Source organism: Panthera pardus, unplaced genomic scaffold, assembly GCF_024362965.1.
Source record: "Panthera pardus isolate Hobbes unplaced genomic scaffold, ASM2436296v1 HiC_scaffold_2, whole genome shotgun sequence".
NCBI lineage: Eukaryota > Metazoa > Chordata > Mammalia > Carnivora > Felidae > Panthera > Panthera pardus.
Window position 1 is genome coordinate 8,130,528 of NW_026526765.1, and position 142,522 is coordinate 8,273,049.

At 46.3% G+C, this 142,522-nt stretch overlaps 2 protein-coding genes and 3 long non-coding RNA genes across 6 annotated transcripts; 2 read left to right on the top strand and 3 right to left on the bottom strand.

Moving 5' to 3' along the window:
- Positions 1-251: 251 nt before the first annotated feature.
- MARCHF6 (membrane associated ring-CH-type finger 6) lies at positions 252-75,977 on the top strand. Of its 2 annotated transcripts, none has more exons than XM_053906878.1 (26): positions 252-517; positions 19,562-19,658; positions 20,447-20,520; positions 22,939-23,082; positions 28,038-28,110; positions 32,068-32,236; positions 34,937-35,126; positions 36,763-36,824; positions 37,557-37,589; positions 38,757-38,808; positions 41,953-42,011; positions 43,282-43,362; positions 43,591-43,659; positions 43,739-43,813; positions 45,124-45,258; positions 47,232-47,351; positions 48,143-48,243; positions 50,728-50,865; positions 51,463-51,667; positions 54,667-54,736; positions 57,396-57,592; positions 59,253-59,387; positions 64,495-64,584; positions 67,011-67,143; positions 68,555-68,690; positions 72,233-75,977. In XM_053906878.1, exons 1-26 carry the CDS (start codon positions 499-501, stop codon positions 72,321-72,323), a joined length of 2,748 nt encoding a protein of 915 aa, XP_053762853.1. In that variant the 5' UTR covers positions 252-498; the 3' UTR covers positions 72,324-75,977. The 2 variants fall into 2 exon arrangements, with proteins under 2 accessions (XP_053762853.1, XP_053762854.1); XM_053906879.1 differs by having other exon boundaries at positions 57,411-57,592.
- A 6,362-nt stretch (positions 75,978-82,339) lies between these two features.
- ROPN1L (rhophilin associated tail protein 1 like) lies at positions 82,340-98,906 on the top strand. Its single transcript, XM_019450788.2, has 5 exons — positions 82,340-82,782; positions 86,940-87,063; positions 88,497-88,658; positions 94,449-94,624; positions 98,724-98,906. The coding sequence occupies exons 1-5, from the start codon at positions 82,652-82,654 to the stop codon at positions 98,785-98,787; spliced, it is 657 nt and encodes a 218-aa protein (XP_019306333.2). The 5' UTR covers positions 82,340-82,651; the 3' UTR covers positions 98,788-98,906.
- Positions 98,907-103,665: 4,759 nt separating this feature from the next.
- On the bottom strand, positions 103,666-108,911 carry LOC109267807 (uncharacterized). The gene is made up of 3 exons (XR_002080282.2): positions 107,407-108,911; positions 106,945-107,190; positions 103,666-106,692 (listed from the first exon to the last, which is right to left on the bottom strand). It is a non-coding gene; the product is annotated as an uncharacterized LOC109267807 (long non-coding RNA).
- A 13,170-nt stretch (positions 108,912-122,081) lies between these two features.
- Positions 122,082-124,020, bottom strand: LOC109267806 (uncharacterized). The gene is made up of 2 exons (XR_002080281.2): positions 123,281-124,020; positions 122,082-122,193 (listed from the first exon to the last, which is right to left on the bottom strand). It is a non-coding gene; the product is annotated as an uncharacterized LOC109267806 (long non-coding RNA).
- Positions 124,021-131,296: 7,276 nt separating this feature from the next.
- LOC109267805 (uncharacterized) lies at positions 131,297-135,945 on the bottom strand. Its single transcript, XR_002080280.2, has 3 exons — positions 135,554-135,945; positions 134,536-134,858; positions 131,297-132,424 (listed from the first exon to the last, which is right to left on the bottom strand). It is a non-coding gene; the product is annotated as an uncharacterized LOC109267805 (long non-coding RNA).
- Between the last annotated feature and the right edge of the window lie 6,577 nt (positions 135,946-142,522).

Genomic DNA, 142,522 nt, shown 5'->3' on the forward strand with positions numbered 1-142,522 from the left:
CCCCGCCCCCCCTCCTCCCGGCTCTGTTCCTTTTTTGTCGCCGCCCTCGGTGCCACCAGAGTTCGGCTCCTGCTTAGGTTTCAGCCACGCCGCCCACGACGAGACCCAGGTGGCCCGTAGCCCGGGCAGTCGCAGCCCCGCCCGCGCCCGACCCTCACCGTCCCGGAGGCCGCCGGCGGCGGAAGTGACGGCGCGCGTCGTTGGGGGCGCTCCCGCCCCTTCCGCCCGGCGCCCCGCCCCGGCCTCTCCGCCCCGATCTCCCCGCCCCTCCCCCTCCCCTCTCGCGGCCGCTTTCTGTCAGCCTGTCTCCCTCTCCCTCTCCCCCTCTCTCCTTCCTCTCGTTTCCTCTCTCGCACCTGAGCACACGCACCTGCCCGGCCCGGCTCCGCTCCCTCCTCCCTCCTCCCCCTCCCTCCCTCCCTCCCCGCCCGGGCCGGAAGGCTCCGGCCCCGGCCGCGGGTGCCTCGCGGCTGCGTCACCGCCGCCCCCCCAGACAAGATGGACACCGCCGAGGAAGGTAAGCGGCGGCGCCCGCGCCCTTGCACCGGCGCCTGGGTTCGGGCCAGGCCCGCGCTCTGGCCGCGGCGCCCGAGACGGGCGACGGGCCCGGGCGGCGCGGCGGGGGCGCCTCCCCTCGGGGCGGGGGAGCGCGGTGACCGGCGGGGCCAGCGCCCGGGCCGTTTGCCCGCCGAGGAGCCGGCTCGAGGGGCGGCGGACCGCGCGGAGCTGGGCGGGGGGGTGGGGGGGGAGCCGAAGGTGACCCCTCGGCGCCCCCCACCGTTTCCCGCCCGTGCGCGCGGGGGGCGGGAACCTGCCGGGGGCGCGGGGCTGCGGGGCTCCGGGCTGGCGCGGCCTCCCTGCTCCTCCATCCCCCCCCCCCCCCACGTCCCCGGGGGACCTGCAGTGGTCGCCGCCCGAAGTACGGGGGCGTATTCCACGCCCATCCCCCACTCGGTTTTGTCTTCCTTATTGTCGTTTCGCCTATTGCTGTACAGGCCCTGTCCCCTGACGACAAAACTTCTTTGTTGACTCTGAAACTTCGCGAAAAATGCCCCGCCAGGTGACGGCTGAGTGCGGTTGACTGACCCCTATTTAAGAACCTTGCCCTGTGCGTCCCTGCCCCCAAATAATTTGTTTAGTAAACGTGGAAGAGTAAGGTCCAGCGAGGTTATTAGGAGGAGGGAGATTGTTCGGAATTCTTTTGTTTCGGTGTAGTTGATTTTGTGTCCAGTCCCTGACACCAGTAAGCGGGGGTTTGTGTGCTTTGTTTTGTGAGTGTGGGTTTGGGATACGGCTGTTTGTTAACCCGTGGAAACTGAATACGTGAGGTATAAACATCTAGGGGTGTGGAAATGCGTTTGCTTATCCACCGAAGGGTAGGGTGGGTTCACTTTAAAGCGGTTTTATCTTTTTAGAATCGAGCAAATAATTCAGTGTGTCTGTAGAGGAAATTACTACACTATCCTGTTTCTTGATGGTTTGGTTATCAGTGAAGATGCCCTGATGCGTTTGAGTGGCTTTATGTGGGGGTATGTCTTGCAGCCTTAATGGATTGCGATTTGGGTGGTTTTGGATGAAAATCGTGGAGCGCTACCATGGCATGCAATGGTGATAAAAAGTTTAAGATCTTAGTGTATGTGAAGAATTGGTGGAACTTGACTCATCATTTCTTAAATAAATCTTTCATTGGATAATAAGAAGCTAGGCTGTGATGACATTTGTGTGTGATGGCTTACGGAGCCTACCCACGTGCCTTTACCTTTGATCCTCATAGTGGTCGGGTGGAGTAGGTAGGTATAGGTGTGGAAATTCAGGCTTAGTTGTTTTAACAGCTGGTCCACGTTTCACACACTTGTAAGAGATTTTCAGCCCAGATACTCTGATTACCAATAGAGGTTTCCTTCCATTATGTCTCCGTTGTGTTTATTACACCCAGGGAGTGAAGCTGGTCGCCACAGGAGATTCCCTTGGAAAAAAATAGTAAAGCTGCTGAGAGGTTAGGAATCACTTTGTTTTTGACAGATGGTCCTTGTGTGTGAATTTCCATCTGCAAAGATTTTACGTCATTTCGGATTCACATTTTAATGACTCAATCTAGTAAGGCACGTATTTATTTATTTATCACTCGATGTGTGCTGGCAGCCCTAAATTCCATTCTTTGAGCCTGGGCGCTTAGTACTTGCCTACACTTCTGGTGCTATAGTTAGTGGTAAATCAGGAATTGCACAATCTGGAGGTTTATATGGAATCATGAAAGGATGATTTTCAACGTACTTCCAGTGCTTCAACATTGTTTTTCCTTGTAAAATTATAATCAGGGTAAGGCATGAATGATTTTTATTTACTGACTTGAACACTGTTTCTTATTGAAATAACTAGTATTGAGTACGTGTGTGTGGCATGTGTTTACTGAACACTTTATACACATCTTCTTTACTTCTCTCCACATTTTTAGGGTATCCACTCTTCACAGAGAGGAAAGGGGGAGTGTGGGGGGGGGGGTTGAGGTGAGGGGTCGGGTTGGTATGATTCCGTGACTTGCCCAGGGTCATCTAGGTAGCGCATATCAGAGGTAAGATTCAGACTCAGGTCTGTTAGACCCTGTGGTTAAAATAGATAATAAATAACTTATTTTTGTCACTCCCTTTATAGGATGAATCATTTACATATTTTGACAGAACCTTTTTTTGGGCATTTGTTTTATGAAGCTATTATTCATGAAATGAAAGTGAATTTTAGTACTTTTCCTGCTCACTTTTGCTAAATTCCAAATCAGAAATCTCAAATTTTCAAAATTAATTTAAATTTAACTTGGAAAAACATTGAAAGGAAAGAGAGGGTTATAGAGAATTATTTCATGATAAAGTGAAAAAAAGTTTGGAAACAACTGCTCTGTTTGCTAAACTAGTTATTACAGATTATTTCTTAAAATGCAATTGGGTTTTTTTTTTTTTTATCTGACTATAAAAGAAACAGTTTTTCTGTAAGACACAGTAAAAATGAAAGAAAATTACCAAAAAAATGTAAAGAAAATTAAATTTTTAAAAATTGTCATTTATTTTTAAAAACACTGATAATGTTTACTTTTCTATTTTTAGTATGTTAATCTGAGCAAAGATGAAGAATGTAATTAAAATACCAACTATACAGTGTGTAACTCTAACCTCCTTTAAAAATGGCATGTCGAGGGGTGCTTGGGTGGCTTGGTTGGTTAAGCATCCGACTTCGGCTCAGGTCATGATCTCACGGTCCGTGAGTTCGAGCCCCGTGTTGGGCTCTGTGCTGACAGCTCAGAGCCTGAAGCCTGTTTCAGGTTCTGTGTCTCCCTCTCTCTCTGCCCCTCCCCTGTTCACGCTCTGTCTCTCTCTGTCTCAAAAATAAATAAACGTTAAAAAAATTTTTTTAAAAATGGCATGTCGCTTTCCTCTAGGGTATCACAGATGATGTTGTAATGCTCAGAATGTTTTGTATTTGTGGTAAACAGTACTAAAGTCTGTTAGAAAACTGATAATTTGCTAGATGGATTTTGGCCCTTCATAATAAGTGTTTGCTAGATTTTAAAGATCTCTAAAAAGTGTTTGGGGTATTAAATTTTGTTTTTGTAAAATCAACAGGTTTATGATCTAGTTTCATAACAGAGGATGTGTGAGTCATTCATATTGTTTTTTGTATGTATTTTGTATGAGTGGAGATATGTTATGTAAACTGCTATCATCAAGTCTTTAAATGTAAGAGGATACCTTAGATACACAGCTTCCTCATTTTATGGATTAGGAGTCTGATCCTGCAATGCACTGAGATTTTTTGGTTTCAAAAAAAATATATGTCTTTTGCTCAAGGATATACATTTAAAAAAATGTTTATTTAGAGAGAGAGAACCAGCGGGGGAGGGGCAGAGAGAGAAGAGAAGGGGGCACAGAGTATCCAAAGTGGTGTCCGCGCTGACATCAGAGAGCCTGATACAGGGCTTGAATTCATGAACCCATGAGATCATGACATGAGCCAAAGTCGCACACTTAACTTACACAGCCCCTCAAGGATATACATTTCTTAAAAGGAAAAACACCACGCTGTTGGAATGGATGTTGGAAGCAAGTATTGATGTATGAAACCCTCATAAAGATACTAAATACATTTTGCCATAGTAGAGTGTTATCATTTCGGTCCAGTGATACAGACCTGATTTTTTTATTTTGCTAAATTACTACTTACACTAGCAGAAGACAGTTGAAAATCTTATCAGCAATTTGTTTATGGAATGCCAAAGCACTTATTTTATATGCTTTGTGAAACATTGGGAGGGTATAAATTTGAAAGTGTATTGCAGTCGATCGTGTTATATATTTACTATGGCAAAAACTTGAGATGACATAGCTTTGGAAGAAAGGAGTTAGAAGTATGGGAAGTTGTCAGAACCAGACAGCTAGTTACCATCTTTCTAGAACCACATGGTCTTTCATCTCTGCTTCCAGACAAGTCTGCTTCATTCTTCTCACCACAGATCAGCTTTCACTGCATTGGCAGGCTTATCACCAAGCAGACATGCACTTATTTGACAAATGTTTATTTGAGCACCTGTTAGAAGCCAGGCACTATTTTATGCGCTTGGGCTAGGCAGAGAACAAAATAGACAAAATCCCTCATTTCATAGAGTTTACATTCTTGCTTTTGGCTTGGTAGGGGAGGAAGGGATGACAGAAAATAAATTATATGGCATAGCTGGAAGGTTATAAATGTTGTGGAGAAGAGTAAATCTGGAGGGAATAAGGTGTGCCAGGGTGGGAGGACGGGATTTCAGTTTTAACTATGGCAGTGAAGGAAGGCCTCACTGAGAAGGAGCGAAGAGAGGGAGTTGGATATGCAAATACTCTGTGCACAGAGAATTCTAGGCAGAGAGAATAGCCAGTGTGAACTCTCTAAGATGGGAGTGTGTCAGGAGACCAGTGTAGCTACAATGGAGTGAATGAGTTGGGGGAAGAGTAAGTAAAATATGAGGTCAGAGATCATGGGACCAGTGTAGAAGCAGAACGGGTATGTAGGACTTTACTTCTGTTGTGAGATAGGGAGGGTTTTTCGCAGAGGTGAGGCATAAATTGTCTTGCCATTGTGTCCATGGCTATTTCCGTGAATAGATAGATCTTTTTCCTCATCAACTTAATCTTAAATCCAAATTTCTGGGAGCTAGAATCTGATTGGTCCATGTGGGATCAGGTGCCTACCCATGATCCAGGTGGCTGTGTGATGGTGGGAAAGATGATGGAAAAGTAAAAATCATGCCAAAAGCTACAAACCAGCAGTTACAAGTCCTGGAGATGTAGTATACAGCCCCATAACAATAGTCAATACTATGTTATATATGTGAAAGTTGTTAACAGAGTAGATCTTAAAAGTTCTTATCACAGGAAAAAAATTACGTGTAGTGATGGACTTAACTAGAGTTACTGTGGTCATTTCACATGTTACATATATTGAATCTTTATGTCATACACTCAGAAGTAATGTTATATGTCAGTTATAGTTCAGTAAAAAGGAAAAGAATAAAAGTCATGGCTGTCAGTGTCCATTCTCGATTCAGGGCAGACATCCCAAAAGTTGTTTCCTCCATTGTTGAACTAGAATATCTTCTGGGCTGGAATGCTGTGAGTGATTAATGTTGAGCTACCTGGGTATCCTCTTCCAGACCAGGCTTATTTTAGTTGGGCTTTACTTCTCTCCTGTAAGGACATGAAGATTGCTTATTTTTAGTATAATACAAGTAGAATGGAGAGTGTTCTTAAAAAGGTGACAGGAAGTAAGACCCCAAGGGAAAACTGATTAATTCAGACTATATTTTAGAATGCTATTGCAGTGGGCTGGGCAAGATATTATATAGGGGTTTACATTCAGGCAGTGGAAATGGAAAGAATGAGAAAGAAGAAACAGATCAGGGTAGAATTAATAGAAAAGAGTGATTGATGAGGTGATATAGGAAGGAAGATTTAAGAATGATTTCTAGTGTAGTTTCATTAGCTCTGAATGGGAAGAGATGAATTCAGTTTTGGATATTGTGTTTTCAACAGGTGCCATAACAAAGGATCACAGACTGGGTGACTTAATAGAGGGTTATTTTCTCAGTTCTGGAGACCAGAAGTTTGATACCAAGGTGTCTGCAGGGCTGGTTTCTTCTGAGGCTTCTCTCCTTGCTTGCAGATTTGTGTCTTCTTCTTGTGCCTTCTGTATGGTTTTCTCTCTTTGCATGTTTGTGCCCTAATCTTGTTTTTACAGAGGCACCACTCGTGTTGACTTAGGGCCCATCCGAATGATCTTATTTTTTAACTTAATTATCTCCTTAAATACCCTGTCTAGAAATACAGTCATTCTGAGGTTCTAGGTGTTAGGACATCAGTTTATGAATTTTGGTAGAGCTGGTGGAAACAACACAATTGAGTCCATAACAGGCATAAATTCTTGAAGGCTTGGAAGACATGGAACATTTTCTGTACACTTATTTCTTATAACTGAACTTAATTACAATGTCTTTTTTACTTTTCTCTCTCACTTCCCTGCTTCCACTTGTGTATTCTGTACTGATAGGTTAATAAGGTATAATTTGTATACAATCAAATTTAGTATTTTTAGTGTGTAATTCTATTATAGCACTTTTGAGATAGAAGATTTGGAGGTTCCTTGTCTCTTTCTTCTCCATTTATCAAATATTGAATTCCCCCATTCTTAGCCATTTCAAAGTTCCTCAGAGGCACTTTTATTAAACGGAACAGCTTGTAGACCATTGGACTTAGGATTCCTTTACACTTTTTTTTTTTTTTTAAATTTTAGAGAGAGTGATCAGGAGAGAGGGACAGAGAGAGAGAGAGAGAGAGAGAGTGTGTGTGTGTGTGTGTGTGTGTGTTTAATGTTTTTATGTATTTTTGAGAGAGAGAGAGAGAGAGAGGGAGCAAGGACACAAGCAGGGAAGGGCAGAGAGAGAGGGAGACACAGAATCAGAAGCAGGCTGTAGGCTCTGAGCTGTCAGCACAGAGCCTGATGCAGGGCTCAAACTTGTGAACTTCAAGATCATGACCTGAGCTGAAGTTGGACGCTTAATCGACTGAGCCATCCAGGTACCCCATGAGAGAATCTTAAGCAGAGGCTCAATCCCATGACCTGGAATCATGACCTGAGCGAAATCAAGAGTTGAACGCTTAACTGACTGAACCACCCAGGCGCCCCTCCTTTTACACTCTTAAATACTGAGGACCCATAGGACTTTTGTTTATTTATTTTTTATTTTATTTTTTATTTATTTTTAAATTTTTTTTGTTAATGTTTATTTATTTTTGAGACAGAGAGAGGCAGAGCATGAACGGGGGAGGGGCAGAGAGAGAGGGAGACACAGAATCGAAAGCAGGCTCCAGGCTCTGACCCATCAGCCCAGAGCCCGATGTGGGGCTCGAACTCACGGACCGCAAGATCGTGACCTGAGCTGAAGTCGGACGCTCAACCGACTGAGCCACCCAGGTGCCCCAGGACTTTTGTTTATGTAGGGGTTATCTTTTTACTCTACTAGAAATGAAAACAGAACTTTAAATACCATACATGTTAATAAAAATAACTTCATGATAAATGTATTTTCCAAGACAAAAACCTCAGTGAGAAGAGTATCATTGTTTGAATTTTTTGCCAATCTCTTTTATGCCTGGATTCTTACAAGACAATTGGATTCACATCTCTGCCTCTGTAGTTCCTCTTGCCATATGTTTTGGTTAAAGTGTATGAAGAAAATTTGGCTTCACACAGGTAATTTGAAAAGGGAGGTATATTTTCAGGTAATTTTTGATATCCTTTGATACTATGCCAAAAGTTGACAAGTAGTAGTTTCTTTAAGCAGTATTACATCTGAAAACATATATATCACCTTTTAAAAATTAAATCAACTTAAATTCAAATCCATTGGTCTGATGGCTCAGGATAGTCCAGGAATAGACTCATACGTATATGGACAATTGATTTTTTTACTAATCCAGATACAAAAGCAGGGGTGCCTGGTGGCTCCATCTGTTGAGCGTCTGGCTCAGGTCATGGTCTCAGGGTCATGGGATCGAGCCCTGTGTCGGGCTCTGTGCTGAGCCTGGAGCCTGCTTGGGATTCTCTCTCTCTCTCTCTCTCTCTCTCTCTCTCCCTCTCCCTCTCCCTCTCCCTCTCCCTCTCTCCCCCCCCTCCCCCCCTCAAAAAAAGGAAAAGAAAAAAGATACAAAAGCATTTCCATGGAGAAAGTATAGTTTTTCAACAAATGGTGCTGGAATAATTGACTGTCCAAAGGCAGAAAATGAAGTTTGAGGCATTTCTTGGACCATGTACCAAAATTAGCTCAAAGGGATGTTAGATCTAAATGAAAAACCTGTGAGGGGCGCCTGGGTGGCGCAGTCGGTTAAGCGTCCGACTTCAGCCAGGTCACGATCTCGCGGTCCGTGAGTTCGAGCCCCGCGTCAGGCTCTGGGCTGATGGCTCGGAGCCTGGAGCCTGTTTCCGATTCTGTGTCTCCCTCTCTCTCTGCCCCTCCCCCGTTCACGCTCTGTCTCTCTCTGTCCCAAAAATAAATAAGAAACGTTGAAAAAAAAATTAAAAAAAAAAAATAAATAAATGAAAAACCTGTGAAAGTTTTAGAAGAACATAGGAGAAAATCTTTGTGATCTTGGGTTAGTCTGCTAAGATTTCTTAGGTACAACACTAAAAGCATGATCCCTAAAAGAAGAAATTGTTAAATTGGATGGCATCAAAATTCATCACTGTTTAGAGAATGAGGACATGTCACAGAAAATGTTTGCAAAACATATATCTGATAAAAGGACTTACTGGAGTATATAAGAAACTCTCAAAACTCAAGAAGAAAACAAATGACCCAATTAAAAAAATTTTTTTTTAATGTTTATTTTTGAGAGATACTGAGTGTGAATGGGGGAGGGGAGAGAGAGAGGGAGACACAGAATCAGAAGGCTGCAGACTCAGCTGTCAGCACAGAGCCTGATGAGGGGCTCGAACTCACGAACTTCGAGATCTTGACCTGAGCCAAAGTCGGACGCTTAGCCAATTGAGCCATCCAGGCGCCCCACAAATGACCCAGTTTAAGAGATGGCCCAAAGATTTTGGAAACTTCACCAGAGGATATATGCACATGGCTAGTAAGCATATAAAAAGATGCGGAGCATCACTGGTCATTAGGTACATGCAAATCAAGATGACAGTGAAAGAATTCACACCCACAACAATGAGTGTAATCAAAAGGGACGGATAATCAGTGTTGTTGGGATTGTGGAGAAATTGGAGCTTCCATTCATTTCTGGTGAGAATGTAGATAGTGTGGCTAATTAACCTCAAAAAGTTAAACTGAGCTGCCAATTCCATTCCTAGGTATATACCCAAGAGGATTAAAAATGTCACAATCCGTTGTCTATTATCTGATGAATGGATAAGTAAAATGTGGTAGATCTATAAAATGGAACATTTGGAAATACAAAGGAATGAAATACTGGTATGTATTACAACTTGGCTGAACCTCATAAACATTATGCTAGGTGAAAGAAGCTAGTCCTGAAACACCACATTTCATATGATTCAAATTGTGTGAAATATCCCAAATAGGCAAATCTACATAAAGAGAAAGAATGAGGAGTGACTGTTAATATATTGTTACAAGGTTTCTTTTTGGGATGATGAAGTTGTTAAAAAACTAGATTGTGGTACTGGTTGCATAACTCTGCACATAAATTAAAAACCATCGGATTGAATTGAGCTTTATAATTTGTGTATTTAAATAAAGCTGTTAACAAAAGAAGACTACGATGAGGTATCTCTATTGTGTACCTGTTAGGAAGGATGAAATTGTACAGGACGACCATACCAAATGTTGGTGAGAATGTGGAACAGCCGGCGCTTTGTGTACTGCTGGTGGGAATGTAAAATGGTACGGCCACTTTGAAAATCAGTGTAGCGGTTTCTTAGAACATTAAACATGCACTTAACACATGATCCAGCCATAGCACTCCTAGGGATTTACTAGGAGAAATGAATGCCTACAAACTCGTATGTGCACGTACATAGCAGTTTTATTTGTAAAATCCCAAAACTTGCACTAGCCCAAATGCCCATCGACAGACGAATGGATAAACAAATGGTGACACATCCATACAGTGGAATACTAGTCTGTGCTAAAAAGAAATGAACTTTTGATACACGTAACACCATAGATGAATCTCAAAATAATTAGGATGAGTGAAAGAAGAAGCCAGGGTATGTGCCACTTACATAAAACTCTAGAGAATGCAAGTTAATCCGAAGTACTGGAATGCAGGTAGGTACTTGCTTAGGAATGGGGCGGAGAGGAGAGTGGGACAGTGAGATTATCAAGGAACTTGAGTTAATTTTGGTGGTGATGGATACCTTATTTCAGTTGTGGTGACCGTTTTATCATCGTCAAGTGTACCAAGTGATATTTAAGTGCATTTTATTGAATGTCACTTATTCCTCAATAAAGCTATTTTTAAAAATCTATTGGGTTATTTTTTTACTCATGCATGGTTTTGTAGCATGACGTATTGATCTTTTGGTAGATAGTCACTGAGTTCTGCATATCTTCCAAATGGTAGTAGAAAAGCTTCCATTCACTAACGTCACCACCTACCTCGTCTTGAAAAGCCTTTTAGGTATTAGAGAGGCTGTTATGCTCGTTGTGATGGATACAAGTTTTCTAAAATCATGATTTTTGTCTGAAAGTTTGATTTTTATCATTGGCAGTAAATATCGTTAGTTGTTTTCCTTCACTCCTGGGCTCACTTGATTCTTTTGTGATAAAATGTCTGCGAATACCTAGACCTGAATAACTGTTTTTGTTTTTGTTTTCTCAGTTTTTTTTACCCATGGTAAACATGATGTTTCAAAAAACAACATGATCCATGGAAGGAAAAAACAGCTAGTCCAGCTGGCAAGTCCAAAGAATTGTACAAGTGCTGTTTCTTGTGGTAGCCATTGCTGTCGAGCTCAAGTCCAGGATGAGGAGCCCACACTCCCTGTGTTTTCCAATTCTAAAACTTCCACTTGGTTTTTTAAATCTTCTTTTTCTTTTTCTTTTTTTTTTTTCTGTTTTTTTGTTTGTTTGTTTTTTGCAGTCTTGGTCTAGTGAGGAGACAGAAAACACACAGTAATTTAGCCAGAGGAAGTTGAAGGAATTATTAAGCTACAGTTAGAGCGTAGCTATAAAGGTGTAAAGCATACTGTAAAGGGTACTTTGGACAAGAGGGAGTCTATCCAAGTAGGGACGCATTCTGAATTGATGGGGCCCCCCTCACGTCTGTGGTTCAGACGTTGGAGAAATGTGGAGTTGTTCAGAGCTGGTCTGCAGTTTCTGGGCAAGCAGGAAGCAACCCTCCGGGGTGCAGGCAAGCCAGAGTTGATGGATGGGCATGCAGAGGAAGTTGGATACCATTGTTAGGTACAAGGCCTGGAGTGTATTGGGTTCTTCTTACCAGTAGGATTGTGAAAAAGGTAGACATTATAACAGACCTACTGACAGTGCAGCAGGAGCCGGAAAACCACTTCCTCCCTCTTGCCTTGTCCCTCCAGCACCCTGTACTGACATGTTTGTGTAAAGAAAGGCTTAAGGATTCATTCTCTTACCACTGGACGGATACTGAAGAACGAATCTGGAGCTGAGAGGGAATGCGTTGATACCTGGCCCACCCCTCCTAAAGCCATTGGAGCCACTGCCTGTGCTGCTGGCAGAATCACCACCAGGATCTCTAACTACTGCAGGAGTCCACAGCACCTGCAGGTAGCTGCCACTGCTTTTTTTAGAGCCAGTAGTAGGAAATGGCTTTACCTTTTCCGGCAAAAGTGCTTCTTGTTGACCGAATGCAACTCAAGCCTAGTCAGCAAAGAAGCCAAAAAAATGTGGTTTTCAGGCTTCCAAGAGCAACAGTACAGGTGAATGTTCATTTTGTAATAAGTAATCTGGAGAGAGAAAATAACTAAACCTTGGGGTATATGTAGAATTAGGATTTTGAATCCTGTGTTTGCAAGACCTAATTATGTACATTTTTTTATAGGCAAACTTTTCCAGGTAGAGAGTGGCAGTGAAGCACTAGAAACTTTGGGGAAGGAAGGCAAGAAAATCACCAGTGTTCTCATCTAACCAATTATAATGGCTATGTTGGGTTTGTTTGTTTGTTTGTTTTTTTTTTTTTTTTTTTTTTTTTTGTATCTTCTCTTTTAGGCTATTCTGATATTTTTACCTAGTAGGAAGTGCAGTGTGTATTTTATTTCAGTTTTTATTCCTGTCTTGTTTACTTAACATTCTGCATTTTTCTATATTCCATGTAGTGAATGTACCACAATTTAATATACCCATTCCCCTGGTTTTGGGTATGTAGGTTATTCACTGACATTTTGAGTAATATTTTTCAATCCTATATTAATATTTGCTTACTGTGATCATAGCTACTAATTGTAAAATTTTATTGGTAATCAGATATTAAAAATCCTTTGTTACTTCAGCCAAATGACTCAAGGCCAACATTAACAATCATAATTCATGTTAATGATATATACCCTTAATATGATGTGATGAAAATGGCACTTTGCCTGTGTGATTTTCTTCCCTCAGACCTATAGCCCCGTATTCTAATCATGAGGAAACATGAGACAAATTCTGAAAAAGACATCCTACAACATACCTACCCAGTACTCCTTAAAACAACCAAAGTCATCAGAAACAAGGAAAGCCTAAGAAACTGCCAGAGCCGAGAGAAACTATCTTAGCCAAGCTAAGGAGATATGGCAGCTAAATAAACGTCAGGTGGATTTTGGAACAAAGAAAAAAAAGGACATTTGGTGCAGAGAAAGGAAATCTGAATGAACTGTTGATTTTAGTTTATGATAATGTGTGAATATTAGTTCATTAGATGCAAACAAAAGTACCATCCTAATGTAAGGTGTTAAAAACGTGATACTAGGTGCTGTGCATATGAGAACACTGCGCCGTCTTCTCAGATTTTCTGTAAATGTAAACTTGTTCTGGAAAATAAAGTCTTTTAATAATTTACCGACCCTTTGCTTTTTGAGTTATCATTAGTTGATTACCTGAAGGATTGTGCAAACATTTAAAAATCTTATGTGGAAAAACATTCAAGGTAGATGATAGCCTAAAAATAATGACATCTACCCAAAGCTCTTCTTTTTTCTGTAGTAGGTGCTTAGGATACATTTGGTGGACTGGATTATTGGCTAGAAAAATTGATGGGATGGGCCAAACCAATACGGGTGTTGACTTCCACAGCTGACTCCAACTTGGTGACCTACTCTTCTTACTGGTTGTTCTCTTCTCCCTCCCTCTCATTTCCTGGGCCATCTCCATACTCAGTTACTAAGGATTTGACGTTTTTCAGTAAAAAACCAAAAAAACCGCACCTTTATATTTATTGAGCTAGGCTCTGTGCTATTAAAAGGTATGCTTTTGTGAAGATATTAGGTATTCAAATAAAGCCACAAAAGTTCCCACACGATTAAACAGAAGAGATTTACTTTTGAAAAGCGGGAAGAGCCTGGGGAGAGGGAAGGGGGGAAAAAAGGGCAGGAAGAGTTTCTCTTCACTGTTTCTAAGTAGGTTTGCATTCCTAACAAGTAAAATGCGATGTTTTTACTTGGGCCTGACAAGATTTGTAGTTTTGCTGCATGTAAATCCGGTGGGAGCCTTGTTCTACCACAGAACTTGATTCTTTCAGTTTTACTAAAGGGCCTCAGGCTGTGCCTTATGCAGACTTGATTGTTTTATAACCTTGGCCATATTATTCTGTTGAGGCGTTGGCTGCTGTGATTGGTTTTGGTATACGAACAGGTTAGTCTTTCTTTGACTTGCTGTGTTGGTGGTAGTTGTGTTCTAGTTGCTCCCCCCGCCCCCGAAGCTGCTGAGACCCTTTCTGAAACAGGATAGGCTAACTCATGTCTTAGGCACAACTCGGAAGTCACGGCAGCTTAAAGCCACAGAGGTTTCTTTCTCACCGAGCATCATGTCTGGTACGGGCTGGGGAGAGATGCCCCTGGTTCCTGTGGGCATGTGGAAACCTAGATTGCTGGGCGCTCCATCTCAGTGTGCCTCCACAGGCAGTAAGGCAGGAAAATGCAGTGTGGTGAGTTGCGTTCGTCAGCTCCCAGAGTTGTCTACCCGGAAGTGGTACACGTCACTCTCGCTTGTATTTCGTTTCTAATTTCAGAGTGGCAGGGAGGGCAGTCCTATTATTTATCCAGAAAGTGGAATGCCAGAAATATTTGATGTCCAGCGCTGATGATTTCCACAGTCCCTAATGGCATTAGTTCCTGTCTGACTGGATGAAATTAATGTGCATGTTGGGATACGATTCAGTATGCAACTTCATCAGACTACATTTGAGTGAGGGAACAGTAACTTTTTTTCATGTCATTACACTTTCCCATTTGTTCTTCAAATAAACTATTTAAACGATACTTTAATTTACCTTACTATTTAATGTTCGTGGGTTTTTTGTTTTTTTTTTTTTTGGTCTGGGTCAGTTTGTGTAATTTTTTAATTCCAGTGTAGTTCAACATACACTGTTATATTAGTTTCAGGTATACAATATAGTGATTCAACGGTTCCTATATTAGTGCTCATCATGATAAGTGTACTGTTAATCCCCTTCACCTAACACCCATCGTCCCACCTACCTCCCCTCTGGTAGCCACCTGTTTATTCTCTGTAGTTAAGAGGCTGTCTTTGGTTTGTCTCTCTCTTTTTTTCTTTATTTGTTTTGTTTCTTAAATTCCACATGTGAGTTAAATCATATGGTATGTGTTTTTCTCTGACTTTTTTCACTTAGCTATAATCTCTCTGGATCCATTCATATGTTGCAAATGGCAAGATTTCATTCTTTTTTATGGCTGAATAACAATCATTGTATGTGTATATAACATGTCTCTCTCTTTTTTTTTTAATGTTTGTTTATTTTTGAGGGGGAGAGAGAGAGAGAGGGAGGGAGGGAGGGAATCCCAAGCAGGCTCCACTGTCATTGCAGAGCCCCACGCAGGGCCCAAACCCACAAACCATGAGATTATGACCTGAGCCAAAATTAAGAGTCAGTTGCCCGACAGACTGAGCCACTCAGGCGCCCCTACAACACATCTTTATCCATTTATCAATGGTAATGTCCATGAGTTTTTGACAAATGCAGACAGTCATGTAGCTAGCACATTCAAGGTATGGAATAGTTCAGCCACTTCTCAAAATACCCCTGTTCCCTTTTTTGGGCAGTCCCATCCCCAGAGACCCTGGCAGCCACTGATGTGTTTCTGTCTCTGTAGTTTTACCTTTTCTAGAATGTCATAAATGGAATAATATAGTATGGAGCTTTTTTCAGTCTGGCTTCTTTTGCTTAACATATAATTAATTTGAGATTTATTTACATCGTTGTATATATCATTATTTCATTCCTTCTTATTGCTTAATAGTATTCTGTTGTAGAAAAGAATATCAGATGTACCACAGTTTATCTGTTCTCCAATTGTGGAATGCTTGGACTGGTTGTTTCCAGTTAGGGGAAATTATGAATGAAGCCATTGTACAAATTCATGTGGGTCTTTATGCAAACATAAATTTTCATTTTATTAAGTACCTAGGAATGGGATTGCTGGGTCGTATGGTAAAAATGTTTTATTTTTTTTCCTTTTTGTCATTTTAATCGGTATGTAGTGGTATCTTACTGTGATTTAAATTTTTTTGTAGTGAAATATGCATAACAAAATTTACCATTCTAATCATTTTTAAGTGTACAGTTCACTGGAATTAAATATAGTCACATTTAATTGTTGTGCAGCCATCACCATCTTAGTGTGATTTTAACTGCATTTTCCTAATGACTTCATTCTTATGCATCCTTCCAGAAAAAATGTTAGCTCTGTATACCTATGCCTTAATTCAGATTTTTTTTTTACTGGAACACGGATTGACAGGGAAGAAGCTTCCATTCCTTCCTAGTCCACACACAGACTGGATAAGGAAATTTAATTGAGGATATAGAGTGAGAGCAGGTGCAGCCTTTCTGTTTGGCAGCTTTTCCCAGCTTCCAGTTCCCTAATAAGGTGTGGCTATGCCCATGACACAGTCTAATCAGGGATTGGGGACTGCTAAACTGCCAAATGTTGGCCTTACAAGTATTTTATAGCTAGGGCTTATCACCATTCTAGTTTATACCAACAATCTTCACCTTTCCATTTAGGGTAATATTTATACATGAGGTGCTTTTGAACGAAACTTAGTCACATCTTCATGATGTGGGAAAACAAAGGGTCAGTACTGCAGAAGAGATTTGTAGTATTTTTTGGACCAAGTTCCATATTAAAGTCATTTAGAATAAATGGTTTTTAAATTAGAATTGGGTTGTTGGTGGTGCACAGAAATAGGCTTTTAGGAATGTTGAGACATATTTTTTAAATGTTACTCTGCGTTCTTCCCCTGATGAAGATATAGCCAGTGAAAGTTTTATCACATTTTATTTTACATTTTTTTAAGTTTTTATTTTGAGAGAAAGTGAACTGGGAAGGGGCAGAGAGGGAAAGAGAGAATCTCAAGCAGGCTGCACGCTGTCAACGCAGAGCTACAGCTCCTTTTCAGGAGCCCCACCCAGTCTGGCCAATACACGGTCCTCGTGCCACATGGGGGCTGCGCCGTCCTTGTGGGGCTGGTCCCCATTGCAGGATGAGCCCAGTGGCATCAACTGTTGGCACACATGTGAGTATCCCTTCCCCGTTGTCACCGCATCCTGTTGGCGGCAGTGTGCCCACAGAGGCACTCCTTAGTCACCTTGTTTCTGGAGGGCGACATAACTACCCTTATTTGTGTGGGTGCAGCAGTATTGCTGCTGCTTTCCTTTACACTGTGTCCTGATGGCATTACACTCCGTGCCACACTTTTGCTGCTGTGCCCTACTTCTGCAACTGCCTGAGAGCTGCCTGCGGAGACAGGGTGAGGTGGGACTGCTTTGCCTCGGGTCTGCGTTGGCTCACCCACGTTTGCACCCAAACCACCCTACCTGATTAATCCCTCAGTAGCACATGCCTATCTCTAAAGTCGATCCACGGGCATCCTAGCACTTGTGGCCCGGTGTGGTCATGTTCCATATGGCTTTGAGTGCTTATTCTGCTCATACCTGGATAATTCTGATAATCGTGGAACTGATCGATGCCCATAGGCACCAGCATCTCTGGTGATTCTAGATAACCCAGATCGGTCGCCTGTCTCTTGGACCTGTCAACTACTTTAGGTAGCAGTCCCAGTGCCTTTAGTGGCGACCATCACGACCAGGAATCCAGACTTGGTACCATAAATGTAGCTTGATGGTCAAATACCCCAACCAAGAAAGACCACAGATGCACAGATGACCTGCTTGCGACCAGGGAGAGCAGTGATGAAAAACAACACTGGTCTCTTTTGAGGTCCTGTAGTTGGAATGAGTCCATTTTAAATCCTTTGAGGAGGATCCGTCGCAGGGCAAGTCTGGTGCTGGCTGGCAGCTGCAGTAATCCCACTTTCAGTGCAGATCCCGAATTCGGTGTACTTAAAATGTTCGTGTGATATTGGATCTCCGGCTTCCCTGTGGGTCTACCGCAGGGTCCTTGCAGGTCCCCACCCCCTGCCTCTAGTGAGCTCCTGGCTCTTAGCCTGGTTTCCCTAGGCTGAGGTGTATGTTTGGAGAAAATTAGAGTACTCAAAGCAGACTTGAGCTGCCAGGATACGGCCCCGGGAATCATGGAATTCTAGTGTGGTTCTATTTTGTTTGTGTCAGAACTTTGCGGAGGCTGATTGGGCAGAAATGTTGGGACATTCATATTGTCGCAAGAGCCCAAAGTCTTAGAATGGTGCAAGACGGACCAGAGTGAAAACTTTTGCCAAAGATGTTTTCGTTAATCAAGGATGAAGGTGAAAGTGGGAGGTTTGAAGAGGCTTTGGATCCGAGTACCCGGTGCGGTTCTGGCTGTAAACAGATGCACATCGCCAGCATTGTTCTCATGACCCCACAGGCTGCTTCCAGGAAACCAAAGTCCTTTGAGTGGTGGTAGCTGGAGGGTGTGGTGCTGAAGCTGAAAGGCGCAACCCTGGAGCGTGTGCTTGATTTGACTCAACCTGGACAACCCCTCCCGGCTCCTGTGCAGACAGAATCGGCACGGCAAAAGCTCTTCCGCGGGTGGTGGTATATGCCCTTTCTGTGTTGGCAGTGATTTGTCTGGCTTATTGATAACCAGGGGTATTAGCGTGCTGAACAGTTAGCCAGCCTGAGTCCTCAGAACCCCTCGTATTCGGTAAGTGGCATTCAGCCACTCGAGATTGAGCAACACGGTGCTTTTTAATGTGGGGGACCAACTACCACCCTGCTTAGCTCATGTGCAGCCTAGTCCCACGGGTGCTGGGGACTGGTTAAATGCATTAATAACGGGCTTGGGTTGCAGTTACTCCCCATTCACGAGAAATTCCCTGTGAGAAGGTAGGTCGAAAGTTTGCCTGAGTCCCTGCCCCCAGTACACACTGCCTGTCGCCTTTCAGATCTACCACTTGGGGTGGGCACTTGGCCCTGAAGATCTCAGAGAAGATGGTCTAAGTAAAAGTTGCGGCCAAATTTCCATAGGTGGTCTTGCAGAGGGAGTGTTGTGGAGCCGGGAGGATTGCTCGCGCGAGGCGCTTCCTCTGCACCCCGGGGGCCGCCCCAGGCAAGAAGACGGACAGATGTGCTCCCAGCGAGCCGTGTGGGGGTGGGGCCGGGTGAAGGTCTGCCGACCAGGCAGTCCAGGGCTCTGGCGGCTTTTGCTTAAGGTGACCTCTAGCTTGCCTCTCTCTGGCCTGGCACCTTTGTGGTTTTGGGGTGCCCCCTCACCCTGATCGTGTGTGTGTGCGCGCGTGTCCTTAGACCTCTGGTGGTGTGACGTGAAGCTAAAGGGGTGTCTCCTATGCTGCCCGCTGTTACTGTGTCAGGTCCTTGGATATGTTTTTTGTGGAGTTTAAACTGTTAGGACCGGACTTAGGACTTTAAACTGTCGGGATTGGAGTTTAAAACTCTTAGGACACCAGTGGTGACCTGATTTTGCATATTTCTATTTAACGTTTGTTAGTTACAGAAGAGTGCAGTTTTAGGAGAATAGTTCTTATCAAAAGGGCAATTCACCTTTCTATGTATTAGGGAATTTTTTAGCTTTGAATACACTTATTATGACAGTCACACTTTTACATCTCTGCTGCTGACAGATTCTTGCTTTAACACAGTATTTTTGCTTTGAGGTTGCGTGTTTTTTTTTTTTTTTTCTAAGTTTATTTTTGAGAGAGGGGGAGACGGAGCGTGAGTGGGGGAGGGGCAGAGAGAGAGAGGGAGACAGACTCTGAAGGGGGCTCCAGGCTCTGAGCTGTTAGCCCAGAGCCCAACGCGGGGCTTGAACCCATAAGATCGTGACCTGAGCCGAAGTCGGATGCCAAGTGTTCTGTTTTTTTTTTTAAGTTATAAAGAAAGATAATTCAATTTATCTTTTTCGTTCACAGACATATGTAGAGTGTGTCGGTCAGAAGGAACACCCGAGAAACCTCTTTATCATCCTTGTGTATGTACCGGCAGTATTAAGTTCATCCATCAAGAATGGTGAGTCATCCTTACAGAAAATTTTATGTCTGAGCTTCAGTGTTGTCATTTATATAATGAAGGGGATTCTTTCAGTGAACTTTCTCTATAATTATTTTTTAAAACTTTTATTCTGAAAATTTAGAAATTAACTATATTCATAATTACCATACCCTGTCATTTGGGTATTGTTTTCCAGGTGCATATGAGTACCTGTTTATTTCTGCCACAGAGAGCTTATTTTGTTCATTGGCAGTATGGAGGTTTTCGGATTCTACTTGTTGTGATAATAGCTTACGTTCATGCAGTGCTTTGTGCCCGGTGGTTCTCAGTGCTTGTACGCAATTCATTTAAATCTTAGAACCATGAGGTGGAATATTTTTATTGTTATGCACATGAGGAAACGAACACGGAAAGGTTAAGTACCCTTTTCTAGGTCACTCAGCCAACCACTTAGTGACAACCAGGATTCAGACCTAGCTGCCTAGGGTAACAATATTATCAGACCAGTGTTAGAACTGATGTTGATGCTTGGAGATTCTTTTATATTCAAGGCTAGCTTTGAGGAGATTACAATTTAGTTAACTGAACTTTTTTAGTAATAGAAATACATATTTTTATTTGTTATAGTTTTGGACTGTCAGTATGAAGTTATAAAAAGCTAAAAAATGTTATAAATATGAACCTGTCAGAATTGTAAAAGCTCTATGATATATAAAATTTTAATAAAATAGAATGTTGGCTTTCAGTGAAACCTTAAAGTTTCTTTGCTGTAAGTACTATGCTTATTAATGTATTTTTGATTGCAGCTTAGTTCAGTGGCTGAAACACAGTCGAAAAGAATACTGTGAATTATGCAAGCACAGATTTGCTTTCACACCAAGTAAGTTCTTTAGAAGTTTGCATTGCGTTTTGGGGTTATAACTGGTCACATAAAGATATTTAATAAAAGTATAAAATTTTGGGAAAATATTAAAAAAATGTTTTTTTAAATGTTTATTTATTTTTGAGAGAGCGTGAGCGGGGGAGAGGCAAAGAGAGAGGGAGAACAGAATCCAAAGCAGGCTTCAGGCTCTGAGCCCTATGCGGGGCTCAGACTCACTAGCCATGAGATAATGACTTGAGCCGAAGTCGGACGCTTAACTGGCTGAGCCACCCAGGCGCCCCAGGAAAATCTTTTTTAAAACTACATGTCAGCTTTCAACACACAAATGCATGTGTATGTGAGAAAGAGTGATTTAATTTGTGAGATGTTCCTTTTTTCTTTATTTTTTAATTTTTTATTATGGACAAATTCAAACATTAAAAAAAGGTATAATAAGCCCCCTGTTCATATCTCTTAGTTTGACTCATTTTCAAATCATGGCCTTTACGTGATATTTCTTACCTGTGTTCTTGTTCCCCACCTCCCTATCCTTTTTAAGGCAAATCTCATTTATTTTCATTGGTACATATTTTAGTATGTATCTCTGAACAATAAGGATTCCTTTTAAAAACAATAACTTTAGGGGCATCTGGGCAATTCAGTTGGTTGGGTGTTCAGCTCTTAATTTTAGCTAGGGTCATGGTCTTGCAGTTTGTGAGATCAAGCCTTGCATTGGGCTCTGTGCAGACAGAACAGAGCCTGAAGCCTGCTTGGGATTCTCTGTTTCTCTGCCTCACCCTCTCTCTCTCTCTCTCTCTCTCTCTCTCTCTCTCTCACTCTCACTCTCTCACTCTCTCACTCTCTCACTCTCTCACTCTCTCACTCACTCAAAAATAAACATTTAGAAAAAATAAAGAGATCTTTCTAAAACATGGCCAAACCTTCCTCTGAGTGTGTTGAACCAGATTTTACAGAGAGATGGGGAGATCTGAATTTACTGTTTGGAATATTAGTTATTGTGCTGAAATTGGGGAGAGGCAATTGGCTAACAGACATCAGCGGGGTGTTTGCTTCCACATGAAATGACTTTACTGTGGATTGTACTTTTTGAGTGCTGTGTTTCAGGCTTGTATTTGGGAGGAGGGTTCTTTCTTCCTTTTTTTAAATTGGAGTACAGTTGAGACACAGTGTTAGATTAGTTCTGATGTACAGCATAGTGATTCCACAACTCTGTTATGTTGTGCTCACCGCAAGTGTAGCTACCCAACTTTCACCATACGGTGCTATTATTGCACCATTGACTCTATTCCCTCTGCTATACTTTTCATCCCCGTGACTTATTCCGTAACTGGAAGCCCATACCTCCCACTGTCCTTCACCCATTTTGCCCCCCTCCCCCTTCCCCTTTGGCAACCACCAGTTTGTTCTCTGTACTTATGGGTCTGTTACTGCTTTTTTGTTTATTTATTTGTTTTGTTTTTTAGATTGCATATATGAGTAAAATCATATGGCATTTGTATTTTACTTACTGACTTATTTCACTTAGTATAATACCTTCTAAGTCCATCTTTGCTGTCACAAATGGCAGGATCTTATTATTTTTCATGGCTGAGCAATATTTGTGTGTGTGTGTGTGTGTGTGTGTGTGTGTGTGTGTGTGTGTGTGTAGTATTTTTTCTTTATCCATTCATCTACCAGTGGACGCTTGATGGGTTGCTTCCATATCTTGGCTATTGTAAGTAATACCGCAATAAATATAAGGGTGCATATATCTTTTCGAGTTAGTGTTTTTGTTTTCCTTGGGTGAATACCCAGTAGTGGAATTACTGGATTGTATGATGCTATATGTTTTTAATTTTTTGAGGAATCTCCATACTATTTTCCACAGTGGCTGTGCCAATTTACATTCTCACACCCATAGTGCACGAGGGTTTCTTTTTCTCCACATCCTCGCCAACGCTTATTATTCCTTGTCTTTTTCATGATAGCCCTTTGACAGATACAAGGTGATATCTTAATTGTGGTTTTGACTTAGGAGGGTTTTCTTTAACATGCCAACAGCTTCACCTTTTGCTCCTGTTTGCTTTATCTGATCTTTAGTTTGGGAAAACATATTGTTTGAATGCTAAAATATGTATAAATTAGCTATGCACGAAGTTCATGGTAGTGACTGAGGGAATATGAACTTCTCTTGAATCTTTTCTCCTGCACAGAAGCCTTTTTTGTTGGCTTCTGCATTTAACACGTGATTTGCTCTCAAATGAGTTCTGGGTAAATGTGGTATCATTGTGACTGTTTGATTCCCTTTTTTAATAGGAAAAAATAAGTGCAATACAAAGATTGAAAGTTAAGCTAGCACTACATGCCTATTTTATATTTATGAATTAAGCTATTTTTAAATCTTCATGAAATTATGTGCTTTTTTTTCTCTTCTAGTTTATTCTCCAGATATGCCTTCACGGCTTCCAATCCAAGACATATTTGCCGGACTGGTTACAAGTATTGGCACTGCAATACGATACTGGTTTCATTATACACTTGTGGCCTTTGCATGGTTGGGAGTTGTTCCTCTTACAGCATGTGCGTATTCACTTCTCCGTGGTTGGAGTAATTTAAAATTTACGTAACTATTTAATATTACAAAGTTATATTGTATCATATTTGTGTTCAAATGGTATTTAATTATTTGATATTATAATTTCATGTATTTGGAAAGCCTCGCTTAGAAAACGTCCACCTAAATTAAGAACTGTTATCAACAGATCATTTTATCAAATGAATGTGGGAAAGACAAACACAGCATACAGAGGCTAATAATGAAGGTTCATGAAAGAGTTGAAAAAGCAAAAGCAAATTATAATTGGAAGGACCATGATTTTTATTCTCTGAAGTATATTAGAAATTTCAAAGATTGCAGAAGGTGGACTATTTTGAGATTTTCTCCCTCTTTTAAAAGACAACTCATGTATCTATTATTATAGTCCTGAATAATTGGGAGGCTTATCTTTCAAGATATAGGAGGTTTTCTAGAGGTTGGTATACTAACCCTTAATTGATCCCTTTTGTGTTTTTACTTTTTTGTGTGTTTATTATTTAAATGTTTACTCATTTTTGAGAGAGCGTGTGTGTGTTCATGCACAAGCAGGGAAGGGGTGGGGTGGGGGGGGTGGGGGGACAGAGGGTCCGAAGTGGGGTCCGTGCTGACAGCAGCGAGCCCGATACAGGTCTCAAGAACGTGAACTACAAAAATCACAACCCAAGCCAAAGTCTGACATTTAACCGACTGAGCCACCCAGGTGCTCCTGTTTTTTGTTTTTAAAGACATGCAGAAGGTTAGATAGCATATGGTTCCAGAGTGTGCAGATATGATTCTTTGGAATTAGATGCAAATGAGATTTTTATTTTTTATTTTTTTTTATTTTTTATTTTTTTTAACGTTTATTTATTTTTGAGACAGAGAGAGACAGAGCATGAACGGGGGAGGGTCAGAGAGAGGGAGACACAGAATCTGAAACAGGCTCCAGGCTCTGAGCTGTCAGCACAGTGCCCGACGCGGGGCTCGAACTCACGGACCGCGAGATCATGACCCGAGCTGAAGTCGGCCGCTTAACCGACTGAGCCACCCAGGTGCCCCGCAAATGAGATTTTTAAATAAGCGTAATTCATATCGTCGTTTCTCTTTAGAATAAAATACACTTGATCATTCATGAAGATGAAAGTCTTTGGGGATGCATCAATAGCAGAATAAGTATTGTTGGAGAGTGAGGTGGTGAACTAGGAGATTGAGCAAGGAGTTCTCTAGGATGGAACTCAGAGACAAGAAGTTGCAAGTATGAGGGGAAAAATCAGGAGGTACAGGCTGTATCCAGTTGTTTCACGATCTGTCTAGTAAGTACTTTGAGAAGGTGAAAGAGATACTGGACAGGAGGAAATGACCAGCCTCTGTTCGATTGAAGGAGAGACGGCTGACCATGATGAAGGACAGAGACGCATGAACCTAGACATTCTGGTCTTCCGGGGCTGACTAGCATGGTAGATAATCCATTTTCAGATTGTCCTACAAAGTAATGAAACTCAGACTGGCATTAGACTTAAAATCAGCGGCTTTGAATGCCAGAAGACAGCAGAGACTTCAGATTTTGGCAAAATGTCTGAAACTGAAATCTACCCATAAATTATTCTCAGATGAAGGGACAAAATGCAGACATTTCAGTCAGTGCAAAGGCATGAAAAGCTTGCCACCTCAAACTATTTATGAAAAAAGCATTTGAGGACATACGAAGAAAAAGAAACAAGTGCTTCTCACAGCTAACCAGCAATTTTAATCTATAGTGATTGGTAATTTTTCTTTGTGAGGGGACTGTGGGTGCTGTAGATACAGATAGGAAAGTATAGTGTGACTGCATATTAAAAATAATAGGGGTAAGCAAATAGAGCCCAGAGCTAGACTCACATCTGCATCATCACCTGAATCACAACAGAGGTACCACTGCTGTTCAGTGGAAGAAAGCTCATCCTTTCAGTACATCGTACAGCATCACCTGGCTGGCCGGATGAAAAATGAACCATGTCATTATCTTACACCTGACACAAAAATTAATTTGAGTTGGATCATAATCTTGAATGTGCATGTTACAACCAAAAGACTTCTAAAAAAAAAAACATGGGAGAATAACCATAAAAGAAAATACTGAATAAATTAGACTTCAGTGAAATTGAGAACTTTTATTCATGCTTAAATACCTTTGAGAAAGGCAAGCCACAGAGAGAAGATATTTGCAGTACATACCTCAAACAAAGGACTTGTATCTACGGTATGTAGGGAACTCCTAAAAGTCAGTAAGAAAAAGGCAGACACCCCAAATAAAAAGTAGACAAAAGATCTGAACAGTTGTTTCTGGAAAGAAGATGATCTAAATAGCCAGTGAACACACAAAAAGCTGCTCAGCATCATTAGTCGTCAGGGAAATGCACAAGAAGATACTACTACGTACTCCGCAAAATGGCTGAAACTAAAATGTAAGACAAAGCCAAATGTTTCTTAGGGTGTGGAGCATCTGGAACATGCCTTTGTTGGTGGAGGGAATATATATGGTGTAACTACTTCAGAAAACTGTGTGGCAATATCTGACAGATGCTAAATATTATAAATACCTATGATCCAACCTGAAGTTCCATTTCTGGGAATATAGCTGACAGAAACTACAGCCTGTGTCCTCTAAAAGACGTGTGTAAGAATGATCACAGCAGCTTTGCTAATAGGAGTTCACCGGAACCAACCAAATACCTATCAACAGTAGAGTGCATACATTGTGGTTTATCTATACAATGGAATACTACTTAGCAGTGAAAAAACAGGTGATTATTGTGATGCGGAATAACATGGATGGATTTTACTCTGAGAGAAAGAAGCGAGGCACAAAAGAGTTTGGATTGCATTTATGTGAAATTTTAAAGTAGGCCAAATTAGGGGTGCCTGGATGGCTCAGTTGGTTGAGCATCTGACTTGGCTCAGGTCATGATCTCACAGTTGGTGAGTTCAAGCCCCGTGTTGGGCTCTGTACTGACAGCTTGGAGCCTGAAGCCAGCTTCGGATTCTGTGTCTCCCTTTCTCTCTGCCCCTCTCCCACTTGCGCTCTGTCTCTCTCTCTTGAAAATAAACAAGCATTAAAAAAAAAATTTTAAGTAGGCCAAATTAATCTATGGTGATAGAGATCAGACTAGCAGCTACCTTTTGCTGGAGATTCCAACTGGGAAGGGGATTGAGAAGCCTTCCACGGAGCTAGAAATGCTGAATATCTTGATCTGGGTGGTAGTTTCTTGGATATATGTACATACATAAAAATTCACCCAGACACATACTTAAGATTCACGTAAATTTTACCCTAATAAGAAGTAACAAAATGAAACTTAAAACTGAGTGCCAGAAGAGTAGAAGTGGGATTGAGTTTTTATCCTGGGGAGTGGGAGTAGGAAACAGCAAATATTTGAAAATCTAACAAAAGACAGGAAAGACAGGGAGAGAGGGTAGAGGGAGGGAAGTAAGAGAGGAAGGGGTAAGGTTGCAACTTCTGTGATCCTAAGACTTTAGATTTATCTAATTGCAAGATAGGGGCTTACGGTTCTGTACAGAGAAAAATGATTCACTGTAAGAGATAAGTACAGAGCAGCCCAGGTTAATGCTAGAGGGATGTCAGCAAATGCTGACAAAACAAAGGAACAGCATTAATCAGCCAGATGTCATTCAAGATGAAACACTTTAATGGGTAAAGAGCATTTATTTTGTATGAGTAAAATGCATAGGCTACCAAGCAAATAAAATTGAAGAACTTTTATGCACCAGAGAACAGGACTTTGAAGTATGTAAAGTGTTCATAGTCAAGTGGAAGACTAACCTCTCTAAAAGCAGTAGATCAAATAATAAATTAAGTAGGGACTTAAAGAATTTACATAATACAATCAACAAGCTGAATCTCTGTTCTCACTTGTTACACACGCACACACTCATACTCAGAATTTAAGTTCTGCCACAAATACATGGTCTGTAACTTTTTTTTTTTTTTTTTTTAGTCTGTAACTTTTTTAAATTAGCAGTGTACCCTGGGACCTTTCCATGTGAGAACTTGTTGAGCTACCTTAGTTTTTAATGGATGCATAGCACTCTGCACTGAGGACACCTGTAATTTATGAATCCATTTTCTTATCTACAGACATTTGGTCTGTTGTCAGTTTTACTTTGTTACAACCACACTTGCTTGGAATATTTTATAAATGTATAGAAGTCATTTCTATTACAGAAATCTTTTCCTACCTTTTCATTTTGATTTGGCTTTTGAAAACAGCCGTTGAGGTCACTGAAAATTTTTGATACAAGGCCATAGGGAGGTGCTTAAACTAATATACAAGTTCTGGTTAGAAGGAAAATCTCAGCTGTTTCCTCATGGGCCCCATTTCTGTTCTTGACTTTTCTGAGTAAGAGGATGAGGGGATGGCGGTGCCTTCACCCACACTTGATCTTTTTTTCCCTTCATGGCCAGACCCTTAGTCTGTGTTGTTTCAAAATCAGTTGTTAGTGTGCTATTCATGTTATTAGAGCCTTTACTCTTCTGGAAAGTCCTCTTAATTTCAAATTGTATACCCTTGAACTGAAACCTTTTATTTTTGTGAGCAGACTCCATGAATTTTAGAATTCTCGGTTCAGAAAAATTCTCCGTGTTGTAATTTGGAGGTCTTTAATGTAGATTTTTTTCCTTTGCAAACATCTAAGCTCATTCAATAGAAACAAGTCAGTCTATAGAGAATCTAAGCTCTCAACATGAGTGTGTGATGTTGACTCACTATTTTTACGCTTAGTTCACCGTGTTGGGTTTTTTTGATGTAGTATCGTATCGTATTGCCTAGTATAGCGTTTAATGTAGTAAGACAGCCTTGCAAAGACTAAATATTTCAGTGGCTTTCACTTCACCGCTGTTTAATCGAGGCCCTGAGTTCATGGTGAGCGTTATAACCACATGCTGTCTTGCTCTTTTTGCTAGGCCGTATCTACAAGTGCTTGTTTACTGGCTCCGTGAGCTCACTACTGACACTGCCACTGGACATGCTGTCCACGTGAGTACCGAACCTTGTGAAGCTGGAAGGCCGCACAGCACGGAGAGTGCTCGTTTCTCCTGCACACATCTATGTTTCTTACAATTTGAAAATTCCTTTTGTTCCGAGGACAAAAAGTAACTTACGTGTCTTAGTCTGACAGTTATAGGTACAGACGAAGTGGCTGGCAACACGTACGTGTTTGTTTAAAAACAGATATGTTTTAAAGGACTGTTTTGTAACCGGGGGGCGGGGGGGCACCTCTTAAATGGGCTCATGCAATGTGAGATCTACGCTGCTGTGTTCCTGTGCTGAGAGTTCATTTAAACATGTGTTTTTAATGACAGGCATTTGAATACAAATTTTTTTAAATGTTTCTTGTGATTATTAGAATATGGACTCTAAAAAAACTTGTTCGTGGTCATTGTTTTACTGTATCTTGATTTGACATCAAGCATCGTAATAGCGTTTTTGGGGGGAAAGACGTGTGTTTTATTATTGATGTCAGAATTAGAAATGCTGGAAATGATTAACTGTATCAGGATCACTAGAATATTCAGCCTACCAAAATTGCACCTATATTTGCCAAATCTTTTGTACCCAGTTGACCTTAGGTTCCTGATCCTTATGTCAGTGAGAACAAAGAACAGTATCAAACCCTTCTGTGAACAAGAGTATTCAGAGTATATTACCATAAAAATAAGTCACTCGGCAAAAGGAGAGAGCAAGCTGTATTTCCAATAGAAAAGAAATTAGGAATTCTTTGAAGTCTCTTGCATCTGCATCATTACTTCTAATCATGTTTCTAAATATTTAGAAACATTGGTTGTGTCTGTGACTTGGTTCTTCTACTTGCTGGTTATACCTTTTTGGGTAGAACAGGCAAGGTACTTCATTTCTGTCTGTTTCTTTGGCAGTATAGGGAATAATAGGTTTTCATTGAAGGTTTTCAGCTTGAGCCTTATTTACATGAGAATTGTTTTTTGTTTACATTTTTGAAGAACAGCTGTGATAAAGTAATTTTTAGAAGTAGACAAAGGCCTCTAAATAGGGCACTGATGGCTGTGGCCATGACAAAACAGGGAAGCAGTAATTTAACACACTTGAAAATCTGGAACTAGTGTAAGGAGATAACCCTTTGTGTAAAAATACAGGCCTTTTGTGAAATGATGCAGTAGAAACCAACAGGATAGTGATCCCTTTTCTGGACATCAGATTTTTAGCTCAGCCGTCCAGAGCATGGTCTTAGTATAGAAGTTTAAAAAGTCTGTCTTAAATGGCTCAGCTGTCATTTGTGTGTATGACATAGTTCACCTCTGACTTGCAGTTAGGAATTGTGTACAAAGCAAAGATGCATATTAGAAGTAGTGAGGGAGGTCAGAAAAAGCAAGGGGTGACTGCTAAGTGGGATGGAAGTCTTATTTTCCTAGGTATAAACTAATGAAAGAACCATTTCACGTAGGGAAGGCTTATTCCATTTAGTTTGGACTGAAATTCCGTAAACCATTATAGTTTATGAGTGTGTGTAGTGGAGGCCAGTCAGTATCTCAGTTGTTTAGAAAAGTTGGCTTGAGTTCCTATCTGGACAGTTTAATGAAGTAGAGAGATACATTATTTTTCTCATGGTTTCTGTTTTAATGGCTAAGTTAACATTTACCAAAGCCTGAATTGGGAGGCATTGGCTATGTGAAAAACAGGTGTTTATGGAAGCCGTGTCCGTGAAAATGCCAGACAAAATGTAGTACTTTACTAGCTACCTTCACTTCTTATTGGTAGAACCGTTGAACAGCTGGTTATTTGGCAGGTGTGATCACTTAGGTGATACAGAGAGGTAGTTGGTTGTAACAGAAGGAACCCTAGCATTGGAATACGGTGTCTGTAGCTGGAAGTTTTTTGGTGACCTTGGGCAAATCACTGGAAATTTCTGAACCCGTTTCCTCATCTGTAAAGTCAGGAAGATCATGCCTCAGGGATTTGGGTGGGCTATTCAAAGATTAAATTCACATATATCCATAAAAACTCCATGTGAATTTTGAGTACTTGTGGTAGTGTTGTAGCAGAATTCTCCCCAAAGCTCAGAGCCGTTGCTTGCCTTACATTGGCAAGCTCCCCTTTTCTTTCTCACCTGATTGGTTGGTGAGCCACCAGAATCGCCTTTGAGACACTGCTGATTAACGAGAAGAACACTGAAGGCATGGATGGGGGGGATAGTCAAAAGAAATTGTAAACATGGTTTGGTTTCATAATTCCATGCTGCCTTTTACAGTTTGAAGAATTGAGCCAGTTTTCCTGAAAGCAATTTTAGCTAAACTACTTTTTTTTTTTAATGAGCATTATTTAATTTTCTCTATAGGATTAATTTTATTTCTGCAATTTTACTTTAAATTTCTTAATATTGTAGCTGCTGCTTATATATTCTGTAGCTAAGTTCTCCAGATCATCTCTAGGCACAACATACTAAAGCAGTTAATTACTGCTTTAAAACATACTGCCCCCAAAACTTACTGACTTAAAACAACAGTAATTTTGTTTGCTCATGATTCCGGGGGCCAGCAGTTTGAGCTGAGCTCAGCTGATCAGTTCATCTGTTGGGCTTGCCTCAGTTACTCATGTGTTGCCCTGGGTTCGGATGGTCTAGGATGGCTCTGGCTGGGGTGCCGTGGTTCTCTTCCACGTGGCCTCTCATCTCGCAGAAAGCCAGTGGGGCTTCTGTAGGTGGTGGACACAGGGCAGCATTCTAAAAGAGTGAAAGCAGAAGCTCACAAGCTGTCTTCTAGGCGCTAAACTCAGACAGCCTCTCCTTCATCCAGGCAGTTCACAGAACCAGCCCTGACTCTAGATAGGAGGGAAAAGAACTCTACAAAGGGTTTGTTACTGTTTAAAACTGACGTCAAACAGTTGTTATGCTTATTGCTGGTGACAAGTAGAGAGTAGAGAAGGGGGTGTTTTAGTCCCAAGCTATCAAAGTTTTAATAATCTGAAGGGTTCCTTAGCTCAGGAGTGGTTAGCATTCGTCTTTTGATTGGGATATATTCCAGATCATATCTGTGGGCCACATCAGTTCTTTAAGTTTGGAGCTTGTAGGCTGAGATTGCTCAAATGGATCCTTCTTCAGACTTTCCATGGAGGAAAAAAGTCATTCCATTCTGATGGAAGATTTTCCTAAGGCCACCAAGATTTTTGAGTTATCCTTGAATTATTCTGAAATCAGACGTAGGCTGGGGAAGGACAAGCCCTTTCAGAGAGGGAGTGAACAAAGAGGCCTTTGGTGTCATGATAATGTATTTTCATGTACGACTGTAAAGGAACCGTAGTGTCTTTCTGAATTGGTTGAGGGACTACCGGTAGGTTTGCAGTTGCCATCAAAATTCGATCTGCTTTCTAAGTGACACTTGTCTAAAGTGCGTTACAGACTTTGTCTTATACGCTGCATAGCGAGTATCTCTCGGCCTTTCTTGGGCATTGTCATTAGGCCTTTCTGGAGGTGCTTCTGTCCCTTTCTATTTTACTGGTTATCTTCACGTGTGTGGGTCTCAGCCAACCAAGTTTGTTAAACTTGTGTGTAAAGTAAGGATAAGGAGAGTCTCCCTGAGGGTTGGACAGTCACTCACCTCTAGTAAATTACGTGTACGTTCGGCTGCTTTTGGTTTTTTGTTTTTTGCCTGCCTGTTTCTAAGCCATGTTCATAGAGAAGCTAGGTAGCTAAGTTCTGTGTAGTTCTTATGTTATTCTTTGCTTATTAAAATAAAAACACACATAGTAGAAATGTAGAAAAAAATATATTTGGCCAACTTATAAGATAGTTAGAATTTCACCATTCTCAGAAGTAATTCTCAGAGGCTGATTTCACCCAGAAGATGATGACTTCTTTTTCTGGCCATTCTTCTGACATTTAAGTGTAAAATGAAATGTTGTTACCCTTGTTTTCTTAATTTTAAGTGTTCTTTGGAGTAATTCTCTATAATTTTTTTTTAATAGGGACAATTTATTGGCGGATTGTTTGCAGGGTTGTTTCGTGGTGACGTGCACGCTGTGTGCATTCATCAGCCTCGTGTGGTTGCGAGAGCAGATAGTCCACGGGGGGGCACCGATTTGGTTGGAGCATGCTGCCCCACCCTTCAATGCTGCTGGGCACCACCACAATGAGGTAACTCCCTCGCCCCCGGTGATTCTATCTGAGTAGGACGTGGGAATTACTGTCACCTTCTGAGACCTAAACCCTTGACTCCTGTGCCCCTCATTCAGAAGCAGGACAGTGAAAAGGTTTGGGAGAAGATTAAGGGAGATGCAAAAAATCAAAAGAAGGCTACTTTTCCTTTGCCTCTTAATTTTCTAGTGAGATTGGGAACAATGGTGAGGGTGTACCGAAGCGCTCTTGCACTCTCTTTGCCTGGATTTACTGCTTAACGCTGGCCTGGAAGTTACCATGTGTACTTCCTGGATATGATGCTGATGTGCCGCCTGGCACTAAGGAGGCTGCATACCTCCTTGGTTCATCAGTTTCTTTGTACGTAAATTGCTTGTGTTTCCTGCTCCCAGTAGCAACATTACCAAAAGTAGAAAAATCGGAACCCTGTTAACAGTCTGGTGCATTTTCGCTGTTTCTTGATGAGAGATGCCATGCTTAATGTTAGATACAGGAGCATTTGCTGGAAGTATTAAGAGAAAGAGGATGAGGTAAATGATTTTTAGTGTCTTGCTTGCTGAGAAATTTTGGGGCTGACAGTGTCAAAATATTAACTACTTACGTTCGAAAACTACTTACACTTCATACAGTTTTATTATGAAAAATTGACTCTAAGATACTCAGAATGATAATTAACAACTTAATTTTTCATTTAAGGACCTTCTGTGTCAGTGTGTAGCTTGGTCTCCTCAAATTCTGACATTCTTTTTAAAAAAATTTTTTAACGTTCATTTATTTTTGAGAGAGAAAGCATGCAGGAGCAGGGGAGGGGCAGAGAGAGAGGACAGAGAATCTCAAGCAGGCTCTGCACTGTGAGTGCAAACCCCAACGTGTGGCCTGAACCCACGAACTATGAGATCGTGACCTGAACCAAAGTCGGACGCTCAACCAATTGAGCCACCCAGGTGCCCCCAAATTCAATCATACTTTTTTCTTTACAGAGTTAAGAGTGTAACTTCTCCTAGCAAATCACACATGCAAGATGTGAGACTAGAAAGAAAAGATACTTCTTATGTAGCATTACTACATTTATGGTCGTACCTCATATTTTGAAGCATTAATGCAGTTTTATAAGAATCTTTATGGACTCCATGGGGGTTCAGTGTTTTCCTTAACTGTAGCTGTGTCTTTGCATTTGGTCGGTAGCAGAACTTAGTAAGAGCCAGAGGAGAATGCATGCGGGAACTGACAGCGTCCATACGGATAGGTTCACCTACTGAGCAGGAATTAGACACCTTTTCCTCAAGTATTTAACTGATAACTGAGAATTAAGTTCTAGATCTGTACGGGTGTAAACGAATAGGTAATGAGTAAAACTATTTTCGTCCCTGAGATGGTCACTGAAGGCAGTAAAGAAGAATTGCCACCCTTTTCCAGAGTTGGTTGTGGGGTTTGAGTCTCCTCATGAGCTGCCCCCGCCACCCTCCAGGGGAATCTGAGTTCTCTTTTCCCAGAGGTGAAGAATGGAGTTGGACGGGTACCCAAAGACACTAAGAAATAGAGAAATTCAGAATGATCAAATAAGGTCACCACCAAATGAGATGGTGGCTCAGGAGCCAGAGGTCATCCTAATAATGGCTCCCCAGGTCCAGGTTCCACCAGAGCCTTCTGGGCTTCTCCCGGATGGCCTTGATGAAGACCGGAACACGTTGAGATCATTCCGTTGAAGGAATCCTCCCAACCCTGTAGCCTCCAGGCAGAGGTGGCAGCTGGGCTCAAGGGTGTCCTCAGACCTCTCCAGGATCTTGCTGGACAGTGGCTGAGACCCAGTGTTTACACAGAGGAACAGACTGGAGATGCTGGCGTACGAGTAATTCCAGGTTGTCTTGCCTGAGGAGCTCAGAGCGCAGGTGCAGGGATGGCAGCCTGGGGCCAGAATCCCTGGTTGAGTCTCATTGCTCCTTCTTGCTCAGCCTGCATGAGAAGTAACCAGAGTTCTCTTGTTGCAAGATCTGACTGCAGTCGTGGGAAGTCTAACCTTGGTTTTCCTTGAGTTTGCCTTTGACTAGTTGTAATAATAAATCAGAACTCAGGTCTGGATCTCTTTTGGCTGATGCAGCTCTGTTTCCTGAAACTGTGAACTCCAGCAGTTTCTCTCTCCTGTTGTTAAGACAGTCAGCCTGCTGCTTATTTTTACTCTGCTGAATGCCTCCTTTTTTGCCTCCTTTTGTGACATGTTTTAACGTACTGTTTTTATGTATACAAAGGGAATGTTGCTTTAACTTTCTGAATTCTCCATTCTTGCTTTGCTGGCATGAATAGAAGCTTCTGTAACCACACCAGTAACTCATTTGGGATGTGCTTGAAATGTTAAAGTTTGGTCCTCAAAAAAAAAAAATGTTTAAAGGTGAAGAAGGATTATGGAATCATGCGTTCAGAATAGCCAGCCAGATTTGTTAACCCATTTCCTGTGCTGTTTTTGTGAAATCCCTAAATTGTACTGAATGAATATAGACACTGTGACGTGAATTCACGCTCTTATATACTGAGTTGATCCAAAATCAGATACTTGTAGAAAAGGTGACTTTGAGAGGTGTGTTTTGGAATTTTAACAGTGTGTGTGTTTATTAGTTTTATTTTTTTAGCAGGAAGAGTGCTGTTTGGAAATAGAGCAAAACTGAGACAAGTTAGCTAAATTTCTGGGCTTCTCTGTCACTTTAGGCTCCAGCGGGAGGCAATGGTGCTGAAAATGTGGCCCCTGACCAGCCTGCTAACCCGCCGGCCGAGAACGCGGTGGTGGGAGAAAACCCTGATGCCCAGGACGATCAGGCAGAAGAAGAGGAGGAGGACAACGAGGAGGAAGAGGACGCGGGCGGGGAAGATGCAGCCGATGCCAACAACGGGGCCCAGGGTAATGGCCGCTGGCCCATCCTTCTGTTCCCTCCATGACCATGAACCCACTTCCAGCTTTCCTTGAGGAGAAGGACTAGAATTTTCAAAATTTTATGGGCTTGGAGTTGTATTTCCGGCCTGTTTTTACTCTGTTTTGCAAACTTGCATTTCTGGATATACATACGTGTAATTTTTTTTTTTTCCTGTGAAGCAGGGTACGTTTTGTGTTTTATTTATGTATTTAATGTTTATTTTTGGGCGAGTGCAGGTGGGGGAGGGGCAGAGAGAAGGGGACAGAGGATCCGAAGCAGGCTCTGTGTTGACAGCAGCAAGCCTGATGCAGGGCTCAAACTCAACGAGCCACGAGATCGTGGTCTGAGCCCAAGTGGGATGCTTTACCAACTGAGCCACCCAGGCGCCCCACGTTCTGTGTTTTAAAATCCTGCTTTACATGGGAGTTTTTTAGAATGAATAGGAAGAAGTTACTTGTAAGTTGTAGTAGATCCTAGGTTGTTTTTTTTTTTTTAAAGGAATTTGATACAGATATACTTTATTCCTTTCCATTTCTATTAAGTCAGCACAGCTTTTTATATCAAAGAAGAATTCTTGAGGTGTACACGGCAGGCCAGATGCCATTAAGGAGGCCATTTCTCTTCTTTTCTAGCAGTTTGTGACTCCAGAAAGTTAAGAAAACCCAAGACTGTGCCCTCCAGCCTGCTATATCGCTAGCTCACCACCTCCATTTCCCCCTCTTGCCCCAGAGTTTTCCTGTCAAGCACCATACTGTGTCTAGGCCCACTTGACATTGCTGACATCAGAGTGCCTCCCGGGCGCCGGCACTCGGGTCCCTGCCTTCATGGAATTTCTGGTCTCTGTGAAGAAGCAGGAATACCCAAGTGAACAAGTACCTCGTTACACATTGTGATAAGTGTGCAGGTTGCTCTGAGGATGCTCTTGGGAAAGACCCTTTTTAAGTAGGTTCTCCGGGTAGCTCAGAGTCGGTGACAGCTGAGACCTGGAAGGATGAGAAGCGAGTTGGGTCATGGGAGCAAGGGCCTTCATCGGGAGGGGCGAGTGTGTGTTCAAAGGCTCTGAGAATGTGGCCCTGCATTCAGGGCACTGAATGCAGCCTCCATTTCCCTGTCTCGGTCCAGCACAATAGCTGCTAACGAGCTGCTGTTCTCTGCTCTCGCCCCACTGTATTCTCACTGCACAGAATGTTCCTAGTGCCTCCTGCCTTAAATTCTTGTGGTTTCTCCGTTGTACTAAAGAAGAAAACATAGTCCAGTTTTACCTTCCCCGCTTGTATGATTGGACCTCTGTCTGCCTTTCATACTGTCTCTTCTGCCACCCTCCCCCCGTGAAGAAGTCTTGTCCCCTGCCTTCCTCACCTTTCTCAAGTTTGCCAGATTCATTCTGGTTTAGTTCCTCTCTTTCACATAATCGTATTTATTGCCTTTCCAACACTTAACCACAGTCTAAAATCAACTATGTATGTGTTTCATTTGTTTATATGTGTTCTTCCTGCCTAACAGGCAAGTAATGTGGTTCAGCTTCTCATCGCTGGTTTACAAAACACCAAACTAAAAGAATGTGTTTTATTGTTTGTGGTTCAGGTTCCATCAGTAATCTTTAAATGACAATTATATTTCCAGATGACATGAACTGGAATGCTTTAGAGTGGGACCGAGCTGCAGAAGAACTTACGTGGGAAAGAGTAAGATTCTTTCATGCATTCTAGTGTTGTTTTTAATTATTTTAATTATTTGAGAAAGAGCACAGGGCAGGGGCAGAGAGAGAACCCAAGCAGTCTCCTCACTGTCAGCGCGGAGCCCAATGCAGGGCTTGAACTCACGAACCGTAAGATCATGATCTGAGCTGAGATCAAGAGTCGGAAGCTTAACTGACTGAGCCACCGAGGTGCCCTGCATTCTAGTGTTTTAACCTGAAACTGTGTTTTAAAGTCAGCCATTTTTATATTTATACACTAATTTTGTAGTCAACATTTGATGGAGACTGTGAACTTTAATTTCTAGAGAAAAGTAATGTTTGTGGTGAAAATATTAAAAATATAATCTTATTACTGACTATTTTTCTATTTTCTGGCCTTTAATACAAACACATTGTGGACTTTTGGAAAATGAAGTAACAATTTAAATGAAGTATTATTCCGATACTGCAAGTTGATAGGTCCTGAAATCTTGACTGGCTCCATAGCTAATGTAAGAAGTAAACCCAAGATGGAATTGTTTGATTTCATAATCATAAGATTTAGAATAAAAGGAGGCCCAGATATAAAACTCTAGTAAGTTTTTTACTCGAAAATGGTAAGCTGTTTTAGAAAGTAGTGGGTAAGGATTATGTTTACAGATAATTGAAAATGAGCCTTTTTTATAAATAGAAAAAAAATCCTGTTGCATCTTTAATTCATGTATATTATTTATTTTAGATGCTAGGACTTGACGGATCACTAGTTTTTCTAGTAAGTAAAGCCAATATTTTTTAATAATAAGAGTTGTGACTTAATTATCTTAATGACTCAGCAGTTTCAAATTTACAGTATTATGTGCTGGCTTTTTTACGCTAAAGGTCAGCATGCCCTGTGCCTTTTGATTACTTGATATGTTGAAGAAGGTCTGTTTTGTGTATTGAAAATATTGGCAAAGAACAAAGGTAATAGTATTTAAAAAGGTAATTATTGATTACTTGATTTTTAGAAAACAAAATGAAATACAGAATTGTAGTTAAGAAGAACTTGATCTTTTTTTTTTTTTTTTTTGGTCTTTTTAAACTTTGCAGTATATTAATTCATGCCTGAACTGGTGAAAATAGAGCAGCTTTGCAGTGTTCCCGGTGAGAGGCCCATTTTCATGTTAGGTTTCCACTGTTTGCCAAACCTCACCTATCTTCTTTACTTACTGGTAAAGAGTACAGCTCAGAGGTGAGGAATAGTTCCTTAAAGGAGAAGTGATGCTCTTTTCAGGTTCTGTAATATGAAATCACTTGGGATTTTTGAGTATTAAGGTGACTTTAGCTGCATGGGGAAGATTCCCTACTGCCTCAAACAATCATGTAAGGTGACAGTCATCTTGGAGGTGCTAATAACGTAGTAAGTTACTGTGGGGGTGGATGAATGGCCAAGAGGGAATGAGTATTCTAAGACCTCCACTGAGAAAACCGGGGTGCCATAGGGAAAAAAGGGACCAAGGAAGATCAAATGACCTTGCAGAAACCATGAGAACAAAATGGGCAGCGGAAAGAAGCACTGTGCAGTTTACATTCATAAAAAGTTCAGAATTAATGTGATTTTTCAATTTTCCTCCATTTGGAAATTTTCAGTGTCATCTGATTTAAACGAAATCTGGGTATTTTTTGTGAGAATCTGTAATTTGTAGTGGCTTCTTTCTGAAGAGGAAATGTTTATAGATTGATTTTTTTTCCCTACATGTAACATTATAAACTTGAGCCTTATTAGGCTTAATTGTATGAGCTATGTAATGAAAAATAAGTTGCACATAATTTCTGAAATGAAATCTCAACATTCTAGAGTGAAAATTCCAGTCTCCTAACTAAGTGGAGTAGTCTCGTTAGACATATAGTATGAACATATAGAATTGAGTATGTTTTATTAATGGCTCTTTTCTTTTAGGAACATGTCTTCTGGGTGGTGTCTTTAAACACACTCTTCATTCTTGTTTTTGGTAAGTGGTGTTTATACTGTTATTTATGGTAATAAGATAGGAGTTGTTTTTTTGGAGCCTTGTTATGGGTTTTGTTTTTGTTTGTTTTTAAACACAGGGACATACGAAATGGTTTCAGATAGTTATCCTGTACTGGAAGGCCCCACCCATACAGATAACTTTTCTTTCCTAAGCGACATTGACTATAGTTACCTACCATCTCTGCTTCTTTGGGGCATTTCCATCTCTTTTTATAGAAGCTGGTTTTAGACTGACTTGAGAATAGGCATCATCCTGTCTCTGGAACCAGTTTTGTGGTGATTATCTGTGTGTTCTTCCCTTTGGCAGAAGATCTTGTTTTCCTCTCTCAGAGTCCTATCCGAGGCCTTCCCAGAGATCCTGGCTTGGGAGCTGTCACCAGAGGTGGATATGGGCTTGAGGAGAAAAGTGAACCTTTCCCAAGTGTGAATTTCCTTTAGAACCAAATTCCAGGAAATGCAAAGTCATTTCCAAACACTTTGACAACTGCAACCGTGAGGATTTTGTGACAACACATGAGTCCCTCCTGTTGGGAGTGATTAGAGAAAGGAAGATGGGTGAGGAGACAGAATTCACAGGTTTTTCTGCTTTGAGAAAGATGTAATTCCTGCACCTCTCAAGGGAAAGGAAGTGGAGTCTGATAGAATCAGGCTGTTAGATTGTGCTTTGATTTGTGTCTCATAGAGACACCTCAGGCTACACATCTCTTGATAGGGCTGATCTTTGAGAAATTCCTTCTTTCTGCATGTGAGTTACCCCTTAATTCTGCTAAGGAGGGGCAGTATAGATTTCCCAATGTTCTTAGACTTTATTCTAAGTTATTCGTTTTGGGTTGCCAACCACGTTGTGACTCAGAAAGCAGTTAGGCCTTCAACGGGAAGTGTTGAAGTGTTGTGAAAAAGACATTGAATGTGTAGACTTGAGAATGAGACAAAAAACTAATTTCTGAATATCATCTATGAAAGAACAAAAAAAATTTAAAGGTATCTTGTTGAAACAAAATAATCTTGAAAAAGTTCCATTGATTCTTAATTTTTAGTAGCTATTGAAGATGGTGCAAATTGATAGGAAGCTCATTCTTTGTTTCCTTTTGCGAGGGTTGGGGTGAGGGGGGTGGAAACATGAAAATGAAGATTATTCTGCATACATTCTTCATTATGTAAAATAATTGATACATACATAGAGTGTGAAACTGTTCTGATTCTTTGAGAGAAAAAATGATGTGTAGATTTTGTCTTTGTTCTTGCAAGAAAAGCTTAATGCTGAATTAATGTTTGGAGGAACAAGTCGCCTTTAAAACATCAATTATAGTGGGGCACCTGGCTGGCTTCGTCGGAGGAGCGTGCAACTCTTAAACTTGGAGTTGTGAGTTGAGCCCCGCACTGGGTATAGAGATGACTAAAAAATAAATAAACTTAAAAAGAAAACATGAATTATAGAAACGGGAGCACTCACTTATGTAAAACAAATCTAAGTAAATTTTTTTTTAATCCAGCCTCTAAGCTTATGCTATAAAAAAGTTGTCTTCGTATAAAACCTGTATATATTATACTTAGGATCTTTTGAAATGAACCAAGAGGTTTTCCTCTTCTTAGGAATATACTTTTCCTTAAAGGTGAATGGTCATTGGGATTAAGCACACTCCTATTTCTTTTCTACTTTAGTTGCTCTGTTGGAATTTTCCACCTCCATTTTTGGACTCTTATGGTCATGTACTTTGCAGAATTATAGCCTTATTATGCAGCTGTGTCCTAGTAGAAGGGAATGATACTGAGAAACTGACCTTAATTTCAGGATATTTATCTGGTAGTTGCTGTGTAATTGGATAGAAATTGTTAACAATTGGTGCTTCTCAGGAGCCTATTTGAGTCATCATCAGAGCTGGGTGTGAACAAAATAGGAAAAATTCTGCATATAGTTTTTTCTTACTCTTATAGGAATTTCTCGTGCTTTATAATACACGTATTAGTAAAATAATGTGTGTATGATTTATAATTTTAAATATGTTGGGAATACCTGTTCAAAATAATTTCTACCCATGGAATACAATCGATTAGAGAGGTGTGGTGGCCAGATCCCTGTAGATTCACTCTTTTGTCTTAATGATTGAGTCCCCTCGTGGCTTCCCTAGTAATCTGTGCTGCTCAATTAATTTTGCCATACAGAAAATATAATTACATTTTATTAAGAAAAATAAAATTGTATTAACATGACAAGAAATACTTGAGGAAAAGAGACTATACAAATTTTTATTATGAAAATTTTAAGGATATTTTCTCATTCAACCATAGTGTCTATCACACTGTACTAAATTAGCAGAATTTAAGTTTTTTTTTAACAATCCATCATATTAAAAATTCCTAGATTGTCTCCTTAAATGTCATTTTACAGTTGGTTTGTTTGAGGATGAAAATAAGGTGTACACATTAGTTTTGGTTGTTAAGTCTTAAGTTCCTTTTGATCTAGAATATTCTTTGCTCCTTTCTGCTACTTCTACCCTATTTTGCCATTGATTTCTTGAACAGACTAGGTCACTTGTCCTACATTTGTCTGATTGGCTTCTTGTATGCTGTCTACCACCTTGCTCCTTTGTCTCTATTTTTCCTTTAAACTGGAACATTTAAGTAACATCATAGTTAACCTGAACCTGTTTGTTCAGAAGAAGCCAGACAGGTGTGCGGTTCTTTCCCTCCAATTATCAGTTTTCAGGGTAAGGAATTGATGTGCTATTTCCATGGGTGATGAAAGTGTTTTTTCTTCTGTTGCTTTTTGTCCTTTTGCGGTTTTGTTTTTGGCTTTCCCCTTTTTGGGTAGTATGAACTCGTGTATTTGTGAAGCATTCAGTGTGTTTCCGTCAGTTTGGTCATTCTTTGATGCTCATATTGTCCTTTCATGAGACTTCATGATGGTTCCTGGGTCCTTTGGCCATGAGCCTATTCGACTTTGGTATCTTTGTTGTTTTCCAGTTATAGAGAATGTCCTTCCTAGGCAGTACATTTTTGACCCCAGTTCTGGAATCTTTCATTTCTCGAAGAAGCTCTGGTTCCTTTTAGTGTGGGTTGACACTAGGAGTGTTCCTTGTTTTGATTTTGAAGTTTTCATTGAGTTTTTTTCTTCCCTTTTTAGCATTTTGCCCTTACCATATTGGTCATTTCTCCCTTGTTGGTTTGGGATTTGAAGAACACGTGAGTATAATACTTTTACAAGCTTACTTTCATTATTTTGCCCCAAATTTGATATTTGTTGAGTAAATGATAGTGTTGTAAAGAGTTACTTCATTTCTCAATTTGCCTTCCACAAAGGAATAGTTATCCAACATTATCTCATTCTTTTTCTTTTTTAAACTAACAGAGGCTCAAGACAGTGTAGATAATATTGCCAGCTGAGGAAGATGTGCTCTGAATCCCATGATGCACTCATGTCTTTCTTCCTGTTGGGTGGGCCAAAGGCATGCTACTGGAAAGTTTTCGTACAGGATGATTTTTGACCTGTTCCATTAACTTGTATGCTCCCTTCTCTTCCTTTTCTTTAGCTTTCCCATAGTGAATTTAGAAAAGTAGCAACATATCAGTCAACTTAAAAAAAAAAAAAAAGGATTGGTCTGTTTTGGAATGATAGGCTATAGTGTTTTCTAAAGAATTTGTCTTAATTTTGACATCTCCATGTTTTTAGAGGTAGATAAATATTTGGATGGTCAACTACAGCTATTTTGTGGGGTCTAGTGACTATTTTGTGTAGGGGTCTATTTTGTGAAAGATCTAGTCTTTCAAGGAAGAGCTGACGTATCTGGAACGTTCTGTTCAATTTGTGTATGTAAATCCGGAGAGCTCAGATTCTGAAGCGTTCTGAAAGGGCAAAGAGATGCGTTTCAGTGTTTAATTGCAGCTCTGCTTCTCGCAGTTGAACACACTTGAAAGGTTCACATAAAGCTTTGATAAATTTGACTTTCCAAACTATCACCACTTGCTGTCTGAAATTCAGGAACCCCAAAGATTTGTCACTGTCCAAACTTTTACTCTCTGTAAGTTGAAAATGGAAGGGATTTGGAGAGCAGGGGAAATGTACGCAGTCGCTCCTCGGGGTGGGAGGTGAGGGGCTGAGACGGACCTGGCCGGCCGGCTGCTTGGGTGGCGCGCTGCTGCTTTCTTTGCTCAGCCCTGGGCGAGTCCGCCTCAGGCCAGAGTAGAGACGAGACTAGTGTTTTGCAGCAGTTAATTTTGTAAAATTTAATTCACTCTGCTTTTATTTTGTCTGCTTGAGTAGAGTGTTACTCTTTGATTTTACCTCATCCTTTCATAATATATAGCAGTGGGAGAGTCTGGTTTGCAGAGATGTCATTCAAAGGGGATTTTATAGTTGTTTTACAGCTTTTAGTCTGCTTGGATTGTTCATACATTATTAAACTGGGATGTAGGCCATATGGTAAAATTAAATTCTATTTATTTTTATTTCCAGGTACAAGCATCTCATTTTGAAGGTCTAATCACAACCATAGTTGGGTATATACTTTTAGCAATAACACTGATAATTTGTCACGTATCCTTTAATTAACTAACGTGGGTATTCAGTGATGTGATTCATACCAAAGAGTTGTTCCTGTTAATGACAAAACTGTTTCTTTTCTCTTGTCCTTTCAGTAAAAGCTGTAGATATATGTAGTGAGGATGAGGACAGATAAAGTATGAAATAAATTGTCAAATAACATTAAGTGTTGCCTAAATAAGTATCTGTTATGCTCAGATTTTCCTTGACTAGATGCTGCAGGGCTTGGCAACTCTTGTTAAATTTCATAGGTCTCGTCGCTTGCTGGGAGTCTGCTATATCGTTGTTAAGGTAATTCCTGTTATAAGTTAAAACCAGAAGTGGCTTCTCCCCATTTGGATGATACTGATGATCTTTGTTTTTACCAAAGGTCTCTTTGCTAGTGGTGGTAGAAATTGGAGTGTTCCCTCTCATTTGTGGCTGGTGGCTGGATATCTGTTCCCTGGTAAGTTTGTTATTCATTATCATATGACCTGATAAATTAAAAGCTTCAAAAAAGGAGGTCTTTAAAATGAATTCCTTTTAAAGGAAACTCAATAGGATAGTAATTTGCTTATTTTTTCTGAGAATGAATCATTGTGGAGTCTTAACGTTACTAGTATTTGTTGAGTACATGATTTTATTTGAGGCTTTGTGCAGATTTTTGATGTCCGAGTATTTTGACTGGAACCTTTCTAATAACCAGTGGAGAAGTTTTGTACCCATTTTACTCTTCTAAATTTTACAGTAATGCTGAGACGTTACATATATAAAGAGAACAATCTAATAAGACTATCTTTGTTTAATAAATTCAACTTTAATCATTTCTTTTAACTAAGATGCTTAGTCTTGATTATAATTAAAAAAAATTGTTTTTAATATTTATGTACTTTTGAGAGAGAGAGAGAGAGAGAGAGCGCATACATGCGAGCAGGGGAGGGGCAGAGAGAGAGGGAGACACAGAATCCAAAGCAGACTCCAGGCTCTGAGCTGTCAGCACAGAGCCCGATGCGGAGCTCGAACTCATGAACTGTGAGATCATGATCTGAGCTGAAGTCGGAGGCTTAACTGACTGAGGTGCTCAGTCAGCTCAGGACCCAGGTGCTCCTTGATTATAATTTTTAAGGCTGCCAGTGATAATCACGTTTTGACTTTTCAAAAATATTTTGTGTGTAGAAAAGCACCCATACCTTACTATTAAAACTTGTCACGAATGCAGACCTGTAACCAAGGAAAGAAGGTATCGTTAACCAAAAATGTGTCTTTCACAGTAGCAGCATTAGTAAAGTTTGTTTGTTTTGTTTTTTGTTTTTTTTTTTTCGAGAGAGACAGAGACAGTATGAGTGGGGGAGGGACAGAGAGAGGGAGAGCAAGAATCCCAAGCAGCCTCTGCACTGTCAGTGCAGAGCCCGACACAGGGTTTGAACCTATAAAACCACAAGATCATGACCTGAGCTGAAACCAAGAGTCGGACGCTCAGCTGACTGACTGAGCCACCCAGGCGCCCCCGCATTAGTGAAATTCTTATTCGCCAATTGGTTTATCAGGTTCCTTCTAATATTTAAAACCTTCAAGGGTCATTATCTATCTTTGAAATAGGATCCTGTTTTATATCAGTTATATTTCTGTCATACCATGAAATGACATTTAAAGAGCTGTAGTCCTAGAACATCCTAACCCATACACGTAGTGATATATTCACTTCCTGGAAGATGGAGATGTTAATTTGGCAAATGTGAGTGGTACAGATCTCTCACTTGTTCCGCTTTGATTTAGGAAATGTTTGATGCTACCTTGAAAGACCGAGAGCTGAGCTTTCAGTCGGCGCCAGGTACTACCATGTTTCTGCACTGGCTGGTGGGGATGGTGTACGTGTTCTACTTTGCCTCCTTCATTCTGTTGCTAAGAGAGGTAAGTTCTCAGGGAGACGCCAGCACTGTCCCTTTAAGGAAAGGACTTTGTTTTAACCACGTGTCCTGACTCATTTTCTCAAGGATTTTAGTCTAAGAAGGAATAGCTGATAGAGGAATTTGGCTTTATGTCTTTAAACCGTTTTCAGTCATTTGTCTCAAAAACTGATAAATTTTAATATTTCTGCGTATAGTTAACGAGTTTGAAAGATGAGTAGATCGAGGATAAAACTACTTGTTTTACTTGGTGTCTTTTGTAGCCATCCTCTCCTACAAATTCTTGAAATTTTATGTGATGTGAGTCTGACTTGGACTTCGTTCAAGGAAATATAGTGCTGGAAATACCCAGAGGTTTTGCAGGATCACGACGTAAAGTTTGTGATCAAGTACATTAAATACGGAATCACAGTGAGGGTCGTTTATGACTGCAGTTCACTTGCCGATGAGTACCTTCACTAGTCCCGTTTTTAGAATACGGTCTTTCCCGATTTGAAGAGAGTGAAAGTAGGGCCAGTATTTGATTAGTATACGTCATGTGCAGTCATTCTGATGCGGTGGGCAGTGTAAAAGTGAGTGATTTTCACAAGCGTACTTGCTGCTGTGCATTAGTCCCTCACATGTTACCGCATAGTCCCTCTGCGCCAGACGCGGTGCTGACTGCTGAGGTAATAGTGAGAAACAGAGACACGATTCCCGCTCTTTCCGATTTTATATCCTGGGAAGGAGGAGAGGCATCTGACAAGTCCGCTTACAGCAGTGAGAGTGGTGATGGAGATGCACAGGGCCGCCGGAGGAGGCCGACTGATCCAGTGTGAATGGCCTAATGCTATCCTGGCGTACATTGTGTTTTGGGAAATTGAGGCATTAAGGAGGGGGGCTGAGGTCAAAATGTTCTCCTGAATCATATAGTGTAAGTTCGGTAAATTCTACTTGCAAATAAAACTTGTATTCTTTCTTTGAAGCAAGTGATTGAGACTAACTTAATCTATTCAAAACTGTATAGAACCTCTTAATTACACTGTTAAGTCATAAACTGTTTCACATTGAAATTTTTCATCTTCTCAGTGGGGTGGTTTTTGTGGTGCACAATCCTAGAATTGGGGTGTCAGATGAAACCTTAGAGGTCAGACACCCCCTCATTTGGAGGTTGGAGAAATAGAGTTTGGGCAGTGGAAATGCTTTACACGTGCTAACTCCGTGAATTTGGACCACCTGAGACCACTACCTAGCCTCGCCCATTGCCCCACCACCCACGGCCTCTTGGGTCGATGATTTCCACTGAGAAACGGAAAAAGGATGTAGACAGTAAAATGAAAATGCTGAGAGTTTCTAGCTCCTCTCCGGAGTGTGAGGCTGAAATCAGATCTTGTATTAAAACATTTATAAATTGCACCATAATTCTTTCACTGGATGACACAATATAGTGACAGTTCCTTTATTTTTCTATTTTCATTTTATTTATTTTAATGTTTTTAATTTATTTTTGAGAGCGAGAGAGTGAGCGAGCGAGCAGGGGAGGTGCAGAGAGGGAGAGGACAGAGGATCCCAAGTGGGCTGCACGCCGACAGCAGAGAGCCCGGTGCAGGGCTCGAACTCACGAACTGTGAGATCATGACCCGAGCTGAAGTTGGATTCTCAACGGACTGAGCCACCCAGGTGCTCCTATAGTGACAGTGTTTGAAAACAACAACAACAACAATAACAAAAAACAACTTATTTTTTATTTTGGAGATTTAGGTTTCTTGACAAATTCTACATTTTTTTTTTCATTGAATGATTAAATGGACATCCAGCAAAATAGTTTATTTCATATAGATTCTGATTTAGGAACTTCTTTTCATAGGAAAGCCATGTGAATTTTCTGGGACCCATTTTATTAAGGTTTAAAAGCTTACTCTTCTGTTGATATTTTAGCTCATCTACAGAGTCTGAAGACATTGGTGAGTATTCATAGCATTTAAAATATATTTGCAGGTACTTCGACCTGGTGTCTTATGGTTTCTAAGGAATTTGAATGATCCAGATTTTAATCCAGTACAAGAAATGATCCATTTGCCCATTTATAGGCATCTCCGAAGATTTATTTTGTCAGTGGTAAGCATACCTTTTTATTGTTTTTTGAGTAAAGTGTGCTACCCTTTTGTATTGTTTTGTGGGGGTTTTTTGGCGGCGGGGGGTGCAGTCGGGGGCTGGTAGAGTAGATACGTTGAGTTATTTATGTTTAAGTTGGTGGAAGTTAGTTGTCAAACAGCTGTTCTGTTGGTTGTTTTGATAAAGTAATTAAAATGTTTACTAAAAACAACATTCCCTAGTTCTTTAGTAGTATAATTGGTTGCCAAATTATGGCTTTTGAATTACACTTCATTTGCATTGGAGCAATGGAGATTCATTAATAGTTTTTAAATTCAAAAAACTCTAAACAGAAGTATCTTGAAGTTTCTGTCCCACCTGGAAGAAGAAATTACCTAGTTAAAGCTAAGTTTTTTTAAAATAAAATTTACAAAGCAATATGGTGCCTTCCGGAAACTTTTGTAGCTATTAATATGGGTCACGTCTTATATGTGGTTTATTAAGTTGCAGATGATTCTGATCGTTCATTGTAAGTTTCTGACCCTCTCTTCACATACCGTGCAGTGATTATCCTTTGTGGCTCCTCCTTGAGCCTTTGTGTCCTAGAGAGAGAGAGAGAGAGAGAGGAGCACCCTTCCCAGGAATGCATTCTTTCCACAAAGTGACCCAAGTATATAGTCTGTGGAGTGAGAACACTCTGGGCCGTGGGTGGGTATAGACACTTGGATTGCATCCTGGCTGGGTGTGTTCAGAAGTCTGTTTGTCTCTCACAGGAATGGTTAACAGTGGTGTTCTGCCTTTTTTCTTAACTGCAGATTGTCTTTGGCTCCATTGTTCTCCTGATGCTTTGGCTTCCTATACGTATAATTAAGAGTCTGCTGCCTAATTTTCTTCCATATAATGTCATGCTCTATAGGTGAGTTTTTGAAATTTAGAAGCTTTACTAGTTTAGCTTTGTTGATAACCTAGAGTGTATACATTTAAAACATTCATTTCTTAACAGATACTGGAAATCATTTGATACTTGAGTTTTGCCATTTTAGATCGTATAAACATTAGTTTAGCAGTTGCATTTTCCAAAGAAAGACTTATTTTTATGCAAATCAAGTGTGCTTTGGTTCAGCATTGAAATGTTTACCGTACTTAATGACACCATGTTAGCCGCCATCATTTTTGTATGAAAAGCACATCATAAGGAATGTGTAGCCATAGTTATATGTTTAATTGTAGATTAAAATGAAGAAATAAGGCTTATGGATGGAAAATCTTTTTCATTTAAAAGCCTAAGTCACCTGGAAACTTAGTCTCTGCCATTCCCCGCCCCCCCCCCCCCAATTCCTTTTTTCATTGACTTGCATCATCCTTTCAGTTACCTAAACAGAAGGCTGCTGGAAAATTGGATTTCTTCCTCAGACTTCTAATTAGTCTTTAAATATCGTTAAGTCTTATTTTTAAAGGTCTCTTATCTAATCCAGCTTGATTTACCACTTCCTTAGTTTAGGCTTTCCTCTTGTTCTCCATTTATAGCCCATCCTTACTTAACACCCTGCCTCTTCCTCTATAATCTACATCATAATATCCGGGTCATGTGCAAGGCTTGGCATAGTCTCATGTTGACTTTCCAGCATCCTGTCCCTGCATTGTCTGACTCAAATTCTGCTCTCCAACCATGCTCCCCTCCGCTCAGTCTCCCTAAAACACCTAGCTATTCCTTGTCTTCCTTTCTGTTTAGAATGACCTTCTTCCTCATGTTTAGCTGGAACCCTTTTTGTTATCTTTACTCAAAATCCAAATTAAGATTTGATTCTCTGAATTTTTCCCTAACTAGAGTAAATCCTCATTCCCTCCTTGTGAATTTGGGTCTGGTTATAGTGAGAACCAGGAAGCTTAGGCTTTGGCTATATATATTGTTAGGATAGACCCATTTTGGTAGTCAGTTACACTTAGAAGTTTAGCAGTTTTGGGCCTGTATAGCAGTATTTAGTCCATTCTTCCATTAAAAAAAAACAAAACAAAACAAGGGCCCATTGTATGTCCGGTCCTTTTCTGTGCACTAGGTATATAACAGTGAACCAAACAAAATCAAGACAATTCTCTGCTCTTGTGGAGCTTACATTTCAGTGAGGGGGAGACACCCCTCAAAATAGAATATGTAGTATATCTGGGGTCATCAGTACTAGGGGCTTGGAAGATGAAGCAGAGAAAGGGGATAGAGAGAGTGGCCAAGATGGGGTTGTAATTTAGAAGTGACTGATGAGGACCTGAAGAGGTGACAGCTCAGGAAAGCCCTGTCGGAGCTGCTGAGGGATGAGCCATATGGGTTCCTGAAGGTAGAGTGTCCTTGCAGGGGGTGGGCAAGTGCGGTGACATTGGGGTCCGTTTGAGGAGTAGCAGGGAGGCCAGTCTGGCTGGGGTGGAAGAAGGAAAGCATGGTGGTTGGCTGTGAGGTCAGAGAAGTCATGCAAAACCAGATCCTACAGAGTCTCGTAAGCCACTGGAAGCATTTTGGGTTCAACTTGAGCGATTTGGGGAGTTCTTGAAACGTTTGACCAGAAGAGTGATCTGATACAGGTTAGTTAAGAAGCGTCACCGTGGCTGCTGTGATGAGAAGAGACTGGGTCAGGTGGCCAGGACAGAAGCGGGAAGCCGGCTGGGAGGATGGCGCAGTGACCTTGGTGCTGAGGTGAAGGAAGTAGCAGTGGAGGTAATGAGAGGTGGTGAGATTTAGGGCATTGCTAGGATCCAGTCAGCAGGACTCGGGCTGTTTGAGTTGGAGTGAAATAAAGGCAGTCAATGACCTGAGCACCTGGAAGGATGGAGTTGCCATTTACTGGGATGAGGAAGGCTGTGGAGGAGCAGGATTAGAAGGGAAGAGTGGGAATTTGGTCATGGTCAACTGAAGACGTCTCATGTCTGTAGGAGACGTTGAGGTCGCACTTTGGATACAAAGTTAGGAGTTAGGGAAGACGTCTGAGTGGTACATAGAAATTTACCGCAACGTAGAAATTTAAGCCACATGAGTGTGCATTCATCCAGAGAGCATGCACACGTGAGAGAGGACAGAGCCTGGGGCCCTCCGTTGTCTTCGGCTCCCTGAGCTAACGGATCTAGAAGGGCGTCCAGTGAGAAAGCGTTTTGAGGACCAAGGAGTACCCAGTTGTGTAATACGCCATACAGCCAGTGAGGTGGGACCCAGGCCTGACCATCACATTTAACAACACAGAGGTCACCGGCGACCCTCGTCGGGACTGGTTTTGGAGGATTCAAGGGAGAATGGGGGAGAGGTGATAGAGACAGCGTCAAGGAGTTTTGCTGTCGTCCCATCAGATGTTCAGTATGATGCAGTTACGATGGAAAATAGAGTCGCGCTGTAAATCACAGCTGTTTGTCATTGTCCTAGTGATGCTCCAGTGAGTGAACTGTCCCTTGAGCTGCTCCTGCTTCAGGTGGTCTTGCCGGCGTTACTTGAACAGGGACACACGCGGCAGTGGCTGAAGGGGCTCGTGCGAGCGTGGACTGTAACTGCTGGGTACTTGCTGTAAGTAGGCACTTGATGACCTTTCTGACAAAGTACGTTCCGTGCCCCACTCAGGAGATCGGAGTTTGAAGAAGAGACCATTTGGTGATATCTGCAGGTACATAGGATACTTACTTTGTTCAATTCTTCGTCTTGCTTATTTTTCTCATTACTGTACATCCTTTTATAGAGAACGTACGCACGTTTTTACCCTCGTAAAGTTGAATCTTTGTGATTTAAATGTTTTTCCAGAGAATGTGTGGCATTCTGCTGTCTTATTGCGAAGTACGCGTTGGCTTGTATCGGATTGAGCAGGTGTCCCCTGCAGCCTCCGCCATCTCATTTTTGCCGCCACGGATGCGCGTTGGGTTCCCTGCCACAATAGGCACAGGCGCTGGACTGAATTTTCAGGGTGTTTTGGACACGAATAGTAAATTTGGAAAAGTTTAATTTAAAGCAGGTACCAGCGTTTAGGCCAGAATGAGGGGATTAATAGTGCTGTGTATGGATTCTGCTTGTACGTTTTCTACCTTAAGGAATAATAAGAAAGTACGTCTCCTGTCTGCTGTTTTATTCTGATCTGAAGAGAGAATTTTTATTGATGTAATTTTTACACAGGGATCTGCATTCCTATTTATTGGGAGACCAGGAAGAAAACGAGAACAGTGCAAACCAACAAGTTAACAATAATCAGCACGCTCGAAACAACAATGCTATTCCCGTGGTGGGGGAAGGCCTGCATGCAGCCCACCAAGCCATACTGCAGCAGGGGGGGCCTGTTGGCTTTCAGCCTTATCGCCGGCCTTTAAATTTTCCACTCAGGGTAGGTACTAGAAGACTTAGACATGGGGCGCCTGGGTGGTTCAGTTGGTTAAGCATCTGACTTTGGCTCAGGTCATGATCTCGCAGCTCATGAGTTTGAGCCCCATGTCGGGCTCTGTGCCGACAGCTCAGTGCCTGGATCCTGCTTTGGATTCTGTGTCTCCCTCTTTGTCTCTCTGCCTCTCCCTCACTCACAGTCTGTCTCTCTCTGTCTCTCAAAAATAAAAAAACATACAAAAAATTAAAAAAAGACTTCACCAGAAGTCAAGTTTTTTTCCCAATTTCTATTGAGAAATTTGCTGCTGTGGCTGGTGCTAGGAGCAGGTAGTCCTCTGTATAGAACTATCTCGCAGTCTCCTGAAAAGAGCCCCCAGCTCTCTCGTTAGCAACATGATATGTGTAAACCTAAGGTAAGTTGATCAGATCTCATAAGTGGCTCACAGTGTTGGGACTCCCTATGCTGCTGCTCCCTCTGCTGTTTGAAAGGAGCAGTGTTAAAGACCCTGGTGAAAATAAGAAATTAACATTATTGATATATTTCAATTATGTGTCAGAGCTGAAATGGGCATTTTAATGTTTTCCCTATTTAATATTCTTCCTAACGTGGCAAGATTGAGTAGTAATCTCATGTTTACATCTGTTGAAACTAAAGAACAGATTGGTTAAGGAAGTGTCTTGTCCCAGCAAAACTTTCCCCCAGCCCCCACCAGAACTGTTCCTGACAAGGGTCGCGGTGGCTTTTGTTTCGTTAAATCCGATGGTCAGGTCTTGGTCCTCACCTCGCTGGCTGGATGAGTAACGTGTTGCACTTTTGGTCAGTCCTTACTCCACGAAACGCTTTTTCAGAAAGCATTCAGGAATCTTCAGGGAGGAGGTGATGCTTTTAAGTCTCTAAAGTTAGGCCAGCCAGAGAATAAAATTGGAAGTGGAAGGGCATGCCAGGCACATGCCAAAACACGAGGCAGGTTAGACATGGTAAGTTTGGAACTGCAGGGAATTAAATGGATCTAGAGGGTGGAGTGGTGGGGGGGTGCCTGGGTGGCTCAGTCTGTCTGAGTCTGTCTGACTTTTTTTTTTTTTTTAATTTTTGTTTTAATGGTTTTTTTTTAAATGTTTGTTTATTTTTAACAGAGAGAGAGAGTGGGGGAGGGGTGGAGAGAGAGGGAGACACAGAATCCAAAGCAGGCTCCAGGCTCTGAGCCATCAGCACAGAGCCCGACGCGGGGCTCGAACTCACAGACCGCGAGATCGTGACCTGAGCTGAAGTCGGATGCTCAACTGACTGAGCCACCCAGGTGCCCCTAAATGTCTGACTCTTGGTCTCTGCTCAGGTCTTGACCTCAGGGTCATGAGTCCAGGCCCCGTGTTGGGCTCTGCACTGGGTGTGAAGCCTACCTTAAAAAAAAAGGAGGGGAGGGGGCGCCTGGGTAGCTCGGTTGGTTAAGCGTCTGAGCCTTCATTTCAGCTCAGGTCACGATCTCAGGATTTGTGAGATCGATCCCCATGTCGGGCTCTGCGCTGATGGCATGGAGCCTGTTGGGGATTCTCTGTCTCTCTCTCTGTCTCTCTCAAAATAAGTAAATAAGCATTTAAAAAAACAGAGGGTGGGGTGTATGCAGGTGAGCGTGAGCAATGGGGGAGTCGTGAGAGATGAGGCTCTTAGGCAAAAGGTACTTTCCGACCCAGATGAGAGACAGTCGGTGGGAGTTTCTCAGGCAACGAAGGCCGACAGGCTCCTCTTGGAGTGTTATGGTGGGTGCTTCTCCGTCTTCCCTCTAGAGCTCTCCCTTCTGGGCCTGGTGAGGGAGAAGGCCAGCAGCGGATGCTCCTCTTCTGCCCCGGGGGCAGCCACTTTCCTCTCAGCCTGCTCGCTTCTCATGCACACATGTCTGTCCAGGAGCCTCCGCTACACGTGACAGTTCACATTTAAACTTAATTAAAAGTAAATACAACTCGCGAGGATGTGGTGTGATGGATGTGTTAATTACTTCACTGGTAGGAATCCCTTTACGATGTGTACATACAGCGAATCACGTTGTACACTTTAAATACATCACGGTTTTGTCGGTGAGGGGAAAGTACATTTCTAGTAACAGCACGCGCAGAGTAGATACAGTGTGGCCGTCACCGCCTGGTGACCCCACGTTGCATGTGCTCGGCCGCTTGTGCCAGCGCAGGTTCCGTCATCGGTCACAGAGAGGTCTAATTAGGCAGCACTGTTAGAGAGGAAGCTTTCCTTTTCACGAAAACTTGTTTTTTGAGAATGTGATTACAAGGTGAGTGTTGGGGCACCTGGGTGGCTCAGTCGGTTGCATGTTCAGCTCTTTAGCTCAGCTCGGGTCATAATCTCGCGGTTTGGGAGGTTGAGCCCTGAGTCAGGCTGTGTGCTCACTGACTGTGTGGGGCCTGTTGGGGAGCCTCTCTCCCCCTGACCTTGTTGTCCTGCACATATGGGCACTCTTTTTCTGTGTCTTTCTCAAAATAAGTAAACTTTTAAAAACGAGCGTGCACACACAAGTGGGGGAGGGACGGAGAGAGGGAGGCACAGAATCCGAAACGGACTCCAGGCTCTGAGCTGTCGGCACAGAGCGCAACACAGGGCTCGAACCCACAGACCGCGAGATCATGACCTGAGCCAAAGTTGGACACTTACCCGACTGAGCCACCTAGGATTCCCTAAGTAAACTTGTAAAAGAAATGGTATGTTTTTAGTTTTAATTTGGAAACATGTAAGCTGATTGTGTCTTACTTTATGCTGATTACAAAATATACATCCTTATTACTTGCTGATGTATCTGATTGTCTGAAAATAGACACTTTTAGCTGAAATTAGAAGTAAATTTACCTAAAATAAAAATCTTTTTGTGTGAAATGGAAGGAAACCTGGGAATAAAAGCCATTTCTTCTTACTGGGAGGATTATTAGGACACATTGAGGGGCGTCCTAAAATATGTTGAGCACATTTGAATCCCTTATGCCCTCTTATGTTTTGCCTTGCAGATATTTTTGTTGATTGTCTTCATGTGTATAACCTTACTGATTGCCAGCCTCATCTGCCTTACTTTACCAGGTATGAGCTAATGACGTGAAAAGATGCTTTGTATCTTCCATCAAGTATAAACCTGAAATAGTTTGCCCCTTATTTTTGATTGATTATGGGCTATTGATCTCTTTAGGACTCTCCATCTCCTTGGAGTCATTTGTCTTAGAACAGAGGGGGACAAAATCGAGGTATAATTTCTGATTCATTTTTAGAAGTAAATTACATATGGGCACTCAGTTTTCTTGGACATAGTCTTTAAAAAATCACCTGTGTGGCTTAGGTCATTTTTTTCAAGTCAGTCTTTCGACGTTGATCACGTTTGCCCTCACTGTATCTTTCCAGTCCGCTGCGTCTTGTTGCTAGGCACCTTTATGAAGCCAGACCGGTTCCCTTTATTGTCTGGTGTTCACAAATACTGATCTTCAAATTTCAGCTAAATGACATTTCTTCATCTGACAAGTGAGATGCTGTGGATGAATATAGTAGTTTGTCATGCTCTGCAAAGGTCAGGAGTAAATGGGAGTCGAGCCCAGAGCCAGTGACAAAGTCTCAGGAACAGCTTGCTGCCCCCAACCTCCCAGTTAGTGTTTATAGCAAGCCAGAAAATCCTGATTCTTACTGATCTATGTTAGCCACTTAAATAATCATTAAGTGGAAGATACTTTTCATTCTTACAAGTACATAAATGTGTATTGACTTAGTATCTCAAGTATAGCACTGCTTCTATAATGTTCTAAATCTGATTTGTATTGAATACTTGAGTTTTTCCATGAGGGCTAAGGTCAAGGAACAAGTAGGAAATTTTGTTTTGAGTGAGGTTTTTAAAAATAATGAGAATATTCTCTAATCTGTAGGAATTGTGATTTAACTTAAAATGGTAAAAATAAAGGTGGTGTTTTTTTTTTTTAACTGCTTCTGAATAATAAACTTTGACCTTTAGAACTATGCTCGTAGGAAGCTCACTACTCCTCATATCACAGCTCTCAACAAAGTCTGATTAACGGCTGGGTGCAACATAGTAAATACATTGCTGAGAAAAGTTGGGTTTTGAACTTCGGACAGTTTTACATTTGTGGTTTTAATGTTCTATTTTCGTGTCTTTATCAGAAATACTGAAAAGTTGAAGGAAACCTTTTAGTATCCAAATTTGTTAGTAAAAGTACTTTAATTTCACTGAAGATTGTTAACTAAATATTCCCCTGTTAATCTAATCTCACTATGGGTTAGTTTTCTGTAGCTTCAGTTCAGCTGATGATAACTTAGTACAAACTAAAAATTTTAACCCTGTGTTAAAGTGTTAAGTCTCAGAAACACTTAAGTAGAAGTGTGTGAAGTATAGAATAGAAACGGGCCATCAGATTTTTAAAAACCACCCAACTATAAACAACCACAGCAACTACAAAAAACCTTGGGATAGCAATGTATGTAAACATATGTGTGTATATAAAATACTAAACATTTCTACAGAATTACCAGTAGTGATTTTTATATCTTTTTCAAATTAACATTCACATGTGTTTATTTCACATAACATTTATGTGTATTTGTCTTTAACAATAACTTATCTTCACATCCAAACCATTTTGTGAGGTTGCAGAGAAGTGTCGATGCCAGCAGTGTGGCTTGTGAGACTTAGTTGTTGAGCTGCTTTAGTTCAGTTGGAGGCAGAGTGCTTCATTGGTCAAGAGCATGAGCTCTGTGGTTCATTGGTCAAGGCATGAGTTCAAATTCAGCCTCCACCCTCACGGGACCTTGGTTGGGCCAGGTTCTTAATCTTCAAAATGGAAATAGTGGCTGCTTAGGGGTTTTTAGGAGGATTGAGATAATATATGGAGAATGCTCAGCACAGCCACTAGCTCCTTTTAGGTATTTAAAAATAGCACTGTATTAACAAGAACTTGATCCATAGAAAAATACGCAAGACGTTTGGGCCTTGCTGTTCTTTCTAGCCTTATTGAAAAGTAACCAAGTGAAGAAAGTTACCATATGGAATGGTCTTGCCTGAGTTAGATTTTTATGGGTACGTTACAGAATTTCTTTGTGTGAGGCAGTTATTTAGACACTTCTCAAATCTGTCTAAGTTAAGACACTTTTCAAATCTGTTTAATATTTGGATCTTTTTTCTAAGAGAATTAATATGTTCCTTGATTATTGTGCTTTAAAATGTTACTATGCCCATTTCATATTAAAATAAGCTTAGTTTTCTGTCTTGATGGACAAACCAACTGAAAGAAAGTTAATCTGACTTACTTGTAATGTTCCTAAATGTTGAAGGTATTGACAGCATAAATAATAACTAAATTCCCCACTTTTGTCATATTATGTGGTAATGATTTTATTTGGTGGTAAAAACAATGGAAACAACCTCCTCAATTGTTTTCATTCTGAAAGAGTAGGTAATCAACAGGGCCGGGCAGAGTAGATGTCACAGGAGAGCTTGTCCCCTGACTTCCTCCTGTGTTTTAGTTGTGTCTTAATCAAATAATTGCATTCTTTAGAGTGTGTGTGTGTGTGGTGGGGGGGGGGGGGCTTATTGTTACTTATTTTTAATGAAGACATTGACATATCAAAATGTGATGTCTTTTTACTTATCACTTAAAACGATTGAAATAATTGAAAATACTAACAGAAGGACATCAAGATTATAGTTCTCTTTACACAGATAGCCACATATCTCATTTATCAGCCTTTCTGTTTTCAGTATTTGCTGGCCGTTGGTTAATGTCATTTTGGACGGGGACTGCCAAAATTCATGAGCTCTACACAGCTGCTTGTGGTCTCTATGTTTGCTGGCTAACCATAAGGGCAGTGACGGTGCTGGTGGCCTGGATGCCACAGGGACGCAGAGTGATCTTCCAGAAGGTTAAAGAGTGGTCCCTCATGGTAGGTTTTTCTACTACAGAACTGATGGTGTATGATAGGAGTAGTGGATACATGTTTAGTCATTTATTTAAATCTTTTCACTTGTTTCTTCATTATGCATATGGTGTCGAGAGTTGATTTATTTTTAATTAGAAGGGATATTCCTTTAAGACATTAGCTTTCTGATTCATTCTGAGAACCACAGTTGGATGAATTCAAGGGTCAAAAGAAAATCATATTATTACATGATCCAGTAGGGCCCTTAAGTAAGTAATGTAATTAGAAGTTATTTTGGAGATGTTAAGGTATAAGATATTCTTTAGAATTTAAAATCAGTCTAGACATTTTAAGATATTTTTTCTAAAATTTGATTTTTTGATCTATTTGAATATGTAAAAATCTTGACTTCAGGATTAAGTTTGTGTTTTTCATATAAATGGTATTCCTTTAATTACACATTTCTATTGCTGATTCAAGAATGTCTTGGCTAATGTGAAAGTGTAGTAAGTAATGGAAATTATTACTCAGTAAGTACCTAATTGCACAGAGGTGGGGGAAAATGTCAGTGTAAGATGACCGTCCATGTGTGATGATTTATTGATTGATTGTGATGTTGGTTATGCTTGCTAAATAGGTTTAGGTCACTGCTTATGCCTCTTCATTTGTATAATCCTAGTTTTGTATCTGAATCTAGATTTTAATTTCACTAAAAGGTTAATATTAGCGTTGAAAGAAAAACTTGAGATTTATTATATATTATGAATGGAGGGGCTTAATTGCTGTTTAATTTCACAAGATAATGAGACGCTTAAATATATTTAAAATACGGAAACCAGCTAATAACCAGTTTTCATTTGGTAATTTTCTGTTTCTATTTTCTATTATCGATATGCCATTTAAAAAAACAAGTACTGCATTTTGTATGACCCACGTCATGTTAGTCTCTTGTTGAAACAGATGTACTCACCGAGGCTACGTTAAGAGAAAGGGAGGTCATCAGACATCAGGGCCACTTTAAGCACTCATTTCTTTGTCAGGATTCTGTAGTGGTGCTTTCATAGTCTCTATTGTTTTCTCAGTGTTGACTTTATTTTCATTTTTTTGTTGCTTTGTCCAAATTCTAGAGCTGTGCTAACAGAGTAGCCATGTAGCTAATGGCTACTGTATTGGCAACACAGATATAGGACATTTTGGTTATCATAGTTCTGTTGGGCCACAGAGGATTCTAGAGGGAGCCAGTTTGATCAGCGGGTTTAATTACCTTCACTGGGGTTTCTACAGAGCCCTTCTCCTGTACCAGTCCACCTCCAGGGTTACAGGTCAGCCTGTGAGTTGGCTTCATTGGATTAGGAGCCTGGGATAATCAGTAGCTTTTCTTGGACAAATGAAAACCTACTTCTGAGAATGAGTTTGAGAAAAACAGCACAGCCACCTGGTTAATATATGTAATAATGACTTCTGTAATTTATAAGCAAAAATGCATAATAGTTTCATGCTTTTATTATAGCTTGAGCTTGATATACATATTCATTTAATGATATAATACGTATGCGAGGTGTTTAGGTAATGTATTTGTTCTGTTAGGCATCAGGTTAAAGAAGAAAAATAAAGTTCCAAGTGGAATAGAGTTTAGCTAAAAGCCAGAAAGACTCTCTAGTGACATGGCCTCATTTGCTGGCAGATCATGAAGACTTTGATAGTCGCTGTGCTGCTGGCCGGGGTTGTCCCGCTCCTGCTGGGGCTCCTGTTTGAGCTGGTTATTGTCGCTCCCCTGCGGGTTCCCTTGGATCAGACTCCTCTTTTTTACCCATGGCAGGTAAGTGCATGACTTCTGCTCATGGTATTTCTTTATGGATTTGGAATCAGAAAAAGTTGTGATTTTTTTTTTTTTTAAAGTGATTTTAAGTAGTTTGTTTAGAAAGACTAATTTTTTCTATTCTGGGAACCTTTATAAAATTGATTAAATAGTACATTTTAATTAATTGCTTTCAAAACATACAGGTCATTTAACTCCTTTAAAAGGTCTTTATAGGTTAAAATGTCACTATTTAGGCTTCACCTGATCTTTAAAGGTACAGACTAACACGTGTTGGTTTTTTCACTTATTAGCTAAGATGAGATACCTTGCTTCTAGGTTTGAGGCTTTAAGCAGTAACTTACATTTTTGAATACTCACAGCATGTTTTCCCACAAAGTCACAGGTTTATTAAAAAGAGCATTCTGAGGGAACCTATATAGATCACAGCAAAGGTCTTAAAGCTATCGGGGAAGAAAAATACTACTTTTCTATAGTATTTAGAGCCTGAAATTAGCATCCTAGACTTCAAGTTCTTAGGAGATCATAAGGGAAGAGCTAGGCATTGATTCAGTCATTCATAGGCTTTTCAGCCTTGTTTCTATTTCCTCTTAGTGTATGAGAGTAGATTTACTGGAAATGAAAATTATGCAGGATGTATTTCCCTTCCTCTACTTTCCAGATGGAGAGACTCCACAAACTTTACTCAACAGCAGATAACTTACTTTCGTGCTCTAATGTGTGCTAAAACCCTGTATTGTATAACTCAGATGGAAATGAGTCCAATGCAGGAACTTCTTGTGGACCTTATGGGCCGATCGGCGAGACAGGTGCCAGGTGGGCCGCACTGTGATTGGGGCAGTACAGGCCGCTGTGGCCTCATGTAGGAGGTATTTATCCTGGCTTTAGGAGTTACGTATGATTTTCTGTAGGAGACAAGGTCTCGGACAACCTAGAAGAGAGTACAAAGGAGTGGCCAAGAAAGGAAGAAGTGTATTCAAGGAAGGAGGGATTGGGCAGACCACGTGGTGAAACAGAGCATATGTGTGGAGCTGTCTATAATCCTGCGTGCTCTAGAGTCGACTTGGAGAAGTGGGAAACAAAGGGAAAGTTAAGCACATGTGACGTCTTTCTGTAAGGTCTGTACTGCAGGGTAGTCAAATGGCATCAGTGACTGAAGGAAAGCTAGTTTTTTTATGGAGTAATACCAGCTAATAAAGGTAGAGGAAGTAACAATGAGAAAAATCACTGTTTTGCAATAGTTCACAAAATAGGTGATTGCGGCCAAGACTGTTAGTGGATGCTGAACCCGTCAGGTGAAAGTTGATGGGTCTTCAGTTACTACCGCTACATAGCAAGTTGTGTCACAACGGTGTGGCTTAAAACAGCCATTTATTTTGTCTACACAGTCTGTGGGTCAGAAATTAAGACAGGGCACATTGGCTGCTCTGCTCCATGTTGTGTGGGGCCTCGGCTGGGAAGACAGTAGCTGTGATTTGACAGCAGCAGCCGGAACCCTTTGGAAGTGTCATCACTCACATGTGGGGGTTGGTGCCGGTTGTTGGTTTTACCCCAACTGGGCTGTCGGCTGGAGCTCCTGGATGTACCTGGGCTTCCTCACAGCCGGGTAGCCTCCAGGAAGTGGGGCCTGTTACTTTGTACTTGAGAGAAACAAGTGTCCCCACAGACAGGGTAGGAGCTGCTCATCTCGGAATTCCCACGGTATTGATTTTCACTCCGTTGTAGTGGATCCAGGCAAGACGCAGAGGTGGGCCCAGGTTCAAGGGAAGGCGGTGTAGACCCCTAGCACCTAGGAAGAAGAATTTGCAGGCATGTTTCAACACCACTACGATGCGGAAGTAGTTATTTAAATGGTGGCCAATTGTCATCTTGCACATTACTTGATATCCCAAAGGAAAATACACAGCTTTACTGTGGAAGGGTCAGTCAGACGCTGCCTTAACGCAGTGATCACTGCAGATGCCACAAACGGGTACGATTTCAGTGGGTGGCACTGAAACGGAGCAGATTGCCCCTGACATTCAGGTGCTGGCCTGGCATCGGCCGGGCCTTGCTGTTCTCCTCTCGGCAGAAACAGTTTCACAGAACATCAGCATCACACAAGACCACTTTGTGACCGTGACGGGTCAAGACAAAAACAAGACCCTTTCAAAACCGCGTCTGGACACGGGCAAGGCGTGAGCATTGTCCAAACCACAAAAATGAGAAGACACCCCCCGTTCCCAGCTAACGTCATTAGCCGCTGCTGCATTACTAACTACGGTTTTAGCCTCAGTTGGTCCCTGCTTCTGGGCAAGATAATAATATTAAGATACCCAGGATAGATCACCTCTGCTTTCTAAGAGCGTCCGACACGGAGCAAAGCCCTGTGCCCTTTCTTCCCCCGTATCACCTCACACAAACCCAAATCCTACAGTCAGCTCTTCCGGCTCTCACCGAGCGCCCCACGCTCCCCAGACCGTGTGCTCTTCCTTCCTCACGGCAGCGAGCGGTAACTGCAGCTTGCGTGGCTACACGTGTGTCCCTGTGGTGTTGACGGCGCCCAGCATCGTCCTTCCGCAGAATGACTGGAAACGCTCCGGTTTGGGGCATATTGGCGTATTATGACCCAGTGGTTTCACTTTTCGGAATCCGCGGCAAGGGAACATTGACATGCGCGGGAGGCACGGACCGGGCTGTCTCCACCATGTCATTGTTTCTGATGCCAACATCGTGAGCAACCTGCATGTCCGTCAGCAGAGAAGGCCTAAAGAAAATGTGATCTATTTTTGCTTTGGCACTTGATGTAGCCGTTAAAAAGAGGGAAGTGGAGTTGTGTGTTTTGTTAGAGTTCTCAGTCATGTTTGTGAGTAAGAGAAAAATACAAGTTGTAGATGGCTGTGTGTAGCATGGTGTCCTTAAAATTCTGGATAAGAACAGCTTGCTTTTTCTCCGTACCTGACTCTAAGCTGCTTGCCTTCCCCGTGTTAAGTGGCTGCAGATTTATGGGAGACTGGGCCCTTGGAGTTCTGGCAGAGGGACGTGTGTGTGTGTGTGTGTGTGTGTTCGTGTTTGTGTTCTGTCCTGGGGGAAAAGACTGGATGTCAGTGGCTCTTGAAAGAGCTTGAACCTCAGCAATCTTTGGACCTCCTCAGGTGAAAATGAACTTCACCTGGGTGCCTTCTAGATGCCAAAGGCCAAGAGAAAGCTGAATTTGCAAGTCAAATCTCCCCTGCCTGGGGGCCTGGGACAGCACAGGAATGAAGCAAGGAGGCTTCACCATGTTCTGAGTAGGGGACTAGGGGCTTGCTATCCGAACGTCTAAAAGGCTAAAAGGTCCTTTTGTAACCTTTAGGATATTCTTAGTCTGACCTGAGCCTCATTGAACCTGCAGAGAAAAATAACAAATGCTTGATCTAAGGGGGTGCACAGCAACCACAGAAAGGAAGGTCTGGCAGAGCGATGAGAACACGTGCCCAGTGACATGCCTGCCAAACCCTGAGCATCCAAATAGAAGAATAAGAACACAGGTGATCAAGGGCAGTATGTGTGTAGACGCACACACAGTGGCAGTGAAACAAAGTGAAACTGTGGTGCTACATAGCACGGATCTCAGACATTCAGCAGGTGAATTGAAGACGTGGGTCGTCACCGTCGAGGCTCACACTGTGTTTCTGGAAGACCACTGCAGAGCACAGAGCTAAACTGAACAAGTGGGAAGTTGAGGGTAAAGGTTAGGGCCTTGGAGAGTACATCCAGGGAAACTAACATCCCCTGATAAGGGCTCCAGAGTGCAGAAATGAGCGGTGTATAATGAAATAGAAAAATTTAACTGAATTGAAGAAAGTTCTGATTGCGTAGGTTAAAAGAGCTCATCAGGTTTGGTGAAATGGACATTGATGAGAAAAATTTGGGGCATATCTTGGTAAGATAGTTCTGAGTCCTAAAGGTAAAGAGAAATCATAAACCTCGAAACAGAAAATCATATTGGTAATGGACTTTTTTCTGTAACACACAAAACCATACGGCAGAAGAGCATTTATAGACAATTGCAATAAAAGGTACAAAAACCAGGCCTCCTGTACCAAGGCAGAATGTCATTCAGCCATTTGTCTGATTTGTCTGTCAGGTGAAGAGCCATATTTGGGATAGCAAGAATTCAGTGCATACATCAGCCTTTCACCTCATTTGAAGAAGGTGCTCAGAATACAAACCAAGCAGAGCAGTAAATCACATTAGCCTGAAGATGGTAGACAGTGAAGAGGGCTGGCAAACAGTAGGAGCAAAGTTCATATAAAGATGATGCTGCATCATTTCTGTGGGATGTAGATATATAGATACAAGTAAACGCACAGGGGAAAAAATGTGGAGGGTACATGAACAGTGGTCATTGCTGGGGAGCGATCGGGTTTTGGGCTGGTAGTCACAGAGGACTCCAGCCTTCTCTGCAAAGGTTTTGATTTTATGTAAGAGTACGTCTAAATGTGAATGTGTTACTTTTTAAAAAACACATTAAAAAAACAAACCCAGAGACCGGGTTATGAAGGACTTTGTGTGCCATGCTCAGGAGGACTTCCGAGTTGTAAGCAGGAGACTGTCCTTATGTGATCTGACTTGTGATGGGGGTGGTGATGTTTCTGGCGGCCTGGTGGAGAGCTGGCATGGGCGGTTGAGGCTCTAATAACAGTTCAGCAGTATTAGAGCTGGAAACTCTCTGAGCCTTCGGGGTGGTTTCTTCAGGCCAAACATGGCTCCACAGGCTTGTTTTGATGTAGTGTTAGCTCAGCTGAAGGCAACACGGCAGCTTAAGACGGTTGATGAAATAAAATCATGGCACTGTTTCACTTGCTTTTGAGATCCCCATTAATGTTGACACGTTTCCTAATTCTCCTGGGGAAATAATGTAGGTTTCTAAAAGATAATAGAATGAGTTTCGTTAGAAAGACTGAACTTGAGCTCTTAGGGGGAAATTTCCCTGGATTTTTCTAGTGTATGTTCATCTTCTGTAAAATTGTTGCTAATCCTGTAGGACTTCTGTTTTGAAATGAAATATTCAAGAAAATGTATAGCCTGTCTGCTGGGTTTATTGCTGAAAACAAACACCTTTCAAATGGTTTTTATTTCCTAGGACTGGGCACTTGGAGTCCTTCATGCCAAAATCATCGCAGCTATAACCCTGATGGGCCCTCAGTGGTGGTTAAAGACAGTAATTGAGCAGGTGAGCAGAGTTCGCTTTCAGGAGAGACTAGGTGGGGCAGGGGTTGTGCTTGGCTGCTGGGGTGCTTAAGTTTCATTTTCCACCTTTGAGTTTTCTGCATTTTCTCTAATAAGTATATGTAACTTTTTTTTTTCTAAGAAGACAGTTGGCTGTTTTATCACCATGAATTTTCATCAACCATTCTTAAGACTTTCTCCTTTTTTTAAAAAATGTTTTTGTATTTATTTTGAAGGAGAGAGATAGAGCACATACACGCCAGTGCGTGGGAAGGGCAGAGAGAGGAGAGAGAGAGTCTCAAGCAGGCTCTGTGCTTCAGCCCCATGCAGAACTCGATCTCACAAACTGAGATCATGACCTGAGCCAAAATCAAGAGTTGGACACTTAACCAACTGAGCCACCCAGCATCCCAAGATTTCCCTTATCTGAAGTTTAACCAGTGGCTTACAGTACCTAAAGCTCCGAAGTAAAGGCAAAAATTAGTACACTATGTGGTTTGTTTCAGGGAAGTTCTGATGTACGCTTGGTACTCAGTTTTCTAAATCTGTAGTCGAATAAAGAGGTTACTGTTCAAGACAGTAAATCAAGGGCAGGGGAAAAAATAATTTAAAAAGTAAAGCTGATACTGTATACTTGAAACTAATATAACACTATATGTTAACTAACTGGAATAAAATAAAAACGTTGGGGCGCCTGGGTGGCTCAGCTGATGAAGCATCTTTCAGCTCAGGTCATGACCTCACAGTTGGTGGGGTCGAGCCTTACATGGGGCTCTGTGCTGACAGCTCAGAGCCTGCTTGGGATTCTCTGTCTCTCCGTTTCTTCCTGCCCTTCCCCCGCTTGCACATGCCCCTGTGCACTGTTGGGCTCACTCTCTCCCCCACCAATATAAATAAACTTTAAAAAAAAAAAAAAAGACTTAAAAAAACATATCCCAAAGCCTTAAAAAAATAATTAAAATACAAAATAAAAACAATCTTAATGAAAAAAAAAGCAGAACTGTTAGGGAATATTTTACTACATAGCATGTAGGCTGCTATTATCATATTATGGAACTGTCCGATAACTTGATCATTATGGTGATAACCTTGAAAAAAATACATTGTGCCTCTGTACTCTGGTAATAAGGCTGGGAAGTATGAGAATTCGCTTTAGGAAGATTTCTATCTAAAATAGCCAACATAACAGATTTTGGTACTTACTTCTTTAAATTTTAGTTGACTAGAAAACGTACTTGTGGACAATCCTCTTATCCTTAGGTCAGCGCCAAATAGATTCGGCGTTCTGTTGCAGGAAACAGATGTATAGGAGATAAAGACAGTAGTTCCCAGCTCAGTATGCACAAGAAAATTGTCAGAAAAATCCTGGCCCCGGAGATTTGTGGGGGTAGGAGCGCCAGGAAGTGGCCGTGTGTTTGCATCCACTTTGGAGTCTCTAGGTGTGACTCTGGCCCTTGCCAAGAAATGTGGAGAAGAGGGTTTTGTCGCAATTGGACATTGTGAAACATTGTTGATCTTTGTAATATTTTGCTCTCTGAGACGTTCTTTTTTCATACTGTGTGTGTAAATTTGAACAAAATGGTTGAGAAACACTGGGATGTCTTGTTGCATCAGTTTAGATTCATTCGGGATTGGTTGCCTTTGGAGAGTTGAGCCTGTTGTCAAGCATGTCCGTGCGCTGTGGCCCTTGGTTGAAGTGTGCTTCAATACTGTGTGCTGCGGGCCGGGAGAAGGCGGGGTGCTGGGGAGAAAGCAAGAACAGAGGTCTTCAGTTCTGTCCCCCTCTGCTCACCATCTTTATTTTCCGTTATTCCCAAGGTTTTCCCACTTCTATTCATTCTTTCCTCTGAAGTGCTATTCGTTAGAACTTTCTGGATAAGATAATGAAAATACTGGAGAAATTCTTGACATAAAAAAAAAAATTCACCGTAGAATTCTTTCATACTAAATTTTCACGTAAAATATCTTTGGTTAAAATTTGATTTATACGAGCTTATCAGAAACATGTTCCCTGCTTATAATGTTTTCTTTCATATTCAGATAAAACGAACGTAATCTTGATTAATAACACAGATCATTCTTACACACATATGTGAGTAGTTGTTTTGGGTTATGATGTGGTCTTCACCTCATATTATTGGGTGTATCCAGTATTGTATAGTGCAGGGCTAGTATAGTTAGGATTCTAGACTAGTGTTTTATTGTTTCATCCCTTTGCAGAGTTAACCTCAAAGTGTAAGGAAATAAATGCATTTCTGTAACGACTTGTGGGCACCGTACTTAACATTCGTGTTCAGAATTTGTCTTGACTTCGGAAAAAATAGCCAATAGATTCAACTCCCTGTGGCTTGGATTCAGTAGAGATTGCTCTGTCAACTTGGGGGAATTTGTCTTGTCTCCCTTTTTCTAATTTTCTCCCTCACCTTTCAGGTTTATGCAAATGGCATCCGGAACATCGACCTTCACTATATCATTCGTAAACTGGCAGCACCAGTGATCTCTGTGCTCTTGCTTTCCCTGTGCGTACCTTACGTCATCGCGTCTGGCGTCGTTCCTTTACTAGGTGGGTAATGCTGGCCAGGGAGCTGGAGACGGCACCTGTTAACATCACTACTTTCTCGGCACTTCCAGTGCCATGGGCTGTGTGGCTCCAGATGATTAATTTGTGAATATAAATCCAGCTAAAACAGTGATTTTGCAAGACTCTTTTTCTTCGATTTGACTACTTAGGGCAAGATTTGGGGAATCATAAACTTCCTTGATACAGTTTTTTCTCTAGGCAAGTGAGGAAGTATTGACATTTACACTGTCCTCAAAATAGGTACAGCTTTCCTTCAGGTTGTCTTCTCCTGACTAGAAGTGCTGTGATCCCATACTTGTAAAATCAAGGTGAAGTGTTGTTATATTAGTAACTAGATATTACTTTTTTAAGTTTATTTTGAGAGAGAGAGAGAGAGAGGGAGAGCACGCACATGCATACTAGCAAGGGAGGGGCAAAGAGAGAGAGAGGGAGAGAGAGAGAGAGGATCCCAAGCAGGCTGTGCACTGTCACCACAGAGCCCAGCGCAGGGCTTGAACCCATGAACTGTGAGGTCATAACCTCAGCTGAAATCAAGAGTCGGATGCTTAACCAACAGAGCCACCCAGACGCCCCACAGCTAGATATTAGCTTGTCAATTACGTGCTCACAGGTCCTCGCAGGACCTTAAACCCAGCATATTTTCAAAATTAGAAGCACAAAGTTTCCCCTCCAAATCTTTTTCTTCTACTGAATTCCCTCTCTTAGTGCTTAGTGTTATCATCCAGAATTTGCATGGGTCAGAAACCTTGTAGGTCATTTGTGTCACCTTCCTACTCACATGGTCCCCAAGTCCTGCTGCCCCAGCCTCCAGAAGCCATTCTCTAACCAGGCACCTTTCCCTGTGGCTCTTACCTTAACCTCAGTGGCCTCCTGTCTGGTTTCCCTAATTTAAAGCCACCGCCACTAATTCACTCTCCACACTGTGGCCACAGTGACCTTTCAAAAGAATAAGTCTCATTGTTCCTGTCTGGTGAACATCCTCTTGATGGTTCCAGCATGGCCTTTATTTTATTTATTTATTTATTTATTTTTTTTTTTAATTTTTTTTAACGTTTATTTATTTTTGAGACAGAGAGAGACAGAGCATGAACGGGGGAGGGTCAGAGAGAGAGGGAGACACAAAATCTGAAACAGGGTCCGGGCTCTGAGCGGTCAGCACAGCCTGACGCGGGGCTCGAGCTCACGGACCGCGAGATCATGACCTGAGCCGAAGTCGGCCGCTTAACCGACTGAGCCACCCAGGCGCCCCAGCATGGCCTTTATTTAAAGCATTTCACGTGGCAAGCGTCAGCTTCAGTTAAGCACCTCCCAGCCCTGCCTCCCGGGGGAAGGACATATTTTTATTTCACGGTCATTCCATATATACTTAGTTTGCCCTTTCTTTGTTTTACAGGTGTTACTGCAGAAATGCAAAACTTGGTCCATCGGCGAATTTATCCGTTTTTACTGATGGTTGTGGTATTGATGGGGATCTTGTCCTTCCAGGTCCGCCAGTTTAAGCGCCTTTATGAACATATTAAAAATGACAAGTAAGTCTAGATTTCCATTTATCTAACTGTTTTTAAGATGTCTCTTTCTTAATTTTTGTTTCTAATGTGATAAATCATAGTTGAGAAGAGTGCTCAGATTATGGGTACGTTTTGAGGTAGAATTAAGGATTTGCTAACAGATTTGATGTAAGATGTAAAAGACAGTGTTATCAAGGATTCCACTGGGGATAGGGAGCTGTCTCTTTTGGAGATGAACAAGACTGGGAGAAGCAAGTAAAGGGAGGAAGGCTTTAATGCCCATTCTAAATAGTTTTTAGTCTGTTTCCTAATGTTTTGGTCTGACAGTACATTAAATAGTTTTAGATAAAAATAAGCCTGTATGAGGACTTGGCCCACCTAAGCTCTACCTGCAACCAGGGGCCACTGGGTCACGCTGACCATTGCCAAGAGAGGCTGTAAGGTTCCTACAGAAGTACCGTAGGGCCTCTGAGGGAAACTGTGACCTCTGCTCCGTGAGAGATTGAGGACAGCCAAGGAAAACACGTTCTGGGGATAACAGCCGTCTGACCTTCCATGTCCTAACAAAGCCAAATGGTGGCTGGCAGAGAGAGTGAGTTTATAATATAACTCCATCCTGGTTTGCCAGGAAGAGTCCCAGTTTACACGTGTTGTCTTGTTGCATTGTTAACAACACTCTCGTTTAGACATGAGATACCTCCTCACACCTGTTGAAGTGGCTACAATTAACAACTCAGGAAACAAACAGATGTTGGCAAGGATGTGGATAAGGGGGAACACTTTTGCACTGTTGTTGGTGGGAATGCAAACTGGTGTAGCCATTCTGGAACACAGTGTGGCGGTTCCTCCAAAAATTAAAAATAGAACTACCCTACAACCTAGCAGTTGCACTAGTAGGTATTTATCCAAAGGATACAGAAATGCTAATTCAGAGAGGCGCATGCACCCCAGTGTTTATAGCAGCACCAAATTATGGAGAGAGCCCGGATGTCCATCGATTGATGAATGGGTAAAGAGAGAGAGAGAGAGAGAGAGAGAGAGAGAGAGAGAGAGAGAGAGAGAGAGAGAGTGTGTGTGTGTGTGTGTGTGTGTGTGTGTGTCTATACACACATACATATACACAGTGGAATATCAGCCATCAAAAAGAAAGTCTTGCCATTTGCAACGACACATAGAGTGTATTATGCAAAGCGAAATAAGTCAGGCAGAGAAAGACAATTATCCTATGATTTCACTCCTATATGGAACTTAAGAAACCAAACAGATGAACATAGGGGAAGGGAAGGAAAAATAAGATAAAAACAGGGATGGAGACAAAACATAAGAGACTCTTAAATACAGAGAACAAACTGACGGTTGCTGGAGGGCAGGGGAGGTGTGGGATGAGTCAATGGGTGATGGGCGCGAAGGAGGGTGCTTGTTGTGATGGGCACTGTTATATGTAAGTGATGACTCCCTGGGCTCTAGTCTGGAAACCAGTACTACGTTGTATGTTAACTCACTTGAATTTAAATGAATAAAAAAAAAAAGATGAAATTTAGGGTGTTCAAGGCTTTTCCAAAGCATTCACTGACAAAAAACCCAAGTATGCTTGGGCAGTCTGTAAAGTTCTGTCTACCGGGAAAGAACAGAGAGGGGATTTCAATGGTGAATGTCCCATTTTTCTCACTTCACTCGTTTAGGCTGACGAGTACATTCTGCAGACAGTGCAGACGAGACATGGCCTCGGCTTTTTGCTGCTTTCTTCCTCACCCTTGTCGCCCACCCTGCTCGTCTGCCCCAGCGGTCTCTCCTGCCTACCTTGGAGCATGTCTTACTCATTATTTTCTGCTCTTTTGCTGCAGCCCAGTGTATTCTCTTCTCCCACGTTCGTTCTTCGCATAGCAAACTGTGAAGGGCAGGCTCCCTTGAGGCCGCACCTCGGGTGCCGTGGTTTCCGCCGGTCCAGCGGTGTCGGAAAGGGAGCAGGCTCTGCTCGTGGGGTGTGCGGGGCGGGCTGTGGGCACGAGAGGGTGCTCGGTCATTAGGGAGAGTGGGCGGTGGGCTCAGAGTCTCCTTTCTCTGCACTGAGTTCCTTTTTGGTCCTGGGCAAATGAATTAAAATCACTGTTGTCTCTGCTTTTTATTGCTTTTTCATTGCCATAACGTCAACCCCATTTTTGGCATAACTTGGTGTGTTTTGTGATTATGGGTGTGTCAGGCAGTGCCTGACATTAGCATCAGGATACATTAGCATCCAGTTGTCATCGTTTAAAACATTGATAAGCCGTCACAGTTAAAAATACACTGGTGGGGGAACTAACTGTGAGGGAAAGGAGTAGTTAACATCAGGAAAAGGATTGGTGAGAGAAAAAGAACGAGGATTATACCGTGGGATCATGGATGAAGAAGCAATAGGATTAGTGAAATGCTTTAAAAAGTGACGTGAAACTACTCGGCAGAAACTGCCACAATTTCGCGTGAGGCTGGTGTGTGTTGGTGGAAAAGTGGTGAAGGTCAGAGAAGCGAAAGTAATGGTGAAAAGTGAAAGTCACTACACTGAGTCCAGCACATGCCAGGCCTTTGTTGCCGTGGCTTTTGTGTGTTTCTTATTTCTTACAGCAGTCACGGGGCACAGTACTGCTGTCCTCGTTTTATTGGCGAGTAAATAAATTGGGTCTCAGAGACCCAGCTCCCGGGCCAGCCTGTCGCGTGCCGGCTTTGCTGTCCCGTGCTCGCACAGGTGGCTGAGGACCGAGTGACCACTCGTGGGTCTGCAGCGCTGACTTCACGTGGGCACCGTGTACCCCAGCCTCCTGCCGCTCATTGCCACAGTCGGCTCTCACCCACTGTCCTCCGAGGCTCAGCCTGCAGCCCGGGCCCCAGGGTCAGGAGGCCCCCCTGCTTCTCCACAACCGCTGCTGTTGTCCTGGGGATGTGGTGTCTGGTCACGCCAGCCGTGGTCACTTCTGTGTCTGGTGCTGTAGCCCTGCACCCTTTGCCCTGACCTCCGTAACATCATGGCACGTGACTTAGGGACGTGTAACGCTCTGTTTTTGGGCCGTAACCTCCTTCCTTCTGTCCCTTGCATATGCTCACTTCTCTGCCTTCTCCCCTTTGACCTCACTGAGACTCTTGCCCTTGGGTTTCTCCTTTTCTCTAAAACTAGAGCTATTCTGACCCACTTTCCTCTCTACCTAGCTTTCTGTTTCTTCAGATCTGTCTTCTGAGCCGTTTTAGAAAATATTCCTAACAGATAAATGCCCTGAGTCAGTTGACTGTGTCTTACCCCCCGGTGTCTGCGTGTGCACGAGAGCCCCAGCCTTGGGGCCAGAGTACACACGCCATTGCCTGGGATCCGAGGCCTTCCGACGTTTGCTGCTCTCACCTCGCCGTGAGCTGCCTGCTTATGTGCCGTGCCTGTTGCCAGTGTTCATTCTACGTTCCCCTTCAGACCATTGAAGGGTTTTAAGTGGGAGTGATCTGATTTGCCTTCAAAAGATGTATCACTGGCTGCTCTTAGGAAGAATATTTTAATATGTGGGATCATATAAGAGAGTAACCACCCTGTTTTTACAACCTAGATACCTTGTGGGCCAACGCCTCGTGAATTACGAACGGAAATCTGGCAAACAAGGCACATCTCCACCACCTGCACAGTCGTCCCAAGAATAAAGTGGTTGTCTCAACTACCTTGACCTTCCCCTTGCCTTTACGTGTCCTTTTTTGTGGACTTCTCTCTGGGAGATTTTTCCCAGTGATCTCTCAGCATTGTTTTTAAGTTAACTGTATTTGACTTGTGTTCTCAGCATTCGGAGAAGCAGCGTGCAGGGCCCTGCCGCCCTTCCTGCATCTTCCACCATCGTTGCTGTCTGAGGTCTGTACATGTGTAAATAGAAGTTCCTGGATACCCTAAAACCGTGGATTAAACAGAATGTGCATTGTACATCTTTAAACAAAATGTATATTAATTTATTAAATCTAGTTGTCACTTTATTTTGGACCTGCTGTGATCTTGACAGGAAATGTGCCGCAGAGCCATAGTGCAGAGGCAAAACTTTTTCACGACGTCCTTTGGAGCGCGGTATCCCATTAAGTAAACTGTGCATTCTGTCTTTCTTGGCTGTTCAGACCTTACCAAGAACTTGAAAGGAAACAAGTAGAAATCAGCAGTGGAGTGTCTGTGGTAAGAGAACATGGACTTTGTGCTTCACTGTCGACCGTTTTTGGAAGTTATTTTGTATAACACCAAAGCTGTTGTACATTTTCTACTGCCTGATTTTTTTTCATGTGTCTGTGTTTATAATATTGTATAGTATCTTGTGCTAGGTGAGGAAATTATTTTTAATTTTGATAATTTAATATTCCTAGTGATCAGCATCAGGGGTTGGGCTTTTGTGCTTGTTCGGGGCATGTCTATACTTAGAGAAAAAAAAAAGTCCACAAGAACGTTTTCCTTAGTTCTCTCCAGCCCCTCTTTTCCACACACAGCTGTCGTTTTTTTTCTCTTTGGCAGCAGTAGCCAAAGGTCATGCCGGATCGCGAGTCTTCTAGAATACTGTCAACAACAGTACCGCATCATACTGGAATTAGGACACACTGAGGTGTTAGCTAAATGCACATGTCGTTTGTGGTCTTAGATCGGCAGCACCAGGGAAGGCAGCCTACAACACCTGGTCCTGCTGCTTGGGGCACCCCGTTGGGTCAGGATCAGGGAGTCTGTTTCTCCTAGTTTTCCATGAGTAAATCCCAAAGTTTCCAGAGCTTTTTGTTTACAGAAGAAAACTACAAATGAAACCAGTTTGATTTTACTCGTCCTGAAGGAAGCTGGCTTAAGCTGGCCTTTTTAACATAGGAGTGAAGAAGGTGTTTCATTGGAAATGTGCTGTAAAATCGCAGAATACTGAACACTTACAGATCTGGTTTTCCCTGAGAACCAAAGCTTCAAGAATGAAGTATTTAGAGCAATACAACAGTTGGGCACACGATCCCAGTATTTAATGGTAATGGTATATTGTAAGGGTGGTGTTTGTGTTTTGAATGTCTTCAGAGAAAATGGGCAGCAGAGGTCTTCAGGAACTCTTATTAAAGAGTTTCCATATAGTATTAAAATCTGTAGACCTAAATCTGAAGATTCTTTAAATATGAAAGTCAGCCAAACGTAAGCTACCACAAAAGCAGACATATTCTGGTTGTTTTACATTTCAGCAGTTTTTCCTGAAGTGGTAATACTTTACCTTAAAATGTAGTGTAAAACATCAGTATCAAAAAAAAAAAAGCTTGACATGGGGTTCAGTGTTAACACCCTCTGGCACTTTGTAGCAGTCCTTTCCCTTGTATTTGAAATAAGGTCTTTGCTAGCCCTGCATTTATGTGGAAATGGAATCCTACTTTAAAAAATTAAGAGCATTTTAAAATGTACTGCCACCTATCGTGGTATGTGTCTATATAAATTGTTCTCTTTGGGAGAAAAATATTATCAATTGGGCATAGAACTTGATTATATTAATTTAGCTTTCTTTTTAAAATTTTCAGAGAATTTATAGATCTTGATATAAAGTCATTGAACACATTTATCCATTTTATCGGAAAGAGAGCTAGGCAGATACCACAAAAAATTAAAAATTGTTGTTCTACAAAATTTTAAATGAATCTTATCAGATATTTTGTAAAAAAAAAAAAAAAAACTGAAAAGAAAAACATACATATATATGAACATATACGAATGGTGAGAATCTTGCCCTCCATTTCACCGGCAGATAACTTTATCTTGTTGTATCTAAGGATTTCCTCTTGGTTTTCAGTTGTGCTCTGTCCTGTTTTTAATAAGATGAAAACTTTCATAAGGAAAGCGTTTGCTGACATAATATTTACATGGGCAGCACCAGAATTTTATGATTAATCAATAGTCTCATGAACATTTGAAACCTCTGGTTCAGAAAGTTCTAGTATTGCTGCCCTTCATGTAGAATTAAAAAAAAAAAAATAGTGTAGTTTTGCTTCATTTTACATTGGGCTAAAACCGTCTTCAAGGAAATTAATTACAAAAGAAGACCATTTTGCTTTATTTTTAATTGTTTATAAATGGAAGACAAATCAGCATTTGGGAGTAAGTTTCACATGACCAGTTATCAAATGGTCATATTATGAGGTGTGCATTTGTCATTATTAGCAAATTATGTTTGAGTTTTAAACTGTTGAAGCTAATAGTTGAGATGAAAACAAGAAAATACCAATGTGAGGTTTATGTATAGCTAGCCTTAAAAAAGTTCCATGTTTTTAGGTGATTTTTTCCTGTTAGTTCTCTGGAGAAACAGTGGAAATTGGACATCTCAATTCCAGATGTAAACAAAAAGTAATTTTTATTTCAACATTTAATATAGCTGTTATTACTGTGGATCCTTGTGTTTTTTCTTTCCCTTATTCAAGTAACAGAGAATAACTTTTTCTTAAATGATTTGGTCTTAGAGATGTCATTTCTGTATTGGCAAATGCTATTATTAAAGTGTAATTCTTGAATTTAGGTTGAATTCATGACTTTTTAAAACGAAGAAGCACTGGACATTTCTCCACTGTATTGTGTTTACCCCCCGACACACACACACACACACACACACGAGAATGTAGTGCCGGTCTAAGAACACTGGCAGTTTTGTCAACTTCGCAAGTTAGCTACTCATTCTCACTTTCAGGACTATTTTAAGCTCTCTACTTACTGTGATAAGGTTTATACTTGTAAAATTTTAAAGTGATTATGTTCAAAATACTCCTTTAGAATGTTACCTACTCGGTTGCCATCAAGAAAAGACAAAATGTCGTGCCACTAAAGTATTAACAAAAACCTTGTGTGTGGAGATTGTAACTCCCTTGGTTGGGCTGTCTTATATCTCGTTTGTCCCTCGGGCACATATTTTCTCTTCACCCTGTTACTGCCCTGTGTCATTGTTTAAAAGCAGCCATCATGAGAAAGGGTTTCTTTTCACGTAATCTCCAACAGTATGCTTGTTACTAATACAGTATTAAAGGTGTAAGACAGTATATACCCAATTTCATTCCCAGTGATTTTGTATGAGTGCCTCATTTTGTGTCAGCAGAGTAATACACAATACCTTAACTGGAAATGTAATGACTGTAAGGCCTGGAACTGACTTGTAGATGGTACGTAGAGCACTTAGTTATTTAGGACGTCAATTTTCTATTGAAGCAAACACCTTAGACACCCAGACCAATTTTATGTATATATATTCTAAAATGCTCCCTTTTTTATGTGGTTGGTTGTTGCCTTCTAAGTCAAGAGAACAAAATTGAATAAAGCAAATGTTAGCTGTAGCCTAGTTTTTTTGGTTTGTTTTTGCTTTGTTGCAAAATTACTTCAGAATTACAGAAATGTGCATTATTAATCAGCATAGGTAGACAGTCTAGGTTATTAAAAAAATTTTTTTTAATGTTTATTTTTGAGAGGGAGACCGAGTGCAAGTGGGGGAGGGACAGAGAGAGAGGAGCACACAGAATCCAAAGCAGGCTCCAGGCTCCCAGCTGTCAGCACAGAGCCTGACGGGAGGCTCAAACTCACGAACTGTGAGATCATGACCTGAGCCAAAGTCGAATGCTTAACCAGCTGAGCCACCCAGGCTCCCTAGGTATTTTTTAAATATAATAATTACATAAGAAAATGAATATATGATTATAGCTCCTCCATTCAGTTTTCAGTGTAAATTTAGAAGTATAGTTGCAGAGAACACATCCCTCTCCCCTCATCCCCTGACTGTATTGCTAGACCATCTTCATGGGCAACAGTAAAGGCCCTCGTCTTGCGGGCAAGCTGCCTCCCGCTTCGGCAAGATCCACAGGCCAGAGCCTCAGCAGGTTTTCTCTTTAAGTGGATACTTGGAATAGAGTAAAACCAGTCAAAGCTATTTTATGTAGCTGCCTGTAAATCTCAGAGAAAAAGGAAAGAATTGCATGAAGCTTTTTTCCTCCTGAGTTGCCCCCATGTGAAGAGATCCTTTTGTTTCGAGGTTCAAAACTTCATGGTTTCTTTTTAATCAAGTGCATTTAAGAAACACTTTTTAAATGTTTATTTTATGTATTTTGAGGGATAGGGTGTGTGAGAGAGCAGGGGAGGGGCAGAGAGGGAGAGAGAGAATCCCAAGCAGGCTCAGCACCAGAGCCTGAGGCAGGGCTCAGTCTCATGAACCGTAAGATCATGACCTGAGCCGAAATCAAGTCAGACGCTTAAGTGACTGAGCCACCCAGGCGCCCTCCAAGTGTTATTTTATTTATTTTAAATGCAGTGGTGGTAGGCAAAATGTTATCTGAACCACAGGGCATCTGTGAGGTTTTACAGCAAAGGGGACCACATGGTGAATCTCAGAAAGTGGCCATTCCCCCTCACACCCCACAGTTCACAGCCACTCTTGTTGGAAAAACGAAACTGCTGTCACAAGTGGATTAAGGGTCCGAGGAGGTAACGCTCTCCTCTCCTCCCTCCCACAATGTTTCGTTTTGGGGTCTATTTTGTTGCCCTGCCCTGTACTGAGTACTGCAGTTGAAATCGAGGTATGGTGTCTGCCTTCAAGTAGCCCAGTTAGAGTGGAAAAGGCCAGAAAAATGAGCAGAGGGTTCTAACAGGGATACAGTGCCCTGAGGAATACAGAGGAGGGGCCCACTGTATGCATAGACTCGTCCCCCATGCCCGCAGTCCCCCCCCCCCCCCCCCCCGCAGTCTGCCTCCCACAGCCCCACACTGCTGGAATGGGCCGACAGCAGCTGGTGACCTGGGTGGAGGCAGTCCCTTCTGCACCCCTGTACATGCTTAATCTCCCTTTTGAAATTTCTCTTTTTACACATAGGCAACAGTGCAGTGTCTTTCTGCTTTTCCACATTTGTTCAGTAGCTTTTTTAGGACAAGAAGCTTTGTGTCAGCAACCCCCTCAATAACTCCTTTTTTCTTGGCTCAGTTGCATCCGTCCCTCCTGCCAGTTACACAAACCCACTGGACTGATGGAGCAGAACAGAAAGTCCAGAAATAGACCCACATGCGTAGGGACAGGTGAGTTTTGACAAGGTGCGAAAGTCAAACAAATGGTGCTAGAACAATTGGCCATCCAGATGCAAAGTTAAAAATTGATCCATATCTCAACATCTGCAAAAATTAAAATTACTGTATTCCTAAACATGAAAGCTCAAACTATATAACTTCTGGGAAAAAACAGGGAGAAATGTTCAGCCTCGGGTAAGGCAAAGATTTAGATTGGATACAGCCCAGAAGCACCATCCTTAGAAGAAAAATTTGATAAGTTGGACATTATCAAAATTGAAAATGTCCACTCTGATATATGTCATTCAGAAAACAAAAGCCATGGAGTGGCAGGGAATATTTGCAGAACATTCCTGATAATAGACATGCATTCAGAATAAAGTCTCAAAACTCAGTAGTTTGAGAAGATCCATTTGCCCATTTTTAAAATGGGCAAAATATTTAAACACTTCACTAAAGAGGACATACAGATAGCAAATAAGCACATGAGAAGCTGGTCAATGTAAAAGCCATTAGGAAAATAGAAATTAAAACCTGTGAGTTACCACCACATATCAGAATGACTAAAAATACCATACCACGTGTCGGTGAGAATGTGAGGAATGCTCAGGCTGTGCTGGAAGGAAGGTAAAGGGGTGAGCTAATCACTTTAGAACAGTTGGGGGGCGCCTGGGTGGCTCAGTCGGTTAGGCGTCTGACTTCAGCTCAAGTCGTGATCTCACGGTTTGTGGGTTCCAGGCACAGTCAGGCTCTCCAGTCAGGCTCTGTGCTGACAGCTCGGAGCCTGGAGCCTGCTTCATATTCTGTGTCTCCCTGTCTCTCTGTCCCTCCCCTGCTCACACACTCTCTCTCTCTCTCTCTCTCTCTCTCAAACATAAAAAAAAAAAAAAAAACTTTTAATTAAATAATGGGCAGTGCTTAAAAGGTTATAGTAAGTACTCACCACCCCCAGTTACTGACTGAGGAAAAAGTAAGTCCATATGATGACTCAGACATGAACGTTTATGGTAGCTTTATTTGTAATAGCCCAAAGGTGGAAAAAATGCACATGGCCAACAACAGGGAAAGAGATAAATGGTTATCCATACAATGAAATACTGTTCCAATAAAAGGCAATTAACTTGATATACGCAACATGGACAAGTCCCAATGCTGATTGAAAGCAGACCAAAAAATGTATGCTTTCGTTTATCAAAACTTTTGGAAAATGCAGAGTAACCTACAGAAATCAATAGAAAGCACATGAGGGGGGGTTGGTGGGGAGGGACATGGAGAGATTTCAAAGGGGCATAAGAAAATGGGGGTGATGATGTGTCCGTTACCTTGATGTGGTTCTGGTTTGACATGTATACATCTGTCAAAGAATTGCACATTTTAAACTTGTGCAATTTGCATGTTAATTACATCTTGATTTCAAAAATAAATCCCATGTTCATATATGCTCTCTAATCATTTCATACCTTATCTTTCTACAAAGTGCCCGCTTCTCCTTTCTGACTTTTGGCTGATGACTTTTCTATTTCACCGAGAAGACCGAAGCAATCGGAACAAGTCTTCACAGGTTCACACCATCACATTTACCCTCTTACTTGCACCTGTGCCCAGATGCCCCGTGGGCCATGCAGGCCATGCACGTCCCCTCCGGCGTGCCTGCCCTGTACGTAGAGTGAAATGCGCCCCCGGGCTCATGTGCGACCACTCCCTGAGCCCTGCCCGCCTTGCACGGCCTCACTGGATGGACAGGACTCTCACCCGCTCAAGGCGCTGCTGCAGATCTCCCTCTCCCTCATGGTAACTGTTGTGGTTCTTTCCCATCATCCAGACGTTTCTGTTGTTTCTTGCATAAGAAAAATCTTCACCTCCTTCATCTGCTCTATTTTGCTTTCCTTTTCAGTAAAGGCCTTCAGTTATCGTACTCCCGCTTTCCAATTTTTCCTCTCCTTTTCCAACCCTACTACAATCAGCTATTTGCTCCACTCTTCCGCCGGAATTGCTCTTGTGAAAGGCCACCGATGGCCACCCCTAACTTCGGTGGTTAATTCTCAGGTCTCACCGGAAACAGCTGGTCCCTCTCTCCAGTGAAACCATTTCCCTTGGCTCTCAGGACACAGCACTCCCCTCATCTTCCTCCTACCTGTCTGTGGACTCTGCTTTATAAACTCCTTCAATGACCCTGTCTTGCCTTTCAGCTCCGTCTGGGACCTCTGTTCTACCTGCACCTATTGACTTGGTGATCTCGCTTACTCTCATAGTTTTAAAGGCCGTCTAGATGCTGATCACTCACATACATATTTATTTACTCATTCCATCTTCCTTCCTGGAACTCCAGACACATCCGTGCGGCTGCCTATGTGGACTCTCCGGACATCTCGAACTGAGTAGGTCCAAAACACAACTCGTGATTCCCCTACCCCAGATTTATTTTCTCAAACTTCCCCTTTCAGTTGGTAAGCACCTGGACGGATTCAGGTTGCTAAATAAAAAATGTTGGTAACACCTTTGACACGTGTTTTTCCACGCTTCATGTACAATTGGGCAGCAAGTCTTAACTTCAAAATAAATTGGGTTCTGGCTACGTCACAGCACCCCCACTGCTACCATCCTGGTGCAAAGCACCATCATCTTCCTCCTGCCTGGGTCACTGCAGTTTCTCTGGAGCTCCTGACCTCTGCCCATGCTCTCTTTTCTTTCTTCCATTGACTTTCAACACTGGATCCGGAGTGATCATGTTGAGATCTAAGATCACATCAGTGCTTTACCCAGGTAGCTAACCGTCACAGAGTCCCAAGTCCACAGTCGCTTTGAGGCCCCCTGTGCTCACTGTGCTCCAGGCAGCCTCCTTGCTTCCAGAACAGGTCAAACCTCTGGGCCTTTGCACTTGCTGCTTGCTGTGCCTTATTGTTCTTCCTCTAGGCTCTCCCCAAGTTCTTCCTCTCTTCACTGAAGTGTCATTCTTAGGCTTATCTAAAATTGCAGCTCCTGGGGCTTTCCCCGACCCCTCTACTGCTGTGTTCTGTCTCTCATATGTATTAACATACTACATGGTTTTCCTGTATTGTTTACATTAGCATGTTTCCCCCCATTTGAATGTAAGCTTCGGAGATTTTTTTTTTGGTAACTATTCGGAGATTACTATTGTATTTCAGGACGGTTCTTGGGACATATTCCATATTCAATAAATACTCTTGAGGAAATAAATGGATGAAACAGCATAAAAACAATGTGTCTATGATTAAAATAAAAACTGAAAACCTGTGCCATTCTCCAGAGGTAATTACCACTATTAGTAGTTTAGTGTTTGTTTCCAGAATGTGGTGTGGGTAAACATGCATTCACAGGCTCCTTATATCACAATATAGGTAGTGTGCTCCCACAGACTCTGCTCAATGGGGTGCTTTTTTTTTTCTCCTTTATATTTCATGACCATCTTTTTATATCAACACTTAAGTAGCTACCTCATTTAATAATTCTGGCTGTATTGTATTCTGTTGTGTGGATAAGATTATGATTTCAGTTTTCTGAAAGACCATTAGTTAACCCATTTTATTATATGCTATAATAAACACATTTGTCCGTACTAATTTATATACTCAGGCTAGTATTTCTGTAGGATAAATCGGTAAAAGATTGGTAAGTCATCAAAATATAGTACCAAATGGCCCCCAAATGTACTAATTGACATTCCTCTCTCACCAGCATGTGAGATTCCTTGTTTTCCCATATTATATCAACATTAAATATTGACTGTTTTAAGTTTTTGCTAATGCTGTTAATTTGGAAATGTGTGTGCCCAGGTAGAGGGATCATGGGTGGGGGTGATGCCTCTAGGGCAGGAGGAAGGGCTGCCTGACTCTTCCTGGAGATAACTTATTCCAGTTCTCCATTGTGTCCGGGCTAGAGGTGAGCAGTGGAAAGCAGGCTTCGGGGGCCTCATACATTCAGGGTGGGTTTAAACGTAGCCGCCTTGTACACTGCCCTGGTCAGGATCCACCAGAATGGAGCCAATTACTCTACCCATGGACCCGAACCTACTGTATCAGAAGACATGGCTTATGTCCTTCTAGACCCGATCATATTGGCTCAACCATTCTATCTTCCTTAGGAAAACAATTTAAACAGAATCTTCTTTTAGCTGAAAATCAGCCTCTGTCTAAACTAAGTGGCTCTTAAACTGCAATCAGCAGACCGAGTGGGAGATGCGAGGATATCGAGGCTGGGGACCGCTTGGACGAGCACGTGCAGCATGAGCGCGACAGTCGAGGAAGGCAGGGCCACATTCCTTCGGGGGAGGGGGGAGCTCGTGCCACCTGCACCGACCAGCCCCCATGATTACAACGGCTTCCTACCTACGAGGACTGAGTCACCTCGTCCTTAAGTTTACGACGCCAGAGCAAGGGGAAGGGGAGTCCTTTGTGAATTCGCCCTTCACAACTGGCAGTGGGAAATCGACCAAAAAGGTCCTTTTCTAAGCGAAACCTTCGGCTCCGTATAAACAACCAATTAGTGGCGAAAAGGGGCCGGAGCCAGACTGCGCAAGCGCATTACCTGCCGGCCCGGCGCGGGCGACCGTGCGGTCTCGGCCCGAGGCAGGCGCGCCTGCGCGGAGCCTGGGGGCGGGGCCCTCATGCGTCCCGGTTGCCTGGATACCTCTGCGACACAATTGGTGCCGCTGGCGCTTCCGGGCTGTGACTAGAAGGGGCAGTTGGCCTTCACTTTCCGAGGAGCCCGAGGAGGAGCGGCTGAAAGACCCGGCCGGCCACCCCGGACCTCGAGAAGCCGGCCTCCTGGCCCGCCCCCAAGTCCGGGAGCCCGGCCCCGCCACAGACCCCAGGTCCCCTCCAGGCTCCAGATCCGGGGAGGCTGGGCGGCCAGACCCTTGAGCTGCGCCTGCGCCCCGAGGCTCACGCCCCCACACGCAGCGCACCTTGATTCTTCGCAGCCTGGTCCCGGTCTGCGGAGAGCGATGCCGCTTCCCGACACCATGTTCTGCGCGCAGCAGATCCACATTCCCCCGGAACTGCCGGACATCCTGAAGCAGTTCACCAAGGCTGCGATCCGCACCCAGCCCGCCGACGTGCTGCAGTGGTCCGCGGGGTAAGCGCCTGGGAGAGCCGGCCGCTTCGCGTGGTCCGACGCTCAGGACACCTTTCCCAGCTGGTGTCTACATCTGAGCGTCTAGGAAGCATCGTGGTTGGGTGACCTTCCCAGAAATTACTGCAGAATGCTCACTGTCCTGCAAAGTAATGACAACTCCATCGTGGGAGAGTGGTACTTACTCAGAGTAAAACTTACAAAGCAGTTGCGTCGGGTAAAAAAGTTTCTGCATTGTGTTATAAGACCAAGCCACTGCAGACCCTGTATTTTATTTGTAAAGTGATTTTTTTTTTTTTTTTTTTTTTTTTTTTTTTTTTACAAGAAGGAATCTTAGGGCTAGGTTCCTCGTGCTAGAGAATCCTCCCAGGCTTAGGTACCTGGGTCAGTTTATTAGAACCCAAACGACCAAGGTCATGTTGGGGTGATTTTCCCAAGGCTGCTGTAAAGGTTAGACTTCGCCCAGCTTAGTTCACAGAAGGCAAATATTTCTTGCAGCAAACATACTATTTCCCTAATTTTAAAGTTGCAAACAGACCTTAAAACCATTAAAATAAACCCATTTGGTTTTGAAAGGAACGTTCTGTGTCCTTTTCAGGAAACAGACTTAGAAACTCAGTCTTATGATCCCAAGAACCAGTATGAATGTAAACGTTTTATTTAGTAACCAGCATATCCAGTTTCTCTCACCTGTAAAACCAAGGTGACCTAGTTCCCTGTGGCCCGCTCTAGCGAATAACCACAAAAGCTGATGGGTGAAAACAACAGGCATGTATTCTCTTACAGTTGTGGAGGCTGCAAGTCCGAAATCAGTTTCGCCTGGCTGTAGTCAAGCTGTCACGGCTTCTGTCCGGAGGCTCTAGGGAGAATCCAGTCCCTTGCCTTGCCTTTTCCAGCTTCTGGAACTGCCTTCCTTGTGTTCTATGGCTCATGGCCCCTTCGTCTTTAAAGCCAGAAGTGTGGCATCTCCAAGTCTCTCCCTCTGCCTCCCTCTCCCAAGGACACTTGTGATTGCATTTAGGACCCCTCAAGATAGTTCAGTACAGTTTTCCCATCTCAGAATCCTCACTCACATCTACAAAAGTCCCTGTTACCACACAAAATGAGATCTGCAGCTTCCAGGATTCGGACCTGGATATCTTTGAGGCTCTTACAGAACGTACCACACAAGGCTGCTTATCAATCCAGTGCTTTGCCTTGTGACAAACATTTCTGTCGGTTGCTTCTGATAGATTCTCTCTGGGTTCTTCCCCCCCCCCCTCCAAAAAAAAACTATGGCCTTGGTTTTAACCGTCATTAAAGCATCAACGAAAGTAGGACGTGTAAGAGTTTATTTGTACTGGACAGAACATTCCAAGGTTGAGTCACTGTTTTCTTGGAACATTAAATTATTTTAATTTAAGCTTCACTTTAATTTAAAAGGCTCAATTGAGAACTTTCTGGATGTGCCATGCAACTGTTTTCTCTCGAGAACAGTTTTGGAGTTGAGGAGTAAAAGGAAGCATTATTCACTAAGTAGCGTGTGTGAAATGGTCTCAGCCAGGTCCCAGCTGTCACCAGACAATCTGTTAGGGAGAGATGTTGCTCAGAAGAGGACGAATTGGTCTTTGAGGTTACGGCAAGGCAAGGGTAGCCTGGGTGGCTCAGTTGGTTAAGCATCCAACTCTTAAAAAAGTCTTTTAAGGTTTCTTTTTGAGAGAGAGAGAGAGAGAGACAGAGAATCAAGGGAGGGGCAGAGGGAGAGGGAGACACTGAATCCGAAGCAGGCTCCAGGCTCCAAGCTGTCAGCACAGGGCCCGGTGTGGGGCTGGAACTCACGAACCGCGAGATCGTGACCTGAACTGAAGTCGGACGCTCAACCGACTGAGCCACCCAGGCGCTCCAAGCAACCAACTCTTGATTTCGGCTTGGGTCTTGATCTCACGAGCCCCTCATTGGGCTCTGGTGCTGACCGTGCAGAGCCTGCTTGAGATATTCTCTCTCTCTCTCTCTCTCTCTCTCTCCCCCCCTCTCTCTCTGCCCCTCCCCTGCTTGCACATGCTGTGCCTCTTTCTCTCAAAATACATAAACAAACAAACAAAAACTTTAAAAGACAAGGCAAGGGTATTCCAGGAAGAAGAATGGCATCCGGACAAAGGGATGGTGACAGGAGAAAAAAGCAGAAAATCAGGATGCCTGTGAAGGTAACTGCAGAAGCCTCCAGGAGGCGTTCAGGTCACAAACGAGGCTCTCAGGTGGCAGAGGCGGCTCAGCCTGGCTCCCCCGCCTGTGTTCTCTGCTCTGACGCAACAGCTAGTTGGCCGTACCTTGTTACGTCGCCTGTGCGTCGTGCGGTATGACTGGGGCAAGAATTGGTTCAATGCTATAGGCTGCTTTCTGCTGCACGGGCCTCCAGGGAATTAGCACATCGGGGCTCGCCCCTAACGCAGGCTTTCTCAGCCTGGGCACCGTTGACACTTGGGACAGGACAATTGCTTGGGGGCTGGGGGGAGGGTGGGGCTGGGGGGGGGGGTGTCTGGGCCCAGCAGGGCCCTTTGCAGCATCCTGGCTTGTACCCACTAGAGGCCAGTCGCACCATCCACCCCCTCCTGTGACGACCAGAAATGTCTCCAGAAACTGCCAGGGCCTTCCTGGGGAGGAGAAGGGAGAACTGTTGAGGACCCCTGCTTTAGAGGCTGTGTGGAGGTGGGTGAGTGGCTTGATCGGTGATGAGGAATAAAGTCCCCCAAATAGGCGAAAACCCTAATGAGGAACAATATGACAAAGCTAAACACCCATGCCTCCCCCTGTCACCTTACTTCTTCCTGTCCACCTTTGTCTCTCTCACTGCCGCCCTTGTGTTAGGTCAACAAAATACGGGTGGAGAGAGGAAAAGGGGACGAGGTACAAAATTTCTGTTAGCCTATCAAATACCTAGCTACAGCTGTCTTTGTTACATAATCAGAGATGTTTCTCATGACTCATATCTTTTATTAGTTTTTAAGTTTACTTTTGAGAGAGAGAGAGAGCTGGGGAGGGGCAGAGAGAGAGAATCCCAAGGAGGCTCCAAACTGCCAATACGAGAGCCGGGTGCGGGGGCTCGAACTCACAAAACACAAGGTCGTGACCTGAGCTGAAGTCAAGAGTCGGACGCTTAACCGATTGAGCCGCCCAGGCACCCCTCATTATTCAGACCTTTTCGATTATGACCTGTTGCCCTGGCGGAGGATTTGCCATTCATTTCGCTGTGTATATTGTTTCTTTTTGTTGTGTTAGCCATGAGAGTGGCCGGTGACTTGCCTCCAGCGGCTGGCCACCCCTGGCTCGCCTGGTGCCCCCTCCCCGTCCCCGCCAGACAGAAGCCGAGTTTGTGTCTCATCCTGACTCGTTGCCCTAAACTGGTTCCATGCCCTCACTTGTCCCGCTAGAGGCAATATTGGCACCGATGTAAGCACCCATATTCCCACCCAGAAAGGAACAGGGAAAGGGGAAACAATGCTAAAACCACTACTAAATTGTTACTGTTAATTACTAAATTAATTAAATTAATTGCTATTATTACTAAATTGTTAAATTTAATAAAGCAGTTTCCTAAAAAATTACTAAAACAAGGTACCAGGCAGGAAAGCGTGAAGGGTGGGGGAGGGTGGCCTCTGACTTAGAGGAGTGGGGCAGACAGGTGACCTCCCTGATCTGGGACCGTGTCGGGCTGAACCGAGATGGTCGAAGTCAGGCCCCTTGGAAGGCAGCCAGACCAACCAAAGGGAGGGCCAGATGCCAGCTGTCAAAGTGGAAGGACTGCACTGTGGCATTGCCCTTGGGTCACTGTCGTCCCAAATCTCCGACCTCCTTTGGCAGCATTCCAGGACCCCTCATAGTGTTTGCTTGATAAGAACATGTGTTTCGGGAGCCCCCCCGCCCCTTGGCCTGATGGCTGAGTGGCACGTTCGGCCCGCTGCGGCTTGAGCTCAGTGCTCCTAGGGGCCCTACAACAGGGATTGCCATTATCGGTTTTGCAGACAGAGAAACTGAGGCACGCAGAGAGGGTTAAGTTGGAGAGCCGAGTAGAGGAGCCAAGACCCCTGGAGGGGTCCCAGGCATTGGGGGTCATTTAAGAGACCGCATTCATTACGGTGCTTTCTGTGTATCGACGAGCCTTCAGGGACATCTGTTGCTGTTAGGTATTTTTCAGCTTTGTCAAGAGGAGATCCGCTTCCTGTCAAGGACAGAATTGAAATGCCCGTGGCCACTCAGAAAACGGACACAGGCCTGACTCAAGGACTCCTGAAAGTTTTGCACAAGCAGGTATGAGGGGTCTCGGTTAATCTGTCGGCTCCACGAGATAAAGCGTGGCTGCGTTAACGCATCCCAACACATTTGCGAGGCCTCCGTTCCCTGTGCAAACCCGCAAGATTTAGTCAAAGGAGGGATCCGTTGTATTCAGTGCTCTTTCTCTAGTTGAAAGAACCCAGCATAGCTATTCGTGATTAGATCGTAGGAAAGTGAAATATAATTTCTTTTAAATACCAAATTAAAACGCTAGATGCTCCTGGACTACAAGTCTGAACATTCAACTCCAAACATGGGGGCTGCAAGTCTCTTCTTGAAATATGTTTATAAAAATTTTGTATGTGCTAAAGAAATAATTTGCCGCCTCATTAATCTGAACAGCAGAGCGCCCTTTGGCGTGGTGTCCTTGGTCCAGAGAGCCCGGGCGTGGGCGAGGCCCTTCCCCGCACAGTCTTGGCGCAAGAGTCCCGGGCCGGTGCTCTCCCGACCCATCATCTTGCTTTCAGAGAAACGAGCTGCCAGATTGTGTGTTATCCGGCCAAGCTTGGCAATCCGAATGATTGCGTTGTGTTGCTAAAAATGACATCGGTGGTATCACCTTGATCTTTAAAGTGATTTGTCCCCATTACACTTTTTGACTTACCGTGCTTCTGTGCCAGATACGCTGACTTCTGGAAATCTGGAGGGAAAAACGAATAACCATCGAAAGGGGTAGCTCGGGAAAAGACACGCTAAAATTGCTCAAAGCATTTCACGTTCAAGACCATTAGCACATCGTGGTAGTTACCAGTTCTCACAGATCGTTTCAAAAAGTGGAAGGAATGAAGTTGTTTTCAGTTTTCAAATTTCTCTTATTTAACTGTTAACACATGAAGCGGGTGGGATTTGAAATGTTTTCATTTTGTTTGTTGAAGTTGATTTTTTTTGTAATATGAAATCCATCGTCACAGTGGTTTCTGTACAACACCCAGCGCTCCTCCCAACGGGTACCCTCCTCGGTGCCCCTCACCCACCCTCCCCTCCCTCCCACCCCCTCATCAACCCTCAGTCTGTTCTCAGTTTTTAAGAGTTGAAGTTTATTTTTTCTTGCAAAGCATTTCACACAGACCACAGAGAATCACCTACCCCGTGTGCGTGTGCCCGTTTTCCTAAGTCACAACGGGAGGCCGTATTGGCCTCACCGTCCTTTTTCCTTTTGAGAAGTTAACTGTGCCGATGTCGGCTGGCCGCGCCCTCCTGCCGGGCGAGCATCCCCCTACACACCTTCCCCCCCAGCTCTCCCCGGGCTCTCTGTGTTGTGAATTCAGAGCTCATCTCTTCCCAGCATGCAGTCGTGCGCCTGGGATGAGTTTAAAGATTCATCGGCATTATGTTTCACGGGTTTTTAAACCTTAATACTTGCAGACGTAAAAACGTACTGATTTTGTCACACTGTGTTTTCTATACAGTGTAGCCACAAGCAGTATGTGGAATTAGCACATCTTGAGCAGAAATGGAAAAATCTGTGCCTGCCGGTAGAAAACTTCAGAACTCTGCTGCAGCTGGATCCTTGCGAAAACAAAATCGAGTGGATAAAATTTTTAGCGCTCGGATGTAGCATGCTTGGTGGGGTACGTACCTACAAGTAGTGTATTAATCATCCTGGGTAATCATAGGCCTGGCTTGAAAATAATGGAGGTGTTTCAGTAACTGAAGGAAACACTCTCATTACTTTACTCACTTTGTCTAAGAGAAGCAATTTTTTTTCCAGAGACTATCATATTTTTTTCACTGTTTATTGATTGATTGAGAGAGATTGAGAGAGAGAGCGAGTGAAAGAGGGACAGAAAAGGGGAGAGAATCCCAAGCAGGCTCCATGCCGTCAGCACAGAGCCCAACACGGGGCTCAAACTCACGAACCTCAAGATCATAACCTGAGCCGAAGTCAGATGCTTAACCAACTGAGCCACCCAGGCACCCCTGACTGTCTTATTCTTGGGCTTACAGTTATTTTAAACTTTTTTTTTTAATGTTTATTTATTTTGAGAGAGAGAAAGAAAGCATGAGTAGGGAAGGGGCAGAGAGAGAGAGGGAGAGGGAGAGAGAATCCCAAGCAGGCTCCACGCTGTCAGCGCAGAGCCCGACGTGGGGCTCCATCTCATGAACCATGAGGTCATGATGCTGAGCCAACACCAAGAGTCAGATGCTCACCCAACGGAGCCACCCAGGCGCCCCTGGGCTTACAGTTATTTTAATTTGGGGAAGTTAAAGACTTACGAATGCTTCAATTTTAAAATTGTTAACAGTAGATAAAATATCATTAAAAGTAGATAAAAAAAGTAGATAAAATATCATTAAAAGGCATTTGGGTTTTAGAAGAGAATGCATCAGTGACTTTTTATGAAACTACATACAGTTTCGTAAGCAGATGTTATTTTCCTCCTCTGTGGGAAGAAGCGTAAAGTTAGTTTATATTTGAGTTAAAATCTGTGATTAGTAGGTGACAGATATAGTGAACTTGGCTTATGTTGAAGTACGACCGTTGGGAATCAAGACACAGACGACTCTCCAGTTCCGAAGGTAAGGGCGTCTCTGAACCGAGGGGGGGCGGGGGAGAGGAGGGACCGGACTGCTTTGGGGATCTGGACGTTCTCTCTCCAGCCCCAGTATTCGAGTCTGTGAGACACCGGGGTCCGGGGCAGGAAGAGCTACCACTGTCCGCTTGTGAAGAAGGGGTTTTTAGGAGGAGAAGTGGCCCCTTCGCTGCCGAGATGGCCACCTGTTTTCTGCCCTCCCTTTTTATAGTCTTTGCACCGCAGAGAGCATAACTGGTAATTCACAGTCCACGCTTCATGACGCACTCCTCTCCGGTTTTAATTTTAGACGGTCATTTAACGTCAGAAGCGCCCATGATCCCCACACGATCGCTAACACCAACAATGCGCCGCTGCTGAGGGCCTCTGCTCTCTCCCTCCATTCGATCCCCCTGCCTCCCCGGCCCGAAGCAACCGCTATCCCAAATCTCACGCTTCCTGGGGGCCACGTACATACCCCAAGAAATACGTTATCTCGGGGCGCCTGGCTGGCTCAGTCGGTTTTAAGCGTCCAACTTCGGCTCAGGTCACGATCTTGTAGTTCATGAGTTCGAGCCCCGCACTGGGCTCTGTGCTGACAGCTCAGAGCCTGGAGCCTGCTCCGGATTCTGTGTCTCCCCCTCTGCACCCCCACCCCCCGCCTCCCCCCGGCTCATATTCTGTGTGTGCGTCTCTCTCTCTAAAATCAATGACCATTAAAAAAAAATAAAAAGAAAGAAAGAACATTATTTTATTTTCGTTGGTTTCAACTTTATGAAAAGAGGATTCTGTTATTAGTAACCTTCTGGAACTTCTTTTCACTCCCAGTTAGATTTCCTTATCTGTCCGTCTGTGTCATTACAGACCGCTGTAGGTCGTGCACGGCCTCTGCCGTGTGATAGCCACTCTGTGATGGACCACATTCACTGGTTCTACTCAGGGCCCCAGTGAGAAAGTGGGAAACCCCAGGAGAGCCAGGTGCTGGCTGGATGCTGCAGGCTGAGCTGCACGGGGGCCCAGAGGCAGTGCTTCCACCGGCCGTGGAGAGGACGGCAGCCCCGGGGACCCTCCTGCGGCAAAGACGGGCCCCGACGTGACCGGTGGGAAGGACAAAGTCGGGTTTCGTTACTGAAGCTAACGTTACCTTGCTTGGTTCATCTGGAACTCCTGTGAAAGCAAGATTTTCATAATGTAAAATGAGTGTCTAACATCTGGACGGATGTTTATGGTGTACTTGTGAAATTCAGATTTTCCCACAAGGTAGAATGTTTCATCCTGTGGGGGATCCACCTTTGTCACTTTCACTTTAAGCCTGACGGTTAAGCGCTAGGTTTGGAGCCAGGCCAGAGCAAGCGACAGGGTCTCTTGTCCACGCGTCGGGTGGGACGCTAGGTGGAGACATCCGGTCACCTTCTGAACGCAACACCGGGGAAGGGGCCAGGACTCCAGCGTGCGCGCCCCTCCTTTCCTCCTTGAATAAGTCTGTCCTCCCGGCTGGTCAGTGTGGGGTCCGGTCCCGTCCCCGAGCCAGGCCATCTCGGCAGTAGTGCTTGCCGTGAGCCGTGCACTCTGGAGCCAGGCGGTCGGGGAAGGTCCCCTCCTGCTGGTCCCCGTCCCCTCTGGTCCACCGGCCACGTAGGTGGGGAAGGGAGAGGGGGGCGGGGGGGTGCAGCTGGCCCGGGGCAGCCAGGCCCCGAAGGAGAGAGGCCACCGGATGCCCACGCGTCGGTGGGGTAGCGTGGAGGCGCATCAGCAACCCGAAGCTGTGCCTCGGAGGGGACGGCTGTGGTGTCGTGGGGCATCTTAGCGTTTATGTTCGTGCTTTTTAAAAACCCTTCAGAGGGAGGAGACGGAGCGGTGACGTGGAAGGAAGGGACGAGTATTTTACGACGGATTACTGCCCGTTCACCCTTCCACGGAGGCTTTCCGGTAAACTGGAATCTGGTGGCTGTGTCAGCACAACGGGCTCGACCCCGCCGCCTCCATCCACGGTCTCTGCGTGGCCGGTGGCAGACGCGTCCTCCGTGCTGTCCGTGCTGTCAAATTCCTCTTCGAAATCGCCGTACTCGAGAGTACCCGTCCGCCACCCTCACCTGCCGCAGGTCCCCGAACTGAACTGCGTTTCGGTTGAGAAAACCCCTGAGGATGAGGAAGGAAGTGAAAAGGTCCTCAGACTTTTTCAGAGTGAAATGCGGGGGTGACACCACTGCTTGAGGTACTGAGCTCTCCCTCCCGGCTGCCAAGGAGACCCCCCCCCTTCTTCTTTTTAAAGGGATCAGTCACGATGTTACACAGATTGTCACTTCCCCGCTAGCTAAAAGGGGATTTGGGGAGGTGTGAGGTGCCTCTGTTGTCACCACAAGAGCAGCTAAGATTCTGAAACAGAAGCTTCCACAGAGCTGGTGCCCTGAAGCTGCTCAGGAAACAGCAGGTGTCTCCAGGCCTGTTTTGGTCTCCTGTCCCCGCCTGAATCGCATGCGTGCTGGGCTAGAAGCAAGTGCAGCCACACCTTCCAGAAGAGCTGGTGTCAGGAGAGTGAGTCGGGGCAGGGGCGCCTGCCTACAAGGGTCTTCTGGCTGGAGAGCAACCCTTGGGAGCGGAGAAATCTGGCTCAGGTACAAAGCCAGGCAAGTTGCCTTACGAACCCTCGTGGATATAAAAATGGCTGCGCATCTCATTGCCAGAAATGTTAACACCGGGTACCATCGTCGGGCCTTTGCAGAAGGCAGGGATGCTGGGATGTTTTGATGTACTTTTTCCTTAAATACCTCCTCCTCGGAAGCATTGGAGCCACAGTTTCTCAGACCTCATCTGCTTGCTCCGCGAAGGCTGCTTCCGTCCCCATCATCCCTCCTGAGGCTCAGCATTGCCACACCCACCGGCGACTCTCTCCCGCTTGCGACGGATATAAAAGCAAAATCTAACAAAACCACGTGTCTTTGAAAGGTTTCAAGCGGCCCTCGGTCCCGGGTGGTGTGGGAAGTGGCTTTCCAGACACCTGGAGCCCCGGCTATGGCGATGGGGAGCTCTGGGCTGGTCAGGCCTCCTCTCCTCCAGCCCCCAGCCCGGCGCCTGGAGTCCCCGAAGGTGGCAGCTCACCTACCCCCCCCCCCCCCGCCCCAAAGCCTGGTGGCTCTTCACGTTGCTGGGGTGTGTTCACTGCTCCTGCCCTGCTGGCTTCACCTCAGGCCAGCCGCTCAGCCGCTGGGCCCCACTGACTCCCTTTTAGCCCTCTCCCCCTCTCCCTGCTGCAAGCATGAGGCGTCTTCTCTGGCATGACTATGAGAAGCCGGTCGAGCTCCTGGAGCCTGGTGGAGGTGCACTGCCTTGTTGTGAGGGTCCGCGGAGAGCCGGCCGCGAGGCAGCGAGTCCGCCGGCAACTTGGGTCAGGGCGGGGGGGCAGGTCTGTCTCCAGTCGAGCCTCCAGATGAGGCCCCAACCCTGGCCAACACCTTGACTGGAGCCGGTGAACGGGCCAGCTAAGCAGTGCCGACTCCTGACCCACAGAAACTTAGAGTAAAGGTGACTCCAGACATTTGTGTGTCCCTCAGGGTGTCAGGTTTGTCCCCCTACGCAGCCTCAGTCCCGGTCAGGCAGGTCCGTGTGTGACCGTCCCATCTGTGTTTTTCTCACTCTTTCCTCCCAAGTGCAGCCCCCTAAACAGCCTGCTCTCTGCAGGGGAGAAGGACCCTGACTGGCATGAGGTGTAAATGCTCCCACCATGGCTGGTCTCAAGCTGCCAATGGGAGGTCAACCCTCTCAATAAACTCCTGGAAAGTTTACAGTCCGCAAGAGCTGGTCCCCTGCACACAGGCCTGGTCCCTGCGTCTCCACGAGGCTCTCGTGGGGTCACCAGGGATCCGATACAGTCTAGCACTAAACCATCGCTGTCTGCGTGGGCCTTCCTGCTGTGCTTGACGTAGGCAGTGGCTCCCCCACCGTGAGTGCGTGTCCTTGAGCCCTCCTGGTTTGGAGGGAGTCAGCCCGCTCAGAGCTTGTGCCTTGGTGGGAGACGGACGGCTTCTCCCAGGCCTGGCTTTCGGGCTCAAAGCCAAAGTACCGGCAGCCGGGGAGGGGGGTGGGGGTGACCGACCCAGGCAGAGGGAGGCACGGTGCACAGGGGCGAAGGGGCTGGTGCTTCCCGGAACTGAGACAAGGCCCAGAGCAGGGCCGGCCCTGCCTGGGGCCCGCACGGTGCCTGACGGGCAGGTGACACGTCTACTTGGTGAGCGTTAGCTCCGCCCCTAGGCATGCGGTGACTCCAAAGGGGGCTGGTGAGTTCTGCGCTGGCTTGGGGCCCGTCTTAAGGGGGCTGATACTTCCTCACGTCCTGGAGAGTCGTTCCCATTTTATTTATTTATTTTTTTAAGTTTATTTACTTAGAGAAAGTGTGAGTCAAGGAGGGGCAGAGAGAGAGAGAGAGAGAGAGAGAGAGAGAGAGAGAGAGATTGAGAGATTGAGAATCTCGAGCAGGCTCTGCACTGTCAGTGCCAGAGCTTGACACGGGGCTCGAACTCACCAACTGGGAGATCATGACCTGAGCTGAAACCGAGAGTCAGATGCTTAAGCGACTGAGCCACCCAGGTGCGCCCCCCCCCCCCATTTTAATATAAAATAAAATCTGTGGATTAACATTCTTTTCAGGCCAATCGCATCGTGATCAGACCTTCCCTTTTCTTTGTTTATGGCAGTTGTAACCTTACCCAGTTCTTCATTTAGATCGAGGAGAACATACCCTTCGGAGACTTCCTGTCAAATACGCTCAGGCGTTTTCTCTGCGGGTGTCTTAGGCTTCCGTTTCAGCGGTGCCAAGTGGTAATTGTTTCCCCCTGTCTGTCGTGTCTCTAGTCACTGAACACTTCGATGAAGCATCTGTGTGAGATCCTGACCACGGACCCCGAGGGCGGGCCCGCGCGCATCCCGTTTGAGACTTTCTCCTACGTCTACCGTTACTTGTCCAAGATGGACTCGGACGTCCCTGAGGGGGACACAGAGTCCTATCTCGCCACTTTAAAGGACACTGTGTGAGTACAAGTGCTCCCCGGAATTCGAGTGTACTGATGCCCGGAGAGGGTCCTTTCTCCCTCTTTTCCTCAGACGACTTGGTTCCTGCGGATCCTGCCGGTGCTGGGAGGGAAGGGCCACGCACACCGGCTCCCAGGTGTCCCTCGGCGGCACCAGAGAAAGCCACACGGCAGGAGGCGGCTTTTCTCCGGGTGTGACCGGGGGGGGGGGGGGGGGGGGGGGGGGGGGGGCGGGGGGCGGGGGACGCAGGTTCTCTTCACACTTGAGAGGGAGGGTTTATCCTGTGTTTAAGACGAGTTTATCCAGAATTTATCCTGATTCTTTCGGGCGTCAAATGGTTTCACATCACAGCGTGTCAAAGCGGAAGATGGAAGTGTCTCCGCAATGACCCTGCAGGTGGGGGGGGGGGGGGTGACTTCCCACCGTGTTCCTTGAATGTGTCCCCTTCTGTCTTTGCTGGGAGGGGCCGGACACCAGACTGACAGGAGTGACAGACATGGCCGGCCCGCAGGCAGGGCTGAGGGCCCTGAGAACAAGGGAGGAGAGGCGGACACTCGGGGGCAGGGCACCCGCTGCTCACCAGGCCTTGTCCTCGCCGCCAGACTCTGGTCCCCTCCTGCCCAGGGATGCCAGGGCCAGTGCCCAGACTCCCCAGCTGCTGCAGTGGCCGTCTCTCCTCAGCTCGGCCTCCTGGACTGTGTCGTGTCCCCCCTCCTCCAGGACCCATGTCCTCCGCCGTCCAGCCTGCCTCTCCCCCCACGTGCCGCCTGCTGACTCGGCACGCGCTCCTCCTGGGGGACAGCACGCCAGGTGACCCCCTTCCTGCCGACACTCCTGACGCCACAGTTCTTGGGGACTCGCCCCTCCCCTCTCCGATGTCCACGGGGATGTCTCTCACCGTCCCCTCTCCCCACCGCCCCTCCCCCTGCAGCTGGCTCCCCACCTCCAGGGCTGCGTCGCGGGAGGAAAATGTACCCCTGCCCAGCGCCTCCCTTCTTTCCTGAGACCTCCAGCATCACCCCTGGCATGATAGGAGGGGACTGCCCGCCCTGGGACTGTGCCCTTGACTCCTGGTCCCACCTCGTCCTGGTCACAGTCACACTCTTCCTATGTCAGTCTTAGAGCACGCGCCTGATCTCAGGTCCTCACGGTGGGCGCTGCATAGACCCTGTCCTGTCACCTCGCCCCAGACCCATTCTCTAGCTCCAGACCCAGTCTGTCCCCGTGGCCCGGAGGCAGCTTACGCCCTGCCAGGGACAGCAGCATCCCAGAGTTGAACCAGGCTTTCGGAGACTCGCTCCTGCTGTCCCTTCCCTCCCCCCACCCACTCTGGGAATCTCAGCCCCCCAGTCCTGTTGTGAAGCCAGTCTTGCTTCCCAGCTCTGGACTCAGGTATCAAACCACCCACTTGACCTTCCCGCTGGGATGTCTGTGCACGACCCAGGCTGAACATGTCCCAACAGAAATCCACCTTCTTTCCCATGAGTTCCCCCCCTGGTTTCCCTCTGTCCGTAAACCGAGCCACCCTCCTCCCCACGAGGGAGGTCAGAGCAGAGACATGGGTGCCCCTGTCCTCCCCTGCCCCCCCTTGACCCATCTCACATCTTTCTCCACTCCTATGTCCCCACCTCCCACTGCCCCTGTCTCTAGCCGTCTGCAGTTAGCTGGCCTTTAATTTTTTTTTAATGTTTGTTTTTGGGAGAGAGAGAGAGAGAGAGAGAAAGATACAGAGTGCAGTGGGGGGGTGGGATGCAGAGAGAGAAGGAGACACAGAATCCGAAGCAGGCTCCAGGTTCCGGGCCGTCAGCACAGAGCCCTACACGGGGCTCGAACCCACAGACCGTGAGATCATGACCTGAGCCGAAGTCCGATGTTTAACCGACTGAGCCCCCCAGGCGCCCCATCAGCTGGCCTTTAAGAGGGAAAACCTCTGCGCCTCCATGGCCTCCGGGTCCCGCAGGCTCTGACCACTGCCCACCCGCAGGCTCGCTCCTCTGGTTCTCACTTGATGACCCCTGCTCATCGTGCTTCAGCCACGCGGGTCCCCGAGTGTTTCAAGCAGGCCAAGCTCCCCCACCCCAAGCACGCTTGTTCTTCCCGAACATCCCACCCCCTTTGCCTGGCTGCCCCGCGTCCCTGCTCAGAGAGGCCTCTCCTACAGGCCCCTCTCTGTCCCTCTGTGAGGTCATCTGATGTGATGTTCGTGGAGGGTGGCGACGGGATGCGGTGCCGTCTGCCCGCCCAGCGGTGCCCAGGGGACCCTTGGCCTGCCTGCCCCCCACAGATGGTGGAGGAGGAGAGGCTCAGAGCCTCTAGGGAGCCTGGGTTGTGTCTGGTGAAGAGCCTACTGAGGGAACCGGGGGGTGGGTTCTGGCTAGAAGACCCTCGAGAGGCATGATGGACTCCGGAAACTTCTGCAGAGGTCCAGACCAGAGCTGACAAATAGGGCGAGGCTGTAGCACTGCCCCAGACTGGGGAGGCTAAGTGGATGGCAGGGGTCGGCGACAGGCTTCCGGGACTGTGGGCCCGTGGGCCTGGGGCCGAGCACCGGACCCCCGCCCCCTCCCCGCCCGCCTGTGCACCACTTGCTAAGTAGGCCTCTTTTTTGCAGCGGGAGTGATTTCTTTTCTACTCGGTAATTCGTCGATTCCCTCCACGATTCCCTCAGTGTTTGAGACACTTCGACTTTGCCAAAGTCAAAGGCGCTGGACATGACCTTGCACTGATGCGCCACAGGTGTGCGTGGGAGAGACGGGCTGGGCCGCACGGGCCTACCAGGGGCCCCCGGCTGAGGAGGTGCCCCGGGGGCTGACCCTGAGATGGCTCTGCAGGGACCTCGCCCCGGAGGTTGTGCGAAGCCCCTGGAAGGTTGGAGTGGCCCCTTCCTGTGTCCAGAAGAATCTGGCGCCCTGCATTCACGGCGAGATTTGTTCTGAAGCCGTTAGCTACTACCTGAGGTGAAGAATCAGTGGTCCCCAAGGAAGGTCCGCGTAACGTCGCACTCAGTGCTTTCCTTCCATCACTCGGTGGCTGGCTCTTCCTTCACGCGGGGAATACACTCCGCTTGGCCTTGGTTTGCTGTCCGCACAGCTAACACGGCAAGCACACTGTGCCCGGCGGCTTGAGGACCGTCGGGTCCGCCGTGGCTGGAAATCCTCACAGCCTGGATAGCAAGAGGGCAGGCGGACAGGCATCCTTCTGCAAGATTCTGTTCTTGGTCTCCAAGGAGCCGTGGCAGAGACTGTTTGGCAAGCGGGATCCCCTTGGGAACGTAGGAGATGGCCTTTCGTGGTAAAATACGGTTTAGAGCCACCACCGGTGTCCCTTTCGCCTGTAAAAACACGAGCCCTCTGAGACTGTTCTCACCTTCCCCGCCGACCACGCAGAAGTTCAGTATTTTTACATCCACTGACGCTGACAATAGTAGTTTGCTAATGTTCACCATCTCTTAAGAAGTAAAAGTATCTCTAGTTTTTAACTAGAATCTCTAGTTTAACTAGTTTAACTAGTTTTAACTAGAATCTCTAGTTTTTAACTAGAATCGAGGGACATGCTGTTGTCAATGCCAAAGTTTCATAGACGCAAGACACCCTTTCAGTTTTACTGGACCGACGTTATATATATATTAATGTTTATTTGAGGGAGAGAGAGCGCGGCAAGCTGAAGAGGGGCAGAGAAGAGAGGGAGACGGAGAATCCCAAGCAGGCTCCGAGCTGTCAGCACAGAGCCCAGTGCGGGGCTCGGACCCACGAACCGTTGAGGTCGTGACCTGAGCCCAAGTCAGACATTTAACCCACTGAGCCTCCCAGACGCCCCCGGCCAACTTTTTAAATAGAAGGATACTTTTGTTTCAGTAGTGACTAAAATTTGAGGGGGTCAGTGAAGAAAAACATAAAGTATGGATCGTTTCACCTAGAAATAAATGCCCATTTTTATACAAGAAAATAGAATGGTTTCTTTTCAGAGGTAAGAATGATTAGAGACCAGAAAGAATCCATTTTTCTAGGTAAAACTTTTCAATTGTTTTGCGCTTCCTAAAAATCGTACTGCATGCTGTGAGAAATTACTAATAAGTGTTTTTATCTGTTTCCAATTTAGAGACTCTAGAAAGAACGGCATGATAGGACTTTCAGATTTCTTCATTCTGACAAGGAAAGTTTAGGAAACCTCGAAGGGAAAGTGCAGAAGACAGAGCCATTAACACAGAAGAGAACACTTCTTAATGTCAAGTGGTGCCTTTGTAAAACGTTGGCCCCCAAATACAGCTTGTCATTAACCACATACATGTGTAGCATGAATTTTTCTCCGGGTGGAAGTTCAGTGCGGCCAGTGAAACACGGCGGGCCGGGGGGGCGGGGAGGTGTCTTCTAAATGATGGCTCTTCACCTGCTTCCTGAAGAACCTTACGTGTGAAGGATTCACAGCAGGGAAACAATCTTTTTGAGTGAAATGATCTCTGTGGGTGGGAGGGGGAGGGGCCAGCGTAAAAACTGGCCACTCTGTTTCCTCCTTGGAGGCTCGCGGCCAGTGAGGTGTTTGCTCCCCGGGGGGGAGCACACGTAAGACGCCCCCCAAGAAGAGCGTCCTCTGCTGAAGCGGGATGTGTTCCAGGAGACGTGTCCCTGGAGAAGGCCTGCTGGCTGGAAGAGGGTCACGGCCGCCGGGGAAACAAAGTGGACCATTTAGACCACGGAACAGAAATACGCCTCCCAGGGACACTTGGGTGGCCCAGTCGGTTAAGCATCCAGCTTCAGGGCTTCCGGTCGTCATCTCGAAGTTGGTGAGTTCAAGCCCCGCCTAGGGCTCTCTGCTGTCAGTGTGGAGCCTGCTTCAGATCCGCCGCCCCCCTCTCTCTCTGCCCCTCCCCCCGTGGTGTGTGGTGTGCATGTGTGTGTGTGTGTGTGTGTGTGTCTCTCTCTCTCTCTCTCAAAAACAAATAAAACTTTTTTTTTAATTAAAAAGAAGGGTGCCTGGGTGGTTCAGTCGGTTAAGCATCCGACTTCGGTTCCGGTCATGATCTCACAGCTCGTGAGTTCGAGTCCCGCGTCGGGCTCTGTGCTGACAGCTCGGAGCCTGGAGCCTGCTTCGGATTCTGTGTCTCCCTCTCTCTCTGCCCCTCCCCTGCTCACGCTCTGTCTCTCAAAAATGAGTAAATGTTAAAAAAAAATTTTTTTTTAACATTTATTTATTTTTGAGACAGAGAGAGACAAAGCATGAACGGGGGAGGGGCAGAGAGAGAGGGAGACACAGAATCTGAAACAGGCTCCAGGCTCTGAGCTCTCAGCACAGAGCCCGACGCGGGGCTCGAACTCACGGACAGCGAGATCATGACCTGAGCCAAAGTCGGACGCTTAACCGACTGAGCCCCCCAGGCACTGCCAAAATTTTTTTAATTAAAGAACTCAGCACCCCAAATCCTTTATCCTTGCTTTATATAAAGTCTTCAAAATGAGATGGCAAGTAATATACCTTAGATAATTTTTCTGATAACTCAGAAGCAGCGTGGCTTGTTGGCTTTCTGCAGATCGACCACCATAGTGATAAAAGTTATCGGTGTTCCAAGACTTGCGAAAACCCAAAGTTAGGAGGAATCGTTTGCTTCAGGGAAGAGGCCCCTCCTGTGTCATCTCTACCAGAGAGCCAGGAACCCTGTTTGGTGCTGGCCCTCCTACAGATAGGACCCTGGCGAGCGGGAAGGTGAGCCATCGATGTCACTGAGCCCCAGAGCTTAGCATGCAAGGTGCCTGTCCAGGGGACCAAGGACCCAGTGTGGGGGCCTGATGGCTTTGGGGCCTGCCGTCTGTTTGGTAGAATTTGTGGTGAGCTGTCTCATCGAGGGGTCATAGGGGAGGGACATACAGCCCCTGCCTCCTGTCGTCACTGGAGGCCACCGACATTCCCCAAAAGAACTTCATCCAGTCGCTGACCAGTCACACTGGCTTGGGTCAAGACGGTAAATTTGGACCGAGTTTTATGAGACTGCAAATGGGTGAATATTATCATAAACTTGCTACCATGGACGTCTGAACTAAAAAACGTAAGTGGGAACCTTCCTCAGTCTATCAGAAAAGCATAAGGTGTTAAGGGAATGAAGCAGGTGAGTGGTAAATAAACTCTGGTCCATCCAGACACCGGGGTGTCAGCTCTAAAACAAATGAGCTGTAGGGGCGCCTGGGTGGCTCAGTCAGTTACGCATCCGACTTCGGCTCAGGTCACGATCTCATGGTTCGTGGGATCGAGGCCCACAGGGCGGGCCCTGCTCTGACAGTGTGGAGCCTGCTTGAGATTCTCTCTCCCTCTCTGTCCCTTCCCCGACTTGCGCTTTTAACAAACCAACAAATACAAGAAATGAGCTGTCAAGCCAGGAGAAGACCTGGAGGAAGTTTGAATGCATGTTATTAGGTGAGGGAAGCCAGTCTGAAAGGCTCCTTACTATATGATTCCAACTGTACGACATTCTGGAAAAGGCAAACTATGGAGACGGTAACAAGATGAGCGGCTGCCAGGGAGGGGGGTGAGTGGGTGCAGCACACAGGATTTTTCAGGCCGTGGAAATCTGTACGATACCATAACGATAGAGACCTATCGTTGGGCATCTGCCCAAACCCATAGACCGCGGAGCACCAGGAGTGAGCTCCAGGGTACGTCGTGGGGCTCATCAGCTGTCTCAGCCGTCCCCCTCTGGCTGGACGTTGACAGTGGGGAGAGTGGGGTGTGTGTGTGTGTGTGTGTGTGTGTGTGTGCAGGCGTGTATGGAATCACGTCCTCATGATGCCTGCCACGCGGGTGTGAGTAAACCAGCCCCCGCTGGTGAACAGGCTCTGGTGTTTGTCCCTCATCTCAAAAGATGTGCAGCCCCTCAAATTGTTTTGGTCTGACGCGCTGCCCCACGAGGGCCCTATGGTTCCGACGAAGAGAACTGGGCACAGAAACACGAACTCAGCCTTTGTCGAGGTGATAGCACGTGACCATACATTTCATCTCAGGGGGACAACCAGAACGCATGTTCTGGTTCCGGGGATAAATGCACATTGGAACAGCCAGACGCAAGCAGGTCAGCAGAGTCGGATGTGGTTGTCCGGCCCCATCTGGTCCCCTCAATGCTGGCCCTCTGGCCGTCCCAGCAAGGACTACGAGAGTAGCCAGTTAGATCTGACCCCACCCTGAGATCTTGGGGCTCTGTTCCTGTCCCTGCCGCAACACGGTATGGGGGTCATCCTCTGGGTCACTCTCGGCTTGCCTTCAGCCCCAGAAGCTGTCCCTCCGTGTTGACTACCACCACTGGGCCCCCAAGTGGCCAGAGAAAAGATGAAAAATGAGCCAATCCTATAATTAGCAAAGCATTAAGGGGAGGTACTTCTCTGTCTCATTTTTGCCCGACAGCCTCCAGCATCTTGTCCTAGCACCTCATCAAGAGACCATGCTGTGTGCCCAAACTGGATCATTCCCTCTTCAATAACTAGATTCCTAATGTTCAGACAGAGGGCTTCTTCTCATTAGAGAAAACACTTTTCTTGTTCCCATGCTGATTCGGACTCCTTGGGTTGCCTTTATCCTTCTCCATACCCTGCGGTTATGTCTTTTTAAAATAGCCATGGGAAGCTTGGCTTTCAATCAGATCGTTAACTGTCTTTGGGGGGGCCCATCCAAATGGTTTAATTAATAACTACAAGCTTGTTGCAAGTATCATTAATTAACGCGTTGGATAAAATAAACCATGCAAGTGACAGGAATGTTTGAACAAAGTTGCTCTGGGCGGAGACCAGCAAAAACATGCCTCACGAGGCGTTCGGAACCGTGCTCTGCGCACACGTGGAGAGGAGGCAGATGGCCTCATCTGGATTCAGTTTGGGGAGACAAAAAAGGTTTTTCCAATTAAAGTCACTTAAAAAAACAGACTTCACAATGAGGGAGACCAAGCATTTAAAAAAAAAAAAATCCCTAACATTTGTAAGGTGTGGGTTTGGAAAATACCTGCTTTCCCTTCCTTGCAGGGGAGTGGGTTTGGGGAAAGTCCGATTGGAAAAGCCCAACTGGATGCACATCAGCTGATGGCGACTTTGACCTTATGGCTCAGGAACCGTCTGTCCTGCTGAAATGCACATCCAAAGCCCTGGTCCCTGCGGGCAACCAGAACGATTTGGCGTTCCACCTAACTCCGTCGGCTTCCGTGTTTTTCACGTTTAGAGAAAGAGGTTTTGGTTGATTGGTGTTTGTGATGAGGAAGCAAGAGAAAAGGGGACGTAGAGACAGCTCTGGAAGTGTGCAGTCACCTGGCACGATGAGCTCTGCGGCGGTTGGGCGGGGCCGTGATTTTGCTCCGAAAATGATTTTAGCTACAAGTTGCTCATTTAACTTAACAATTAGCTGTTATGTCCTGGCAATCACTGGCATACTTACCAGTTCTTGTAACATGGGAACACTTGGCTTTACAAATGTTTTTCAGATGTAGTGAGACCTTCATGTGTCCTCAATTTCACAATGAATGGAGGAGTATGTAAAGTAATCATTTGAGTTTCCTATTGCTATTTCCATACTTTGAGGCCTCTGATTTTTTTCAAGTCTGAAACATTTCCAAAGCTCCTTGAAAACACACGTAAGCCTGAGGCTCTTTATCTTGGCGGCTAAAGAATACAAGGGGTCAGCCTCTCTCTCGGGAAAATGCTGAGTCTCATGCAGAACTAATTCTCCTTGATGGTCAAAGTACATTCTCACTGGAACGTCCCGAGGTGGGTGCAGAAGTATAATTAACCCCCTTTTCTAGGTTCTAGGTTCTAGGTTCTAGGTTCTAGCTCCCAGAATGGTGACTTAACAAACATGTACTCTCTCTGAGAGTCCTTCCACGATGGGTCCAAGGGGACAGGTTTCTCTGCTGCACGTGCTCATTCAGGGACCCAGGTTCTGTCACCTTGCTGTTTTGCTGTCGCTTAGGGTATCGCTGTCATCTGTGTGGTTGCAGTTCACAGGCAGGTGGAGGGCAGGGCGGGGCACGGGCTCCATGACTTAAGGCCCAGAGGCAGCGGTGGTGCCTGTCGCCCCCACCCACATTCCAGCGCTGATGCGTCTGGTCATACGACCACGACAAACTACACAGGAGGTCGGGCAGGGGAGGAATCTCCCACGGAGCAGCCAGGAGCTCGACCAGCACTCGGTCCCGTGGAAGAAGTGGGAGGTGGGGGGGCGGGGATACTGCGGATGTCCCCCGTCCCGTGCCAGCTCTCCCAGACTCTTCCACGCGTCACCCCAGCCACCACGGTTCAGGAATGAGAACATCCCTGTCCTTGCGGGAAGTCCATGCTTCCTCATTCTGCTTTCGCTTTACAGGCAGCATTTGTCGAGCCGGCCCAGAATGTCTTCTAATGCTGAAGAGTAAGGAGGTGACGTCTGTGACTCACAAAACAGCCCCGTGCACCTGCTAGGGAAGACAGACTTTTTTCCTCCGACATAACAAATTAGAACCCATCTGGGATTTGAGAAGCCTGAGCTAAGGTTTCCTGGATCTGTTTGCATACGGGGCAATGATGAAAAGCAAAGAAAACGATATGTTTAAAGAACCCTTCTGTGTCAAGTAGAAGGAAAGCTTAAGAATTCTTATACATTTCACTCTGGTGCAGGATGGTGATGTGTAAGGATCTGAAAATAATTTAACCCATTCACAGTACTTCTATTTTTTTTTAAATTTTTTAAAATCTGTGCTGTTAGCACAGAGCCCGATGCAGGGCTCGAACCCACAAACCATGAGATCAGGACCTGAGCCGAAGTCAGACACTCAACCGACTGAGCCATCCAGGCCCCTATCCACAGTACTCCTAAGTGCCGGGCACGGTTCTAAGACCTGAGAAATGATAGTTCCTCTAATCCTTACAATGATATTTTGAAATAAGGACTGTTGTACCCATTTGAGGGATGTGGACACGGAGGCAGAGAGGGAGACAGAACTTGCCCCCGTCACACAGCCAGTAAGCAGTGGATCTAGGATTTGAAGTTAGACAATCTGGCTCCAGAGTCTGTGCCCACGGGCCAGCAACCTTTCTCAGGAACATCAGCTGGTACACATGTTAGGCTCCGCGGGTTGTGCCGCCTGTCACAGCTACTCAGCTCTGTGGCCGAAGGGCAAAGCAGCCACAGAGAATGTGGAAGCGAGTTAAGTGTGGCCGTGTTCCAGTAAGACTTTGTCTGCGGACGCCGAACTTCGAATTTCATGTAATTTTCACGTGTCACAAAATAGTCTTCTTCTTTTATTTTTTTTACTCAACTATTTAAAAACACAACAGCCATTCTTGGCTCGCAGGCTGTTTGCTGGCCCCTGGTCTTTGCAAGTAACCTTGACGCCCCGTGGATTCCTGAAACTGTGAGTCCTTTCCTGAGCCTGACTACACTGGGCGCTCCGAGAAGAGCCTCCTGTGCCCTGGAGACCCGCCCCCTCCACCGAGAGGAGGAAGGCCCTCCTATGTCGTTAGAACTTGGTAGAAGGATAAGGTGAAGTGTCCCTGTAACCAGGCGTCATGTGGCCAATGAGGATGTGGTCATGTGGCCAGTGAGGACCGGGGCTGGGACCTACCGATGGACGGGCAGGCAGGATTTGGGTTGGCAATCAGAGCACTCACAGGAGCTTAGAGAAATGGGGAAATGAAGAAAGGAGAAAAAAGGGCGGGTGTATGGTGCAGAAGGATGAGAGGCACAGACACGGAGCCTCGTCTCTGCAATTTCCCGTCAAAAGAACTCAGGCAGCCTCTCGGGCAGCGAGCGCTCAGAGAACACATTCCACAAAGCCCGTCCTCACCTGGGTCTTCCGTCAGTTTGGTGACAGCCTGGTGGACAGCCAGGCTGCTTGGGACAGGCCGGGACTGACATAGATACTGGGGGCGCGCTGGCCTGGCGGCCGCCCCAACTGCTTCCCACCGTGGGTCAGATGGCACCAGAGGGACCTGGGTCTTCTCCACGTGCCCAGCTTGCAGCCCCGGGGTGTTCTGGCCGCCTCCGGAGCTCCCTTTGGGGCCTTCTCGGTCCGGGCCCTGGCTCCCCTCTGTGTTAATTTCCAAGTGCCACGTGTTGGGGGCGGGACTTCCCATAACAGAAGTAGCTCTGGGGACAGGAAGCCCAGGCCACAGTGTCTTGAGGGCTCTAGGGAAGAATGCACCTCCTGATTGCAAAGATGAACGGTGATGATGATGTTGATGATGGTGACGTTCTCACTCATACCAGCCACCCCCTGTCCTCACAGAGGCACAAAGAAGATTACCGCCCTGGAAATCTATGTCCTAGCACTGCATTATTAATTATTATGACTCCCCTGGTCTGTTTTTGAGGTGGCTGCTATCATCATGGTTCCTTGTGTACGGACATTAAGAGATGTCACGGATGTTTGAGCTAAAAATTAGTCACGTAGGGCGGGCAACAGCTCTTTCGAGTTCTAGGGGTATAACTGGGGAGAGGGGTCTACAATCATTATTCCCCTGTCCCTCACAGAGAAATCGAGACCCAGAGAAGTCAGACTTGCCCAAGTTCTCGCGGTGAGTCAGAGCTAGAAACATCTCGAGCCTCGAACCTCAGTTGCCACAACTATCCCCTTGCAAATGTTTTTAAAACGGGGGTTCACGCTTGGCTCACACACCCCACGTTTTTCCAGTGAGAGGCTTATAAACTACCATGGGTTAGTTTCACTTGGTCAAGCGGTCAACGCGGGGAGGAGACTCCAGACAGAACGCCCGCCCCCTACTCCATAGGGTGAGCCAAGGTTGAAGGAGCGGGGCCTTTTGCTGGGGGGCCTGCTTCAGGGACACTCTTCCTGTGAGTGTTTCCTGGGGCTGTGGGACAGGAGGCCTCTTCCCCCACTGTGTCTTTCTGTTGAACCTTGACATGACTTTGCAGTTTATAGGCTGGGAAGTGTCAACTTTTTAAGAGAGCTTGAAGGAAAAAAAAAAAAAAAAATCCATGCTTCAGCATGGGAGGTGCTAAAAATAAGGGCTTCTTAGTTTCCAGAAGAGCAGATAAATGAACAAACAGGCCAGAAGCAAATGTGGTTATTTCTGCCGGGAGTTTTCTTTCTCTCAACGGTCCCCTGGAGCTGTAAGATGCACATACAGATTGATAGATTTTTGTCATTAATTCAGAAGCCATTTCTTGGACCCCCATCTATGTGCAAGGCGACGGGCCCAGCTGCCAAATTTCTGAGAGGTTGGAGGTGCTCCCGGGGACGTTAGGAGGGAAGAGAGGTCAGGGCCATTCTGAGAAGCCCATCTTCTGTCTCAGAAAATTCCCAAGGTCCCCGGCGGTCATAGCCACAGTGCCCCATTTTGGTCGCCGAATGGATGCATACCTGGGAATTGAGACTGTGCCTGTTCAGGTGGGGACAGGGCAATGGGACTCGATACGAGGCAGGGTGGTGCAGGTGGCAGGCCTAAGGAAGTTTCCGTCCCATCCTCCTGGCACAGGGGTAAATGCCAGCCTTGTGTCCAGTGCGTCCGTCCCCGGGACCCTGCTCAGGCGTGTCCAAGGCCAACAGCATCGGCTTCCCCTGGGAGCTTGCAGACCTCCTGAATCTGTCTGCCTTCTCACCGGCTCCCTGGGGGAAGGGGGTCGTGTGAGCATTAACACCTCGTGGGTCTTGCTCTAGACTCCACAGGGGTGGTGTCCCCCTGTGACCCCACACTTCCGCCCCCTTTTGGAAAGCGGGTCTCCCGAGCACAGCTCTTTCAAGAAGATCTGCTTTCTCTCACGCCCAATTTGCCCAGGACATTGGTGGGGGGGGGGAGGATGGGCATCTTCTTTGCTTCCAGACCTTCCACTGCTTTCTTCAGACACCACAGCTCTCATGAAACCCATCGAGGTATCGGGCCTGGGTCTTGTCGGACTGTGAGCAGTCTGGGATTGGCCTGTCGATCCTTCAGAGTCATGGACACTGCCAGGTGGCTCGGGGCTCCTGGGTCAGGGACAGAGGGCTTCGTTATAGAACAAGCATCATAATCTTTGCTTTAAAATATAGCATAGGAGCGCCTGGGGTGTCAGTCGGTTGAGCGTTGAACTCTTGGTTTCAGCTCAGGTCATGATGTCACAGTTGGTGAGTTCGAGCCCTGCGTTGTGGGACCTGCTTGGGATTCTCTCTCTCCTGCTCTCTCTCTCTCTCTCTCTCTGCCCCTTCGGTGTTAGGCGTGCTCTCTCTTCTTCTCTCAAAATAAATACACTGAAAAAAAAAATTAAAAATATGTAGTGTATTAAAAATAAATAAATTAATTAAATTAAATATAGTGTATTGGTAGAAAACTTGAGGTATAGTAAGGCCGGCAGATTGGAAAGATGGGTTGTTACCCACATTTCCCGAGGGGAGGGAGGTGCCTCGCCATGGGGGCCACTTGGGGAAGCACCAGGGTAGGTCAGGGGCAAATATTTACCATCTTCACAGAAGTATCCTGTCTCCCGACCCCGGGCTGTGAAGGTAGGGAGGAAGCAGGAGGGAATCCGCGTCTCCCTGCCCTAGCCTGGACGGTACCTACGAGACTCTGTTCCCGTTCCCCGAGCCCCATGCGCCCACAGGGCTGCTGGGAAATGTAGTGCCCGGCTGGGAAGCACCTTCTCTGTAACAGCCCTGCTCCACGGATGTGGGCTTTGGAACTAACCCTCTCCGTCACATCTCTGGTCCTTCCTCCAAGACTCAGTGGACCGTCTGTCCGTTCTGAGGCCTCAGAGCTAGCTGCATGGGCTTCAAACAAATCAGGCCCACGCCTGGCTTTCAGATTCACGAACCAGAAGCTCAGTGCAGTGAAGGCCGCCGAAAGGGCCCTCAGGAGTGCAGGGCATGGGGTGTGGCCGGAGGGGACAAGCAAAGCAGGTGGCCAGGAAGTCCTGTTTTCCATCCTGGAGGAAACTGATCCCCAGCTGAGCTTTCACTCGACAGCTGTGTGGTCTGTTGCCAAAATATTCCGTCTCCTGATTCAGCAACATGGGGCTCTGCTTGGAGAGCTTGGGGAGTTTTTGTTTAACGGATATAGGATTTTGGCCTGGGATGACGGAAAGTTCTGGAGAGGGACGGTGGGGGTGGGGATTCCAAAACAGTGTGAATGGACTTAATGCCACTGAATGAACTGTATACTTAAAAGTGGTTAAAGGGGTAAATTTTATATTATGTGTATTTTACCATAATTAAGGATAAAAACGAGGGGCGCCTGGGGGGCTCAGTCAGTTAAGCATCCAACTCTTTCTTGACTCTGGCTCAGGTCATGATCCCAGGGTCATAGGGTCGTGCCCCAAGTTTGGTTCTGTGATGGTGTCTGCTTGGGATTCCCTCTCTCTCTCTGCTCCACCCCCCCATTTGTGCTCACTCTCTCTCTCAAAAAATAAAAATAAAAACAAACAAAACAAAAACTCTTAAAAGACAGACCTTTTCAAATGCTTCTGTAATTTGCTATAATAGTCCCTCATATCAAAGCCTTTCTGGGATATTGAAGACCTGCTCCAAAGGGAAAAAGATAAAAGAAGCCAGTGTCATTTCCTGGACCTTTTAATACCATCAACATTGCATACCTTTCTTACTCATAAATTCTGGAAAGTTTTAGGTGGCACATGGGAGTTCCTGGAATGAGAGTTTTGGGAGGGGTAATCTGGATCCCCAATCAAACCGGACTGAGAGCCAGAGTCCTCACAGGGTTTGGAGGCAAAGTTGGGGGTCATGGGACCACGATGCTCGCAGTGTAGGAAGGGATGAGGCTTTGCAGGGGGTTGAATAGTTTCCGCTCAAGACTTAAGCCCGCCTGGAACCTGTGAATGGGAACTTATTTGGAAACAAGGTCTTTGCGGATGTCATCAGATGGATCTCGATTGAAAATCACATCCTTGGGGCGCCTGGGTGGCTCAGTCGGTTGAGCGGCCGACTTCGGCTCAGGTCATGATCTCGCGGTCCGTGAGTTCGAGCCCTGCGTCGGGCTCTGTGCTGACGGCTCAGAGCCTGGAGCCTGTTTCAGGTTCCGTGTCTCCCTCTCTCTGACCCTCCTCCGTTCATGCTCTCTCTCTCTTTCTGTCTCAAAAATAAATAAACATTAAAAAAATAAATAAAATCACATCCTTGTAAGAGGAGAGAACGCAGAGGGACAGGTAAAGATGGGGGCAGAGTTCCGAGTGACGCAGCCGTGAGCCAAGGAAGACCTGGAGCCACGAGGAGCTGGAAAAGGCAGGCGGGATCCTCCCCGGCCTTCAGAGGGAGCACCCCTGCCGACACCTTACATGTGGACCCCTGGCTCCGGAACTGCAAGGCAGGATACAGTCCCGCTGTTTGAGGCGCCCGGTGTGCGGTCATCTTCGAGGACAGCCCAAGGAGACCGATACAGGCCTTCGGCAAAGGTGTGGGCTGCGGGCCAGGAAGGGGGTGGGCGTGGCGGAATGGGAAGGAACGTCGGGCTCCTGTTGCCGGGTCGGGGATCCTAGCCTCGCCGGTTGTGCAGAAAAGAGAACTTACGGGTTCCCAGGCTGAGACAGCCAGTGAGGGTCAGCTCCGGAAGCGGCTGGATCTGGTCATTCAGAAAAAGTCAAATGAACCTTCCTTTCCCCATCTCTGGGCTCAGCCTGAGATTTTGGTGGGCTCGGGGGCCTCTCTGGGGTGGCTTTGGGAACCTGCCCGTCCAGATGGAGAAGAGCAAGCAGGGAAGCGGGGCCGCCTGAGTGGCGGGACCCGGGTCCCACGCTCACTCTTGGACTGACACGGGGACAGGCGGCCTCCTGATGGCAAATCGGGGTGTTGTCACTAGAGAGAAGCAGGCCGGGAGGCGAACAGGCAGAAACGAGAGAAGCAGGTGACCAGGAAGTACTCCACACCTCTGCCTCCGTGTCCCTCCAGACTTAGCTCTTTCGCCACCGAGTGTCGCTCTGAATGCTCAGCAGTGACATCAGCAGAAGGATCCAGCTGTGAAGAAGCACCGTTCCGGATGCGCTGTCTGCTGCTGACCTCGGGGGTCCACCCGGAGGGCCCGCTCCCAGCCCGATGCCCTGACTCGGGGGGCCAGGACTGTCCACTGGATGGCAATTTAGTGACTCCCCTGGCTTCTCGGAGAGCCATTCCACATGGTCAGCACTGACTATTCACATGTTAAAATTTCCTAAGCGAACCTGACTGGGGGGAACAGCATAATTGGAGTGAAAAGATACTGTGCAGGAGAAAACGTGTCCTTTTACCTTTGGAAAGCTCTTCCTCGGGTCAGGAGAGCTTCCTGGGGCCCGTGCTGACTCCTTCTGACGACACAGCCCCTCAGCGTCTGTCAGAGGGCTCTAAGGCCCATCAATCCCAGGGGATAAGCCAGGGATTATGTCTAGAGGATAAGGACATCGGTGCCCTGGGTCACCTAGCTGGAAATAGGCTCTAAATTGGGGGTGGTGGGGCGCCTGAGTGGCTCATTCGGTTAAACGACCGACTTCGGCTCAGGTCATGATCTCGCCGTTCTTGGGTTCGAGCCCCGCGTCGGCCTCTGTGCTGACAGCTTGGAGCCTGGAGCCTGCTTCGGATTCTGTGTCTCCCTTGCTCTCTGTCCCTCCCCCACTCTCACTCTCTTTCTCTCTCTCAAAAATAAAAATTAAAGTAAATAAATAAATAATCAATCAATCAATCGGGGGTGGGTAGGTGGGGATGGAATGAAGCAAACCAGATGGATAAATGGAGTTGCAGGGGTATTTTTTTCTGCTCAGGGGGCCTCTCAGCCATCTCAATGGCCAGCCCCTAGCGTTCCCCCGGAGCTGGACAGGTGCCCATGGCAGACAGTCACCCTTGAGCTGAGAGGCAGAGAAGGGGTGTGAGGAAATGACAGGAGAAGACGAGGAGAAGGCGAGAGAAGGAAGAGGAAGTAGGGGGAGGGGAGGAGATGTACACAATACAAGTACGTCCTTGGAAGTGTTTACCAGATGCCGAACATGGTCCTAAGTGCTTCACGGGCCCCCCGTGACTCCTCCTGAGGAGCCTGTGATGCAAGAGCCATGATCTCCCCCTTCTTAAGGATGCAGAGACAGAGGCGGTTTACAGCCTGACAGTCATGAACATCCGCTGAAACACAGGTTCACGAACACGGAGTTCAAAAGCCACGCGTGGAGTTTGGATGTTCCCGCCACAGTATTTGCTACAGATGTTCCACGATTGTGAAAGGTACTGGACCCCAGGGCTGCAAGCGTCCCTCCGGGATGCTCATGGCTCAGAAAGGGGAAACACAGGCGCAAGTTAGTGCAGGGCCGTAGGATGATGCTGTCTCTGGGTGTGGACGCTGAAACACCGGGAGGAAACCGAGGGCCTGGAACTTCCCAGCAGCCACAAGCCAAGGAATGCCAAGATGGCCAGCGCCTTCGGAGGGCTCCAAGTGCGGGAGGTCGGGCCCAGTTGGGGGGCAGTGATGGACATGGAGTAAAATTGCGGGGCAGGGCCTGTGGATGCCAACTCCAGGGGAGTGACCCTGTCCCCCAGCATGGCACACAATAAGAGGCTTCGAGATGGGAATGCGTGAGGACTTTTTCAGTCGCAAAGGACAGAAGCCAAATCCACGTGTGGGCCGGTGCCATGGGACAGGTACCCCTGAGTGGAGGCTGCCATGAGGGAGTACCTTGGTGTGACAGTACCTACTAACATCATACCAGTTTACAGGACCCTATATAGAAGGACCAGAGACAGAGAGAGAGAGAGAGACTCTATTTCCCGGCTTCAGTATAAAAAGCCCCAGGGAAGGACTCTGATTGGTCTAGTTTCAGTCACGTGACGAAACGCTGGACCAATCACTGTGGCCAGGAGAACCGAGGACACGGGCAGGCCTGAGTCATGTGACCACCATGGGACCTGGTCCTGAGCCCGGTGCAGGGAAGCTGGTGAGTGTGCAGTGAGCGACAGCCCCCTCCCAGGAGACCTTTTCTGGAGGAAAGGGACGAAATGCCTACAGATAGACAACAGGCGTTCGTGGCGGGCAGGCCGGACCCAGATGGGTTTTAGAGCTCGCTGGGCAGGGGGCGGGGGGGGGGGGGGTGGGGTGGGGGGGGAGTGGGGGGGGGGGGAGGCTGGGTCTGCCATTCGCTGGGTGTGGGCGGTCGAGAGAAACGCCCCATAGAATAACGACCCAAGCCAGGGTTTAGAATATTATCTGAAACTCAAAATAGATAACCGTCAGGAAGATAACCCAAAAGAATGCCACTTTGCCACCGAACCACATCCTAGAGAGCCACAGAGCCCACGCCCTTCCGCCAGGAGAGACAGGACCAGGCCTTGAACGGAGCGAGCTGTTGTGTTGGTGAGAAGGGACCCACCCTAGTGGTGTCCAGACCAGTGCTTGCCTCACTGCAGCGTGCCCGAGGATGTCCTGGGGATCAGGTTGAAATGCAAATTCTGATTCGGGAGGTCTGGGGCAGGGACCGAGACTCTGATTTTCCAGCAAGCTCCCAGGCGACGGTGACACCATTGTTCCCACACCCCACTTGAGCCGTGAGGTCTTAGAGTATGGAGTCACCAACTGGATGAACGTTGGGTGAAGCTGGGGCCGGGGGGTGGATGCCTGTCACAGAAAACACCGAGGCCGCCAGCTCAGGTGGTCGCCCTTGGCCACGCAGCGTTGGAAGTGCGGGAGGCAGGCCGGTGGATGGGCCTTCCCTGAGCTGGCAAGCGCCGCGTGCTCTGGGCCACTGAGATGCCCTCTGGACACAGGGAGCCTCCGCGGAGAGCTAGAAGGGAAGGCGGGTAGGATCTGCTCTCGTCCTTGGATTAGAGCCTGAGGACCTCAGCGGAGGGGGCCCCCTCAGGGCGCCTGTGGGGGGGGCGGTGAGAGAGGGAGGGGCCCGTGTGCCCCAGCTGGTCCCTGTCAGCAATTCCTGGTTACTAGCGTGGGTGCCTCGCACGCATTCTCGCTATTGTGGGCTCAAAAATGATGCCCGAAGACACCAGACTTTAATCTTCGCGACTGCAAAGGGTACTTTATGCGGTAAAGTCCTTGCATAGGCAATTAAGTTAAGGACCCCGAGATGGGGAGATTATCCTGGGTTGTCCAGGGGGCCCCCAAGAGCAACCACACGTATCCTTATAAGATGGAAGCAGAAGGAGATTTGACACAGAAGAGGAGGGACCAGTGTGATCAGGGGCGGGGTGGGGGGGGGTGTCAGGGATCAAAGTGATAGGGCCACCAGCTAAGGAAGGCGGGCAGCCCCCCGAAGCGGAAGGAGGCAGGAAAGAGGTTGTCTGCCGGGGCCTCTGGAGGGTGTGACGCCTCAGACACGTTCATTTCAGATTTCTGGCCTTCAGAACTGTGAGAGAATACGTTTCTGTTGTTTTAAGCCACCCACTTTGTGGTCCTTTGTTCTAGCAGCCACGGGGGGGAAATGAACGCAGCCTCCTGGGTGCTGGTAGAGACCGCCCTCCTCCCCACCAGCATCTCTTTGGAGCCAAGGCGCACCTCCAGGCTGTTGGGAAGGGGCCTGGGGCAGCAATGCCTCAGGGCGTGGAGAATGTTCAGAAGGAGCCAGAGGCAGCCGGGGCAGCTGAAGGTGAAGGGGCAACACAGGAAGCTGATCCACGACCCCCGGGAATGACACCCACCCTGGGAAGGCCTGTGCCCCTGGCTCAGCTTCCTTGGGCTCCCGCCCATCCTCTGGCCAGTAACATCTGGGAGTCCAGACTCAGTCTTCCCTCTCTAACACCTCCTTCCTACAGCCTCCCCACTCAGACCCCATCTTTCCCACCCCAATACCCCCCCATGCCCCACCCCTGTGACTTCCCCAGAGGCTTTGGCGGGCGGAGCTATCAATTTCCCCACTCCTTTGTTTTTGTTAAGACTTAAACCTGCTCCAAAGCCCTCCTACCTTCCCTTCTGGGTCTCAAGAGCCTAGTGTGTGAATTAAAAGCCCTATCTTTTGTGTTCCTGCAGTAAGGAGCCTGTTCAGTGAGTGGGCACCTGTCAGAGACAAAGGGAAGAAAAAAAGCACAACAATTTCATTTCGAGGTGTTCTGGGCACAACGGATTGGATCTCCAAGAAAGGATTTGTCTGGGGCACCTGCGTGGTTCAGTAGGTTGAGCTTCTGACCGCGGCTCAGGTCGCGATCTCGGGGTTCATGAGTTCAAGCCCCACATCGGACTCTGTGCTGACAGCTCAGAGCCTGGATCCTGCTTCGGGTTCTGTGTCCCCCCCCCACCCCCACCACCTCCTGCCCCTTTGCCACTTACTCTGTTTCTTTCTCTCTCTGTCTCTCAAAAAAAAAATAAATAAATAAATAAATAAACATTTAAAAAAATTAAGAAGAAAAAGAAAGGATTTGTCTGGACGGAATGATGTACAGGAGTACAGGTGGGCCTGTTTAACACCATCCCAGGTGTGACAGAGGCGGTGTCATGGATGGAACTGTGTCCCCCCAAAAAGAGATGGTGAAGCCCTAACCCTAAGTACTTCAGAACGTGACCTTATTTGAAAACGGGGTCATTGCAGATGTCATGAGTTGAGATGTCCCGCCGGAGCGGGTGGGCCTGTATCTGGTGGGACTGGCGTCCTGGAAGAAGATGGCCACATGGCCACGGGAACACGCAGGGAAAACACCCCGAAGTCGGAGGCAGACATTGGAGCCGCACGTCCACAAGACGAGGGATGTCCAAGGTGGCTGGCCGACCACCCGAAGGAGGGTGGACAGCAGGGGAGGAGTCTAGCCAGAACCCCAGAGGGAGCACGGCCCCGCCAACACCTCGATCTTGCACTTCCAACCTCCAGAACGTTGACGGTAAATTTCCGTTAAGCCACCGCGTTCGCGGTGGCGGCCACAGGAGGCGAATACAGGCAGTGTCCACCCGGTCCTCCGCCTGCCCGCCTGTCACACTCCACGGCCAGCCCCCAGGTGTTGACCCTCTTCTCCTCGTAGGCACCCACAACGACCCCCTTATCCTGTGTCTGAAAATGGATGATGACCTTTAGGGAAACGGACTGAGGGCGGGAGTCCGATAAGGGGAACGCGACAGTCAGGGATCCGCTTTTTGGCAGAAGCGCCTTTGTCCCTCAGAGGAGGCACCTTCGGAAACTCCAAGCTTTCCTCGGGGCTGTTGTCCTCGCTCAGACCGCGTCGGGACTTTTGTAAGGAACCGCCCTGAGCACCAGATGACAACCCACACGAGGAAACCGGGAATGTCACGTTGTGGCCACGTGTGGGCTTCGCCTCGTAAAATGGAACGGAGTTTGGTCACCCAGCTCAATCACCTGACTTGATTCTGAAAAACCCTTGGCCGTTTCCAAAAATCAGCTCCGGCCTGGAAAGGTGAAGGGCGCCCCGTTAAGAGACACTAAAGTCACCAGGGCCACCGAGTGTGACTAAAGAGCTTCGTTCTGCGCCAGTTCTGTCGTCTCGGAAACAGAGGAAACAACACTTCCTTTCGGTTTAACGCCTTTCCCTTATTTCACTTCTGCACCACCAGGCTGGAACCAGCCCATCCCGAGAGGCGAAGGAAGCTTGTATTTTCTTCCCTGGGCTGGGCTAAATTCCTGACTATTCTTCTACCGGGAATGACCCCCACGTCTCCCACTGAGCTCCCCTTCTCCGTGTTTCTTGCATCCCCACACACGCAAGCCTTCCAGGGAACAGAGCCTTTTCAATCAAAGAGCAGGTGCGAAGCGCATCTTGCCTCTGGCCTGTTTCTATACCTTCCTCATCCTCGTTTCCGCTCTTTCCTTCCTGCATTTTTGGGCTTTGGTTGCTTTTGGCGCCTGAATTAAATGTTCACTCGATCTGTGTTGTGGCACGAGGCTGGAGCTCACTCCTTTTCCTTGCTGAGCGGAACTCTGCCGTTGGAACACTCCACGATGTACCGGGACGGCCGTGGGTGGGCCTGGGCAATGTTTCAGGTTTCCGATAGGGCAGATCCTGTCCGGATCCGCGTCCGTGTCTTTTGGTGAACACGTTTCTGTTTAGTGTCTCTTTTGGAGCGAATGCGGGGATCACAGCGTTTGCTTATGTTTAGCTTTTTAAAAACTCAGTTTTCTTTAAAAAAATTTTTTTTTGGTGTTTATTTGAGAGAGAGAGGGAGACAGAGGGCAAGTGAAGGAGGAGCAGAGAGAGAGGGAGACACAGAATCCCAAGGGGGCTCCAGGCTGTCAGCACAGAGCCCAAAAAGGAGCTCGAACTTACGGACCATGAGATCATGCCCTGAGCCAAAGTCAGATGCTTAACCGACTGAGCCACCCCGGCGCCTCGAAACTCTCAGTTTTCTGAGGTAGTTGTACCAAGTGGGTATTTTCATGCCCCCATTTTACTGTTACAGATATTACAACCACTTAAAGCAAATCCAACCTATTAAGGTGCAGGTTTTAACAAAAATAACTTACACAGAATGTTATGTATCGAATTGTGTCTCTCACCCCATCCGCGTGTAAAGTCCTAACCCTCGGTACCTCAGAATGTGACCTTCTTTAGGAACGCGGTCATTACAAGGGCAGCTGGGTGGCTCAGTCAGTTAAGCGTCTGACTCTCGGTTTCAGCTCAGGCCACGGTCTTGCAATTTTGTGAGTTGGAGCTCCACGTCGGGCGCCGTGCCAAGAGTGTGGAGCCTGCTCGGGATTCTCTGTCTTCTCCTCTCTCTGCCCCTCGCCCACTCGCGCCGTCTTTGTCTCTTTCTGAATAAGTAAGTAAACTTTTAAAAAAAAAAGTGAAAAATATTATAAAATTAAAAAAAAAAAGAAATAGGGTCATTACAGATGTCATTAGTTAATACGGAGTCATATTGGAATAGAGCGGGTCCTAATCCAACGGGATCAGTGCCTCACAGAAAGTGGGACTTGGGACAAAGGTACGCACACCAGGAGAAGGTCACGTGAAGACTGGGATGGAGCATCTACAGGCCCAAGATTTCCAGCAAGCTTCCAGAAGCTGGAAGAGGGGCCTGGAACAAGTTCCGTCCCACAGTCCCCGGGGGGCATGGGGGGAACAGCCCCGCCGACACTTTGACCTCGGACTTCTAGCCTTGACAACAGCGAGGCAATCAGTTTCTGTTCTTTAAGCCACTGGCTTGCTGGTACTTTCTTCCAGGAGCCCCAGCAAATGGTACCCGGCGACTGTTCCCTTTGAGAAAGATGATGTTTGGTAAAGAATGCTCATCAAGTTAGCATGTCCCGAGGTAGCCTGATTAGCTATTGTGCTTACAATCTATCTGCCTTTGAAAATTTGATTCAGGAAGACATCCGACGCATGGTGTGTTAGATTTCTGAAAGCTTGCAGTAAAGGTAAGACATGACTAGGGTGATAATGAGAAGCTAGCGGATTCTGGTCAGCACGCCTCAATAAGCGGGTGGCCCTGAGGGGATGGGGCGCGGAGAGAAGGGCCCCCACCCATTGGGTGGGGTTCTAGGGCCGGCCATAGCACAGGACAGCAGAGGAGGGCAGGTACCGCGGCTTCCCTTGCCTCCCTGGCCTCCTTTCTGGCTGGGCAGGTGTCTCTCCTAGAGAGGTTTTCCTCCACCCGCTCTAACTTCTAACGCGGCCCCTCCAGCTGCTGTCTGAGTCGCAGACGCTGTGAAGGGTGGGGCAAACCATCTTCAAAGGTAATTAGGCCTCGGTGGGTAGCCTGAGGGTCCGGTATTTTTCCTGGCCGAGAACTTGCTTGCTCTGGAAGCTTCCCGGCAACTCAACCCCTTGGGGACTTCTCTGGAAGATTGAGAGGCGGTGAGATCTTTTCCCTGGGGTCTGCGCTCACACCCTCCAGCTGGAAGCACAGATTTAAGATGCGCCCTTTCGAAGCGAGAGCACGTGACCCGGAACCGGGCTAAAAATAGCGCAATTTCTTAAGGTTACATGAGGCTTTGTTTACGGGGTATATTAATTTCCTGCACAAGGAAGCACCACAAGCCGGGGGTGGGGGTGGGGTGCTTCAAACAACAGAAGTCTATTCTGGCACAGTCCTGGAGGTGAGACGTCCCCACAGGAATCCTTCCGTCCCTCTTCTGATTCTAGTGCCGCCGCCAACCCTCAGTGCTCTTGGTTTGAGCCACATCCCTCCAGGCTCTGGGTCTGCACCCGACCTCCTTCTCTGTGTGTCTGGGGCTTTGTGTCCGAATCTTTGTCCTCATACAAACACCAGTCGAATTAGATGTAGGGCCCGCCCTTGCCCAGGATGACCTCATCTTAACTTGACTGTGTCTGCAAAGACCCTCTTTCCAAAGAAGGTCCCATTCTGAGGTTCTGGGTGGGAATGAGCTTTGGAGATACCCTACTGATCTGTTTTGAAGTACATGTTTTGCTCCGTTAAATGTGCTACATTTGAGAATCTCTTCCTCCACTGCCTTGAACTTGGATAGTTCAGAGGTATTCAGAGGACATTCGTGTTTGAGGATGATCTCTGTGCCTTAGTGGCTTTACATAGCGTAAGTTTACTTCTTACTCTAGTGAAGCTAGAGGGAGACTCTGATGAACGGGTGTTGTCCACCTGAGCAGTGACTTGGGGACCCAAGGTCCTTCCACAGGGTTCCAAGGTCTCTGTGCTCATCTGCATCAAGCCTCAGAGGGGACGACCAGGCAGGGCCTTGCTTGGGCAGGTCGACGCGGCCAGGCCTGGAAGTATCGGGTGCCCTGTCCACGCGCGTTCTGCCCACGTGCATCCCGCTGGCGTGGACCACACTGAAAAGCAAAGGCAGCTGGACAGTGAGGAGGCTGAGGGCCGGAAGAAGAGGAGACGGATGAGGGGAGAGCAGAGCTGGCCAGTCAAGGTGGCAACGAGGGCAGGCTTATCCCAGAAGGAATTTTCCTTTCGCTTTTTGTCCCCTTACTTCTTCCTTATGTCTTGCTAAGCACCTGCTGGTCTCCACTCAGACATCCTAGTGTCCCTACACTGTAGTACCTGTCCCTTGGACACCAAGAGACAAACATCAAAGGAGCATCTGCCCTTTAAAAGGTGACTCTGACTGGATAAATCCTAAATCTGTGTTCCTGAGCACGGCCTAAGCGATCTGGATGGCTCAGACTGGCAGGTACCTATGTGGGGCCCTGCGGATGGGGCTTCACAAGCTTTCTTCTCGAGACTGGGGCCTGGCAGGAGGGGCTGGTGCTGAGGGAGCTGGGGCCCAGGTAACCCCAAGGGGGTGCTCAGGACCACACCTGGGCAGGGCTGTTCAGAAGACTGAACTCACTCTCTGCCTGACTGGTGGTTTTCAAAAGGCCACATGAGGCCAGGTTGAAGCCAGTTTTCTTTTTTTAAAGTGTCTTTACTTTTGAGAGAGAGACAGAGAGAGCACGAGTGGGGAGGGGCAGAGAGACAGAGAAGACAGAGAATCCCTAGCAGGCTCCAGACCGTCAGTACAGAACCCGATGCAGAGCTCGGACTCTCAAACGGTGAGATCATGACCTGAGCTGAAACCAACAGTCAGATGCCTAACCTACTGAGCCACCCAAGTGCCCCAGGTTGAAGCCAGTTCTTAAACATAAAATAGAACCACATGGAAAAATACCAGGGCACACAGCACAATTAGAACATAGTAAGAGAAAGTATGTTTCAAGAAACTTTGGTTTCCCTTTTATATATATCTGTTCTGGGTCGTGATTTACATCACATTTCTTACCGAGGGTTGCAATCGAAACCATTTGAAAGCTACTGGAACTTGAAAGTAGGGGATAAAAAGGCACCAGGGAGCTAATAAGGGTGTTCTGGTTTTCACGAATGTTTTGTGCATCCCGACAGGAGAGATGATGTAATGCTAAGGAGGAGCCTGGGCTGCTCCCACTTCTCCCCAGGCTGACCCACTTCTCCCCAGGAGGTCCTTGTGAGGGTCACTTCATTCCCCCTGAGCCTCTGTTTTCTGGTCTGGAAAATGGGCTAAATAATTCCCTTGATGAGGAGGAGGAGGAGGAGGAGGAGGAGGAAACAGCTACTCACATTTATCGAGTGCTTCCCACCCCAGACCTTGTTCTTCGCATCGTGTATCCTCGTCCACAATGTTCCTCTGATGACGTCCCAGTACCGTTGGGGGTGTCCGTACAGACAAGGAAGCAGAGGCACAGGAAGGTCAAGTAACTTGCCCCAGTGAATCGGTGCGTGTAGATGCCTGATTCAGTGCTTGGCACGTAGTACTGAACAAACGTCAATTTCTTTCCCATAGTTTTGTCCCGAATGTGTTAAAGAATCCTTAAACATAAGCAGATGGTCAAGCTGCTGGAAGGTGCTGGGAGATGCTGGCTAGCAACCTGCCAGAGAAACCGCTTCAAGAGGGCCCTGGAGGGATGCCTGGCTGGCTCAGGTGGAATAGCGTGTGACTCTTGATCTCGGAGTCGTGAGTTCAAGCCTCACGTTGGGTGTAGAGATTACTTAAATAAATAAAACTTGTTAAAAAGTTAAGAATATGATACTTTTTTTTTTTTTTTTTAAAGAGGGCCCTGGAGGTGTGAAGTCAGATTCCCCATGAGAGGGCCCTTGAGACAAGGGGAATTTTCAGCATCAGGGGAACCATGTAAATTGGGAGGAAGGGACCCTCGCCTTTGGCCCTCAGAGGATGCCTCAGCCTTGGCTTCTAGAAAAAAAAGATAATCATGGGCATGCGTGTCAATAAACTGGTGTGTTACAGGTGTTTTTCTTTAAAGTGTATTTATTTTGAGAGAGAGAGAGAGAGAGAGCAAGTCTTTGAGTGGAGAGGGGCAGAGAGAATCCCAAGTAGGCCCCACGCTATTGGTGGCCGAAGTGGGGCTCGAACCCACAAAACCATGAGATCACGACCTGAGCTAAAATCAAGAGTCAGATGTTTAACCAACTGAGCCACCCAGGTGCCGCATAGTGTATTACAATTTTTAAAGACTAGAAACCCAGGATCCCCCAGCCCTACTCTGTATCCCCAGAATCAACACTGCCTCTAAGAAAAAGCCTGCAATACAAACGCAGCTTCAGAGCCTCCAGGCTGCACACACCCCCCCCCCCCCCCCCCGAGAGGGACTGCAGGTGCCCCTGCCCCCCCGCCCCGGGGGACAGCAGGGTTGAACTCCCTCTGAGGGCATCAGACAAGTAATTAAACCAAAGTGCAAGACGTAATTATGTCTCTGTTTCACAGAAATTATAAACAGAAAGCAAAGAGAGGATTGCATCACACTGTCCCCGGGGCAGTGGGACTTTTGCTCTGAAAGCACAAGCTGAGCCTGTGGAAGTCAGAAGGGACCTTGGCAAGCATTTCCTCTGCAGTCTGGGCTCAGAAAGAGGCCTCCCTGAGTGAGAGATTCAAAGAGGTCCCTCCCTGCCGTGTTCCTGCACCAGCTAGTTCCCAAGAGTCTTTTCTCGGTCATCTTAATTGTGTAAGGTCCTGTGCTTTATGGTAATACAGTTGTTGTCTTAGTTTGAGAGAGAGCGAGAGAGCGAGCAGGGGACGGGCAGAGACAGAGAGAGAAAATCCCAAGCAGGCTCTGCCCTGTCAACACAGAGCCCCACGTGGGGCTTGAATTCACGAACCGTGAGATCATGACCTGAGCCGAAATCGAGTCAGATGCTTAACTGACTGAGCCACCCAGGCACCCAATGCAGTGGTTTTGTTTTTGCTTTTAATCGAATCCATGACTTGTTTTGGCCTCATCAGCAAAACTCGGTAGTTGATCTTGCACAGTGCCCGGGCCGGGCCGGGCACCAAGTACCTGTGGAATAAAAAGGTGGTGGTAGCCATCGTAACGCACATAATTAGATAATAACACGACTCATCATGAAATCCGAGCTAACCCGTTGGAGCACTTTCTGTGCCTCCCGTCTTGCCCCTGGGAACATCCCGGGGGGCGCGCCGTGTCTTGTGAGGGCCGCCCCCCTGCTCCACCTGGAATAGCCTCACCACCACACGGCGGTGAGCCCTGGAACCGAGGGCGGGTGGAGGGCGGCTGGATCAGGGGAGGGGAAACCACAGAGCCTCCTGCGTGAGCCCTGAGCCTGCACCGGAGGAAGGGAAGTGCTGAGACGCTGGGCCCAAGTTCCCACATCCCTCTGCCCTGCCCACCCGGAGCACGGACTTGTTCCCCAGGACCCCACCCCACCTCCCAGTGCCCGGGGCCACTCCTGCTGTAGCAGGACCCCAGGCCCCAGAGGCTGGGGAGGGTCTGGGGCTCAGGGTCCCCAGAAGGGGGGATGGCGGTGGACACCATCGGCAGGGGGGATGGGAGAGGGTGGTGGACAGGCTCCTCTGGGCAGGTCAGAGGAGCCCAGGCCGGGCTGGGGTCACAGGGAAGCAGGCTGTCCCTGTGTGCTCACATCTGGCGGTAACATCCTCATCCGGGCTGTGACCGTCCCCTCACCCCCAGCCCTGTCTACCCTCCAGGAGAGCAGGAGCCTGGGCAGGAAGGCCTCTTCCACAATCCTGCTCCCAGAGAAACGGCCTTCCTGTGCGACAGGAAGCTGGGAGGGTGGTGGCTGTGATGTCACTCACTATTGCCAGCACCTCTGCAAAGCCAGCTCTTCGGGATCCCCAGGGAGCAGAATCAGAGGGAAGAGTGGGGGCGCCTGGGGGTTCAATCGCTTAAGTGTCCGACTTCGGCTCAGGCCATAATCTCGAGGTTCGTGAGTTGGAGCCCCACATCGGGCTCACTGCTGTCATCCCGGAGCCCACTCTGCATCTTCTGTCCCTCCCTCTCTCTCAGCCCCTCCCCTGCTCCCACACACACACACTCTCTCTCAAAATAAATGAACATTAAAAAAAAGAAGAAGAAGAAGAGTGGGGCTCTGGGGCCAAGTAAATACCTGAGAACAGTCCTTTTTTGATCAGATCCAGAGGTACATGAGGGCGGCCACAACAGCGTACCGCAGACTGGGGGCTTCAACAACCGAAGTTAATTCTCTCACAGTTCTGGAGGCTGGAAGTCCAAGATCAAGGTGTTGGGGAGGCTGGTTTCTCCAGAGGCCCTTGCCTTGTGGATGGCTCCTTCTCACCGTGTCCTCACATGGCCTTGTCTCTGGGCACGGGCATCCCTGGGGTCTCTTTGTCTTTCTACAAGGACCCCAGTCATGCTGGGTCAGGGGTCTACCGTCAGGCCTCATTTCATCTCAGTTGTCTCCTTACAGGCCCCATCTCCAAACACAGTCACCTTGTGGGTCACAGCTGCAGAGTATGAATTTCGAAGGGACACAGTTCAGCCCGTGACAAGAAGAAAATGACTTCTAAGTGGCTCCCGAAGGCTTCCAGGCCGTTTTGGCTTTAGGCAAAATGCCCAAACTCTGCAGCCTGATACAGCATGTGATAGAGCCTCAGACGTACAGGAAGCAGGTGCTCGCCATAAATCCTGTGGCCAGCATAAACCATGTGGCATGGCCCAAACGCTCAGACACGCAAAGTTGCTGTTGTCGGGAAGGATTCTCCAGGGGCTCAGAGGTCACGTCCCAGGAGCCAATCAAGGGCCACGCTTGGGGTTTGAGCAACCCACGTCTGCTGAGCTAACCTTTTACGGTATGGCCAGCACGCCTAAGTCCCTCTGGCTGGGACGTTTGGGGACTGCTAATGTCAGTGCCAAGTGCCATCAGTCTGATCTGCCTTTGCCAGTATGATTTGAGAGAAAGTATATGCTTTTTTTAAAGTTTATTTATCTTGAGAGAGAGAGAGAGAGAGAGAGAGAGAGAAAGAAAGCATGACCAGGAGAGGGGCAGAGAGAGGAGACAGGGAGAATCCCAAGCGGGGTCCACTCTCAGCCCAGAGCCCGATGTGGGGCTCGATCCCACGAACCAAGAGATCATGACCTGAGCCGAAGTAGGATGCTTGTCCGACTGAGCCACCCAGGTGCCCCAGAAATTACATGTCTTTATCCTAATTTCCATTTATTTATCTGTGAAGCAGAAAAACTCTGCACACATTTCGTTGCCATTTGGATTTCTTCTGTATCTTGTCTAGTCATTGAATTTGTTTATTATGTATAAACAAAATGTGGGGTCACTGATACTTTTTTCTAATTTATAGGAGCCCGTTCTGCATTGCACATATTAGTTCTTTGTCACAAACTGCAAATGTTTTTCTTTCAACTCTGTTATGTTTTGTGAACGATGATTTTCATGTAGTGGGTCAGCCAGTCTTTTCTTTCATAATTTCAGTCTTCAGTGGTAGGATAAGAAAGACTTCCCTCTCCCCAAACTACACACTCTCCATTATTATTCTCATCCTTTATTTTGAAACATTGAAATATTTAAGCTTTTGGAATGTTTTGCTGTCTATTGTATTAATGTCCTAGGCCTGCTGTAATAAATTACCACAGACTGGGTGGCGTAAAACAACAAAAAGTTTATTCATTCACCGTTCTGGATGCTAGGGTTGGGGGGTCAAAAGGGCTGGGCTTTTTCCAAAGGGTCTAGGGAAGGATCTGTTCGCTGCCTTTCTCCCGGCCTCTGATGTCGCTGACCATCTTTGGCGTTCCTTGGCTTGCAAACACATGCTCCCGTCTCTGCTTCTCATCTGCACCTGCCTCGCTGGATCTCTTCTCCTCTTGTTATAAGGATCAGCCATGTTGCATGGGGGCTCATTCCAGTGCTCTCAGCTCCATTGATCTTATGGACGCCACCCACATGGCCACCACTGATTGGTCAGAGCTGGACGCCTGACCCTAGCTGGGCCAGTCAGAGCCCTTCCTTGGATTTCTGAGCTTGGGTGGGAGCAGTGGATTGCAGTTGTCTGTGGGTGGTGAACAGCCAGGGTCCTGGCTGGTGGAAGAGCCTGACTGGGGGTAGGAGAAAGTGAACAGACACCGAGATAATCCCTGGCGAGAGTTTCTGCTTTGTCCCAAGTGTCTCTGAGGCCCAGCTACACCCTATGTCCTTTTTGGCTGATATGGACCTTCTGTCGGGTTTCGGCTGAAATCTCTCACGAATACAAAGACAGCGTTTCATGTTCTCTGCGTCTCCAACGGGTGCTGGACGGTGGGGCACACACGACATCTCACACGAGGGAGTGAATGACAGAGGAAAGTTTTAGGGACACATGGTCAACATCACAGCTTTTGCCATCCCTGCCTTTCGATCCCCGTTTACAAACCTGGCAAATCAGCGCCGTGTCACGACTTCTTCCTTGTGGGTCATTTCAAACACGTTGAGCAACGTTCATTTTGCCCAGCACCTTCAAGACGCTGTCCAGGCGATTTGCCGAAAACGGTCTGCTGGCCTAATGAAATCAGAACAGCCAGTGTCTTCCATCGTAAATTCGGGGATTAAAGAGGAAAAGCCGCTGTAAGCAGGACACCCGGGTTAGCACAGCTGTGCAGGCGTGCAGTGAGCCGATTGCCGGGCTCAGCACGACGGCCCAAGTCAGGAGGAGTCAGCGAGGACACAACCCAAATGACGAAACTCGGTCAATAAAAATAAATAAAGGAGGTCTCGGTCTTACTTCTCAAACAGCTCATCTTAAAAGAGGTAAATAATTCAAGACAATGAATTGGTTGGACACGTTATTTCTACTTTATGCCTACGGCTGCACTAGGGACAGAAATAGGACACTGGCGTATGTTTTGGCAAAATGAGACTCTCTTGTTTGTTTAAAACAAAACTGTGTTTTTCTTTTTTTTGATTCTACGACATACAAGTCCATTTATAGGAATTTTGCAAAATATCGGAAAATACGGTGCCCAAGGCTGGGTCGTGTGAGGAGGGAGAGGGCCGAAGTGGGTGGGTGGTCAGGCGTGGCTTTCGGGTGGCCCTCCCTGGGAGGCCCGAGGGCCTCTGGGGGCCCCCGGGGGGCCTGGCAGGGTGGTCAGCTGCAGGGAAGGAACACAGCCGGGGCAGAGAGAGCCTCACGCAAAAGCCTGGCGTTGGACTTCTCTGCTGTTGAAGCTACAAAGGAAACCTCCCTGAGTCTACACAGCAAGACACCCCCTCCCCTGCCCCCCTCTCCCGTGAGAGCGGGTGTCCACATCTGGGTGGTGGACAGGGTCCAGTGAAGTCTTTCCAGGGTTTAGAGGGAGTCTGGGCAGCACCCAAGGTGACCGTGGCCTCGGTGGAGAGATTTGAGGGGTCGCTCTAGACTATCACCCAGCTTTGAGCACGTTGAGGCTCTGACCTTGACTCCAGCAGCAGCAGGCCTTGGGGTCCCAGGCTCTGGTGGCCCTGGAGGGCAGTGGCGGTCCAGAGGTGGTTCTCTGGGGGCAGAGGCAGTGGCTCGGGTCCTGGGCACACCAGAACACTTGGCCACCCTACTTTGCAAACAGATGGAAATTTCCATGAGCAGGGCCCTAGCGCCTGTTAATTGTCGTATCTCCCGTATCCCTACTCGGACACAATGCCTAGCACAGAGTATGCTTCCAATAAACATTTGCTGAATGGTAATTATTATTACTGGAGATTCTCGGTAAATATTTGCTGAATAAACGTCCCCCTGCCAGCAAATGAATTGTTTTCCATATTATATTAACAAAAAAATGGGACACACTGGACAGATCTGTTCCGAAAAGGAATAGAGATTTTTTCTGTAAGTAGAAAGTGCCAAGCGGGATAAGTTTAGCAGGATAAATCCTCTGAAACGGATCAGCCAATGGCCTCCAGGGGGTTGGCGCTGGTTTCTTGAATCAGTCTGTAAGTGGAGATTATTGATTTGCGGCTCCTCTCAGATATGTGGAGCCGAGGCAGGAAAGACAGCTGTCAAACAAGTGCCACCGTCAGTAAGAGGGAGCACTTACGTTGCACGTCACCTACCACAGCCATCTCACAAACTTGCCCTCGGGTGGGATGCGTGAGACCTTAGCTGCCCTGGAGACGTGACGTGATTTTGCCAAGGACACGCACAAGGTAGAGGTTGGAAACCAGGCCACGTGTGTGTTTTGCTGCCTTCTTCTCCTATTTCACGTTGACCAGGGCCATGGCGATGACGTCCGGCGGCCAGTAAAGGGTTTCCCGAGGCTGAGCTGTGTAGATGCATCTGTAACTGTAGGCTGAGGACCACTTAGAAAAGGTGAAAACGTGAGGAAGGAGCCGTCGCCGTTACTTACTCCTTGAATGTTTCCAAGGAAACCTGGAGCCACGACTGACCCTGGTTGGCCAGCCCTTGGGAATGGGGGTCTCAGAAAGTTTTTATGTCAGTGATGGATGATTTTGTTGTGTACACCGGGAGCCACGGACCGGGTCCCGCTAGCTTGTTGGGGTGGCTTTGCGCCAACATTAAGAGCGATGAGATACGCCTGGCTTCCTGGTTGGAGTCCTGGTTTCAGTTGCCGTGGCTGATTGATAGCAGGATGAGTCTGACAAACGCCCCATAAACACCTTGGAGCCTGAGACCTGCATGGGTTTCCCCGGACGGAAGACTTCACACATGACCCTGTAGTTCTCTGGCAGAGAAAAGCCCATCCCGACTGGGCTCGGGTGAGGAGGCACAGCGGGGAGCTGGACTTCTCTGGGCTCCGCTGATGTGTATCTCCTCCTGCCACCTTCTCTCTCTGTGTCCTTTTCTGCAGCAAATCTTAGCTGAGCACCACTCACTATGGAGTCTTTTCAGTCTTTCTAGCAAGTCACCAAACGTAGGGAGATGTCAAGCCCAGCTCCTCTTTATTCGGCAGGGTTCCACCCGACCTTGGAAGCCAGCTAGCCACACATCCGACCCCCTGCGGTTTTGAACGTGGGCCGTGAGAACCGAGGGTGGGAGAAGTTACAGGCAAACCGGGGACTGCAGTCATTATTCCCTTGAAGGGGCTCCTCTTCCAGAAGCTCACAGCCCCAGGGTCCACCCACCTGGAAAAATACGGCAGGGAAGGGGGATGTCTGGGCAGAAGGCGGTCGGGGGGGTGAAGGTCCCTGGAGAGCAAATTTCAGGGTTGATTGCTCTTTGGAATTCTGAGATTTGTAGACTCCAGTTAATGTACATGACTGGTGTCAAAGCCGCGAGGGCTTCCCTAGACCTCTGTTACTTATTACTGGCTCAACCAGGCAAGTGCTTTGGGCCAAATTATCCTCCAGTCTTGCAAATTCTCCTCCATGTGTGCATATCTCTGTCTCGCAGTCCAGAAGCACATTGCAAATTCATTCTTTCCCTTTTTATCTATCTATCTATCCATCCATCCATCTATCTATCCATCTATCTGTGTATTTATCTTGAAGATTTTTATATGTATAAACTGATGAGCACAATCATAGACACAAATACAAATTAAACAGCTGAAAAATAAGATAATTGGATAATTATACATAGACTTGCTATTGAAAGAAAGTCCCAGCATTTATTTTGCATCAAAACTTGAGGGCTAATTCCGAATAGCCCAATCTTGAAAAAAAAGGGCAAAGTAGGAAGGCTCACACTTCCCTCTTCCAAATTTTTTTTAATGTTTATTTATTTCTGAGACAGAGAGAGACAGAGCATGAGTAGGGGAGGGGCAGAAAGAGAGGGAGACACAGAATCAGAAGCAGGCTCCAGGTTCTGAGCTGTCAGCACAGAGCCGGACACGGGGCTCGAACTCACAGACCGCGAGATCATGACCCGGGCTGAAGTCGGACGCTTAACCGACTGAGCCACCCAGGCACCACGCTTCCCTCTTTCAAAACATCCAGCAAAACAGTAGTAATTGAGACAGTGTGGTACTTGCACAGGATAAATATATTGACAGAGTAGAATTGAGAGTCCAGACATAAACCCACGTGTCTATGGTCAACTGATTTTTGACAAGAGCTTTCCAAGAGCATTGGGAGAAAGGATGTCTTTTTAACAAATGGAGCTGGGACAACTGGATAGACACGTGCCGAAGAATGAATGACTTTTGACTCTTACCTTACGTCTATACAAAAACTAACTTAAAATGGGCGCCTGGGTGGCTCAGTCAGTTGAGCGTCTGACTCTTGGTTTTGGTTCATGTCACAAGCTCATGCTTTGTGAGTTTAAGCCCTGAGTCGGGCTCCATGCTGACAGCAGAGAGCCTGCTTGGGATTGTCTCTCATGCTGCCCCTCCCCTGTTCTGTCTCTGTCTCTCTCAAAAAATGAATAACTACAAAAAAAAAAAAAAAAGGAAATCATCAAGAAAGTGAAAAAACACACAGAATAGCAGGAAATATTTGTAAACCATACACCTGAGAAGAGTCTAATATCTAGAATATATAAATAACTCTTACAGCCCAACAACAAGACAAAAAACCCAGTTTAAAAATGGGCAAAGGACTTGTATAGGCATTTTCCCAAAGATGATACACAAATGCCAACAAGTACATGAAAACATGTGATTCGAACTTCAGTCAATATTATCAGTAAATGGACAAAATTGACATCAAGTGTCTCCATAGGGGAGGCAATGACAGAGACACTTCACTATATATTCTGACCAAAAATGCATAATCCGAATCTAGTGACGAGGAAACCTCGGATAAACCCAAATTTCACTGAACTACAGTAAATGCTAACTAACTTGAATTAAAAAAAAAAAAGAGGGGCGCCTGGGTGGCTCAGTCAGTTGAGCATCCGACTTCAGCTCAGCTCGTGATCTCCCTGTTCATGAGTTCGAGCCCCACGTTGGGCTCTGTGCTGACAGTTCAGAGCCCGGAACCTGCTTCGGATTCTGTGTCTTCCTCTCTCTCTGCCCCTCCCCTGCTTGTGCTCTGTCTCTCTCTGTCTTTCAAAAATGAATAAACATTAAAAAAAAAAAGAATAACCAAAAAAAACCCCACCCAAATTTCAGAAAATCTGGGTGAAGAGTATACGAGAGTTTTTACCACTATTCTATTGTACCTCTTTGATGGCTACTTACATGTGCCCTTCAAAAGTGTTACTGTCATGTAACACACACACACACACAAGCAAAAAAAAGCTAACAAGAGACGTCAGATTAAAGGAGACCGAAGAGAATTGTAAACCAAATATAATATGTGCTTCTGATTTGGATCCTAGACTGGAAGACAATTCTATAAGGACATCACTGGAGCCCTTGGTAATTAGATGATAGGACTCTATCAGTGATGAATGTCCTGGCTCAGATACTGCACTGTGGGTATGGGAAAGAAGGTTCTTGATCTTAGGAGATCTACGTGGGAAAATTTAGGGATGAAGAGCCGTGATGTCTGCAATGACCGGGGAAAGTAATATGGACGCTTATCTAGGGAAAGAGGGATGATGTGGCAAAATACAGCAAAACGTTAACAATGGGTACGTCTGGGTGGAGGGTATATGAACAATTTTCATGGTATTCTTGCAACTCTTCTGTAAGTTTGCTATTATTTAAAAATAAAAGGTTGAAATCAATGAATATAACATAAAATATATACAAATTTTATCATAAAAAGAAAATATTTTATAGTATAAAGTTAGAGAAACAAAAGGATCTCTACCATAAAAACTTTGGGGACAAAATGCCCCAAGCCTCTAGGGGGCAGTGCAGCCTCCAGTTGCCCAGGGCAGTTGCAAATGGAACAATGGTGAGCTTGGCACTGACAGCCTTCCCTGGAAAAGAAGAGCCTCATTTCCCGGCAGAAGATGAGGAGGAGACTCATCTGGGACTCATGTGGGACTAAGTGAGCTTCTAGAAGATTCCAATGACCCAGAAGCTCTGCATGTTTCCTGAGTGTCCTCAGCAAAGCCAGCTGTGCCCCTTTCTACCCCAGGTGATCAGAGCCACATTATCTCAAGCCAAGGTGCAAGGTTTGAGCATCTACTCTGTGTAGGATCCTGTGGGAGTAAGGAGGCCACCCAGAGAGGCGTGTGTGTGTTTGTGTGTGTGTGTGTGTGTGTGTGTGTGTACATGCGTGTGTTTGAGGTGGGGTGGGGAAGGCTTCAAAGCTTTGCAGCAATGCTCCCAGTTATTACTGAATTGGGAACATCTAGTGGCGGTGAGTGTTTCAAAATGGTGGGATGACGGGTCATCCTCATGAGCACTTACTCTTCGCCAAGGAACCCTTGAACTATTTCACCCACATTAACTCCTAACCCTCACAACAACCCCAGGGAGCATCACCGTTAACCTTATTTTGCACATGAGAGGTTAAAATAGTTTGCCCAAGGCCACACGGCCAGTGGCCGCAGCAAACAGGATCCAGAGGTTCTTGGTCAAAGTGAAGGTGGCCTCCCTAGCACTTCAACAGATACGTCGTTCGTTTTGATCTTGCCCTCCTGAAACATAGGTTGAACCGCCTATAGGAAGCAGCTCTAAGGAACATTAACGGTGTTCTTATCACTCCGGGAGACAAGCCAACACTTTTGCAATACTGTGGCATGTTCCTACACAGAAGGAGTTATGGCCCCATCCCCGCCTGCACAGAGAGCTTCTTCTGTCAGGGTTTCATTGCTCAGTTATGAGTCGATTGCTTAAATTAGCATTCGTGCATCTCACACCAAATTGGAAAAATTTGGTTCAGCCAGATGACATTTTAGGAGCGTCTAAAATATTTAAAGGTACTGGCACAAGCTTTTGTGCACTCCCATTAAAAAAAACCCAAAAAACAAAAAACAACCCCCAAAACCAGATTGCTGCCAAACATATTTTGAGCATCGTTTGTGAAGACAAATGCCCACACTGCCCAAGGCCAGGGAAAGAAAATCAGGGGGAGCTTCCTTCTTCTCCCTCCGGAGTGTCATTTACAGGCAAGTAGTACCTTGGGGAAATGCTCTTGGCCCCTTCTTCTGAGTTATTAGGAAGAATTATAGCCACACAATGAGTCTGCATTTCAGATTTGCACCTGCCGGCCATCACCAGGGAACACAGCAGCTAGCACGTTGTATCTGCCCCATAGTTTTTCAGCACAGATAGCTACTTAGCCTGGGCCAATGGGCAAGTGACAGCCCGAATGCACAAACTCTTTAAAAAGAGTATGTTGTGTCTGGGAGCCGGTGAAGGCACCACACACCTACTTGGCCTCTGGAGGTAGAAGGTGGTCTAAGCCAAGAGTCACAAAGGTCTTCATCTAAGACAGGTGTTCTCCAGCTCAGGTGTCCAACAGCATTACCTGTGGACCCTAGAAAAAAAATCAATGCTTCCCGGCCCCAGACAATTCAACCAGACTCTGTGGACGGGCCTTGAACCTATGGTCTCAACAAGTCCCCAAACAATACAACTGGAGAAGAGATTTAGGTCAGGCATAGTACAGTAGTGATGAAAAGTAGTGCCATCGTTGTCTTCTATGGCCCAACTACCAGGTAAGACTCTGGCGCAACATGAGACAGAGGCCGCTGTCAGGACGGGTTGAGCCTTCTCTAGTTGGGTCGCCATTTTGGGTCACCCAGTCCACCTGCAAAATGCTCACATTACCCATCAAAGGTGGTCGCTCACTCACAGGAACAACAAGACAACCAAAGTGAGAAGTGAATACCTTCAGGATGAGGTCACTCAGATTGGGGCAAACAAGTTTCTGCAGTAGGCAGGCCCGGGCTAGGCAAGCTGTGTTTTCCACAGTTTTCTCTCCCCTCCCTCAGGCACTCCTGCAATGTGACCTTGTCACACCCTTGCTGAGAAATGGAGTCTCTTTCTTCCAGCCTCCGGCTGCCTTGTAACTAATAGCACGTGGCAGTAAGCGACGCCCCGTGACTTCTGAGATTAGGTCAGAACCGGTCCCGAAGCTTCTGCCTGGTTCTCTTGGAATATTCCCCCTTGGCGTGCTCGCTCCTGCTCAGGTGCCAGTCACTGTGCTGTGAGAAGCCCACGCCACTAACATCGCAGCCGAACCCAGCCTTCACGTCATCCCAGGCCGGGAACTGAGAGTCCGGAAGCCTCCAGATGACCCCAGCCCCGGATGACGCACGTCTTCCCCGCTGAGCCCGCAATCCGTCCCCATTTTACCCCACGCAAGTCTCGACCCACGGAATCCCTCGGCATGATAAAATGGTTCTTATTGGATGCCTTTAACCTTGGGATGCTGTTTCTGAGGCATGGGTAGTGTCATGAGCATGTGTGGGTGATGGAACCCTGGGGATAGGGACCCTTGGTGAGGCAAGACCTCCTAGGCTCTGGCTAAGAGACCAGCTCTAGAGCTGCCTGGGTTCAAATCCACTTACCAGCTCTGTGGCCTCGGGAAAGTTATTGAACCTCTCTGTGCCTCTCAGTTCATCTGTGTAGTGACGATAACAGCCACGAGTGGGTTGTTGTACGGATTAAATACATCAATGCATGAAGAGTGCTGGTAGCACTGTGTTTGCAACGTTTACGGTTTGCCCAGGCCTTGGCCCAAATTTGACCACTGGAGGAGTTAGTTCTGAGCCAGAGGGCATTATACTTGCAGGATAGTCCGATTTCCTTGCCTCCGAGCCCAACGCGGGAAGAAAGACAGGTTATGTGTCTCTCACTGTCTGTGAGCTGGGAAATTGGGGCATAAAGACAGATGCTGGGGGCACCTGGGGGGCTCGGTCGGTTAAGCATCCAACTTCGGCTCAGGCTCAGGTCATGATCTCACAGTTCGTGGGTTCGAGTCCCGCGTCGGGCTCTGTGCTGGCAGCTCAGAGCCCGGAGCCTGCTTCGGATTCTGTCTCCCTCTCTCTCTGCTCCTCCCCCATTCATGCTCTATCTTTCTCTCTGTCTCTCAAAAATAAGTAACGTTAAAAAAATTTAAAAAAAAGGAAGAAAGAAAGAAAGAAAGATGCTGTATTCCTCCTGGAAGGAGCCGCAGGGTGCCTGGGAGAAAGCACGCCGGTGGAATCGAGAATAAAGCGAAGCAGGAGAGAACCAGGCGAGGAAGTCGGAGAGGAAGGGACCCTGGCCTGGGCAGGAGGGTTGGTGTTTTAGTGGTGTGTGTGCATGTGTGTGTGTGTGTGTGTGTGTGTGTGTGTATGTGTGGTGTGTGCACGCACATGTACATGCATGTGTTTGTGTGTATACGTGTGCATGCGTGTATGTGTATGACTGTATGTGCGTGGGGTGGGGTGGCGACCCCAGGACAGGATGGGAGGTGCCTCTGGAGAGGTGAGCCAGGCTTAGCCAACGCAGGGCACCCGAGACGTGGCGACCGTATGCTGGAGTTTAGCAGTCGGGGGTTTTATGCGAGGCCACGGCGCGGACAGTGATCAGAAGTCCCTCTGGCAGTGGTGACAGGGGCGTGGGGAGGTCACGGGACGAAGCACAGGCATGACCACCTACGTGGTTCCCGAGAGCGTAGTAACTTCCAGATCCTCTGCTCGCGCCTAGACGACCCTGTCTGCGGTCTGGCCAAGACGGAGGGATCGAATCCGACTCCCCGCACACGGATAGACATGGATGAGTGACTCAGTTCCTGGGTTAATTTTTCCTTCAGTCTCTCTCTTCCTGGGGAACGGACCAGCTTCACTGTTCCTGGCTCCCAGATAGCGCTTCCCTTGCGGCCAGGTTCCCTGGAACATCTGACAGATGGCTGTGTCGGACACCAAGCAAACCGCACTCAGGCTGGTGAAATGCTGACCTTGGGGCGGGGGGTGCGGAGGCTGCTGTAACAAAGACCTTGAAATTACTTTGATAAAAGTGCTGCTTATGCTAAACTATCGCGCCCACAGATCTGCATGTACCATCTGCCTTTGTGAAAGACAATAACGTGATGGTTCTCCCGCAGAGGATTCCAGCCACTGCCTCCCTGGCTCAGCCAAAAAACCGGGAGATTTCTCTCGTAATCACTTTGGCTCCCAAACGGTTAAGCATCATGGTGCCAGTAGCTGGCACACAGTGGGTACTTAACAAATGTTTGTGGGACGAGCGTTAATGAATAACTGAATGAAAAGCGCTGGCAGTTATGAGGCCCTAATTAAAATTGTTCTAATTTAACTCTCCCAGCCTGGACCAGCTGTGCTTTCCAACGTCACCCATGCAAGGCGCGTGCTCGCTCGGTACCTGGATTTGACCATAAGGAGGGAAAAGGCAGAATAAGGGACAGGCTGACGCTGCTCACCCGCCTTGGGCAGCTGGACCTGCCTGTCCCGGCCGGGCGTCTGCCCCCCACCCCCCACACACACACACCTGGGGCCTCCTCGCCATCGTCACCGGCAGGGTCCCAACCCGAGGGCCAGGGGCTCCGAGGGTCTTAGAATGAGGCTGTGGAGTAACAGAGCAAACTCGTGCCCCCCTTCACGCAAACAGCACTTGAGTGGCAGGCGTGGCCTCTCGGGGACACCATCGCGGGTGACCTCACCTGGTCATGGGCCCCACGCGCTGGCAGCTCCTGACGCCAGATGGGCTGGGCGCCCAGCTCGTGCACTGGTGGAGCCCGTTGTATTCCACCCCTGCGACCTTCCGGGCAGGCCCGCTTCTTTCCAGTCTCCCGTGGGAATTCTTCTGCGCCTCCAGGAGCTGCCTGGTGCTCTGAGCGCCTCTCCCCCCAGGGGAGGGTGGGCCTCCCCAGCGTGACCGGCCTCAGGCGGGTGCCACCGCCTCGTCCGCGGCTGGAGAGGACACATCATGATTATGCAACTGATCCTTCACAACCTCCCGGCCCCCCACATCCCCAAGAGGAGTCACCTTGAGAAGCGAGATGCAGATTTCAGCGTCCGTGATGCTTGAACTGCTTTCCAACCTTGTGGCAAGTTGTTTTGAATATATTCCCACCAAAAAAAAAAAAAATCGAAAACCTTCAAACTCTAAGGGTTGACGCCAGAGAAAGCTGAGTCACTCAGAGCTGAGTCCGGGAAGCGAGGTGAATGATCAAACTTGAATAAAGAAGGCATTTTTAGGTGAAAACCGAGGGCTGCCTTTAAAGAATCAAACTGGTTTTCACATGGGACTCCTAACCCGAATTTAGTGAGTACCTCATAGGTGTCTTGGGCAAAGACAGCTGTAAAACTGAAAAGCACTTTTTCCCAAGATTGCCCGCAATGACTTCCACTGAGATGGGCAAATGTGGGTGTGTTCATTTATTGCCACAACAAATACTGTCTGAAAACAAATCTGAATAGGCCAGGATGATCAAGGAAGTGTGCCCCCAGCAGGTATCAGACCCCCCGTTCTGCAAGGTTGTCCTGGCTTTTGAAAGTAAGAGTTATTCTGTGTGTCTGTGGACTGTTTCCCACTTTCTTGCCTTCGGGGCTCCACAAAAGTCACAGGGGCCTCCAGAACGGGACGAGGCCTTAGTCCCTAATATCCCACCGAGGCTGCACACCGGGCTATTTCCAGCCTCTCTCCTGAGTGGCTACCCCCAGGTCATTCCGAGTGGTTATGACAGAGCCAGTAGCAATGTGCCCAACATCCATCCCTGCCCTCTGCCTTGTTGGCAAAGAATCGCCATTCGACCCCAATATACATCCTTCTTGCAGCCGGAGGCCCACTGCATGAAAACAGAAGTCACCTGGCTCTTGCAAAACGTTTAGCTTTCTTTTTTAAAAAAATTTTTTGATGTTTATTTATTTTTGAGAGAGAGAGAGAGAGAGAGAGAGGCAGAGAGAGAGGGAGGCGGAGAATCCGAAGCAGGCTCCAGGCTCCGAGCTGTCAGCACAGAGCCCAACGTGGGTCTCCAGCTGACGAACCATGAGATCATGACCTGAGCTGAAGTCGGATGCTTAACCCACTGAGCCACCCAAGCACCCCAAAATGTTTAGCTTTCCTGATGAAAGGCCCAGACGTGGCCACAGCCTCCTCTTATCTTCCTTCTTGCTGTCTTGAAGTTAACGTGATGTCTGGGGCCGCAGCAGCCCTTTTGAAACCAAGAGGAAACGAGCCTGAGGATGAAAAGGCAACTTGATAGGGATGGGGGTGAGCCTGGGTCCCTGATGGCATTGTTCAGCAGTGAAAGCAAGACCAGTGACCTCAGACTTCTGGGCTTCCCAGCATCCAGGAACCACATGACCATTGGCTACGGCAGTCAGGCTCTCTGTTCCTGGGAGCAGACACAGCCTGACCTAACACACCATCCTTTTATTCAACAAAAGACGTGGCAAACACAGCTGTGCGGCAGGCCGGCAGGAAGGGTGGGAAGAACCATGGATGGAACATCAAGCCTGATGATTCTGGTCTTGACAGAATTCTGGAGTCAAGAGTTGTAACACAAATTTGGTTTCTTATGTAAAGTGCCCTAAAGCAATTGTATATTAATAGTTTAAATTTGCAAATGACTCATGTGCTTGGGAGGCCATAATCTTTAGTGGGTGGTGGGGGAGGAGATCGGATGCTTTTAAGACCCTTGCTCAGGGGAGAGATGAAAGGAATCTGGTGTTTAGCCTGTGCTGCTGTGTGCCCACGCTGTACCACAGACGCCGCCTACATCACTTCATTGAGTTCCTACACCCACTTTGACAAGGAGGTCTTATGCTCTCTCTTTTATACATTTTGAACACGAGTCTCAGAGAGGGTGAGTAATCTGCTCAACGACACACAGCCGGTAGAGCAGATCGCAGGCATGCTTCACCACGAGCAGACTTGAGTCCCAATTTCTTGATAGAGATCTATCAGAGAACGGCCCAGTCCCAACCTTAGAAGCATCCAGTTTCTTTGGAGTGGGGAGGCGGGTACAAAATTCGTAATTTTAGAGGCTCCTGAATTCCTGTGATGCATTAGCCTAAGGAAATTGCTGGGCTGCTCTCTGGCATGTTTAGAGAGAATGCGAATTAAGAACTGTTGAGAGAGACGTTAATAGATGTGAAGTTTTTGTCATGATTTAACCAATGCCGTGTTCGTAAGAGACAGACTGAGGCGCCCATCTGTGGAATTCTCCTCTCTTCTTGCGAGGATACAGCGGAAATGTGATTGAGTCACCCAGCCTTCCTCCTGTCTTCTGTGTGGAAAGATAGCTCAAGGTCGGTGTCTCAGGTATTGTATATAAATATCCCATGACCCCACACTCTTTTTTTTTAAATTTTATTTATTTATTTTTTGAGAGAGAGAGAAGGCGCGCACACGCTGGGGAGGGGCAGAGAGAGGGAGAGACAGAATCCCCAGCAGGTTCCACGCTGCCAGCACACAGCCCGATGCGGGGCTCGAACTCACCAACCGTGAGATCGTGACCTGAGCCGAATCAAGAGTGGGACGCTTAACCGACTGAGCCCCCCAGGCACCGCGCCTCCACAGTCTTTCCAATCAGCTTCATTTCTACCAGAAAAAATCCTTGAGGTCCTACTGCAACTGAGTGAGCGTGTCTGGGGGACAGTCGGTGCTCAGACAAGGGCTGAGCACGTCTAAACTTACGTCTTCTCACGCCACCCTCCCGAATAATCCGGAGGAAGCAGCGGGGTGGGGGGCGGGGGAAGAAGATTAGGCTGTTCTAAGTTATGGGCTGAATTTCGTGTCCTCCCCACCCCCCCCATTCATCTGTTGAAATCCTAAGCCCCACGACCTCCGAAAGTGACCTTACTTGGAAACAGTGTTGTTGCAGATGTACTTAGTTGAGATGAGGTCATGAGGGCGGGGCCCCAACCCTGTAAGACTGGTGTCTTTCAGACGGGGGTGAACTGGGTCACGGAATTTGCACTGGGAGGTGGGCACACGAAGATAAAGATGGGGATTAGGGTGAAGTGTCCACAAGCCAAGGAACACGAAAGATTTCCAGCACGTCCCCAGAAGCAGGGGAGAGGCGTGCAACAGAACGGGGGGCATACGCGTGTGCCCGTGTGCGTATATACATGTAGATGTGTCTATATGTGTGAGGGTGAGTGTGCATATGAATGCATATATGTGTGTGCATATGTGTGAGTGTGGATGTGTGTGTATATGTGTATATGTGAGTATGTGTAGGTGTATAAATATGTGTGTAAGTTTATATGTGTGTGGATGCATGGGTGAGTGTGCTGGCAGATGAGAATGGTGTGGATGTGCCTGTGTTCCTGAGTGTTTGTGAATGCGTGCCAGCATGTGTGTTCGTGTACATTTGTGTGCACATGTATGTGAGTGAGTGAGCACGTGGGAGACAATGAGTGCTGTGTGTGTGTGTGTGAATATGTACATATGTGCGATTGTATGTGTGGGAGTGAGTGGTGTGGCAGATGTCACAGTAAATCCGTCTGAGGTTTTGTCATCCGTCCGTCTCCTAGTAGAGTCTGAATTCACCACTAGAAAAAAGACCAGTGAAGGGTTCCCGCTGTCCCTGGAGAAAGTTTGGGTCTCTGATCCCCACTTGATCCTTGGTGCCTGTAGACAAGGGTGGTCCTTGGCCCAGATCCCCAGGACCCACACCACAAGGAAGGGAAGAGGCCGGTCAAGCCAAAATTTTCACAGGATGGGAACACTTAGGAACACCTCGTTGGCCCGCCCTGGGGATAATTAATGGCATAGCACGCGGCCATTGAAAAGTAAGTTCTCAAGAGTTTTTAATGCCTGTGAAAGCTGCTTGTGATGGATGAAAAACACCAGGGTTCAAGCGACAGCTGTGGTGTCATGAGACCCAGGAGCCTGGCATACTTCCTGGGTTCAAATCCTGGGTTCAGAGTCAAGGTCGCCATTTGCTAGCTGGGTGACCTGAGCGGGTAGCTTCCTTCCCTCCCTCGGTTTCTTCATCGTAAAGTGGGAATGACAAGAGTGCCAACCCCTAGGCAGTGGTGTGATGTTAAAGGGGCTCCCGATGCAAAGCACACCCCAGATTTGTGGCACTGCTGTGTTATTTTGGGAATCCAGGTTGCCCCCGCTATCCAAACGTAGAGCATTCCTATGAAAATGTTCATAAGCCGAAAAGCAAAACAAAGAAGCGATGACCATTAATTGATGTTAAAATTTTTTGAACCATCCCAGACCGACCTCCGAAATAACCTCTCTTAGGCTTTTCTAAGCGCTGGGGGCACAGTGCTAAGAGATGCATAAAATACCTGCAGATAAGGTCCAGACGCTCACGGACGGACGCAGTTCAAAGCTCTGGGGGCTGGGCGCTGAGACGCTGGGTGTGGTTCTGGGGAAGGAGCTGGGTGGTACCCCTCGAGGCTCTGATGCACACTGACGCCAGCTCACCTCGCTGTGAAAGCAGTGCTGGCCGCTGTTGCTGTGTTTCCCCTGCTCTCGTGAAGGTGAAAATCCTCTTTGGGTATCTTTCGGTCAGCCCAAACAGGCACTAATAGAGGTCTTTCATAAAAGCGAAGTGAGGTCTTTCGAAACACAAATTTTCGACAGGTGGGAGGTACCTGTGCTGCCATAATGGCCAATTTCAAGCTCCAGATGGTTAACGACTGACTCACGAAATTCTTGAGAACTCGAACTATCAACTTCGCAAGCCAGGTGAGGTGAAGTGGAGCTGAACCCAGCAAACCACTGCGGGGGTTATTGCAGGGAATAAATGCACCTGTGTGTTAAACGCCTGCAACAGTGCATAGCACAAAAGACAAATATCAGTCGTCCTATCAATGCTATTATATTCTGAAACGCAGGACAAAATAAACCAGCAGAAAGAGCGATGCATATTCAGGTGACACCGTGTGATGGATTTAGGGTGACGATTAACCCAATTCTGTACATCTGAGGTCCAAAAAATAAGTTTTGTTTTTGTTTAATGTTTATTTATTTTGAGAGCGGGAGAGAGAGAATGCGTGCACGAATGGAGGAGAGGCAGAGAGACAGGGAGAGAGAGAATCCCAAGCAGGCTCTGCACTGTCAGCGCAGAGCCTGACGTGGGGTTCGAACCCACAAACCATGAGAACGTGACCTGAGCCGAAATCAAGAATCAGATGCTTAGCAAACTGAGCCACCCAGGTGCCCCCCCTCCAAAATAATTTTTAAATACATATATGGCTAAAATGAAGTTCAGCAGCATGCTGAGCGGTGGGATTGGGGCAATACGCATAGGTTTGAGGATTTGCCCGAGGTTTGCACCATTTGCCCATATGATGATGCAATAATTTGATTTAATTGAAAAGTGGGAGAAGTCCAGAAGGAGAAAACGTTATCTCTTGGGAGGAGGTTGTAGAAGCTCAACCGGGGCGAGAGAGCCCATGGAGGGCCCCGCCCGGGGTGCAGGGACCTCAGCTGCTGGAGGACCTGGCCCCTGTCACCTCCCAGTAAGTGGCTCAGTTTTCATGACACCTGCCTTCTTTCGGATCTAAAGGGTTAATGTTCTCAGGGCTGCTCCTGCCTCTCAGATACAGTGAGAGAAAACCAGCCACCTTTCTATGTGGGGCTGTGGGCATTGCTGTCCCGTGCACCAGGTTGAACAGTGTCCCAACCCACCCACTGCCCAAGTCGTGTCCGCCTGGACCCTCAGGATGAGACCACATTTGCAAATAGCCTTTGCAGATTTAATTAAGATGAGAGCATTCCAAGTCCTAAACCAAGGTGACCGATGTCTTTCTAAGAAAGAAGATGGCCATGTGACGTCAGGTGCGAAGATTGGGGTCATACAGCTGCCAGGGAACCCCAGTGATTGCCCGCAGCCACTGGAGCCTGGGAGAGAGGCAGGGAATGGACTCCACCTCGGGCCTTCCAGAGACGATCAAGTCTGCTGACACCTTGGTTTTGGAATTCTGGCCTCCAGGACTGTGAGAGGATGTATTTCGCTTCTTTTAAGCCAGCCAGTTTGTGGCACTTGGTTACAGAGGCCGCCCCAAAACCGATACACTGGGGCCAAGGCCGGGAAAGGTCGCACGGTGGGGCGCTTCTCCCTGCCCGGCCGCCAGGGCGGCGCTGGGGAGCAGCAGCCCCAGCTCAAGGCCGCCCCCGGCCCCCCCTCCCAAGCTCCGGCCGACACCCCAGCCCCTTCCCCCCGCTCGTCAGGGCGTGATCTGAGCACCGAGGTAAGTCCTAGCCCAGCAGCTTAATAGTCACTGCAGAGCTAGACCGGTGGAAGATTAAGGGTTGCTAATTTGGAACCGGGGACTGATGTTCTATAAAAAGCAGAGGCTTTGGGATCTGTTTGGTTTTTTTTTTTTTTTTTAAAAGTAAGCCATTTTAGAAACTCTTCCTACACAAAAATGATGAAGTCAGAGGAATTAGTCTGCTTTCCTCACCCGTTTCTTCTTTTGCGCGTCCTCTTTTCCAGCTTCCTGTCCAGCCCCCCAGCCCCCCCCCCCCCCCAAGCCACCGCAGGTTGCCCGTGCCCCCAGCTCGGACGCACATCGGGGCCCCTCCAAACGGGGTCGGCGCCTGTCAAGACACGTGCACAGCCTTCCAGGAGTCTAGGCGCAGAGAGAAAAGATTGGAGAAGGGGCCCCTCCGCGCGGTCCTGGGGTGGGCGTTCCCGGGGAAGACAGAGGGGATGCGT

Coding starts and splice junctions, on each gene's coding strand:
- MARCHF6 (XM_053906878.1), top strand. Junction 42,012..43,281: donor GTTTGGGATTTGAAGAACAC/GTGAGTATAATA, acceptor TTTTATTTCCAG/GTACAAGCATCTCATTTTGA. Junction 57,593..59,252: donor TTAAAGAGTGGTCCCTCATG/GTAGGTTTTTCT, acceptor ATTTGCTGGCAG/ATCATGAAGACTTTGATAGT.
- ROPN1L (XM_019450788.2), top strand. CDS start 82,652: ATGCCGCTTCCCGACACCATGTTCTGCGCGCAGCAGATCCACATTCCC. Junction 82,783..86,939: donor GTGCTGCAGTGGTCCGCGGG/GTAAGCGCCTGG, acceptor TGTTGCTGTTAG/GTATTTTTCAGCTTTGTCAA. Junction 87,064..88,496: donor TGAAAGTTTTGCACAAGCAG/GTATGAGGGGTC, acceptor TTTTCTATACAG/TGTAGCCACAAGCAGTATGT.